At 53.5% G+C, this 143,484-nt stretch overlaps 1 protein-coding gene across 1 annotated transcript; it reads right to left on the reverse strand.

The window, feature by feature from the left end:
- Window positions 1–11,812: 11,812 nt before the first annotated feature.
- Col6a3 (collagen type VI alpha 3 chain) lies at window positions 11,813–90,144 on the reverse strand. Its single transcript, XM_026395966.2, has 44 exons — window positions 89,962–90,144; window positions 73,740–73,860; window positions 71,766–72,383; window positions 65,460–66,062; window positions 60,364–60,948; window positions 57,937–58,536; window positions 56,180–56,752; window positions 54,235–54,843; window positions 51,849–52,454; window positions 49,539–50,150; window positions 47,942–48,541; window positions 46,900–47,237; window positions 45,746–45,824; window positions 44,655–44,800; window positions 42,900–42,992; window positions 42,406–42,459; window positions 41,399–41,470; window positions 40,749–40,775; window positions 40,613–40,657; window positions 40,443–40,496; window positions 39,691–39,753; window positions 39,094–39,159; window positions 38,625–38,678; window positions 37,386–37,421; window positions 36,856–36,918; window positions 36,282–36,344; window positions 34,913–34,975; window positions 33,834–33,896; window positions 32,343–32,393; window positions 32,111–32,146; window positions 31,624–31,686; window positions 30,598–30,660; window positions 29,409–29,441; window positions 29,287–29,323; window positions 29,177–29,188; window positions 28,599–29,092; window positions 27,122–27,218; window positions 25,880–26,578; window positions 24,588–24,687; window positions 21,857–22,212; window positions 20,769–21,032; window positions 19,761–19,865; window positions 13,234–13,398; window positions 11,813–12,485 (listed from the first exon to the last, which is right to left on the reverse strand). The coding sequence occupies exons 2-44, from the start codon at window positions 73,828–73,830 to the stop codon at window positions 12,445–12,447; spliced, it is 9,492 nt and encodes a 3,163-aa protein (XP_026251751.2). The 5' UTR covers window positions 73,831–73,860; window positions 89,962–90,144; the 3' UTR covers window positions 11,813–12,444.
- Between the last annotated feature and the right edge of the window lie 53,340 nt (window positions 90,145–143,484).

The following is a 143,484-nucleotide window of genomic DNA, read 5'->3' on the forward strand; positions in this document are numbered from 1 at the left end:
ATTTGGAGTGGCTGGGCCCACAACTGCCCTCCACTCCGGGGAGAACTCGCGCTGGGGTACAAGGCAGGTTGGGTGGCGGGCTAGACGCCCAGGACGGGAGACACTGCGGCTGCCCGCGGGCAGGCCAGGGCGGCCAGGAGGACGCTCTGGGTGAGCGGGCTTCTCAGGGCTCCGGTCTCCCTCCTGCAGCCGGCGGCTGTCACGTCTGAGCATCCCTGGGTAGGACTGAGGGTCTGGTCCTGGTCATAAGCGCATCCCCTCCTCAGGGCCACCAGGCACCAAGTGCATAAGAGGGAGAGGACCAGGGGGGCTGTGTGACCGTCCTTCTCAGCCGCCCGCCCAGCCCCACAGGGGCCCACTTGGCTCAGTCCCGTGAGACACCCCAGTGCCCCCACGTGCTGACCCTGAGACTAACGCTGTGGAGCTGGGGACCAGTGACCGCACGGCTCAGTGCAGACCGTAAAATAGCTTAAATTGACAAAGGGTGTGGTTTTCACATCAAAATATGTTCTAGCTTAAAGTACCTGGTTGACAAAGGTAAAACATGACAGAAACGGAAGAAAGTCCTTCCCGGTGGGCAAGTGGCAAGAGGACCACCTCCTTCCACCGCCGCCAAAGCCCGCTTGAAGGCTGGGGTGTCATCCTCTGGGTGCTCCCAGCTGCTGGGGTGGCCCAGGAGGAGCACCCTTGGTGCCAGGGCCTGGAGGAGGTAGCAGAAGGTGTCGGGGTCATGCAGGTAGCATCAGGAGATGGTGTGGATCCAGGTGCAGGGCAGCGTGAGGGTCCGAGGGGAGAAGAGTGGGCTCCAGTCTCGGGCCCAGCCAGCCACCAGGCGGAGGGCAGTTCCCGGGAACTCGCTGCCCCGTCTCTCCCCTCACAGCCCTCGCCACCCACAGGCAGTGCTCTGTGACCTCTTCGGTCACCCCAGGCTCGGTCACAACACCTCCTGAGACGACCAGCCACAGGGATGCGTGTCCTCTGCGTCCACTCCTGCTTCCAAGCCCACCCCTGCCCTTCTTCAAACCTCAGGATCTTTGAAACCTGCCGTTTGGTGAACCCCACCGACTTCTCCCTGTCTACCGTGGTCCCCCCAGTCCATCCCAGCCGATCCCAGGACTCACAAGGACAATCCACTCACCCTCGCTCCTCAGTTCTGGGGCCTCTTAGCCTCCACCCCACCTCCGTCGCTGATGTGGACAGTTACCCCGCCTGTCCCCTCGGGTAACCAGAGTCCCCCTACCCCTCCACTGTAGCACGTTCCCCTCGCAGGATGCCCAGATCCACCACTGTGACCATCCCTGGAAGACCCCACACCTGCCCTTCTCTTTATCAAATCCACCTGGAGAAGCCCCAGCCCTGGCGGAGGCCAGCTGCCTGCCCTCCTGTGCCCTCCTGTGTCTACGTCAGAGCCGCCACAGAAAAAGCACCGTCAGGAGGCCCAGAGGCCCTGTGACCACCAGTCCCCGCAGGCAGCCGGTCCGCCTCCACACCAGCTCACCTCCCAGCAAGTCCCCACTTCCCGCTGGCAAGAGCTCTTGTGAGAGCCCCTCCCTCCCCAGACCCCTACTGTTGAAGCCAGATTTAAAGTTAGGTAGTCAGTGTAGTTAGGTAAATCAGGTCTAATATCGAGTGAAATCTAAAATGGAGGCCATGCTGAGAATGACTCAGGGAAAACAGGACAACTCATGGAATGTTAATGAAGTCCCAAGAAGGCCCTAGGCCAAAGTCCATCCCAAAGAAGTGATAATGAAGTCCTTCCTGACCAGATTACTTCTTTGGCCCACCTGTGTCCCACCCCTCGGGCCTTCCCACCTACATTCCATCACCAAAACTATAAAAAGGGGAAACAACAGCACTTCCACGGATTCCACCTCTTGGGTCCCCTTTTCCCTCCAGGAGAAGTCTTTTCTGCTGTTCTTTAATAAACTTCTAATTTCTACCCTGACCTTGCCTCGGCGTGCTTCTTTGGTGTTATTCTTCAGCATCAGGGAAGCAAGAACTTGTCACTGGTCAACAGCGGTAACACATTGGAGGTCCCACCAAGATTCTACACCGAGGTAAGTGCACGCACCCCATGTCTGTTTGAGGTGCATCTTTCTCTCTTTCTTTCTGGAGGATAAGGTGGGCACTCAACGGCTACTTAAACGAAATTAGTGCAGCCACCACTCTTCAAGACTCAGGTGAGAGGTTTCCCGGCCTAGGCAGCTCTCAATCACCTGTTCGGTACAGAGCAGGCATGTTGGGTTCTGCCAAAGCCGCTTCCAACTTTTCTGTCTGGGCCCAGAGAGCAATTGGCATGAGTACACAGTGTCCCGAATCCCAATCTGCCTCGGATGCGTGGAGCTGGAGGAAAGAGTTTGGAACAACTGCGGAATTCCGGTCTGGGCTACCCTCAGAGGATTCTTAAGGTTCCTTTCTCTTGAGCCCCCTTCTGACAGCCCCCAGGGGTATCTAGGGTGATCGGTAGATGAATGGCACTGAGGGAAAGCCCCAATCACATTTGCCTCCGTATGTGCTGTGCAACACTGCCAACCTCACATCCATTCCTCCTGGATGCTCCCCTTCCTTCGCAGGTCAGAAATGTGAGCAATTCAGGTTGCAGGACTGAGAAAGGCATGAGATAATTAGAAAAATCTGCCCAGGTTCCCTAGGGTGCATAGGTAACTTTCACTAGTCTGTTTTACCGCCCCAATGTTTAAAATGTGCTGTGTTCCTTAAGCTGCTAGAGAGGCATTTTTAGAATCAACTCCTCCGGTAATCTGCTACCTTACAACCAGTAGATATCCCTTAACACTTAGGCGGCTCCTTTAGTCTACAGAGCAAAGACAACAAGAGAGCACACGATTCTCTTTTGCAATGGGTTTTTAGTGGCCGGGAGGAAAGCAGTAAGGCCCTTAAGTCTGAATCCTCCCAGGGTCTCTGGCACAGGGCCAACTGAGACCCTAGCACTTTGCTAAAGGGGACCAGAAACCCCTTGGCAAAGCCAGGTGAGAGACAGGTTTTCTGGACTGTTTAGGAAGCCCAAGCTTAGGGAGACGTCCCTAAGGAGAACAGTTTTCTCCAGCGCAGCGCGGGCACCTGAGTCCTGTTTTCTTCTCACTCAGACGGGAGCTTCTCTCTCTCCAATACGCCAGGTGCACCACTAGCCTGCGTATTGAAAAATTGGGATAGATTTGACCCTCAGACGCTCAAGAACAAGCGCCTCATTTTCTTGGCCTGGCCTCAATGCAAACTCCCTGACGGAGAAACCTGGCCACCAGAGGGAAATATCAATTTTAATACAATTTTACAGTTTGATAAAATTTACAAAAAAGGAAATGGTGTGAGTTGCCGTATGTTCAGATTTTCTTTGCTCTAAGGGAAAATCCTAAATTATGCCAACAGTGTAAAGTAGACTTAGCTATGATGTCTGCCATGAAGAGAAAAAATCTTGGGGACTCACTGAGGAAAAAGAATCAAGAAAAATTTGGGCTGATCAAAGTACATACCCCCTTCCCCCTTCAAGACCTAAGGCAGATAAAAACTGACTCTACTGGAAGGTTAGGAGATATGCAGATTGCCTGGGATCGGATCTATCCAAAGGAGCTAATCCTGCAAGTGAAAGGGAAACTGAGGAATTCCCAGCAGCTGCCAGAGCCTTTTTCGCTTTGGGGAAATTTCCTCATTCTTTCCCTGCACTGTAAGGATTACTCCACCCAAATGCAGTAAAGTCACACTGAGACCCTTGATTTTACACCTATAGTTGCCCCTATGTGAGAACATCTGGTCCACTCATGGGGAAATCTAAGGTGCCACTGATAGGAGTCATAATTAAATGGAAGTTCAAAACCTGGAGAGATTTTTTCTTATCTGGTCTGTTTTAAAGGTTATTATAGATTGTTTCTTGGGGATAATCTAGGCTAAATGTGTGTCTAAAAGATGTTTCATTGTAACATCTGGTATCTAAATGAGTTTGAAGCATTGCATAATCTTGTAGTTAAAAGTTAGGGTTAGGTAATTGTTTAGTTTGTGATTTCAGATAGTTCATGCCAGAGAACTTAAATACTTAGGATAGAAAATTAAAAGAACTCTACTTCCAAGTTGGCAAGTAACTCCCAATCATTCAGTTTTATTTTTTCATCAACTTTTGAACTGGGTAGCCTAAGGAGATTTCACTAGGTATACAGTGCATTGATTTGGGCAAGGATAGTAAATTATGATTTGGTATCTGTTTCTCTCAGTGTAAGATTTAGGAAAAAAGTGTTGAATTAAAACGTTGGTCTGGCTTATTGAAATGACATTAATTAGCAACAGTCTTGGGAATTTTCAAAGCTTGATTTTAGATATACATGGTAGTGTGTGGATTTTCCAGGTGATTTGATGTAACTTAATACTACTTTAGGAACTTCAGAACAAAGAAAGTAGCTTAATGATCCTGAAGGAACTTCTTCTGATGGTGGCTTTTATATTATCAAGAAAGATCCTATTTTCAGTTTTGTGTGAGCAAGTTTTTCTAGTGTAGGAAGATATAAAGATGAAATTTTGTAAATTGTATCTTAAACTTGTATCATAATTTCCAACATCCAAACCTAAAAATTGTGACTTATGGTTAAAATGCCTCAGGCATGAAGTTTCTGCTCAGAATTCCGGTTTTCCCAGTTCCTTCCAGACCTCAGCCAGGACTTAAGTTGATATGCAAATAGAAGAAGCCTGGAGCACTCAGTAGGAGACAGATCTGAGGCCCAAGGAAAAAAAAGTAAAGGGGTCTTTTACCTGAACTCAAACTAGATTAAACCAAAGAGTAAATTGTATGACATTTACTAATTACTGGCCGGTCAATTTTTTCTAGGACTTTTGCCTTTTCTTAGATTCTATATTTTTTTGAGCTCATGATTTTGTTCTACAGACAAGTTAATGTTTTTCTGATAAGTTCTATTTTTTGATCAACTGGATTTTTTTTTAAACATTGCAATGAGATTTCACCTGAGAAAGCTGCAAGGCCTTTTGTGTTATGTGTTACACTTGTGTTACGTGTTGTATGTCGATATGTCTGTATGTGTGTATGTCCATATATCATGCAGTGATGACAAATGACAGATGAGGAGCGCTCATGAAAAATTAAAAATGGATCCAAATATCTTTGATTCACGTGATTCAAATGGCTCAATTTAAATTGGGTAAACAGATGAAAGTAAAGATGTCTTTAAAATTAAGCTTATAAGTTTTTCTAGGTGTTCAAAAAAGGCCCTAATAAAATGTTAAATCTGCTTAAATTCAAAAATTTATAAGTATTGTTTCAAAATGTGAACAGAAGGAGGTTAACAGATGAAAAAGAGAAACTAAAAGGTTCTAGATTTCTGGATAAGAGTCTATATGATTAAGTAATTAAGAGGGTTTAAGTAAATGATATAAAGAAGGTCTGTGTAAGTTTTTGAGCAAGTAATCTTAAAGAAATTAAACAGCTGGTTAAACAAGTGCTGTTGTTTTAGAGAATTGTGCTATGTTATTTCTTTAAAAACTAAACTTGCTTAATATAAAAACATCAATGTAATTGGTGCCATTAATGTGTTCATATCTTCCAGGTATACAAGTCTGTTAGGTAGAAGCTTTAGAAAGAGCATTATATCAAGCTGGTGTTCTAAAATTGTATGGTAATTTTAGGCTTAAAAGAAAAACATGTTGGAAATCTATTTATATCATTTGTGTTCTATAAGTGTACTTATTATCAATAAGTTATGTAAAGTTCCATGTTACTTTTTACACTAAGATACAATTTAAATGTATTTTTAAGTTAATGAGAGCCTAATCTATGTAAAGGTTTTATTGCAAAACACAAAAGTACTTTGCTACTTTTCTACAAAAGGTTAAAAGCTTTCAGCCTTTCTTTAATTCATGTTTTAGATGTGATATTATGTTGTGTTAGCTAATATTCATGTGAACTTGAGCAACAATTTATGTAGGTTTTGTAAAAGGATGTTTAAAAAGGCAAAGATCAGCTTCAGAACTACAGTATTTAAGATTTATGAGGAGCCCCGCCTTACTTGAGATAAGGCTCTATGTCCCATCTCATGTGAAAGTGACTATGAAAAAAGTAGGCCAGATTTCAGTACATTTAAGGTTGTGTCCAAAAGTTGGTTTTTGTCACGATTGCCAGGATCTCAAACAAGGGATAAACTCCACCAAACTCCAAGGTAGCTATTATATGAACTAAATGTTTTTACTCTTGATAATTTTATTTTGTAGTTTTCTTATAAATGGTCTAAAGATTGCCCTGTTAATCTTTTGCAGAGGTGCTGATTTAAGAACTCACAACCTGGGTTAATTTAAGACAAGAAGTTATCACCTACAGGATAGAGAGATAGACATTAAAGCCAAGTGCTCTTAATATAAGGCTATTAACTTATTTGCTGGATGTTTAAGATTAAATTTTAAAATTAAAGTTAAATTAAAAGGGCCAAGAAAACCAATATTTGTCTCTTGCCCTCTGAGTCAGTCTGAATCAGGAAATAGGGGATTTCTCCAAAGAGCTCTGCAACTCTAGGCCACATAACCTCCTGATTAGGGAGATTAATGAGACCAGTGGAGGACAGAAAGCCAATCAGTGCATTTGCTGTAAAGAGGAGGGTCATCAGAAAAGGGAGACTTCCCTGATGCTTCCGAGGGAAGCCACGTGGTCAAGCAAGGCCTGGACCCATCCTAGCGCAAATGGCACTAGCAGAACTGAGAAGCTGCTATGAAGTTCCCCGAGGACTCCCAGGGAAACTCAGCTGACTGTTAACAATAGATAGAAACAAAAGTCAGTTTGACTGCTTCATCTTAAACACTTAGCAAAGACAGTCAAAGCCAAAACACAGCTATTCCTGGACATTTTAAATAATAATAGTTAAATGTAACTTCCAAAAATAAGTAAACTGGAGGCTACAAAAGAGATTATCAGACAGGAATGCCTGATAACTATCAAAAGGGACTGCCAGAGTAGTTTTTAGTTTAAGGCCTTTATCTCTAACCTACACAGGTAGGCTTAGTGTTTGCTAGTATGATTATCCAGCCCTAAGTAACAGAATTAAAGATTTCTCTATTAGACACAGGTCATACTAGTAAAAGGATTTTGCAAGATCAGATGATATTAAATTATTAAACTATATCTTAAGGAAAGGACAACTGTAACCCTAAAAGTTAAATGTTGTGTTTACATCCCTGACATTTCTGGTAATGTGACAAATATCCTTAAAGATTTACATGCTCAGATAGAAGCCATGTCCTCAGCAACTTTGTCATGGAATCAATATCTTAGCTCCTGGTTCTTGGTACTTCCTGGTGGAAAACATTGTTAGTCTTTGTCTTTGCCATCACACTCATTGGCATATTCCTGTGCTATGGCATTTATTGCTGCATCAATATTGTTCCAGTACTAATGAATTCTTGTTTCTCTTATAGACCACCCATCACTCAAATGGCCTTCCAGTCTATTACTTCTCAATCAGACTTCTATCATGGACCACTCGATAGACCCGATTTTTAAGGGGGACTCCAAACTGCTTGCCCCACATTGTCCCTTTTTCAGCCTGAAGAAGCCAGAAAGATCTTCTTCGCCCCCCTTCCTTACAGCAGTAAGGAGTTCCCAAATTAGAGGGGGAAATGAAGCCAGATTTAAAGTTAGGTAGTCAGTGTAGTTAGGTAAATCAGGTCTAATATCGAGTGAAATCTAAAATGGAGGCCATGCTGAGAATGACTCAGGGAAAACAGGACAACTCATGGAATGTTAATGAAGTCCCAAGAAGGCCCTAGGCCAAAGTCCATCCCAAAGAAGTGATAATGAAGTCCTTCCTGACCAGATTACTTCTTTGGCCCACCTGTGTCCCACCCCTTGGGCCTTCCCACCTACATTCCATCACCAAAACTATAAAAAGGGGAAACAACCGCACTTCCACGGATTCCACCTCTTGGGTCCCCTTCTTCCTCCAGGAGAAGTCTTTTCTGCTGTTTTTAATAAACTTCTAATTTCTACTCTGACCTTGCCTCGGCGTGCTTCTTTGGTGTTATTCTTCAGCATCAGGGAAGCAAGGACTCATCACCGGTCAACAGCGGTAACACTGTCCCTGTCTCTGGCCTGTCCCTCTTTCCCCTGAAGAGTTCCAAGCCATAAGAAGAGCTTTGTCATATTCTCGCTCCCAGTTCCACAAACGGCCTTTGTCCACCTTCTCGCTCCCTCCCCTGTTCTGAGGGTGGAACTTCACTTCTGGTTCAGCAGGGGGGTCTCCAGGGAGCCACTCTGCCCTGACCCCATAAGTCTCCCCTCTGTCATCAGGCATTCCCAGTGACACAGCCCTGCACTGGGTATTGGCCCCACGGTATGTGGCATGACAGAGACCTTCTCACGGCAGTCCCCAAGGACGCTCTTGGGTCTGTACAACCCCTGCCCATCCACCGCCCAGTGCCTTATCTGCCCAACAGCCAGTTCACCCAGCCATCTACCTGGAGTGTGTCATCTCCTACTCTCTGACTCAACTGAGACTCCAGCAGCCTTGAGCTGCCCAGGGACAGGGACAGAGCAGAGCACAGGTGAAGTGAACTGAAATCGGGGGTGGGGTGGCATGCTGGCGGCAGAGGGCCTGTCTCTGGAGCACCTCAAGTGAGTCCTCCAGCAGTGGCCCACCCAGCGTATTTGTGGCATGCCTGGAACAGGTCTCAGAGTGCCATGGAGACAGGTCAGCGGGTCTGACCACTCCCCTGGCTCTGGAGGCTGCGTATGTGAGCCTCTGGGCCATGAGCGTTCTCCTACACATGAGGCCTGGGCCAGTGTCTGCACAAGCAGAGGAACCCATGGCCACCCTCCAGGGCCACCAGCCACCAGGGGCAGTGGGTGCAAAAGACCCCGGCTCCCTCACCCCTCCGCTGAGCTCCAAGGCACAACAGCTCCCGCACATTGTGACAGTGGCCTTCCTGTCCCCATCTCACTCCTGAATTAGCTGCTCGGTGGCTTCTTAGCGCCTCCCAGGAAGCTGAATCCCCAGATCAGAGTCTGCTTTGGGGGGAAGCAGGTTTTGATAACGCAGGCCACGTTATGTCCAGGCAGATCAGTCATCAGGGAAGACCACCAGGGGCAAGGCAGGGCTCGGCCCGTGGCTCTCTGCTCCTGAAGTTCCACAGGGTTGACACTGGGTACCTGGGGGACCCTGTTCTCCCTGTGGATCCCCAAGGGCCACAGCTCAGAGCCCTGAACTGGCACTTCCCCAGTAACTGCTGAGACAGGAGACGACAAGGGAAAGGTCCCGTGGCCTCAAAATGGCAGAGCAGACTTCTGCTCAGAGGCCACACACGTCCTTCACCTCCAGTGGAAAGGGACAGACATTCAGCTGATGCTCTCCCTGAAGCCAAGGCCCTACCAGGCCTTAAGACCACCCTCAAAGACTCGGGGCCCGTGGCAGGTCAGGGTCTGCCTCCTTCCTCCCACCACCAGCTTACGCTGTGCCCACCCAACCGCTGGCCCTGTGGAAAGAGAGCAGTGGCTAAGCGGAGGGTTGGAGCCACGAGACATGTTTATTTCCCAGGGAGCCAACAAGCAGCTGGAGGCCAGCTTCTCACTGCCCCTGCCTCCAGAGGCTGGGCTACTGGGTGAAGGAACTCAGTGCCCAGAGCCTGTGGGGGGCTTCCCTGGCAGCGACCTACAGGAGGGGGAGGATTCACCCACAGTCAGCTCCCCCAGGCTAGGCCCCTGCTGATTCCTCCAGAGAACTAGAATATACCTCCCCAGGGCGTCGGCTCCGGCCACCTGCTGCAGGTGGGACCACGGGCAGAGCAGGGCAAGAGAGCAGCGGCAACAGTGGCCCAGCTCAGCCCTGGCCTTGGGAGTGCAGCTCAGAGGCCCGAGTGGCACTCCACCACCTGCAGGAGAAGGGGCCGAGAGCGGCCCTAGCTCCCTCCAGGGTGTGTCTCGCCTGTGCTGGGAGCAGGATGTGAGGTGTCAGAAATGCACAGGACTCAGCCTGAAGGTCCAGTGGTGACACTTCTGTGGACGGAGGATGACGACCAGCAGACCGGCACAGCAGAGCTGGGAGCTGATATTGGGGATGCTGAGGCTGTGCCAAAGGCGGAATAGTGACACGGTTAGAGAAAAGTCCTAAGCCACAACACCTCAGGATGGGACCTTATGGGAAGCATGGCCAGTGCAGGGGTAGCTGAGACTGGGATGTGCTGAGCCGGGGTGCGAGCAATCCAGCCTGACTGGCATCCTCACAGGAAGACGCCGTGTGGAGACAGAGGCACAAAGAGCAGCCCGTGACCTCACAGTCACAGACCGTGTGCTGCCACTGCAAGCCCCGGGGCACCAAGATGGCAGCCACCACCAGAAGGAAGGGACAAGGAAGGGACGGGGATGGAAGGAGGACAAGGAAGGACCCTCGCCCTGCGGTTCAGGGGCTCGGCTCACACCTACCTTGGTTGTGAACCTCCATCCTTGACAACGGTGAGAACTGACTTTGTCTTAAACCACCAGGTTTGGGCCCTTTGTGACGGCAGCCCTTGCCCACCCAGGCAGAAGGCCCCGAGCCCCGCACCCCACCTGCTCACTCAGACCTTTGCTCCGGCCAAGAGCTCGGTCAAGTACACGCTGCCCAAGGGAGGCTCCAGGCATGTTCACCTGGGGGGCCAGGTACTGTGGGGGTGGCCCTGAGAAAGTCCCCAAATGCCCATTTCGTGCCTACCACTAAAATCCTTTGAGGGGCTCTGGTGGGTCCACTGGATGCTAAAATAGGGATCTTCAAAGACAAGGGGTCAGGCCTGACCCAGAACTGGAAGGGCCAGTGGGAATAAAGGGGCAGCTTGTGGTGCTGGTACTCAGTGGTGCTGGGGAAGGGCCTCCTAGGATGCTTCAAAGACCAGGTGAGACCACCTGCCCATGAAGGCTCCTGAAGGGTCCCAAGCTCTCGTTCCACTGGAGCTACCCCAGGGTCCCACTGGGCCCTCCAGTCCCAACGAAATGAGACACACTCAAATCCTAACCTCATGGGCCACAAAGCCTCGAGTCCTCCCCAGGATTCCCACGAATTCCAGGAGAGCTCAGCCCACAGCATCCTGGGCTTCTCACTCCCTGACGTGGCCACAGAGCTCAATCCCTCCCCAGTTTCTACAAAGGGGCCCCCACTCCAAGAGTCCAGAACTTTCCTTCAAGGATCCTGGTGGGCATTCTGGGCCTTGGGGATCCTGCAACCCCTCAGCTCCGCATGCCCCACCCTCCCTCCTGCTGTCTGCCCTCCCACAGGTCACGTGGCAAAACCACCCTTCAAGCCATCTTCCTTCTGCTCGCCAAGGTCCTGGAGTCCACCTGCAGCACCTTCGGGCTACAGGCATTTTGCTGGACACATTCCCTTTTCTTCCTCGGGGGACTCAGGTGCCGTGAGCATGTGTGTACGTTTTGTGGGTTATTTCTGAAGGTAGGAGGAAAAGATTCCCAGGGAAACCTCCTGTCTCTCAGCCATTGAGGCAGGAGCAAGCCAAGCCCAGGGAAGAGTCACTATAGATGTGGACGGGTAGGAGGCTGAGGCTCTGGTCAACCCAAAGGTGGAGGACAGAGAGCATGGCGGCCTGTGCTCCTGAGATGGGAAGGCTCCAGGGCCCCTGGCTGTGCACCTGTGGCTGGATCCACCTGTGCCAGCTGCCCACCTGGCACAGCACCCAGCACAGCCTGGAACCAAAGGGTGGTGCCTGGGACCAGAGGCCAGGCAGGGCCGTGCCTTATGACCCTGGGGTGAGTGTGACAATCCTTGCTCTGGACACAAGACAGCCAAGGGCCAAAGCACTACACTTTCAATATACTTTATTAAAAAGTTTCTTTGTATAAATTTCCTAAACATTTTAAAATTAAAATTAAACCCCACCCCTCACTCAAAATAAAAACAACAACATCAGAGGAATGCCAAAAATATTCCCTATCATGGCTGGCTTTTAATTGTTTAATTAAGGCTTTGGTCCCAACAGTGCACACAGGTCAGGGGATTCTGCTTTCTTCTAACTAGAGCACTTGTTAGAGGGTTGAGAAGAAGAAATTAGCTCAAAGCCTAATCCAGGAAACGGTATGAAAAGGTTGGCTCTTGTCTCTGAATCTAAAGTTGCGCTGAACTAAGGAGGAGATGAACCCAGCGTAAGCAGGTGGAGCAGCTGTGGCGTGGGGTGTGACGCTCTAGGCCACTGGAGCCCCAGGGAGGCTGCACCAGGAATGTTCACACGTGGCCCACGGTGGAGAGCTGTCATAAGTTCCAAGTGCAGACGTCACTGCAGGAGACAAGGAGCGAGGGTCCACAGACTCGTTTAGCACCATATTGACAGAAAGGTCGCAAGGCAGAAGGTTCCTCCAGATTCGAGTGTCACTCAAAGCAGGAAATAGCACAGTGCCGGGCTCCCCGGAGCTTCTGCAGAGACAGCTGGAAAGGCCGCTCCGTCTCAGAGGTATGCGTCGCGCCAGCGCGCTTAGGTGCCGACCACGTCGATGACTCCAGGTTTGGTGAGCACTGAGCGTGGAGGAGAGAAGAGGATGGGGAAGCACATCACTGACCAGAAGGACGTGCACTCACCAGGACATGACCCCACAAACTCTGCTGTTCACCCCTTCACGCTGCCTGTTCAGGAACGTCCCTGGTACCCCCTGACCTGCTGGGCTGGAGCCTGGGGCTGTCTGTGCCCCCAGAGTCCACACTCCCTCCCCAAGTCATCTCCCTGGACTTCATGCCAACTGAACTCTGCCCACTGTGCACTGACCCCAGGCCTCTGCCCGGCTGCTTAATTCAAATACCAAATACATTGCCCAAGGGGATGGACATATATTGGATGGGCCCAGAGTCAGCACTGTTATTTACAGAAAGCAAAATTACTTAAAGATAAGCATATGGGGGTATTTATCTTTGGTGTGATTTCTAATTGATCATGATATTATTTTTCTCATAATCATGTTTGGTGCAATATGTTGAGTAATGGGGACTTGGTAACATTTCTGAAGAGTGTAAGTAGTTGGCCATCTGTCTCTCCACTGGCCAAAAAAAAAAGAAAGTATGTTTCTAGAAAAAAAAATGTAATTTGAAAAATTAAATTCACAGAGGTTTGTTTGTAACATTTTAAATTGTGCTTATTCTGTATCCTTATCTGAGGATACAGTTTACCTTTTTTCATGTGTATCATAATCACTGTCATTCAAATATTCCTCGAGGGCAGTTATTGACCTGGTCTCTTATTTGCAGCAGCCAACCACAGAGCATCACTTACCATGACCGCAAACTTTTTCACATTGCTCCTGTGATTCAAAGTTGTTCTCGTTCCCACCGCAGCCTCCGAACCAGAACCTGGCGCAGTTCTTGGTGCCTGGGTCGTAGTACCACTTGAGGGTGAAGTCCCTGCAGGTGCCTATCTCCATGGGCAGCTTACATATATCTGCAGTCACAGGGGAGAAGGCCTCCGTGAGGCTCCGTTAGGCTGCAGCACGGCCAGCTGCAGTCTAACCAGAACACTGGGCCAGGAGAACAGGTCCGTTTCCACGAGGAAAAGCCCCTTCCCCTGACTGAGCCTGTGTCCTCGCTGACATGGGGACAGAATAATCACTCAGCTTTGCAAGGAATGAACAAAGCTTCCCCCTGGTTCAAGGACGACGCTGGAATACCAAATGTTAGCTCTCCTCCTCGGAAACTGGAAACAAGGTGAACGGCTGACTCCCTGATTCCTTCTATGCTAATTCCTCAGAGAAGAAACTGGTTTAAACCACGTGGAGCTTCCCATTCCTTGGGAAAACGGCATTTAAATAACAGCTCAAAACTAAAGCTTCTCACTTCACTGCAAGCCAAGTAGACTGGAAATCAAAGGCAAAGTGGGAATGAAGAACCTGTAAGAATGTGCGTGCGCTCACACACGTGTGCAGCTGAGACCTGCCAAATCAAACAAGTTCAAACAACTACCACTGAGGCAGAATTCACCACCGCGAAGACGCCACGGAGGAGCATTCCTCCTCCTGTTGAGGAAGTCAAGCAGGCCACGGTCCCTCCCGGCCTGCAGAGGAGGGCTGGCAGCTCAGGCATGCCCCGATGTCTGTTTACAGAGTTCTCTGGCAAACTCCAGAGGAGATACACGGTTGTCAACTGTTATCTGAAAGTTTGAAAAATGTCAACCTCCTTGGGACAAAACTCCCTGGGGTGGATGAGGCTGCGTGTTTGTGTGAGTAGCTCATGAGCCTAAATCTCCCAGCTCTGCCCAGAAGAGCGGCCATCCCACTGTCCTTGATCCCTAGCAAGGCACAGCTGTGGGGTGGGGGCAGTGTGGGCATCTGCAGTTGTGACCAGCACAAAGGGGGAAAGAACCCAAAGTCTCAGGGTGGCCATCAAATCTCGGGTCAGCTGTGATGCAGCAGACTCTAAGCTACACAGGACCGAGGCTCAGAAGTGTCTCCAATGACCCTGGCTGCTGAGGGGAGGCTGTCCCGCAAGACTGGGGGCTGCCAGCACTTCATCCACACCTCCTAGGTGCAGACCCCTTCAGAGGTGGAGAGAGCCAGGGGCCACACCAAGAGCTTTCAAGGCCCAAAGACACAGAATAAAATGGCAACGATTTACAACCACCACCTTCTTCTCGAATGTGCCCGGGGCCTCCAGGGTGCTGTGCAGGGAACTGAGCAAGGCGAGACTGTGGGTCACTGGACAAGCTCCCGCTCACCGTGGCGCCCCGCAGGCCTGACAGCCAGGCCAGCTCTGTGCCGGGCTTTCTCCTCTCCTCCTGGAGGACGCCCCACATGGCCCACATTTATTCACAATTTTAAAAAGAAAGAAAGAAAACCAAATATCCTCAGGGTGCATCTGGCCTGAGCACTGCAGCTGATGGTCACACTCCGAAGCAGAGAGGGACAGACCATCTTGAAGACAGCAGCTTCTCTTCAACCAAGTTGAGCAAATATTTATAGCTGTTTATCTGAACTTGTGAGGTTCCGTTCTTTAAATTATTATTAAAAGTCAGATTTTCCCCCACTACTTCATCTTGTGCTAAACAATGATCTATATCCACAATGGAACTTGGCTAACCAGATACTGTGTTTCATCAGGACTAAGAAATTTCAATTTTAAGATGCAATGCTATTTTCTGTTCCCAGAATACTACCAGCCAGGCAGGATATGTGGTCAGTTGTAAGTCACATTTCAGTTTCAGAAGTGTTACAATGAGGGGAAACGTGCACCTTACAGTCAATAAAATAAGTAAAAGATGAGTGACCACAAAAATGAGCTCCTCCAGAGCTGTACGATTGGCCCAGTGACGTCTGCTCAGACAAAACGTGACCAGTTCACAGACTGCCACTGTCTAGAACAAGTAATACAGAATGTTAATTATTTTGGTGAGTTTCTGCATTGGACTCTTCCTTAACTCATATGGGTAAGCCAACAGTTTAGGACTCTTTTTGCAATATTGCATAATGTAAACTTCCTGGCTTTGATTTTGTTTGGACACCTCAGAGAGGTGCCTTTGGTAACATCTAAATTTCTATACAAAGTCTCCTTAGCCAAAATTAGATGGGGGAGGGGAGAGGTGGCACCAAACCCTAAAACCAAAATTGACAGCACATGGTACTGCCAGCTGTCCTGGTGACAAAGCCTGAGGCTCGGTGCCTGGTATGAACTCTCGATGCTCTTAGGCTGTGATGCGAGTGAGAGATCTTCCCATCACCTCTAGCTAATGGCCATATCTGCAGGCAACACATGGACCCCAGGAAAGGGCTGGGGTGTGATTTTTTAGGTGCTGAAGAAAGCAAAGGTAGAAAGGGTTTTTTTTTTTTTTGTGTGTGTGTGTGTGTGTGTGTGTGTGTGTGTGTTGGATGGAGGAAGAGGGTTAATTTTATTTTGTTTAAAAAAAATACAAGTTTTGCTGGGCACAGTGGCACGCACCTATGATCCCAGCGACTTGGAAGGCTGAGGCAAGACGACTGCAAATTGGAGGTCAGTCTGAACAACTTAGTAAGAACCTGTCCCAAAATAAAAAATACAAAGGGTGGGATGTGGCTCAGCCGTGGGGCACCTAGATTCAATCCCTAGTACTGCAAAAAAAAACTTTAACCATTTCACACAGAATCAGGTAGTACTGCAAAACCTAGGATCCTGAATGGCAGGTAATGAGGCTGTAGTCCCACTAGTGGAACCAACCCTCATCGCCAGTCAGGGTCTTACACTCAGGGTCTTGCAGGAAACCATTTCCCTCTAGACCAAACAGGGCCAGGACTTAAGTGGGAGACAAAGAATCCCATAGCCACTCTGTCCAACATATGTGCCCGTGTCTGTCAAATTCTCCATAAGCAGGCATCTCTTGGGTTGGGGGTGTATCTCAATGTAAAGCTTGTGTTTAGCTTGAACTCAACCCCTAGCATCAAAGCAAAAACAAGATTCTCTTAAAATGTGGCTTTTGAAACAGGAAAACGTTAATATAGGCAATGGAAAGCTCAAATATCACTGCTGGTCATCTCCTTCTCCTGGATTAGATGCCTAGGGCCAGGGCCTTTCATTTCCTTGTGTTCTTGCACCAATTTCTAAATGGACTCAAACATGGGTCCAAAATGGTAAACTAGGGCAAAAAATGCAGGTTTTCAGGTGGAATCTTTTATTCATGGAAGTAAAGAATTGCTAACATTTCACACTGAGAAAGAGACACACCTTTGTGAATCTAAACTGAGTTTGTAATAAGTTAATGGTCCGTAAGATAAAATGAATCAAAATGCATGCATGTCCATTTGGAAAAGCTGGTTTTAAAACTTAATTTTGCCTGAGTTGTTTAGAAAATACATCTTGAAGAAATAATGCATATTGTGATCATTAATAATTGGATACAAATTGTACCTGCAACTATAGAGTGTAGTTACTCTATTTTTTAAAGTAATTTAATAAGGAGTGATTAGTTGACACTCCCTTCTTCAACTCTAAAAAATATAAATATTATTAAAGTATTTTACTTCTGCTGAAGAAAGTGTCTAAGAGGATAAGCCAGGCAGGGGACGAGGCTGGGGAGAAGGGAAGACCAGCTTTCATCTCTAATTCTAGTTACCCCTTCCTTGCTGTTGCGGTCCATTTTGGATTTCAATCATTTCGAAGTAAACATCCAATGACTTTAATTCCAAAAAAGCTCCCAAGAGTGGCATGCATGTGGGGGCACACCCAGTGGTCATGGCCCACGTGAACTGAGTCCCTTCTCCCGGCCGAGCGCTGTTCTACCTCTGTGCGGGCTGCAGAGATCAAGGGTGCAGGGCCTTGCTCTTAAGAAAGGCAGGGAGCTTGAGTCTCCATGCTATCTGAATCACTGAGTGGGAAATCCACATGCAGGCACGTGCACAACACACGTGACATGGTCAGAGAGCACGCGCTTGAGTGACGGGACCCACCAGTGTCAAGGGTTCAGTGTGTCAGACGCCCTGCAGCCTGAGGGAAGCCCAGGCTGCCATCTCAATACCTCTTCCCTCTCTGTCATGTGGGGAGGAGGCGCCTGCGTTGGGAGTCTGGCTGGAAGACAGTCTCCTAGTTCTGAGACTTACAACTCCACCAGAAAAAACAAAAACGGCCCCCTCAGATTGTGTTTCAAGATTAGGTTGTGTATGTTAGCTCAGCGCTGTTTATCCATGCTTATCCTTCTGGACCACACATACGAGAACCGGAAACTTCCCCAGGCTTGCCGACTTGTGGTCACTCCAAGTCATGTTCTCTCCTTGAAGCACAAGTTTGCGAGACATTTTACAACCTCCACTACCAGGGACGGAGTCAGCCCTGGGTTTGGGGTGGAGAGTGCACTGGGTCTGCCCGGTTCGTGTTTTGGAGGAATCTGGTATATTCCTTGCAACTTCCCTTTGAGGTCAATCCTCTTGTCTGGGAAGCCTTTGTGGGGCTCAGAAACTGGAGCTGCAGGACAGGGGCAGTAGCTGCAGGACAGTCCTTTGATGCAGGACTCAGGAAGCTGCTTATGAACAGAAATCAAAACTTGAGTCCTCTCCCAGCCCTACCGACATCACATGTGCCTACCTCCAGCTTCTTAGCTTGAGTTGAAAACCACAGCATCAAAATCTTTTGTCCAGTCTTTTTATACGATCTCTAAGAAGCTAAAACTTTATTACCCCATTTACTAGAACACCTGGCTTATTTCCATAAGTTTATATTAAGGAGAGAATGTCCTAGTTTTCTACCAGCCTTTCCTTTTAAAAGGTGAAAGAAATTTAAAAGACATGTGGCCATTCTGACGGACCGATTGCTCAACTTGTCTCCAAAGGCAAACTATAATTCAACAGTATTCAGTTCTGTAAGTAGGTCACTTATCAGCCCTTATTAAACACCAGTGTGTAACAGCCACAATTCCCACGTGAATCAGTGACCCTCCTAGTAACTCTGTGCTTGGCATCTCTACTGGCGGTCCTGTATGCGGGGATTGTGAACATGCTGGTGTGTGCGGACACGGGGAAGGTCTGTCGGTGGAAGAAAGCACTCTGGCAGGAGGCCGCCACTGCCCAGCGGCCCCAAAGAGGCGGGTGTGGAGTTACAAAATGCTCAGAACCATCTAATTTGATTTAAATAGATGAAATGGGATGCATCCCCTACAGAAGCATGAGGTAGAGAAATGAGCATCATTTCAGAGACTTACAGTGGAAAAGAATAAAATGAGGAATATACAAGACAGATCCAAGAACCACACAAGATAGTTCAGAATCATAAAGTGCTGTTGCTTCTCTCAATGCATAGTAAATCTATGCCACCTGCTGACTTGTCACAGAGCCTCAGCTGCTCCTAAATCTAGCACAGCATGAAACCAGCCACAAACACCCTCCTTCAGAATTCATTACAGAAGTACCCATTGTAACCCAAGATGGTCCTCCTCCTGAATGGGGTGACACAGCAAGAGTGATTGAATTGTTCTCATATGTAGCAGAAACTTATGCTTTGGGGTCTGTAAAACAATGTCATACCTAAAATTCCATGGAAGACCACGGGGTAGGTCTGCCGGGCCAGCAGGCCCCCAATGACACGTTCAGTGATCGTAAGGTTCTGCCTCAGAACCAGGGACTGGTCGTGGGCCAAGGTGACAGCAAGGTTATAAATATAAGAACTAGGGGCTCAGGTTCTCCCAGTGGAGTCTGGCACTGTTCTCATGTTACTACCAAATCTTTTGCTGCATACACTTAGGCAAAACAGTGACCTCTTTAGTGATCATCTCTCAAGGACAAAAAGGCCAGCAACAGCTGTGTGTACCCAAATCATGGCTGCCCCGTCGCCGATAAATGTTAGCTGAGCGCACACCTGGGCTCAGCACCCGAGAGAGCAGGACACGAGAGCAAGCCAGGCTGTGTGCTCAGGACCTGGGACCACAGCACCCCAGGGGTCACCTTCAGACCCAGGCATCTCCCGGCTCCAATCTGGACCATCCTGTTTTCTCCCAAGCAGTTTCATTTATGGGAGTGAATCGTGGAGGGGACAAAGCCTGCTCTTCACACCACCATAGACCGCCATCAACTTGAGTCTCCAACAAGGCACAGAGGATTCGGCCTGGAGCCTGAGAAGCAACTCCCACTCAATTTCCTCTGCAAATCTGGTGGCAGGCAAGGTACAGCTTCATTTACAGCTGGGAACACGCAGACTGACACCATCTGGGCCTCTCAGAGCCAACTTGGAACTTTCCCCATAGAGGTCATGGGAACTAGACCCAGGGAGAGGAGCTAGAATCAAGACTTTGAAAACTTTAAAATTCTTGGAAGAATTCCCCGAGTGCCCCCAGAGCACCTCATTTTTGTAGCTTACCTGTCTCAGAAAGAGCCAAGGGTTCTGTGTTCACCATGAGATTGATGGTTGCACTAGAAGCTGACCTGGCTGGTTGTGGAGGCGGAAGTGCAGGCTGAGTTTTCTCTGTAAAAGAAAAATGCGTGCAAACCTAGGCAAACCAGAAACCAGCCACCGAGAACTCCGCAGCAATCCAGGCACAGCGGCCTTCAGGGTGGGCCACGGAAAGGGGATGCGGAAGTCCCCATGTGCTACTTATGCTGTGGCCTGCCAGGTGACATGGGTTACCAAGCAGGTGGAGGAAACCCTTTCACCTCCACTCACCTCTTCCACAGCATCCAAGAAAACCGCAGGCCAGGGTTGGGCAGGTCTCTGACTCCTGGGGATGCTGAGCCTGACCAGTGGCTGCCCAGGGGAATCACCCCCTCCCCCTGTGACCCCCCCTCCCCTTGTGACCCCCCCATCTGAGTCACACTGGCCTGAAAAGAAGAGGGACCTTGCCTGCCCCCACCTCCCTGGAGCAGTGGAGGTCAAGAGGAAGGGACTCAGAAAGAGAGAGAGGGCCCCTGGGTTACGGCTGGGAAGGCAGTCTTCAGCGTTGGGCCGGGCTGGCAGAGCATGAGACTGGGGGGCCAGGGAGGCAGAGGCTGCTGGCCTCGCTGCCCTGGGAGCGAGTCCTCATAGTCTCTCCATTGCTCCCTAAGAAGGTGGTGACTCCCGGCTACTTTCCAGGGCCAGGTGGGGCAGCAGAGACCCCCACCTTAGCAGGCTGCTCTCAGGCACGGAGAACCTGGTTTCCTGCGTGCAGCAGCCAGAACCCAAGAGCCAGAGCACATTCACATGGAACCCCCTTTTATTCTGTTGCTCTATAAACTCAGGGTGTGACCAAAGCACCCGGGATCCTTATTTTTCCATTTCAACGTGGCTGGTACTTCAGGACAGATGCCATCACAATTGCTCCCTCCTGTCCCACTGGGTATCCCATGTAGAAAGCAGGCCCCGGCTGCCCGTGAGGCCACCTGTACTCACTGGTACTGAAGCTTCCTTGGTAGATGGCTTTGACCTGTGACCGCAGGTAGCAGACCACCACCACATGGTAGGTCTGCCCGGCCAGCAGGCCTCCAATGACGCGGCTGGTGACTGTGAGGTTCTGCCTCAGAACCAGGGACCGGTCGTGGGCCAAGGTGACAGCGAGGTCGTAAAAATAAGAACTAGGAGGCTCAGGCTTCTCCCAGTGGAGTCTGGCACTGTTCTCGGTGATCTCAGACACCTGGACTTCTCGGGACGCCTTAGCTGAAAGACAGACCAGAGCAGAGCGTGGAGGTAAAGAATAGGGCCCGTGGGACTGTGCCACCCAGCCAGGAGGACACCTGAAAGCCATGAGTCGGCACAATGGATCCGGAAGTCGAACTAATTTCTCCTTCAAGCTCCTGAGAAATACTGTCACATTCAGCATGCGTGAAACATGAAGTTCACTAATTAAGAATAATTAAAAGCCTCATTACTCACCAGCAAGGTACATAACCTCCTTTTAAAAATCTCCATTGTTAAGGGGATACTTTGAAAATGAGAGATCTGGAGAGCTACAGGAAGACGCTCAGGACAAAATGAGCCATTTAAAATCTAAGTCATGAAACTTTAGGGCACAGCATGGAATTCTGTTAGGGGGATTTCTGCTTCCACTCTGCTCATGAACAGAAAGCAATTCCCACCTTTCCTGAGCACATATATTCTGCCTGATGTTCCTCTACAGGGGTGACTTTCTTAGCATCTTTTAGTATCCACTTTGAGGAAGATAACCCACACACGCTGGGCGCCTCCAACCCAGCTACCTCTCGTACCTGTCAGAGTCGGACACACATCTTTCCTACGTTCAGGAGGAGCCTGCAGGGTAGTCTTTGGGCGAGGATGATCACCCAGATCGTAATCAATATGTAATATTGCCACAGTGCACAGCCTGAGACCCTATTCTGTGACCCTATGCCTCACAGCAGGGACAAAGTTTACGATCACCAAGGGCGATCACCAACCACATTCCGACTGCAAACCGGCCTCCAAGGGCACCCTCAGAGGGGCCTGGGAGGGTGTAGCAAGGCAGCCCCAGCTGGGCTTCTTACCCATGGGCTTGGCAGCAACTGGCTTGGTGGCAGCTGGCTTGGCCTGGGACCTAGGAGCCTCGGGCTTGGTGGCTGCTGGCTTTGCAGGAGGGGCAGGGGGTCTCACAGCTGCAGGTTTCACCGCTGCCGCTGCCTTAGCCACCACTGCAGGTCGGGCCGTGGCCTGCTTGGTGGCCACAGGCTTGGCAGCCGCGGGCTTGGCAGGGACAGGTCGTGCAGCAGCTGGCTTGGCAGGCGGCAAGTTCACAATGGTGGCTGGTTTTGTTGTGGTGGTCACCGGCTTTGTTGTGGTCACTGGCTTCGTTGTGGTCACTGGTTTGGAGGTTGGACTTGATGTAACATTATTTGGAATGTTTCTGTTAAAACAGATTAAAGGTTACCTCCGCCTGTAACTTTGCATGTTATCTAAGTAGGCGAAGACGTCAACCCAAGGATCTATGGGAAATGTGCTGTTTTAGCAAAAATGCTTGCCCTATAGTTTTTTAGAGATTAGGCATAGTATTGCACATGTTCAAAGTTTCTTAATTTTAGAATCTGTAACACTAAAAAACGATATTGAATGGCATCTAAAAATAGAATCCTTAAAAATAAAGCTTACATGGTACTATAAGAACATCTGACATCTTATTTTCAATTTATTTTTAAAAGACAGAAACAAGATATAAGAGAATAAATAATATTAATAGTGTTCTAATTAGAACACTTAACAAACTGAAACATACATTAAAATTAAATAAAATTAGTAATTAGTTATTTTCACTGTAAAAAGGTGTCCACTCATCAAAATGCCATGTTGAACTAGAAAGCTAAGTCAGCATATAACATTTTGCTCCTATGGCTCATTGTTGGCTGAAAATGTGTGTATCTTTTGTTTGTGTCAATTTTTGTGTATGTGTACAAAGCAACAGTGGGCTGGGGTCGTGGCTCAGCGGTAGAGCATTCACCTAGCGTATGCGAGGCCCTGGGTTTGATCCTCAGCACCACAAAAAAATAAATAAATAAAATAAAGCTATCGTGTCCAACTACAACTAAAAAATAAATTTTAAAAAACCTACAACAGCATCAAACAATGCAACAGCACAGATCCATGCTTCATTCTTGCTTTTAGATGAAAATTCAACTACTTTACAGCTGTATCATGCTACAAATCATATGCAGGATATTTTCAAGCTGATATCATAAAAGTACAAATACTGTTACTTTGTTCATTCAGTTCTCCTAAAGATGAGACAGTTGAGCCAACTTTAGAGAATATTTCAGAAAAAAATGGGGTCCATGGAAGGCTGGAAGAGTCGATAGAGCCTGTGAACCTGGATCCGGCTGGGCCGGCATCCCAGTGCCTGGTCATGACTTTCGGCTCACTAGGCAGGGATCTGGCACCACTCCCTCTGACGATGGGGGCAGGAGCTGAAGGACTTCCAGGGTGATAGAGAGAAGGGTCTGCAACAGGGAGAGGTAGCTCTCCTGCACCCCCAGGTCAGCTGGGGAACTGACTTTCGTTTTCCAAGGATGGTTTCACTTCTCGTCTGGTGCCAAGAACCTCCACCCCCACTTAAGTGTGACCTACTGTGGCAGTCCCTTAAGGAGCACAAACAGCTGACACCCACATGAGCTCAGCTCCTGCAACCATGTCCCCCTCCACCCCACCTAGTCCCCCCATGTGGCCACATTCTCCTCCTCTCTGTTCCTAGAGTTGGCACCAGAAATGGAGCAGGGCATGGGCCATGGAGCAGGTCCACAAGCAGCAGCACCACGGTACCGTGGTCCTCCAGTCTCCCAGCTCTCGTCCCTCTTCCTGAAGGCCTACATGTTGCCTCCCAGGGCTGCCACCTCCACACGCTACTGCAGCATTGATAATTGTAAGATTATTACAATTATTAATGCTTTGCTTAATACTTTTTTGTATTCAGTTCTTACAAAATCCTATCACACAGGGCTGGGGTTGTGGCTCAGTGGTAGAGTGCTTGCCTAGTATGTGTGAAGCACTGGGTTCAATTCTCAGCACCACATAGAAATGAAAACAAATAAAGTAAATGTCTATCAACAACTAAAAACTATTTTTAAAAAAAAAGAAATCCTGTCACACCAGGTACAATAGACTATTTGGACATACGGCCTCAAACATCTACCTTCTCTGTGTCCATACTCTGAATAATGTGACACGCCAGGTCCCCCCTTGTCCTAGTTTTCCACCTTTAAATCTAGGCCAGTTTTTGGACATGGGTTTTGGCTAACAGATGTGGTAGAAGTCAGCAGTGTACCAGGTCTCTTAGGTTTCAAGATTCTTGGCACACTGCCACCGTCTTTCCATGGTACCAGCCTGGTCACCTTATAAACAAATAGGCTAGCCTGCTGGAGGATGAGAGACCCATGGAACAGAGGTAAACCAATCCAGTGGAGACCATTCTGGACCTGCCAGTCCATATCTACAAATGGCTGACCACAGCCCACTCAAGAGCCCAGCAGAGACCAGAAGAACCACCCAGCTGAGCCCAGCCAGAATTCTAAATGAAATAAATAATCATTGCTGTAAGCCATTCCACTGAGTTTTGGGTAGTTTGTTATGCGGCAAAAGCTAACCAATATAACAAATTCTTTAAGAACATCCTACATTACCTTTGAGACATCATACTATCTGAATTTCAATGTCCTCCTCCATAAAGTTAGAGGATGACCTCTGCACTCCACCTACAGCACCACAAGTTTTCCAAAAATAATTATAATCACTTACACTTGTTTGTGACCAAACTTCATAGCAGTTGCTGGTTGGTCCCCTTGGAACCAATCACACTGTTTCCTAATATCTGGGGACAAGTAAAAAGCATTTTCACCTAGAGAAAAACAAGAAAAAATATTTGAACTGCACATGAGTCACCTGAAAATTAAAATCAGTCTGATATGACTAGAGATAATGCTTAGTTGGCCATAAATATTTATCAAATTGACTGGTTCTTCCAGACACGCTAAGCCCAGTGATGCTATCCATTAAGGGTGATGGTACAAGATTCAGACCCCATCTCAGGCCAGTATGTTCTATTTGGTATTTGAGTGATTGGGTTAAAGATGGTATTCACTCAATGTGAAGAAGAAGACAGGAATAGAAGAAAACTCATGAGGAGAGCTTAGCAAGTTCCAAACTCCAAATATCAAATTATAGTCCAATTACAGTTAATATTTTCTCAGAGCTTTGCTCGATACACTTTTGTTTTTAACCTTCTGAAGACAGGAACAGCGATCCCCGGGTGAACGTGTGACTTTCCTTTGCTTCTCGTTTCCCTGGTGTGTTCTGGGGGAAAGGCCTTCACAGACTTTCCCTTGGACCATAAATATTCAGCGGGGCCCTGTGTGTTCACACTTTGTTGAGCCCCCATTGGGGTGATACACAGCCTCTGCTTGATTGACTATATGCATGGTACCAGACCCACCAAAAAAATGACCAGTGGTCCAGATAACAGATGGCCCAAGTTGGCATCCAGGTTCACCAAGCACAGGCCTTGGGAGAGGGAGTACCCACAGTGAGCTGGGGCAGACAGGGTGAGTTTTGATGCATTTGATAAGAAGGTGGGGGGATATTCTAGGGAGGAAGATCCCCAGTGGCAAAGATGCAGGGGAAGCAAGCGTGGGCTTGGTGGCTGATCCCAGATCAATGCCCCCCACAGGATACACTTCTGTAAGGCATCAGCTTATTGGGGCATGCATAGTGAATGTCTGCTTGACCCCCGTGCCCACCCAGCAAACCTCTGGAACACCAATAGCATCTTACGGCAAGGAGGTCCCCATCAAATTTGGGATTAAAAATGAGTAAATGAGGACCAGGACTGTGGTCTGTGTGTCCCCTGCTGACGCTGGCTCCTAAGAGCATCTCTAGCATCTGACAGGCATCACATCTACTTGTTGAGCAAAGGGACACGTGCATGTCAGCTCACTGGTATCTCTCCTGTGGCTACCTGCCTGCCCCAGTGGCCTGGACTCTGGGGCCAGCAAGAGCATGGCCAGACAAGTGCTAGGCTCCGCAGGACTTACTGCTGACAAAGGATGGCAGCAGCCTCCCAAAGCGCATCAAAGGCTCCTCGTTGAGCTCAGTCGACTTGTCCACTAGTTTGAAAAAGACATCGTTGGGCTCGCTGGCAAAGCCATACACCTCCTTGACGTTCACCTTCCTGCCAATGCCCAGGACCACAAAGAAGTAGCCCTTGCACTTGGCCTGGAGGACAGCTCTCTGGGCCTCCTCCAGCTGCTGCTGCTGCATCTTGCCCGTCAGCATCAGCACCACGATCTTCAGGTCCCGGGGGTTGGGGGCACTTTCAAAGACGTTCTCTATGGTGTACTCGATGGCACTGCCCAAGGCCTGGGTGCCCTGCAGCTGCGTCATGCCCCGGCTCAGGAAGTCCAGCAGCTTCTCCTTGGAGCCGTAGTCCGTCAGGGAGAACTCCACCCGCACAGGCGGCACGCTGGCGTTGCTCACAGACTCGAAGGGGGCTTGCTGCACGACGGCCACCCTGGCAAAGTGCTGCGAGGCCTTGGGGTCTGGGCTCAGGTCCAGCTGCCTGACCAGGTAGCCTATGTACTTCTTCATCTCGTTGAACTGGAACAGAGTGGTGGCCTCTGAGCTGTCCAGGATGAAAGCCAGGTCAATGTCCTCATCGCTGCCTGCTGCTCTCCTGTCCCTGAAAGCTGGCCTCCAGCTACCAAATCCGCAGGACGGGTCGATGTTGCAGATGTCTGCAAAGAAGCACGGCAGCCCGTTTATCCTGGGGCTCCCGCAGCAGCCCTGTGGGCCTCTCTGCTGGGAGTCTGGGTACTCAGAACTGCCACCCAAGACGGAGACCTATGATCTCTCAACTTGATTGGGGCCAGATATCAGCTCTCACCCCCTAAAACTCATGAGAAGAACCAATTAGTAAAGCACTCCCTTTATCATCTCCAGACCATCATTTCAAAAGAAAAGGGAACATTATCTCCATTCTTTGCCACTCTTTGGAGAAATAGGTTCTAAAAGGTCACTTTAGCCAAACATTTTAATCCCAGATTTTAAGGCTGTAACTGGAATGGGGCCACCTTCTCCTCTGACTCCCTCTAGGAGAGAGGCCCTGTGTGGGGAGGTCCACTTTAAATAAGGAGGCCCCTCGTCGGCATTTCACTGGCCCCCAGGAGCCTCTTAGTTTAACTCCAGCGCTTCAGACAGCCCTAAGTCTCACTAGGAGGTCCCCCCGCCCCGTGGTCCTGAATCGCAGTGGATGGACTCTCCCCTGGAGAAGACCTTACCCAGGCAAACGTGGCAAGTGAGCACGTTCTTCAGGAAGTCCGTGAGGTCCCCCCTTGCCGGCAGGACCAGGGCGTGCCCCACCGCTGTGTTGTTGATCTGGATTAAACAAAAGGAGATGCCTGGTATGGGAGGGTTGGCGACAGGGAACTATTTGAACGTCTAGGAACAAATCCAAGTCACATCAGTAGACGGACTTCCCAGGGGCTCAGAACCTTCCCGCCTGGGTCGGGGGAGGGGAGCGGTGGCTGTCTAAGAGGAAGGCCCAGGGCTTGTTCTAAGGGATGGGCTGAGTTCAGTTCCTCCTCCTGCACCTTCCGCTGGGCCTCATGTGAAATCATTCAACCTCTCTGGGGTTCTGTTTCTTCCGCTATAATACAGGGTTAGTGGTCCCTTCCCGTTAAAGGAGTTATTTGGTGGATTAAACGAGATCATGTAAGTCAAACGTCTGGTGTGTTCTCTAACAGATACCGGGGACTTCGATATTGGATCACTTTTAGCAACAGCAGCAGTTGGCAAATGTGAGCCCCATCCGGTCCCCACCCTTTGAGGCTTCGATAGTGACCAAGCCCACAGGAAATCACTCCCAGAAGGGAAGAGCTCTGCCCATCACAGTGGCTGGCGTGCAAGCGGTCACTCCTCGCCAACTTGAGTGAGAGAGTGAAGGATAAAGGAAGAATCCTTTCTCCATTCCAGAAACCCCACCGTCAAGAATCACAGGTGCACCAGGTCACTCCGCCCACGTAGGGAGGAGGCATGAAGAGGGAACCCTCACACAAACACAGTTCCGACTGGACCCCAGGCCCAGTGTCCTGTGCTCAAACTGGACCTCACAGTCCCGCAGGATAAGGCACTGAGGGACTGTGGCCATGGCCCACTGTCCCCTGCCCATGCAGGCAGAGGGCAAGAGAACGCCATGTTGAAGGGCAGACACTGGACACCATCACCCCAGCCTCCCCTTACAGGAGAGAGACCTAAGGCCCTGTGAGGGCAAGCAGGCCAGGAGGGGATCCAGGTCAGGGGCTCCTGCCTTTCGTACCCCTTGACCACATGCTTGGGACAGACCCAGCAGAAGTGGCCCTGGGTCAACATTAATTCATCAATTACAGCAAGTCAGCGTTAGTATCAGCTGGGAAGGGCTCATGTCTCAGAGGCCCAGGGAAGGTTGGCCTGGCCGTGCACATTGGGACCAGAAGGGACACGGCCACACCACCCTCTTGGGAGGCAGAGGGAATCCACCAACACTGACGCTGGACTCGGTGACGAGGCCCAGAGCCTCACTAGCAGGTCAGAGCTGCAGACCGTGAGGAGGGACCTGGAGGGGTGGCTGGCGCTGCACCGGTGCCAGAGCCTCGGACACCTCCAGAGGTCCTCAGCTCGGCCTCAGCAGGACTCGAGTCCACCCTGGGGAGCGGGGTGTGCTGAGGAGCTCCCCGGGGCGGGAGGAGGGGGAGGCCGCAGCGGCCGCGGAGCCCAGACCTGCAGGGCGTTGACGAGCTGCCGGTCCTCCTGGCTCGTGAGGAACAGCGGGGTGATGCCCGCGTCCGAGAGCTTGAGCACGGCCTCCCGGAGCTGCGGGGAGGCCCTGGTGGGCCTGTTGCTGAAGAAGACGGCCACCTTCCGCATCAGGAACCCACTCCTCACACGCTTAAACGTGTTCCTGGCCACGAAGGACATGGCTGTCTCCAGGCTCTGCTGCTTGGACGTCAGTGGCACCTGGAGGTTCCTGACGCTCTCCAGGAGGGCGGACTTCCTCCTGGAGTCGGCAAACCTGATCTCTGTGGTCACCTCGCTGTTGTAGGTGACCACAGCCACACGGGCCCCCCTGGGGCAGTTGCTCTCCGCAATGGTCAGGCCGTCCACCACCTTCAGAAGAACGTCTCGCATCCGGCTGAACGTGTCCTGGGTGACCCCCTCAGAGGTGTCCAAAGCAAAGGCTAGCTCCGTCGGGAAGACGGGGCACTCCAGGGGCCCTGTGGAGAGTGGCGGGTTGGCAGACAGTACTCACGGGAAGGGTCTTCTCTCCTCAGAAGACAGTGGCCACCGCAGTCACTTACCATAGCAGCAAGCTAGAAGGAGAAGGAGAAGAAATGGTGAAGGCCGGGTCTACGGCTTGAGGGTTCAAAGGTAAAGATACACTGTCAGGGCCAAGAAGGTCTGCACTTACGGCATTTGTCTTTGATGCTCTGGACAAGGGCACATTGCTTTAAAAGAAAACGGAAGAGCGTGTGAGCAGAGCGGGAGCAAGGCCGGCAGGACAACGGTTTGCTCTGGACGCATGCAACTTACGTCAATGGAGTCGCCTCGATTGCCTTTGTGACCCTGTAAAACCAAGGGAGGACAGGCTGAGAGGTGCAGCTGTTGTGCGGATGTGGCATTCAGAGGAACTGCCTTTGGCCCACGCTAACGTGACGGGAGCAAGGCAGACCCTTGGTGACCTTGGCCACTCCAGGCGCTCGCTCTAAACTCGCCTTCATTGCTCGGACCACACATCAGAGAAGAGCCAGAACAGCGTCCTTGGGGGCAGCCTGGCTTGCAGAGTAGCTGCAGACCCTCGTCCTAGGGGCCTGTCACCCATTAATGGCCAGTCCACACCGGAGCCTGAACCTGGATACCCCCTCTCCCGAGAGGAGAGCTGGCGCACAGAAGCCGGGGCGGGGGAGGCATCGCCCAGCCATCCCAGGCCCTCGGGCTCCACAGCCTCCCGTCTCGACTGCACTGACCCCACCTGCCCCCGGCTCTCAGGACAGAGCTAGGCTGCCTCAGCAGCTCACCCCAAGGCCTCCTACCCTGACGGCCACCTGCTCCACCCAAACAAGGCCCTTCATCTGTCCCTCCAGGAGTCACTTTTACAAGCCAAAGTCACCTTTTCCATTCACCTGTGAACCTCATCAATTTCAATCAGAAACAAAGTAAAATAAGGACACAGCGATATTAGTAAGAGTCCTCCTGGCTCCTGGTGGAAGCATGGCTGGTGGCTTCTCAGCCACACCTCTGGAGATCCCATGGAGATTCAGTGGGCAAAGGGAGACTCCCCACACCAGGACCTGACACGGCTAGAGCACCTCCATGAGATGCAGACAAGACGCACTGAGTCTGCTCTTGTTTTCCCCTCACGGGCCGATATCAGGAAATCATAAGGCAAATCACAGCGTTCCCTGGACTACAGAGAACCTCAGGAAACACTTGCTTTTGGTTTACAGGCTGGGGATCAGATCAGGACCTGGTGCCTCCTCAGCATAGGCTCTGCACCTAGCCACACCCAGCTCCCAGGAAACAGGTTGTTTAAAGTTCCTTGTTACTCCAAAATTCAAAAGTTCTTTTCCCCATTATAATATCAGAAGGGCAGTGTTTTTTCAAAAAATAACAAAACCCAGCCCATTCTTGTGAGGAAAACACGGGGGAGTCTCTAGGGACCCATGGAAAGCCCTCAGCCCTACCCACCCCTGGGCTGAGGTGGAGCTAGATGGGTACTTACGGATGGTCCCGGGTAGCCAGGGTCTCCCTTCTGTCCGACGGCCCCCGGAAGTCCTGAATTTCCCTAGAGTGGGTAGAACAGACCCTGCTCATTCCCAGCTCCTGCAGCTGGGAAGGATGGTGAAGGCGATCGACCCCACATCCCACACCCCCACTTAGTCCCCACTCAAGGGATGCAAACGCCCCACAAGTCAAGTGCAGAACAGGGGACCTGGACACTGGTGTCAGTTCACATGACTGTGTTCTCTGGCAGGTTCAGGTGGGACAAAGGCTTGCCCGCCAACCAACGAAAGGGTTAGCTCGAATGACCAAGAGATTCGGTAACCGCTAATGAGTAGAGGATCTCTTGTGTGGATGACTGATCATCGTGCTTCCAACTCCACCTGGAGTAAACATGCCTCACTTGACTGCCTTCACTGACCACATTCACAGCGCCATCACCCTCACTGCCCAACTGCAGGCTGGAGATAAGTCTTAGCCATGTTCGCCTCCGCCTAGAGCATGGGTCCCTGATCCCAGACCCGATGCAGTCTTAGGAGGCAAGGAAAGTCCACTGAAGAGAGAAATCCAGATCCGGGAGCAGCTAACAGAAGAGGAGGCTCATGGCCAGAGCTGCAGAGCCTGTGGCCCAACCAGGAGCCCTCGTAAGTGGCCCTGACACCTAGCGAGCCCTGCTGCCCCACTGTCTGGGGCCCTGGCCAAATGTGACTGCACAGACTCCCAAAGTCCCCCGACTTGAGCCTCCCTCACTCCCCACTGGGGGCGACTGGGGGCTGGGCACCTTGAGGCATCCTAGGGGAGGGGGCTCTGAGGACTGCCCAGTGGGCAGGAGGGCAAGGAGGAAGGTCGCAGACCACAGCCACAGGGGGCCATGAGACACTGGCCTAGGACCTGGGGCTCCTGCTCTTTCACCCCGTGGTGGCACTGGCCAGGCCCAAGGGAAGGGCGATTTCCCGGGCCTGGCAGTTAGTGATGCTGTTCTGCACGTAGCCATTCCCAGCCGCGGCCCAGGCCCAGGCGAGCTCACCCTTCGGCCTCGGATGCCTTTGGGTCCAGGTGTTCCAGCTCCCCCCGGCTCACCAGGGACTCCCTGGAAGAGAGCCAAAAAGTAGCGCATCAAGCTCTGGAACAGAAGGTCCAGCTGGGGACCCGGGGCAGGACTGCCGTGAGGACAGCCAGGTGGTGAGGGACTGGCTTCTCCAGGGCTGCCAGCGTCCAGGTGGCACTTGCTGACAGCCTGGGTTATTGAATCAGCAGTGAGAGAATCCCAGAAGCTTCCGCATCTTACAGCTTCTGAAGTCCTCTGGTTGCACTCTTACTCCAGGGAACCTCACAAGCGCTGTGCGTCACCTCCTTTTGCTAGAAGAGGGAGTACCCCGGAGCGGGTGGGGTCTTTCCCAGGGAGGTGGAGTGAGTATGTGGCGACTGAAGCCAAGATGATGTGCTTTTTGGTTCACAGACACACGGACTCCTGCAAACCCTGTGCGGAGGCTCCATTTCCAGGGAAGATTTACCTTTGGTCCTGGGTACCCAGGGAACCCTCTTTCTCCCTGTAAAACACAAATAAGTGACTCAATATTGGGTACCAACTGAAAATCACCTAAAATAAATTGACCTTGAAAGGAAAAAAAAGTCTGTAGAATCATCAAACATAAACATCTATCACTAAAATACAATAAGATGTAAGCAGAGAATTCTCTAAGTCATGAGACAACAGGGACTTTCCCAGAGCCTCGCAGGACATACTTTTTTGCCTCTGCGTCCTTCACTGCCAACTCCATCTCGCCCGTCATCTCCCTAGAAGGAAAAGGGAACATCACTGCCGGTGCCCCTGTGGCCACTGAAGAGCCACCCTGGCTGCCCTGCTGCTGTCCTGAGCAGACAGTCCCTGAGGCCCTGAAATGTCCCCAGACCAGGACCAGGAGAAGGAATGCGTCCCACCCTCCCCCATCCTACAGGCGTGTGAACAAAGCCGTGTCCAGAGGTGGAGGGCACAGAAGACCTCTTAGCAACCCAGGGCAGAGGACTGCGAATACGGAGAAGGACGAGTGCTCTGAATGAGCGGCTCGCCCTCGAGAACTGCAGCCTGCAACATCGAGTACTGTTGGACGCAGAGCTCGGCAAACCAGGGAATCCTAGGGTTGGAAGGAATCTTGGGGCCACCTCACGAACATCATCCAGGGGTCTTTGAGACTACTAAAAGCAGGGACAATGAACCCAACTCTCGGGCTCTCTTGGCTCCTCTGGGCCCAGAGCTCACTCCCCCCACTCTGAGCCCCTTCCTGTCCTCCCAAGGCACCCTGTCCAGATGACTCTCCTTCCAAACGCCCCCTCTCCATGCCCAGCACCTGTCCCCAGCCCTCTCCTGTGGGACATTCAGTACGGGCACGGTCAACTCCTCCAAAAGCATCAGAACAATTTATATGAAATCTACATTGATACATCTAAAATCAACACTCCGATAGTTTACAATTTTAAATAGACACCAAGAGCTAAAGAGCAATCACCCCAAATGTCCGGAAGCAGACTCAGGGAGAGGTTGCTTTCAGTGATCTGAATAGATCTTAAAGTCTGATTTTTCCCCTCTGCTTCTGAGACTAAAAGTAATAGAAATGGGATTTTTTTTTTAACTTCAATTAGCCGAAGACAAGAAACACAAGAGACATATTTTAGAACTTGGGGTTCATAACGTCTGATGAGCACGGTCTGTACAGAGTTTTCAGGTGTAGTGACTCATTTTAGAAAATCCCCAGCGAATCATAGGTTTCCTTTTCCTACGCAGAAACATACATGACAAAACCACGGTTAGCGAGACCTGGATGAGTTTAGATCACCTTCTCAAAAATGAGGAATGATGATTTCTGTTCCTAGGATGTCTCATTCAGAAGAAACGGTCTCCCTCGGACTGAGACCTTGCCTAATCCAATCCCCCGTTAACCCAAGCACCTGAACTTGTTGGAAGGAAAGCTCCAGCAGGTCAAGTGTGTGGGGTCTAAAGCTGCTTCAAGCTCTGGAAAACCCCGCCTTCACCTAGCAGAGAGGCTCCCGCACTCCCTCCCTCGCCAATTAAGTGAGACATTTTAAACCTACGGGCTGGTTACAAGCAGCAGATTCCAGGATTTTCCGTCGTACCCCCAGTAATACAAAAAGCAATGCCCAGCCTCCTCCCGGGGGAACCCAGGTCCCAGCTTCCCTACTGCCCCAGAATCAGCAGCGCACAGAGTGCCCGGGCCTTACCGTCTCCCCGCGAGGGCCGCGGTTCCCGACTCCTCCCTTTGGCCCTGGCTCTCCAGGCTCGCCCTGGACACGAGAGGACGGGGGGACACGGTGAGTGAGGCTGGGGCGCAGTGGCTCCAGCCCTGCTGCTGCTCGGCCGCTGTCCCCCAGGGCCTCTGAAAGCTCAGGTTCTATGAGGTCATTTATGATTGCAATGAGCCAGGCGCAGAAAGACAGACCCCAGGGTCCTCCCTGACGTGCAGAAGCCAGGAGAACAACTGAGAGGAGAGCAAGCCGTGGTCAGGAGGCTGGGGAGGTGCAGGGGACGGAGAGGCTGGGCCACAGCAACCCACGCGATTGGAAAGGGGAGTGCGTCCTGTCGTGTGGCACAGGAGGTGTCCAGCTTCAACCTCATTGGACATCTCCAGAACACTGGAGGAGTCAGTCCAAGGGTTCCCACCACGAAGACAGACTGTGCACTGTATACCCACATCGAAGATCCCACCGTACCCCTGACACGTCGTTACCATATGTCAATCTAAAAAGTCACATGCATTGTTTACAACTGCAGCCTTCATAGGTGGAGCATGAGAAAGAAGTCAGAGGGCTGGCCCTTATTCCCCCAGGGCACGGGAACAGGCTTCTGGGGAAGAAAGAGTCCTTTTTCTCAAAGCCGACAGAGGCAGGTGCTCGGCCTTTGTGGCACAAGTCCCTGGGGTCTAGGTCTCTATGACTTCACAGTGCACAGAGCTGCTGCGTGTGCTCTGCCCAGATGTAAAATCGTGGCGCCCTGTGGTATAGAGACCACGCGGAGCTGTGCCCAGCTGCTCTGGGGAGTCGGAGGACACTGCTCCCTCAGCTTGCGTCAGGCAAGAATGGACCAGATACCAACCAGGAAGTGGGGGGGCTTGGTCAGGAGAGAGCAACCCACTGGGCGGGTGGTGGTGAGCGCCGTGATGGGGCTGGTGAGTGCTGTCCGCAGGGCGGCATGGAGGAGGAGGCATATGAAAACTAAGCAGTGTCTTCAGTGAGGCCCAGGGGACATGTGTCTCCACCCAAGTCCCCGCCCTCAGAAAAGCTCTTCCTTGCTCCAGACAAACCTTTCTTCCCAGGGGACCAGTTCTGCCACGATCTCCAGGAACCCCAGCAGGACCTCCACTTCCCTGTGGCACAAGGAAAGGGGTGTGTCACGAAGGGGTCACCATCCAAGCCCACGGGCCCCTGAACCCCAGCTCCTCCCTGTGTGGAGGTCAAGCCCAAGGGCAGGTGAACTAGGCTGCCTACGGATCCCAGGCACTTGACGTTCAAAGGTTGACGTGCACAGAAATGGTCGGTGCCAGTCCCAGATACCAGCATGACCGCCCAGGCTCTGGGTCAGGACTCTGCATGTTGCAGCTAATTCACATGCAAATGTTAGGTTCCCAACAAGCCCCTGACTTTATGGGACTGTGTTTCCCCTTCTACGCTCCACCCCACCATGAGCAGCTGGTATCCAGGGGTACTTAAGTGTCTGCTGAGTGAATGGGTAAATCAGCGAATGAAAGTAAACCTTACAATGGGTGCAGCCTACACAACCCAGAAATGGCCCTAGAGGAGCTGATGGGAAGCACAGACTCATGGATGCTTCTGGGCTGTTGGTAACTTCAACTATTTGGGCAATTTTGCACCTGTGCCCTTGAATTCTTGGTTAACCAGAAGTTCAACAAGTGTTAAAAAAAAATACAACCCAGAAACTTAAAAACTAGTTATTTATCCATTCTCAAGAGATAAAGGACTTTCTAAGCAATGACTGACAGCTGTCACCGAGTGGCCTCCACACCACACACTCCTGCACACCTGGTAGGTACACAAGCAGGGCCACCGGCTGACCAGCCACGGCCACGTCCTGCAGCCAGTGACGACATGGCTCCCTGCCTATCATCTCGAGCATGAGAGAAACCTGAACGGGGTGGGGTCCTAGCACTGGAGCCCACCCAACAATGGCACCCTGCTTCTGCTCTTCCATGGCCGAGACACATGCTGACACTGCAGTCACAGCAAGCTCACACCTTCTGCTCTGAACTGCAGGTGGAGGGACCCCACACCAAGAGCTGAATTAGGGGGGCTCTCTCTGGGGGCCCAGCGTGAGGTGTCTGCTAACATTGGCGTATCTACCGATTTTAGTAGATTTAATTAGATTTTATCCAGTTCCATCCTGAGACTCCCGAGAGGAGGCACTTCCTCCCCTGTTTGCCACCCAGGGCTCACATTTGGGAGAAACAGATCAGGACGCAGAGGTCACTGGATCGCTAAGAAATGGGGTCTCGTTTTCCCCCACTGAGAGGACCGAAGATAGACCCAGGGTTTGTGCTGCAGTCTAGAGTTGAGGGACAGGCCCACCTACAGTCCCATCACCCAGGAAGTCCCAGCCTGGCCAGGTTCTGGGCCATCTATTTAGCTACAGAGGGGAGGTCAGATGAAGACACTTACCCGAGGTCCAGAAATACCTTGCTCCCCCATCAGGCCTGGAGGACCAACGGGACCAGGTGGGCCCTGAGGAGTGAAAGACCACTGTAAGTCCTACTGAGGGGACCCATGTGACCTTTACGCACAGTCACCAAAGGTGGAGACAACCCAATCACTCAACAGTTGACAAATAGAACCACTGTGTTATGTCCATGCAGTGGAACATTACTCAGCCATGAAAAGGAATGAGATTCTGGCACATGGGCCATACATGGATAAAACTCAAAAACCTTTTACTAAGTGAAAGGTACCACACTCAAAAGTCACCCGTGAAATGATGGCATTAATAAGAAATGTCCAAAATAGACAAATACATAAAAACAAGGACTGGTGGTGACCAGGGGGTGACTTTGTACAAAGTCACTTTGGGGGCTAATAAAAATGCTTGAGACCACTGAACAAGACTGAAGGCACGTCGTGCCCCCAACTACACATCGTCAAAGAGCCAATCCTGTGTGCATACCACCTTGATCTTAAAACCACGAAACACCGGGGAACCTGGGCAGAGTCACGAGCCTGTGACCGCAGGAGCACCCACCTGTGCGCCTCTGGTGCCCTGCTCTCCCTCGAAGCCCAGCTGGCCTGGACCGCCCCTGTTGCCCTTCGGGACAAGAGAAGAGGAGTCAGCCTGGCTCACAGGGCCACAGGGAAACGCAGCTCTCGCAGGCCAGATGACAGATAGGGTCACCTGGGTCACCCCAGGACGAGACACCAGACACACGGCAGCCACCTCTGCATGCTACAACGTCTCTCACCCTGCCTCACCTGATCCCCAGGAGGGCTTTGTGAAATGAGGACGCTTTAGAGCCATGCCTGTCCCATGCCTGTCCCTCACAGGCCAGAAGACCAGCTGAGGGACACGTCAGGGACATCCCCTGATCAGTCATGTCCCCTTCATTTCACCCCCACGCTCCCCTGGGGACCTTTCCCCTATTGAAGGGGCTGAGTTCGAGGGGCAGGCAGAAACAGTGGCTGTGACGGCCCAGGAGGACATCTGACCGCTGGGCTGGATGCACCCAGCAGTGAGGGGCAGCGTGCCTCCAGGAGAGATGCCCAGCCTGGACTCACCTTAGCTCCTGCGGGTCCCCTTCGGCCAAAGCCGCCCTGTGGAAAGTCACACACTGTGAGAGGAGATGGGGACTCTGGCATGGACCCGGGGCCCCTGAGCCCAGCCCGGGTATCCCCACTGCTGGCCCCAGGGTCAGAAACTACGCCCAGGCACCGGGGGGACCCGCACCAAGGCCGCCCTCCTCGCCCCCACCGCAGAGAGCCCTGCTTCCTGGTCACTCTTACAAATCAAAGGGGAGTTTCCAGAATCACTGCCGACCCGCCAAGCAGCACAAGAGTCCCCAGCCAAGTGCAGTGAGGACCGCGGGACAGCCACCTGCCTGGCTTCCTGCCCTTCCTCAGCCACAGCGAGCAGCAGGGACAAGGACGACACTCGCTGCGTCCAGGTCCGACCCATCCCTGAACCTGGACGTCCTGGGCACTGAGATCAGGCTTGTCCCTGGGACACCTGTCCCTGGACACGCCAGAGGCGGTTCTGGTTCAGACACGTGCCCTCGCCCACAGTAACTCGGAGGTTCAAGACGGGAGCTCGGGAACGTCCTGGATCATCTGTGCAAGGCCCCCTCCCAAAGGGGACACCCCAGAGTTTGGTGTGAGGCCCTGGTGCCCAGTGACTCATCAGGCAGGTGTGTGAAGAGTCACGTCGCCCAGTGGCTGGGGACACGATCCATCTTCTACCTCGTGCAAAGAATCGAGACCTACTGTCTGCACCCTGCGCTTTAAGTCATTTCAGGAAACCACTTACAAACTGAGTCGTGAGAGCTTATGGCCACCAGAAATGAACATTTCCACGTTTGTCTTTCATTGTGTGACTCTACAGCATTATAATGTTCAAATCTTTAAGGTAGCGTTTTCAATATTTGCGGCCTGTGGATTTGGGAAGCAGGACGAGTGTTCAGTTGATTACAAGGGAGCCTGTCCCTGAGAAAGCCCCTCACACAGTCGGCCACTGGGACCTGAATGTGCTTCTGCTATTCCCACGGTGGCTGGGGACCCATTCCAGCTGCCCAGGCCCAGTGTGGCTTTCATCCTCGGTTCCTGTCAGAGCAGAGACCTGCCCTAGGCACATCATAAATGACCCGGTCTGTAGTATTCTAGCAGCACAGCCCAGCATGGGCAGATAAAGATGGCCTCAGAAATCCTGTCAGGTTCCTCAATGAAGAGCCGCTGAGTGACCGGGTACCAGGCAGTGCTGGGCAGAGAATCACCGCAGGGTCCCCAAAGCCCTCAGGTACTCACATCCTTCCCGGTTTCTCCTGGACTTCCTGATACGCCGTCTCTCCCTGGGAGACCCTGGTGTGGGGGAAAAGAATGGCGTGAGATGCTGACCCTCAGAGATGAGCTTCTAACCCTGGCACAGTGCCCGAAGGGGTCAGGAAGGGTCAGTCCCGGGGAAGAGCCCGTCTGCAGGAGGAGGAAGGTCAGCCTCAGGTCCGTCCCCACTTCCGCGAGCCTTTGGCTTGACCCACACTTCCATAAATACCTAAGGGGCATGCGTTCTGCCAAGGCACAGCCCGCTGGGCATGGGCTGCTCTGGCCCTGGAGACCCCTCAGGGCCGGCACACACTCGCCAGCCTCACGGGGCCTCTGTGGGGTCCACATGACTCTCATGTCAAAGGCCACAGCATGGCCTCTGCAGCTGCTGCTGAGCCAGCGTGAGAGTCATTGCTTCAGCCCTGAGCTCAGGGGACAGGAAAGAGCACGGTACCATGGGGCCGATGTCGCCAGTCTCTCCTTTGGGTCCTCTCTGCTGGCTGTCCCGTCCTGATTCACCCTGAGAACAACATGAGCCAGGGAATGAGTCTGTGCATCAGGAAAGCCACGGCCCTAGGGCCCAGAAGTATCAGCGGTGACCTGAGCACAAGGCTCTGCAGCACAGGGCCACATCCCACCCAGATGGCGTCCATCCACTGTGACGGAACCCAGCAGGGCGTGAGCAAGCCGCTCTGGGAGGAGAGTGCCCAGGTCACTGGAACCTGTCCTTCGTCACAGAGGCTGGGGTCCCAGGGGACAGGCGGGTCAGAAGTGGACCCTTTTACAGAGCCATCAAACAAGGAAAGCGGGAAATGGTTTCCAAAAGCAGATTTACAGTGTCCTGAGACAGCACTGTGGAAAGCCTCTGAGGTCTCCCTGTGACACCAGCAGCAGATGCTCCTCTCTGTGGCTGGGGACAAATGTCACCCAGCAACCCCGGGTGGCAGGAGGAGCACGGCAGGCCCAGGGACGCATCACAGGGTTCCAGTGAGGTCCCTCCTCCCCATGCCCCGCCACCTCCCCGCAGCTCAGGACAGAGGAGAAACCTTACCGGGTCGCCACGGATCCCCACGTCCCCTCTCTCTCCTTTGTCTCCCTTAGGTCCTTTGTCACCCTAAGTGAACACAGAAGTGGAAGCTAAAAGCTCAGCATTTTGGAGGTTTTTAAATGGATTTTATTGAGTGTATTTGAGGTTCACAGCATGATGCTATGGGATATACGTAGCCAGCAAAATGATGTCCACAGTGAAGAAAACGGACATTCCTTGTCACACACAGTTACTTTGTTTTCGTGACAAGAGCAGAAGAAATCCGCGTACTCAGCCCGGATCCCCAGCACTGTCCTACTCCACCAGCCGCAGTGGTGCTGAACACCAGGTCCCCACACCCTCACCGGGTTTTTGTCTCTCCCTGAATACCCCAGGCTCCGATTCCTGCCCCTTGACTGGAACGGCGTCACCATGTGCTCACTTGACATGAGGGCAAAACCCCTTCGACATGTTTCTGAATTACTTAGTGAACCCACAAAAATCTACGGGGGAGCCAGGCACTGGGGACTTATTTATAACAAAAGAAACTCAGTCCCTGCCCTGTGGGACATGCTCTCCAAGCCAGGAGATGCTGTGTGTTGTGTCAGAGATGGCTGGGGACTTGAGGGACATCCGGGGCGTGCCTGCAGGCAGGAGGTCAGGGAAGGCTGCCTGGAGGAAGTGGGCTTATCGCAGAAGAATAAAGGAAATACCTAGGCCCTAGAGGGGATGTTTGTGTTCCCTCCACAAGTGCAGCACCATGGAAGTTCACCTACCCGTCTCCCTGGGCTCCCCTTCTCTCCAGAAGACCCTGGCAGCCCCTTGTCTCCCTGCCAAAGACAACAGGAAAATCACACGGTGCACAGCTGCCGCTGTGGCCCAGGGGGTTCGTTTCTAGAACCTTCGGGACCCGGAGTGGTTTGACTCAACAAGTAAAATCACTCACCTCTTCCCCATCGAGACCGTCCAGGCCGATCTCTCCCAGTTCGCCCTGAGAGGGAGCAAGGCAGACGGGTGAGTGTCGGGGGAGATCGGGAGACAGACTGGGGGAGTTTTCCAAAAACAAAAACGAGCACAAATACCTTCTCTCCCGGGAATCCTCGAGAGCCCTGGAAGGCAAGGGACGGGAGGGTGAGTGCTTCCTGCCCGGCTGGTGGCTGGGGCAGAGGAGGCCCGAGGCCGCCCCCACCCCCTCGAACCCCTCGTGTCTGAAAACTGCTGCTTCCTCTCTCCATCGTGTGGGGGCCGTGAACTGATGTGCCTGGGGCTGACCCTGCTGGTCTTGGCTCCCTGGCAGGCGGAGTGGCCCCGAGAGAAGAGAGAGTACTCTCAAGGCCAAGGCCGACTCAGAGACTGGGGGGCGAAGAGCCTCCCTCAGCACCTGCCTGGAGCTTCGGCACAGAGGAGAGACTCCGGCAGCACCAACCGATCCTGGGCTTCCTGGCTCTCCCAGGCCCAGGGCACCAGGCCACCTGGCCCTGGCCTCCCACCACCCTCGTGACTGTCTCCTGACTGCTCTGCATTTCCCTGGCTCCTCCGTTCCCAGGCTCCCTTCCAGCCAGGGCCAGCTCCACGCTCCTGACCCACCCATCAGGCTGCCTTCTGATGAGGCCCAGCTGCCAGACACTGAGAACGGAGAGGCTGGTGTCCTCCTGCCAGCACGTCAGCCTGAGCACGGGTCACCCTGTGAATGTGTGTCACCCCACCAGCACCACCCTGACCCCCACTGTACCTTCACTCCTCTCTGGCCCGGGCAGCCCTGGAAGCCTTGAGTGCCGTTCACACCAGGGGGACCTCGCTCACCCTGTTGCGAGAAAGGAAGGCGTCAGGCCAGCTGAGCCTCGTCCCGTCCCTTAGCCCTGCAAACGGAGAGCCAGGGAGGGGGTTCCCGGCAACGATGCTTGTGCAGTTTGGGGAGCCAGAAGGACCTAGAACAGAACCAGGCCTGGAGGGACCTGAACCAGGTCCAGAACCAGGCCTGGGGGGACCTGAACCAGGTCCAGAACCAGGCCTGGGGGGACCTGTAGCTGCCCTAGAGAGAACAGGCTACAGGAGGGTTGCAGCTCCAAAGGGCACTACTGGCCCCGGTGGCCCAGGGAAGGTGCTGGACTCTCACAGAGGATCTGTCCTCTCGCCATTCCTCTGCATGGTCTTGGTCCCCAGCTGTCCAGTGGGGCCAGGCCAGCATCTCTGCAGGGGTCCTAGAGAACCCATCTACTCCCCACGACCTCTTGTCCCCTACTCCAGGGCTGGACCTTGTTCTAGGGTCCCAAAGCCTCCCAGGACCACATCTGTCCCAGGCCCACATCTGTCCCAGGCCCTGCCCCCAAGGCCCTGCTGGGGGCTCTTCTACCCTCCACAGCCCCCCAGATACTGAAGAGGGATCCAGAACACCCCATCTGGGAGACGAGTTCCCACAGGGGTGACCACAGCCCTGCCTGGTGCCCTGCTCGGCTCTCTCACCTCCACCTCTCTGCTCCCTGGTCTCAGCTTGGTAGACTGCTGGCCCTCTGTCTCACAGACGAAGCACGTCCCCACCCCCACCCACATCTGTCACACTCACGTTATGACACTACTTTCCACAGCGTAGAAATCTGAAGGAATCTGTTAAGGATGTTGGAAGAGAATTCTTCTCTCAAAGAGAAGCCATCAGCCACCGCACAGCTGGTGGACACAACTCACCCCCGCACAGAGGGGACAGGAGACAAGAGCTTAAGGGACAGGACAGCGTGCACTTACGGGTCCGCCCTCATCACCAGGGTAACCTCGGTAGCCATCTTCTCCAGGAATGCCCTGAAACACAGCACACGGTCCCTGTTAAACCTGGGTTCCTCCTTCTGCACCCCTCCCTGGGAGCCCGTCGCTGGGTGGAGTGGAGCTGAAACCCAGCAGGGCTTCGGGTGCTGCCTGGACTTCAACGCCTCCGGGCTGTCCCTTGACAAGGAAGCCCCGTGCTAAGAGCCCAGCTGCCCAGCACAGGGAGGCCACCAGGCGCAGTGCCACAGTGTCCGCAGTAGTTTAGGAAATGAGGAACCAGTCTATTAAAGAAGAGATTCCCTCATCCCCTGCAAGAGGAGCCTGGCAGACGCGTGGACCTCCCCACACCTGCTCCAGCAGGCCCTAAGCAATGCCCCCTCCTTGCCACATATTAGAGAAGTGACCCAGCTGAGTCATGGTCGGCTTTGAGGCAGCTGTAGGCTCAAGTCTAAGGGAGGGTCAAGTACGCCACACACCTTTGGCCCGATGGTGCCGATGGGCCCGCGGTCTCCCCTTTCTCCAGAGCACTTGCAGGGAACCCCACAGCAAGCTTTCTCAGCAATGTTGTCCTGCCAAAGTGAAGAAGAGCACAGGGTTCAGACAGCAAGAAACGTCGAGCCAAAAGTCATGGATATGCTGATAAAGATCGAGGCTGACACATGTGGGCTTCGCAGTGTGAGACGTGGTCACCCAAGGGGCAGTCCCGCCAAGACAGGCTGAGGGTTCAGCTCCACGAACAGCAGGAGGGAGTCACCAAAAGGAAAGAAAAGGTAGATTTCCTCCACTAGGTCCCAATAGTGGCCACGTTTCTAAAAGCTTCCAACACAGACAGCCAAGCTTCAAATCTGAAGTATAGCTACCCCGTGTTTAGAGTCCAGTGCAAACCTAACCAACAGACTGCATCTGGCCAGGACTGAAGATGGTTCCAAAACAGAGAGGCAGGGCATGGCTTCTGCAGAGCTGTCCTCCGAGAAAGCGGCACCAGCCTGGAGGGGACCCTGGAGCCACCGTGGGTTGGAGCAGACACAAGCGGCCCCAGCCGCTGAGCCACAAAGGCCACAAGCCAACTCCAGGTCACCAGGGCCTGGAACACCCCCCACACACACTTCACACTTCTGTCCACCCTACCGCCTGACCTGAAGAGGCAAGGGCGCAACCCAGATGCGTTTCCATCCGCTGAGCCAGCGGAGGCCACATGCGTGTTCTTGCAATGAGCTTCCTGGAGCTCTCACTTTCTCCCCGTCCCAGATTCGTCAACTGACTCGACCCAGTAAAAACTTCTAACTCCAGCCCGGAAGGAGGTAGGAGGCAAGGAGGGGCCGAGGCAGCTCATCCCAGCCACGCGGTTCTCTATTGCCACCACCAAAGAACCCTAGTTCTCCACTGGGGCCTGCCTCCCGCGTCCCCCAGGCCGCGAGGCGACTCCGCCTGCTGAGAGAGGCTGGACTCGGGGAAGAGAAGCCTCAGGGGGCTTCTCCCTCTGCACCAAGGAACAGAGGGGAAGGCAATGAAAGCTCTTCTCCCCCCCGCACCCAGGGGCCCTGGCCTTCCTTTTCAGGCGACATCTTGTTTTCATCATGTAAATTCTCAGATACTGTGGGGGCTGCTGCCTGTCCGGGGCTGGTCAGTGGCAAGCTTCTGCCTTCCCAGCAATCTCACGAATGAAAAGTCATCATAAGAAGCTACAGTTCTCCAGGAACCATGGCACATGCCTGGAATCCCTGCAGCTCGGGAGGCTGAGGCAGGAGGATCACAGGTTCAAAGCCAGCCCCAGCAGCTTCACAAGTCTATAAACAACCTAGTGAGACCCTGTCTCAAAATAAAAAATTAAAAATAAAAAAGGGGGGGTTGGGTATTTAGCTCAGTGGCAGGACACTTGCCTGACAAGCACGCTGCCCTGAGTTTGGTCCTCAGCCCTGGGGGGGGGGGAAAGGGTGGGCGGGGGTGGCTGGGGATGGTGCAAAAAAGCCACTGCTCCTGGGCACAGAGGACTTCCCGCTCGGGTCTGCAGACCCACCGACCCACCTTCCAGCTGTTGATGCTCCAGCTCCAAGCTGGCTCCTCAAGGATCCACACACAGGGCAACGAGGCCGGTCCCAAGTGAACTGAACAAATTGAACCATCCACCCAGAGCCCTGTCCCCGCTCCCCAGGCCATAACTGGCTTCCTGGTGTTGACATGCCAAAGCCACCATACCTAGATCACAGCCAAGACCTCGAAATAAAACTCACGAGCTGCTCCGCCAGTTCATAATCTAAATCCAGCAGGTTGAGCCGCAGGGGCCTGTCATACATGAACCCTCGCCCGAACTCCAACTGCGTCAGCTGCTCCAGGTTGGCCACCCGCTCCAGGCCCACCAGGATCAGGGCGTGGACTCCTGCAGGAGAGACGGGCACTCAGCTCACCCAGGCCTGTCGGAGCCGCCACATCGTTCTCCTGGCTGGGTGGTGGTTGTTGTTTTAAGCAAATTCAGCATAAATTTGGCTTTAACATGCTTAATCAAACTGATGAGCTGCTGTGAAGAGTTGGAATACCGACACTGAGCTGCTGTTTCCAATGTGTCATCAGCTAAACTTCTTACTTTCAAGACAGGAAATGGCAACCTGAAGGGTCTTCACAGGTTCTCAAGCCCCTCCTACGGGTGTGCCGTGGGGAAACCACCACGGCCCCCCCCCAGTCAGGTAGCACAGTCTCCTCTCAAAGCTGGGGACGTAAGCTCATGAGTAGAAGGTTGTTAAGATAAATCCTGCTTCCGCCAACGCTCCCTGAGCCCTCCCTCACAGCCGCTGCTCTGAGAGTCAGCGCTGCCAAACTCAAAGCAGATGAGCACCTGACGGCAGGCGTGTCTGCTCACCTGGCCCTGGCGTTCACCTGTCTGCTCACCTGCCTCTGAGACTTGCTAAGTTCACATATATCATTTATCTTGTCTTATTCCAGTGTTTTTTAACTTAAATCTTGCAGTGTCCTTGAGCTGTGGAGTTTTTGCATCACAAGCATTTCTAGCTGATGTAACGGGCTGCGACCACTCAACACTTGACTCAAACGCATGGAGACTTCTAGGTGTTCTGCCGTCTGCAGGGGTCTCAGAGCCTGAGGGCCTGCCCCAGGGGTTGGGGATAAAGCCATCCCTGGCTCAGAAAGATTTCCTGTCAGCCTCATCCCACAGCCCCAGGCCGGCACGGAAAGGCCAAGATGCCAGGGAGAGTCCTCCAACTAAAGCTGCCCGCGCCCCGAAGACTCCCACCAGCGGTTTCTCTCAGCAGAGCAGCAAGCCCTGCCTGGCCTGGGCTGGTTCTCGCGGGTAGGAAGCCCCTGAACCTACCTTCTTGCCGGAGTGCCTCGGAAGCTCTGTGCAGATCGGCCAGATCTCCGTCTGCGCCATCAGTGAAGTGAATGACCACCTGCAGACCAGAGAGGAGTCAGGCCCCACCTGAGCAGGAGAGAGACTCCAGGCTGGGGAAGGGGCCTAAAAGGGTCTTGTCTAAATCAAACTCCTCATTTTACAGTTGAGGAAATTGGGGCCGTGGTCTAGGATGTGGTACAATAAGAGGTCTGAAATAAATGAGTACAGTTTAGTGCTTAGTTAATTTTTAAAAACACAAATAGTAATGAAAATCAATCAGCTCACCTCATTCTCATCTCCTATTTCTCAGATGTGGTATCTACCAATGGTGTGTGTCTGTCTGTCTGTCTGGGGCTGAACTGTGCTCTCCTCAAAACCCACACACCGAGGTCCTCACCCCAGCACCCAGAATGTGCTATGCTCAGAAGGAGGTGAGGGGCGATAAAGTGAAGCGAGGTCTCAGGTGGCCTCTAATCCACAATGACTGGTGTCCTTTCCAGTTTAGGACACAGTAACACAGAGGGCAGCCAAGTGCACCAGCAGAAGCCAGGCTCAGAGAAAACCCACTCTGCTGACAGCGAGGTCAGACTGCAGCCTTCCTCGTTAAGAGGAAATCATACATTTCTGTTGCTCAAGCCACCCAGCCTGCAGTACTTTGTAATGAGATCCCTGACAAACAAATGGTGTGTGCACATCTCGTGCCTGTGTGTGTACATATGTAGGAACACGTCCACATAGAGAGACACAAGCTGAGAACGTGCCTTATTTAATGGGCAGGACTATCATTGAACATGAATGAGGGCTGGGGTGTAGTTCAGTGGGTAGAGCACTTTCCTGGCATGCACAAGGCCCTGGGTTCAATCCCCAGCACCACACACACACACACACAAAAAAAACATGAATGAATCAGAAATCCAACTCACTCAAGCTTCACTACTGATACCAAGGATATTTTTTAGAGCTTAAGTAAAGCTAGCAGAATTTGACATGAAATTATGACCAGTCGATCAATGAAGAATTTTTCCACCTGGGCACGAAAAACCCAGTCCTGTGCAGAGTGTGAATGTGAGAAGAACTGGGGGCCCTGCTCCCTAGAGACTCCAGAGGCTGCACAGGGAGTGTGGCCGGCTCACCTTCACGCTGTCTGGCGAGGACTTCTGGAACCTGTTCTGATAGACCTTGAGCGTGTCAGCGGTGAGGATGTAGGGGTGCTGGTTGCGCATGTTGCGGAAGGTCTCAAACAGCTCTGGCTGGTACTCCTGGAACTCAAAGGCCTCCACGGGCCCCGAGGGTGTGTTGGCTACCACCGATACCCGCACAGTGGGCAGCTGGCCACCACTGCAGCTGATTCTTTGCATCTGGCTGATCCTGTTCAAGATGATGTCCATCTTGGACTCCAGGCCCTTCTGAGTCACAAACACATTCTGATCTCTTGATCCATCAAACCCCAGAATCACATCCAGATTACAGGCTGAAAAGGAGAAATGCACAGTTCTAAGTTGAAGCTGCCGAGAATTCTACTTCTACCTGCGATAGGCCTAGTCCTGGCCCAGGGAACCGGGACACTGGCTCACGAGCCAAAGATCCTCTGTGTAAGAGCTCTGAGAAGCAATAGACCTGCCTCACACAGGGAAACAAGAGAGTGGCTGCAAGAAACCCAAGTCTTGGGCCATTTAATAAAAGTTCACGCTTCTGAAGGTGCTATTTTGGGTGTGGTGATATACAGCTGGCATTTGTGCACCAAGATTGTGCCCGAAACTATGAGCACTTCAGAAAGCAAATCCACTGATCTTAAACAATTGATCCAATCAACCTGTAATCAAAACCAAAGGTGAACACATCTGAATTATTTGTGGAATTTAAATAATAGGAGTGGAGCTGAGGGTATAGCTCAATTGATACCACAATAAATAAATAATAAGAGAAGAAGTAAATCTTTTATCAGGGCAAAGAAGGTTGACTTAATCTATTATCCTGGGAGGAGACACCAGACTAGTGGTCAGAGGAGTACCAGGGCCCACCCAAGTTGACATAAGTAAATACTCAGAGCCACCAATTGCCACCATAGCCAGCACTGGGATCTGGATAATCCAGATAGCTGAAAAAAACCTGCAAATTTCAAAGGGAAAAGGTTGAAAATATACACACCAGGGATCAATGTGCACACGGGGTTACCTTTGGAGACGTCGGTCACACCAGGACATAAGGTCTCATGCATCGCATCGTGCAGCGTTTCCAGGACCTGCTCACTCAGTTCCGACAGCTCCTGGACATTGCCCACGCGGAAGGCTGTGGCACTGTTGGACGCAATTTTCCCCACCTCCTCCGAGTCGATGTTCCTCACACCGACTGCAAACACTTTTACGCCTTTCTGGGTAAGCGCCATGCTCACGTCCTGAGCGTCCTCCACCGACTTGCCGCCGGTGATCACAAAGGCGATCTGAGGGACCCTCTGATCCAGGCGGCTGCCTGCCTCAGGCACAAAGTGATTCACCCTCAGGTGCTCCAGGCCCACCCTGGTGTTGGCGTGCCTACCCCCTTTGTAGACCACCTTATTGATGGCGTCAATGATCTGCCTCTTGGTGGAAAAGTCCCGCAGATAGAACTCATCCGTGGGGTCGGAGTTGTACTGGACTAGCCCCACTTGGATGGAGTCGCCGTCTTCATAAACCGTGTCCACAATTTCAGACACGAACCGGAGCACCTCCTGGAAACTGTCCCTCCTGAAATTGATGGACCCGTCCAACAGGAACACAATGTCCGCTTTCTTCTTCTCTATAGGGGTCACAACCAACATGGGGAGAGATTGCGTCTCAGTACCCGGAACACTAAGGCACAAAACATCAATCAAAAAAAGACATGCAAAAGAGGGCACTGTGCCAGGAATTCCACAGGGGTCTGGTTCTCGATGTCTAGGAAATGCCATGAAACCTTCTAATTCGGGTCAAAAGTAAGACTCTGTCATGAGTCGGGGGAGACAGGTGAAGGGCAGGGCAAGGAAGGGCTAGAGAGACAGACTGGAAAGTGGAAAGTAGACCCTGGGGAGATTAGGGGGCCCATCCATTCATGATGCAGAGCTTCGCGAGAGCCTGCTGAAACCAGTGGTTCTGGTTCTAATCAAGCAGCAGAGAGTCCACTGAAAAGGAGAGGAAGTTGGAGACAATGTGAGAGGTACAGATGTGCACAGCCAAGCTAAGAGGCAGGGAGAGTCAAATGGAATGCAGATCCTTCTCGAAGCCCAGTCCTGCTCATGCACCAGGGATCTGAATGTCCATTTGCCCAGAGGAGGGCAAGGAAAGGGTGGGTAGTGGAGGCATCCAACATGCTCTTGGCATCCCCACAGGTGAGGGCCAGGAGCACGAGGAAGAAGATGCTGGTGGCCACACCTAAAGGCCAAGGAAGGAGGCCCAGGCAGACTGTGCTGAGCGTCCCATCTCTGGGAAGGCCCTGATTTCAAAGTGACAGCCAGTGGGGCATGGTGTGTCTGACTCCGAGACGCTGTCTCTCCTGAGGGCCAGCGGTTAGATTAGCCCCCAGTGCACCCCTACAGAGCCCGCTGTGGGCTGCCTCTAACCGTGGGAGTGACCAAGGCTGAGTGACCATGGGCTTTGGGGGATATGTTTCCCTCTATTTCAGCTTTTTTCCAGGGTTTAGTTTCTAATATTATCTGCAGAAAAGGCCCTGAAAGAAAATTATGACGAAGAATGCCGATGATATTTTAATTAAAAGTCACTGGTGGTGCACTTGTAGTAGAGGGTCAGAGAGCTCCTACCTGGCCTTGAAGGAGGCGGTGTCTCCACGGAAGGCCCAGGAGTAGCCCCAGAGGGTCCGAAGGAGTTCATGACCCTCACTTCTATGTTGGGGAGATCTCTGAACTCCCGCACCGGGAAGACCAGCCTCGAGTTGCTGGCGATGGTCTGCAGCTCGGCCCTGTCCACATTCTGGTCTCCTATTCCCAAGGTCATGATCCCCGAGGAACTGATGACCTTGGAGAACCTGGAGACCTCTTCCTGAGACCTTCCACCCAGAACCAGGACCAGGTGCTGGGGCACGCCGTCCTCTATCCGGCTCCCCGCAGACTTGACGAAGAGGTTTCTTGCCACGAACTCCAGCGCTTTGCCGGTGTTCCGGGGAGAGCCGCCGCGGAGCCTCAGGCGCCGGAGGGCCTCCAGCATGGGCGCCTGGGACTTGTAGGTCTTGAGGTAGAACTCAGGGAAGACCTCGTTGCTGAACTGCACGACCCCAACCCTCACTCTGCTGGGGCCGATGTTGAGTCTCCGGACGATCCTGGTAATAAAATCCCGGATGTTGGCAAAGCCATCCGTCTGGACGCCCTCGGAGCTGTCGATCAGGAAGACGATGTCCGCGGCGTCGCTCTCCACAGCTGAGGGCACAGGGAGGAGAGGGAGGTCAGTGCCCTGCTGCCTCTGCTTCTGCCCCACCCCTTGGGCTGTGCACGATGGCGGCACTGGGGCTCCGCCCAGCCACTGCAGCCACTGCCTCTGGGGCCTTTTAAATTTCCTCTCTTAAAATACCTCAAGTTCCCCCAAACCTCCCCGGGTTGACCCTTTTCTCATCTTGGCTTTGTGGTCTGAGTTCCTACTAGTTTTAAAAATGTAAGCAGCATTTGGAAACAGACCCTGGAATAGCACCCTCTACAGAGTCGGAAACAGAGCCGCTGACTGACGTCCAGAACAGCGTCCTTGGAGGGGAGGAAGACGGAGATCACTGTGACATCACTGTGACAGTCCTGAGAGGCCCAGGTCCACCCCTGACCCCGGCCTGCGCGGCTGCTGACTCAGCCCCCGGGGCGGGTCTCTGTGAGGGACCACCAGTCCCCTGAGTGCCACCTGTCATGTTAACAACCCCCACCAACAGAGACCCTCATCTCTTTTGGCCACGTATCCCTAGGATTTATACAAAGTCTTTATTTTCATGATTATTGCCCCAATTCTTTACATGAATTGGTTCTTAACTACAGATTGAACACCCCTCATCCAAAGATCAGAAATCTAAAATTTGAAATTTTTTGAACAGAAATTTGTTTGTTGTTGTTGTTGTTGTTTTTTTTTTGGACACAGAAAATTTCACACTGAGACTTTGTTTCATGTACAACATTATTTTTTAACTGAATAAAATCAGTTTCAGACCATGCACATAAGGTGTATAAGAAACATCAGTGAATTTTACGTTTAGACTTGGTCTCCTCCCCGAGGTATCTCATTACATATATGCAAATATTCCAAAACCCAAATAAATCCAAAATCTGAAATACGACTAGTCCCCAGCATTTTGGATTAGGGACACTCAGCTGGTACAAAATTAACAAAAACGTCTTGGGAAAGATGAGCCACCGATTCCTATTAGAACCTAGATGTTTCTCAGATGTCATTTAAGTGAACTAATAGGTTGCCACTCGACAGATGTCCACCTGGCTTGGTCTCATCCAACCTGGAAGAGCTGCACAGTGAAACTGAGATGACCGTCACCGAGCCGTTTACTGGGAGAGAGAAAGTAGCTCTCATGCTGGGAAGCAGGCCCAGCACACAGAACCTAGGGGTCCCCTGCCAGGCCCAAAGGACCCCACAGAACATCAGCATCAGACAAGGCCACTCTGGTCACCATAGGGAAGGCAGAAATGAGGCTGCTGTAATCGTATGTGAACACAGACAAAGACCTGGGAACTGTCCAAACCACAAAGGTGACTGCACTGCTGTCCGGGTGGGCAGGGGTGACCTGCTTCTTTTCCATCTTTACCCTGTCTTCCTCAGGTAGCCCACTGAAGAACAACCTCCACCGCGTGGCCACACCCAGTCCACACCAAAGTCCCACTTCCTGAAGCCTTCCACAAAATGGCCTGGCACCAGCTCAAACCCAGGGCCCTATGACTGAGACGCCCATCCTCCCGTGGGACATCAAGGGACCTGTCCAGTCACTGGCCATCCTGGGGGCGCCTGGCTGGAGGTGTCACCTGGAAGAGCACCCTTTATTGTAAATTGTCACCTTTAGCCAGGCCTTCGAGCCTGCTCGCTTCCCCATCAGAAACACCCAGAGGGAGACCACCCCACCCCACCAGTCTTACCCGGGGGAGGGTAGCGGGTGTTTGCCAGGATCTGCTGTATCTGCTCAGAGGTCAGCGTGGTGATGGGGGTCAGCAGTTTCTGCTCCAGGCTGGGCAGCTCCCTGAAGGTGCTCACGGAGAACACGTACTCAGGACTCAGAGAGATCTTCACCAGCTCCTCCCGGTCTGCGTTCCTGGCTACGGTGAAAGGCGCCACTCCAAACTGCTTGAGCTCCACAGCACCGTCCTCCACCTCGTCGTCAGACTTGCCCGACGAGATAAGGACCAGGAACTGCGGGACACCCTCTTCTATCCGGCTCCCCAGCGGCCTCTTGAAGATGTTCCTGGACACGTACTCCAGCGCATTTCCAACGTTGACCTGCCTCCCGCCCTTGGGCCGCAGCCGCCTTACCGCGTTCAGCACCTCGTCCTTGCTGGCGTGGGCATTCAGCAGAAACTCCACCTTGGGGTCCTCGCTGAACTGGATGACTGCCACCCGGGTGGTGTCGAAGCCCACGTCCAGGTACTCCACCAGCCTCTCGAGGAGGGAGCGGATGTGCTGGAACTCGGGGCCAGCACTCTGAGACCCATCAATGAGGAAGACCACGTCCTTCTTGCTCCCAGTTCCTGTGAACCAAACATTAGAATATCAGTCTAAGGAGCAAGCCTGTGCCCCTCAGTGTCTGTACATGAGAGGCAAGAGGAGGAGCAGGCAAGGTCAGGACAAGTGCCCCCAGGGAGCAGAAGCTGTGACAAGGATGTTTCCAGAAGGAGGGAATCTCAGCTGTGGCAGGTGCTTCTCACAGACTGGGTAAGATGGCACCAGAGTGGGCATCCGGCTTCAGCAGATGGAGGGACAGATAGGAGGGTTTCCTGTGGAGGGTGAGGGTGAGCAACAGACTGGGGGTGGTCAGAGAGGATTGAGGGGAGATGTCCAGTGCAGCTGGAGGGGGCACAGAGAGAGTGTTGAAGAGAGAAGGAAGCAGTATACTGGTACCACGAGTGGAATCATGCCGTATGGTGGTACAGGGTGACGTAGGAGAGACAGAACTGCAGAGGACGCCCTGGGCAGGGGAGGAGAAAGTGGCCACAGAGACAGAAGCGGACCATCCCAGACAGGCCACCACTGAGACACGGACATCACGGCCAGCGAGAGTCAGGGGAGCCTCTGGAACTTCTCTTGGATTTACTTGTATTTCCTTGGTGCAACAGGACTCTAGGCCACCAGCTGAGAGCAAGCTGAGAAAGGAGAGGTGGGGAAGAAACAGGGTAGGAAGAAAGGAGAGGAAGGGGCATGGCCATTCTGAGGAGTGGGAGAGGGAATGGACCAGGAACCCAATGGCTGCAGAAACAGCATCTATGTGTGGAGTAAGTAAGAAGCTGAACACACATGCTTCCAAAGTGCATCCTCGCCCACACCAGGCACCTCGAGGGGCATCCTAACAGAGACTCCTGCAGTCAAGGTTTGGAATGTGCATCCGCCTGCTGCATCGGAGATGCACAGGTGCACCCATCGGAGAGAGGAAACCATCTCACTTTGTCTCACTGTCTCCCAAATTTATCTTATTGCATCCACTTCTGAACACTCATGCAAGCCGGCGGGCTCACTGCTGTCCTACAGAAGCTGACCCAGTGCCCACCAGCCTCCCTTCCCTCCCTCCTTCCCCACAGGATGAGGCACCCTGCCACCAGCTCCCTTGTCTCTTTCTCACCCCACCTTCCTTCGGGGACACTCTGCTCCCTCGGCACTGTGACTGCTCCTGCCCAGGAGCAGGGACAGCAGGCACTGGGTGGGCTTGTATTGAGGGAGGATTCTTCTTAGTCCTCTTCCTCTCGGCCCCCAGGGCTCCCGCCATTCTCAGGCTGATTGTACCAGGTCTGGCGAGGAAGAAATAGAACACCCCTTGGCCCAGGGGCCAGGGGCCCTTGCCTCCAGTCCAGACGCTTCTCATTTTTAAGAAAAATTCAAAACTAATGTTTGCACTCTGGCCCAGAAGAGGCCAATATAGCAGAGGCTCTGACCACACTTGACAGCAGAGTGCCAGTGACCAGACTGTCTTCTGAGAGTGGAGGGCTGTGCCCAGGCTCCTGGGGACCACACAGAACGAGACTGAGCTGGTGTGGCTGACCGCCCCTTCAGACAGCTGCAGAGGGTCGGCCTGCAGATGAGGGCGTCTGAGCCTCAGCCAGGATATGTCCTCCTGCAGACTTTTATTTGGCCAAAAACATGAATCTTGGCTTCTCCCATGAGACCTAAAAAGGCACATGGCTTCTCATTTTTCACGTGACTCTAGTTGTCACTCTATGAGGTGGTGGAAGGAAGATTGAAAGTACCCTGTGGCCCACAGTCTAAACACGGATCCCTGATGATTTCAAGGAAAAAGGGCTCACAGAATTCTCCACTAACCTGGGCTCGGTGGTTGCGGGAAAATCGGCTGCAACCTGCTCAGCTCCTCACGGCTCAGCTGGGTCACCCTCTCAGAGATGAGCTGCTGGACAGTGCCCAGCTCCCGGAAGGTAGGGATGGCCACAGCGAAGTCTGGGATGAAGGAGATGGTCTGCATCTCTGAGATGTCAGCGTTGCCAATGCCAATGCCGATGGGCACTGCCCCGCCCCTCTTCAGGACCACCGAGGGGCCCCTCACGTCATCACCAGACCTCTCGGCCGTGAGCACGATCAGAAGCTGGGGGACACCGTCTTCTATCCTGCTTCCTGCAGAGCTGATCAGGATGTTCCTCAGCACAAAGTCCAGGGCGGCCCCGGTGTTGGGGACCGGCCCGCCCAGCAGGGTCAGCCTGCGGACAGCACTGATGACACTCTGCTGGTCCATGTAGGAATTCAGGTAGAACTCAGGCCTGGTCCGGTCACTGTACTGCACCAGGGCCACGCGGACGCGATCAGGGCCCACATCCAGGCTCTCCACCACTCTCTGCACAAACTCCTTCATCAGGGTGAAGCCACTCCTGACGCCCTCAGAGCTGTCGATCAGAAACACCACGTCCTTTTCACCTGAAACTGGGGGGGAGACATCTGATGGCTCACGGGGACCGGGAGCAGCAGCTTCACACCCAGGTGGCACTGCACTTCACACCCATTGAGGCACTGCACATTGCCCCCAAGGAGGGTCAACTCCAAAGTCCTGAGAGGGCCACAGAACTTTGCAATGGGATTCAGTGAAGGATTGGTTCTGCACAGAGCCAGGAAGGAGGTGAGAGTGAGGGAGGAGAGGATGGGGCAGAGGTCAGAGAGAAGGGAAGACACCCCCGGCCAGCTCCCAGGATGGAGACGTGGCCATGGGCCAGGGAACACAGGTGGCCTCTGGCAGCTGGAGAAGGTGAGGTAGTAAATGACCTCCAAGTTCCTCCGGAGGGAACACACACCTTGGCTGAGCCCAGTGATGCTGGTTTCCGATTCCTGACCTCCAATTTGTCAGATAATAAATTCATTTTATCAGAAGCCACTAAACACGAGCTGATCTGCCATGCTAGCAGTGAGAGGGACACGCCACTGTACAGAGCCCTACCACCTGAGCAGGGCTGCTAATTTCACAGGTGAACTCGAGGAGAAGATTGGGTGCAGAGGAGGAACAGGGATGGGGGTCGCAGGGCCACCTCACCGGAGCACGTGCAGAAGGGAAGGCAGGTGGTTGGGCCCAGTTACAGGTGGATCATGGAAGAAACACAGCCCAGGAGGCAGCAGCCACCCAAATCCACTGTGGGCTGGACCTGGCCACCAGTGCATAGGCTCCAAAAACTCAGTTTTTAACCAAAGGGATACTTTTGCAATTAATCACTCTTTCTTGCTGCATTTTTATCATCAAATAAAAAAGTGGTTGAATGCAAAGCCACGGTAATGTAAATCAGCAGTTGAAAATTCAAATGCAGGCTTCACAGGGGGAATTTATCTGCCTCTTCCAACACTTTCAATTTTGAATGAATGGAGTCAAGGGATTAAAACAGTGAAGGAATTAGACACCGGCATTGGAGGAACAGGAAGACAAAGACAGTTTTAGCTCTGATATAACCATGTCATGTGGCTTCTATTCTGCTGATAGTAAAAAATTTTTAAGCAGGGGGATTTTCACTATTGATATCTAAAGCTTCATAATGCATCTTATTATGAGATATTCTGATGCCCTTTAAAATAATCACCTGAATTCTCTTGTTTTCCCCTACGAAACAGATAAAAGAGTAAAGTGTGGAAAGAAGACTCATATTCTTTGGCTCCTGCAGAGACCACCTGTAGTTTCCCATCTTCCCTTGGCCCCCCGAGGGCTCCAGGCTATCTGAGGACCCTGGGCTGGGCACTGGAGAATCCAGCTGCAGAAGCCACCCCCAATGCTCTGCCCTACCTGGTTGTGGGGCTCCATTGTGCACAGATTTCAAGAGATGGACAATCTGTGGCTGAAGATCTCCGATCTTGGGGAGGGACTCGGCAGCCAGGATGAAGGCGGGGGATGGCACTATGCGCTCCAGCTCGGCAGGGTCTGCGTTCTTGGCTTGTAAGATGAAAGGCACCACCCCACTCTGCTTCAGGTTACTTGCTGGCCCATCCACGGAGTCCGAGGACCGCCCAGCCACCAGCAGCACGAGGAACTGCAGCACTCCATCCTCGATGCGGCTGCCCGCAGACTTGACGAAGATGTACCTCTGGGCATAGTCGAGGGCGTAGCCCAGGTTGAGGGCTCTGCCTGTCTTGATCTTCATCCTCTTCACGACATTCAGGATGTCGGGCTTGTTTGGATGCTCATTGAAGCGAGACTCCACCTTGACGTTATCACTGAACTGAGCCACTGCAATCCGGGTCCCCTCTGGCTTCACATTAAGCTCCTCGATGATCTTGTAGAGAAAGTCGCGGACAACAGGGAACTGACCCACGAGGTTGGCTGAGCCATCAAAGAGGAACAGAATGTCTCTCTTGCTCTCTGCAAGGGAAGTAGATCAGGATGCAGTGAGGAAAGCAATCCTGGCAGTGTCACACCACCAGCGTTTAACTGTGGGCCCGTGAGACTCCCCTGAGGGTCACTGTACCAGCAGGAGAAGAGAACACCTGCACCACTCGTCAAGAAAGGTGCTATTCTTTTGCACATTTGCAAAAGAAAAAAACTAGGCTGGTCTACTCAACCCCACATAGATTCCTCCTCAAAGCCCTGAAAACCCTCTTCTGCCTCAGTGGGCCTGCAGGAGAACAGAACCATTTCACACTGTCACCAATGAAACTACAGGAAAGGTGGTCCTCACTGTACTTTTGCTACAACTTGCCCTGTCTGTGACAGAGGATCCCCTGTTTGCACCACAGGTCCCTGGGTGGCCATGTACCTGCTCTAACTGGATTGTCTTTTCAATGTCTTGGGGTTTATGGGATAGTTAATAGCTAAATAGCGCTGGTCGTTCCTGAGTGGGTCAGGTCTCTGCCAGTGCTTTCCAAGCGCTATCACTGGGCCTTGGGAAATATGAATGACAGCCCACAGGAGGCTACACCACATCACATAAATACTGTGTCCAGTTCAAACAGCCCTTGGTTCTGTTTAGACTGGGTCTCCAGTGGTTTGATCTTGCACGCAGCTCTGTGATGTCAGCAGGCTGGTGGGTCAAACATGTGCAGTCTCACTGCCACGACAATTTGCAATAATACACAATGATGCAGATTTCCTCTGGGAAGCCTTCTAGTGAGCCAAGGTACATGGATGACTTTTTGGATCTAGCAGAGTCTGAACACACAGATACCATATAGAAAAAAAAACAATTTCAATTTTTAAATGTCAAGGCATGCCCCATGCTCATGTAGGGTCTCTCTCTTTTCTCTCTCCCCTCCCTCCCTGCTACCCTTCCTCCCAGTCTGCCACCTGGATTTTCACTCCAGAATCTTCCTAGGCTTTTGGAGGGGGTGCTTCTGAATTAAGACTGAAAGGCATGGACAGAACTTTCATTAACTGTCCTCCTAAACTGGCTGGTACAGTGTCCTAAACCCCATTCCAAACATTTCAACCAAAGTGGGCCAATGTCTTTCTGGAGCTCACAACGCTCCGAGTTCAGATTGTCCATGATCTTGCCCGGCCAGGGAGGCATGTGAGGAGGGCGGGGCCGCGCCGGTGGGGAAGGGGTTTACCTGGTTGCGTGAGGGGGACTTCCTCCACACCTCCGCTAACATATGTGGTAAGGGGTTGGATCAGCTGCTGAGGCAAAGCTGGCAGGGAGCTGAAATCGTCCATGAGGTACACCAGGCTGGGGTTAAAAGCAATGTGCTCAAGCTGGGCCTTATTCGCCTGGCTGACCCCCACACAAAAGGTCAGGACGCCTCCACGCGCCAGGGCGTTGGCAGCTTGCAAATAAGAGTCATCAGACTGCCCAGCCGTGAGCAGGAGCAGGAGCTGCGGCACGTGTTCACGGATCCTGCTGCCGCCAGCCTCGGTGAAGTGGTTGGCATGCACATAGCTCAGGGCCGAGCCTGTGTTCAGGCCCGAGCCTCCCTTGAGCTGCAGCTGCCCCAGGTGAGCAAGCAAATCTGACTTGGTCTGGTATGTGTCTAGCGAGAACTCGGTCACGGGAGTGTCACTATATTGCACTACACCCACGCGAATATTGTCACTTCCAACATCAAGGCTGTTAACTAGGTTCATGACAAAGTCGCGCACATAAGGGAAATTGGCTTTTCCAACGTTGACCGATCCATCCAAAAGGAAGATGAGATCCCTTTTGTTTACGCGAACTGCGGTGAAGCACAGAAAACAAAGTGAGACATACACAACACGAAGGCTCTCCATGTGTGCCTGTCGAGTACACACATGCCAACGTTTAGCACACAGAGGACGTCAGCGTGGCGAAGCATGCCCCTCTCAGAGAAGATGGCAGGTGGCTGTGTACTTCCCTCTAGCGGAGGCTGGAGTTGGTGAGGCACACTGACAGCCAAGTGTACATAACCAAGTGGACTCACAGACACAGGGCCAGAGTAGAATGCTGGCAACCACAAAGTCATCAGAATCCCGGAAACAGAACGTTTCTTCCCTGGAAATGAGTTCTACAAGGGTCTGGCTGCTGCATGTCTCATCTTATGTGTGCAGGCCTGGGTCCTCGGGGCTCACCTCTGGGCTCCTACAGGGAGATCCCCATGGAAGCTCAGGAGCAGGTAGCTCATGTAACCTGAGGAGGTGGGTTCCTAAGCTAGCAAACAACCAAAGCCTTTCTCATGATTTGTCATTCTCCACTGAGCCCTCTCCTGCCAGGGAGTCCCAGTGGCACTGGACAGCAATCCAGCCACATGCCCCCAGGTAGTTCCTCCCAAAAAAACGACAGGATCATGGGCCACCAGGAAAATACTTGTCTGAAGTTATACACATGATCAATTAAAAGCCACATTCTTAAATGAGAGCCCCATAGACCCACCAAATCTGTGAGTCCCACATCTGTAGATTCAACCAATCTCAGATCAAAAATATTTGGAAACAATTATGTCTGTATTGAGCAAAGTATGGATTGTTTTTCTTGCCATTCTTTCCTGAACAATAAAGTAGAACAGGTATTTACACAGCATTTACATTATGTGCAGTGCTGTAAGTAATCTAGAGAGAACACAAAGTACCGGGAGTATGGCATAGATTATATGCAAACGCTGCACATTTGACATCTGAGGATTTGGGTATCTGCCCAGCCCTCGTGGATACTGAGAGAGGATTGCTTTTCTCCAACAGACTTCACATGTATATTTTCCCATTTACCCCCAATGCCTCACTATAATTTAAACTAATATGATTCCATGTTCATCAAGCTGAACGTTGGCTATAAAAGAGTGGATCAGGAGTGTTGGGAATACAGAGAGAGAGGTATTGGGGACTTCTGGAGCTGGGGGGTCTGGAGGGGAAGCAGGCACCCATGAAGCAGGGGTCATGCACCCAGCACCCTGTAGTGGAAAGGCTGGGAGGTGGGAGAGCTGGCTCCCAAGATGTTCATCTTCTCTTTATGAAATCAGAGGACTGCATAGGCCCAATCCATGGGCTCAAAGGCCTTTATGTTGTCTTTTGAAACAATTGCACTGAGGATCATGTTAATTGGGAGGTTCGAGGACCCGTGGGGTCTGGTCTTCACACCCACCCACTCAGCATGCTTTCCCAGCAGAGGGAGCCCTGAGAAGTGAGAGGAGAGAGGGTGAGAAGATGAGGCCGCTGCATCCCCTGGGGTCAGCACGGTCAGTCAGGAAAGGAGGCACCCAGGCTCCCCCTTGGTGGAGGGGGACAGGAGGCTGGTCACCAGTAGGAAGGGAAGGACACTAGGCCCCAGACCTGAGACGTGACTTCCTTGGCCAGAAGCCACACAAACAGGTGGCCCTGGCCCTGAAGTTTAGGTTACACAAGCGGATTGTTCAACATCGTAAACCCTACCGTCCTCAACCCAGGGGAAAAGGAAGTCTAAATAAATCTCATTGGCTACGGTTGTTTTCACCATGGAATAAGCGTCTCTCAGCTAAACACCCACAACGCCATTTCTCTCCAGGGCTCTGCCTGCAGCGACCCTGCGACACGTCTGAGCGCGGCCACCATACCTTCAGTGGTTCCAGAGAGGGTCCGCAGAGGCGCCAGCAGGCTTGGCAGCACACCCTGCAAAGAGGTTACCCGGAACTCAGCGGGCTTGAACACCAGGGAGGAGTCGAAGGCGATCTCTTCCAGCTCCGCTGGGTCGGCAGCCTGGTTCCCGATGGCGAACGCCATGATGCTGCTCCTCTTCAGCTCCTGGGCCGGCTGGCTGACCTCATCTAGGGACTTACCACCTGTGATCAGCACCAGGAGCTTGGGAACCCCCTCTGTGGCCCGGTAGCCGGCCGAGCTGATGAACAGGTTGTTGCGAACAAAGTCCAGAGCAGAGCCCGTGTTCAGGGCTGGGCCGTCCAGGGGCTTCATCTTCCTCACGGCCGCAATGACTTCCCTTTTGGTGGGGTGGCTATTGAAGTAAAACTCGGGCCTCACAGTGTCTGCGTACTGAGCCACTGCCACTTGGATGAGATCCTGTCCGATTTCCAGCCTCTGGAGGACCTTGGCAATGAAGTCTCGGATGGCATTGAAGTTGGCCAGGCCCAGCTTGGAAGAGCCATCCAACAGGAAGACTATGTCCCTCTTGTTGACCTCGATGACTGTAGGCAGCAACATGGAGAGGTGAGTGGAGCAGCCTCACCAAGCACACCTAACAACGACTCTCTACAAACACCTCCACCTACCTAGGACGCTCCCCATCGGCTCTGGCCAATGTGACGTCAGGGAACACCTCAGGAGGAATGTGTCCACACACACGCGTCAGCTACATCAGCTTCCTACCGGGTAGCAGGCTGGCTCCCCTCCCACCCTGCTACTCCTAATCATTTTACAAAATAATTGCACAAAAACAAATTTAGGTTCAGTAAACACCTGCTTAGCCACTGAGAGGACAGTCAGTTCTCTTCTGCCACAAATATCTAATTTGGCCAGAATAAAGCCAGAGCTTGAAGAAACAACTTGCGTCTGCTCAGAGAGCCCTCTGGATCACAGTCTTAATTTCAAAATCACACATGACCAACTGTGAAAGCTCTATGAAAATAAACATCTTCAGTCTCTCTAGCTCTCTACTCCAGGACTCCTTTTTTTTCAGGGAAAAAAAAATGACTTGACATCATAAAACCTAAAAAGGGAAATGAATACCAATGCCAGCAAGTGCCACAGAAGTTTCCACTTAGGAGACCTGGGTGGCAGAGGTCTGGAGTGACATCTTAAGACCATGGTAACTCAAAGACCAACCACAAATCAAGACACCTCCACGTGACCCCTGCCTGTGAACTCTGGTCCAGCTGCTGTTTCAGAATGAGTACAACCTGCTCCCCTGGCAAAGGACTCTCTTAGACCTCAGGGACCACGCCAGGAGCCTGGTGGGTGCCCAAGATGGGCAAGGGTGCCACTGGTGGGACCTGATGGGGGGTGTCTGCCAAAGGGCCCCCGTCACTCCCCCCCCTCGGACAGCTTGTGTGGGAGGTGGATTCTGTGACACGCAGCGGAGGAAAGGTCTGGGAGGAAGGTGATGCTGTGCGTTAAACACAGCTCATTCCCGGGTGTGAGGACTACATGCCAGGACCGTGGTGGCCAGAGTCAGAACGGTTGGCACATGTTAAGGAATGGTTTTAGGACAGCCACACCTCATTGGCCCCAGAAAGGGGGACACTTGGGGCACCAATGACTTATGCAGTCACTCAGCTGCCCTCAGGCATAAATGTGCGGGACAACATGTCACCGCTCCTCACTGACCTGTCATGGTCATGAGCAGCCACTGGGGGCCTGCTGTTTCCCTTCAGGGTAGAACCTGCTAGCTCCCTGAGCGGCTCCTCTGGTTCTGGTTTGAAATATCTTTGCAGATAAACCTGGATGGGTAGCTATCTAGTGGAGTTCTCATGCCCTGAACCATCGGGGGTGCTGTAGGTGACACACACATACATACGCAGTCCCCATGGGATGCCCACTTCTGTTGTCACGTGCATTGATCACGTCTATCACATACAGCAGGTAAATGGACAAGTCTTCATGACAGCTATCAGCCGGGAGGTGCCTCCCTGCAGCTAGTGGCCCCAGTTACTGTTATTCTTCATAAGTGACAGCAGTGGCACAACATGCAGGACGGGGGAGTGAAGTCTCACCCTCATCTTAAGTGTGGTACGAATTTGAACACCTCCTTCCACAGTGTCACTCGACATCCCACCAATGGGCCTGTGGGAAGGACAGATGTCCGGACGTGGCAGACCAGGAACCCAGAGAGCTGAGAATTGTCTTTGGGAACTCAAATGCACGCGGGGACTCTTGATTCTGTGCCAAAAGTCCCCTTCCCTGAGCAAGAGGCCACTGAGGTTTGACTTGTGTCCGAGGCCCTGGGAACTCAACGCCTGGACCTCTGCCTAGCCAGCCACACCGAAAAATACCCATGGCTCCAAGACTGGCTGCATTCCTGCCTGGGTTTCCTGGCTCAGCCACGAGCCCCCAGCCCCCACAGAATCAGGTAGCTCCTCCAGGTTGGTCGGTTGCTTGCTTTTCTGTGAGATGAAAGGGCTGTTCATGGACTTCCTCAGGCCCATCATACAGACCGGGATTCTCACGCCTGCCTCATTGGAAGCCACGTCATGGATGCCTCAGTGTCTCCTTCTGCCTGACCTGAAATGCCAGCTCATCGGAGCTGTCCTTGCTCTATGGCCTGGTTCTGCTGGTCTCTTGCCTCCTAGGGAGGTGCACTTGAAGGTCCTGTTAATCAGTCAGCTCTGCTGTTGGATACTGTTCAGCCCTCATCTCCAAGACTGAGCCCGACACCCCCAGGAGGCCTCCTCCCCTGTACCCCAAGAGCCCAGGAGTTGGGGTGTCCTCACTCTTCCAGGTTACTGTGTCCAACAGCCCTCCTGGAGCATCCTACCAGACCACCCTCCCTCCAGCTGCCTTCCTGTCCGTGCTACCCTGACATCCTCAGCAACTCGGAGACACCAGTCACCTGAACACCTCAGGACTTCCAATACAGTGTGTCCTCCTGTCTACACAGCACTGCTTCTAGGGCCACGGCTGGCCTGTGGTCACCAGAGATCACACCACCTCTGCAATCTCACACACCTACACTCTGCCCAGCCTCCGTCCTCCCAGCCCACCAATGCTGCACACGTCTCCTACCGTGCGAGCTCTCAGATCTCTGATGCTCACCCTATCATCCAGCCCTTGCTAACGCACACCTCTCCCCTGCCCCCCTGCGCCCATCTCTGCGGGCTCTCTGATCCACATTTTCCCATCTCCCTGAGAGAGACTCCACCCTGTCCCCCTCTCTTCTCTAGGCATCACCCCAGCAAGATGGCGCTCCTGGAAAAATCCCCCCACAGGGAAGCTTGCACTCCCACCTGGAGCCCCGAAGGCACACGGGCAGCCGGTGCCAGCCTGACCTTCCAACGCTTCCCATTCCCCAGAGGTCATCTCCGACCCCACTCTCTGCTCAGTCCTCCGCCACTGCCTTGTGAGATGTCACCTCAAGTATCACTGAAGGGGGGGAAGCCCCTCGGCCCCCAGCACCCCATCTCCACCTCTAGCAGCCCACCCCATCCTCAGTGGGTCTCCTCCCGCCCCACCACCACACTGCCATTGCTCCCAGGACCCCGTCTCCACCTCTAGCAGCACCTCCCAGGACACTGCCCTCCACCAGGACCGTCCAATGGCTAATCCTGGTCCTCTGGATCACTGTCAGCGTCTCCCTCCCCACGCACACACCCCTTCCTTGACCTGTCACCCACACCCCTGTGTCTCCCGGGTGGCTGACTAGGCCTCCCAGGCCCCTCTGTCACCCAGCTGTCCAGTCGTGATTGGCGGCTGGTCCCCAGGCCTTCCTTCTGCAGCCACGCCCACCTCCTCCCTCTCAGGCTCCTCCTCTGAACCCAGATATGTGTCATCCCCGACTGCCTGGCGCTCACCCCACCCTTGGGGTACCCACAGTGAGGCCGCGGCCTGTGGGAGGTCCTGGGAAGGGGCCCCGCTCCTCTGCGGCAGGGTCAGGCTGCCGGGTGCTTCCACCCGCCCTCCCTCCCCTCCTGGCCTCCTTTCCTTCCTGTGCCCCAGCAGCCACTCCTTTCCCCAGGAAAACCCACCTCGTGCCCCAGCCACACAGGTAAGCAGGGTTTTACCACCACGGTCATCTTGCAGCCTCAGACCTGTGCCTTCACTTTGTCAGCCAACGAGAGCTGTGGAGACGTGTCGCCCCACACAGGAGCGTCTCCGTCCCTGACCGGGACGGCCACCCGAGCCCACCGCCCCTTAGCCTGTCCTCTGCTGAGGCGCTGCAGGGAAATGAGGGCAGGTCTTTTATCCAACGACTCTTCTTAGGAGAGCCTCCCAGGGTGTGGGTGACGCTGGGAAGGGACTGGGGGCTTCTAGAAGGCACTGGGGGCCAGCGTTCCCGTTTGCTGAATGGCATCCGGTTGGCCTGGCCAAGGTCATGAAGTGGATACGTCTAACAAGGGGCTGACACGGGGAAGTCTGGCCTCCGAGGTGTCCCCCATGGTGACCGAATGTACATTTCTTAAATGACTTGGATTTTCTTTAAAATGACTCCAGGTGGCTGTCTTGCCAAACGCCTTCCCTCTGAGTACATATCACAGTCTTGATAAGCACAGGGGAAAATGTCTGAGAAACACTCCACAGGATGGACACTGTGCTGTCCCTTACCTCGTAAGTGCGCTTCTCAATGCCCTGGTACAGAAGGACTTCAGGGACATGGTGCTCCTTTGTCACTTTGTGGAAAAAGACTGCCTATGCACACACCTCTAACGCTGACCTAGGGGTCAATGCTTTCTCAGAGTCGGGTGAAACCTCAGATCCAATCTCAGGATGACCAGGTTGAGAGTAGAGAGTACCATGAGCTCCCAGCTCTCCAAGCACCGTCGCCCTGCCTCCCACTCTAGGAAGACCTTCCCACTCACTGTGGAGGGTCAGCTTCCCCCACGCTGCAGCAGTGGTGACCCTCACTGCGGGAGCCAGCTCCTCGGGGCAGGACAGCACGTGGGTACTTACAGCTCTCCTCCGGGAGTCCCTGGTGCCCACCTTACTTCTATCAAACCGACCCACAACACCTCCCACCCCGCACAGAGGGCCAGAAGAGCATACGTACCTTGTGTGACAATGGTTGGCGGTTGCAGCACTATGTGCCTTTGGGCCACGCCAACAATGTAGGGCAGTAATTGCTCCTGGAGATCCCCAAAGCTACGGAATTCCGGGACAGTAAACACCAAGTTTTCATCGGTAGCTATGTGCTGCAGCTCTGCCCTGGAGGCGGCCTGGGCTCCGAGGCCGAACGAGAACACGCTAGCCTGCTTCAGTGCTACCACCCCGTCACCAATCTCGTCACTAGAGGGCCCGGCACTTATGAGAACCAGCACCTGAGGGACTCCTTCCTCCACTCGGCTGCCCCCTGCCCTGGTGAAGTGGTTCTCCACCAGGAAGTCAAGGGCCTGGCCAATGTTGGCCAGCTCCCCGCCCGCGAACGCCAGGGCCTTCACTGCCTCCAGAACCTGAGCCTTGGAGGAGTAGGTGTCCAAGGAGAACATGGTTCTGGGCTCATCGCTATACTGGACCACCCCCACTCGGATCTGCTGGGGTCCAATTGAGAGTCTCTCAAGGAGATTTATAAGGAAGTCTCGAATGACTGCGAAATGGACACTTCCGGTGTTGTTTGATCCATCAATAAGGAAAATAATGTCAGCAGAGTCTTGTGCTTTAAAAGAAAGAAATGCAAAAAACGTGAAAGCGTTAGAACAAGTGACACATGCATCATTCAGTGTTCTCACATGTTTCTTTGGAAACCCAGAAGAAACACGAAATACAGACAAACAAACCACATGTCAATTAAGGAACGTGAAATTCTCATTGAGTTCTGCATTCTGAATGGATAAGAGGCAACTTCTTGGAACTAGTAGTGTAGAACATGCACAAATTCTCATTTGTGACATCTTTGTAAATTAAATTTCAAAACATCCTATGTACTTTTTGGAGGAAGAAATCTCATTGATATATTCTGGAAATTTCTACTAAATTTGGAGGGAAATGTAATAGCATGGGATTGTGATTACCATCCCTGCAGGAGAAAATTAATGAGTTGAGTCACGAATCCAAAGATGACTTCTCAATTTTTGGTTATTTCTCCTGCCTCCTCCAGGGATAAGGATTTTTATGCGAACCCACAGCCGTAAACAGAATCCCAGTTTCACAACTTTGTGAATCAAACTTCTGGAATGTGAAGTGATTCCTTGAATAACTACTGGTCATTCTCCCCTTAAAATCAAAATGGCGGAGCACCTGCAACCTTGTGGGTCAGAATTCAAATTGCTTTTAGAGTTTTCATTTTAAAATACTCTGATAGACTGGGGGCTTGATTTTCTTGCCCTGAAGCCATTCATCTGTAGGAAACTCAAATGCAGACCTGGAATTGGGCTGGATTTTTACTCACTTATTCTTGCCATTGCCTCTGTATTCAGTCATATAATGCAGAATAATGTTAAGCAGAGTGATATGAAACCAGTCATGACATAATTATCCAACCTTATTTTTATGACATCCTAAACTGATTTCTAGCAGGACCACAAGCATCTGCTAAACCTTACTCAGAATTAGCTCTGGAATCATTTAAAGGATGTAAAAAAGGACTGACCAAGACCCCCTCCTCTCCCCACCATGGTGGCCAGGAGCCTTCCATTCTGCTATGGAGAATGGGGGTCACACAGAAGCACTGAGCAAAAACTGGCTACCAATAGGCCTTCAAATCAGAGCTAAATACTGCAAGATCTCATTTAAAACATACAATCAGGCTGCTTTAAACTAGAGGAAAAGCAAAATTGTTCTAGCAAATGTTTTCTATAACTTGGAAGAGACTTTATGTGTGCATAAATGTTTACATTCTGGAGTTCTAGAAAGCTATATTAGGGATATAATTGTAATATTATATAGAAGACCATTTGTTCTGATCATTTTAATGCCAATGAACACTGTACATTTAAATTTTTTTTCCTTGTGCAGTGGAATTGTTTTTATCCTCACTGTGGAAAAGGATGCAAATCCTGTCTCATAGAACTGAAATGTTCTGCTCTAAAGAAATGATGCTCTACCCAAGCTTGCCCACGGGCCATACCAAAAGTGCCCAACCTGGAACTGCTCCTCTTCCCTACATTCACGAGGGCCTGATAGCACCCTGCAAGTTTATTCTCTGCACAGGTGACTGTGGTAACTTGGAAATACTCCTAAGATACAAGGAGAGGAGAGCTGTTTTGCTATGTATAAAGATCTCGTGTTTTCCATAATTGTTGCACAAAATCATCAAATAAGACTGGGCCTTCGAGCATAAGCTTCCTGAGGGCCCCTGGGCAGGGGCAGAGCCAGGGAGTATGAACCACCTAGCGGGCCACAGAAATGGCTGGGTGGTTGCAAAAAGCAGATGCTCTGCACATCACCTCACAAACTTCCTCAACGTTTCCAGGTTGAAACCCATGGCCCTGCAGGACACCAAAAGAATTGCCACTTACTCAGCACATGGTGGCATTTGAAAGAAAGGTACCTGTGATCGGTATGGCAAATAAAAAAAAAAAATAACACCTAAGTCATAGCATGACACTATTCCTTCTTCATTTATTACTTAGTTGGGTTGCCATTCATAATAGTTTAATAAGAGAAATGATCCCTGGGGGAAAGTAAGTGAAAATTTCTCTCCTAAGAGACTGAACCTCTGCAAAAGCAGGTCATAAAAACGTTGGATAATTTGTCATCACTGAATAAAACCCCATACTCTTACACACATGGTAACGGGACACACAGAGCATGCTTTGTTATCTGGAGAGCCAAAGCCTCAGGCAGACCCAGGAGCCCTGGGCACCACGGAGAGTAAGGTATACCAACAACCAACAGTAACTCCAGGAGAAGTCAGACCTATGGACAATTTGAAAATTCAAGCATGTCTGGTTTTTCGTCTTTGTGGCTCATGGATCCCCACCCCTGATGGCATTTTCTCTGGAAAAGTTTCACAGTCTCCAAGGAAAAATCCCTGGCTCCTTCTGCCCAGCTGGAGACACGGTTTTCCTTAGCACCGTGTTGCAGGCAGAGTGCCTCTCTTAGCTCGTGCGATGCTCCCCTTTCTAAGAAAAAAGCCATGTTTTTATTTCCTATAAAGCAAACGTGAAATTGTAGCTCAGTTTCATGAAGTTTTGAAATATTCATATTTTGCAGAAAAAAAAAGAAATTTATGCTGAAATCCTCACTGCTGCCTTCAGCTTTTGTTTTAGTCGGGCTCTAAAAAGATTGGTGAAGGGATTTTTTAAAACATAACCAGCGAAGATCGATTAACTGAGTAGAATTCATCTAGAAAGTGGCAACCATTAACATTTTACGTATAAAATGTTCTTATTTTATGATCAAGAACATAGTAGGAAAAGTTCCCAAATAGACCAGAAATGAGGAAAAAGCCCTCGCTTGCTAGCAGGCCCTAGAAGGCCCTCCTCGGGCCTTTTCCCAGCGCCGTAAGCGGAGACAGTCCCACGCTGTAGGTCTCTAATTTTTACTTTGTGCTGTGGAGCATGCGGTGGGCGTGATGCCAGAGGCGTGGCAGAGTGCAGTTAATTAGAAAAGACCACGTACACAGATCCAGAGTCCACCTGGGCCGCTAGGGGCTAAGACACTAGACGACAGAGATGCTGGCTCAGCGTAAAAACAAAGGTTTTCTCTTCTGTGTGGAAACGCACCGTGTGAGGGGCTCACTCGGCCTCTGCTGTGGTGACCTGGGTTTTGTCCATCTACGGAACAGCTGCACATGCCGGCAAACTCAGCTACGCCTTCTCGTGAGTTTGCCAAAGCATCAGTTTAAAAAGTGCCCCTTTCTCCATGGATCCCTGCCCTGCCCTCGACCTGGCTGCTGCGTCCCTGTACGCCTAACGGGATGGGTGAGTGTACATGGACTGCTGCGGCAGCGAAGGTCGTTCAAGGTGCCCTTGCCATTCCCCTGGCATCCCATGTTCCGCCTGGGGTGGTCTTGAGGACACCACCTTCTTGTCCTGCCGTCTAGCAGGACCACTGTTGGGATCACCACCAGGGCGGAGGCAGGGAGGACTTTACAACTCTCTTATCCCTTCTCCTGGGAAGCTCCTCTTCCCCACCCACCAAGTCCAAATCTGGGGACCACAGGGAAGGCCGTGTGAGAAGAGCCTTCTGAAACACCTCGGGGTTGGCGGAGGGCTGGCTGGCTCTGAGGCCCCCACCACCCCAGCTCTCCTGCTTGCTCACCTTACCATCTCTCTCCCCGTCTGCTATGGAAAGCCATGTCTGGGACGTTTCCCTAGAGCTGCCGCGTGATTCTGGCCACAATAAAGACAGCACTGCGTTTCTCCAGGTTTCTTCTGCTCCGTCTGCCCTTCCCTAGGTCCCCCCGTGGCCCCCGGGGGTATGATGTGTGCCTTAAACCCTCATCTCTCTTTCTCCTGCTGCTTCCAGTACCCTGGTGGACGGGAGACTGACTTTGCCCCTGGCCACCTCCCCCGGCCCTGTCTCTGCAGCCCTCCTGCGGTGACCGCTTTCCAAGGCTGAGCAGGAATCTGCCCCTTGGTCTCCCTCCCTCCAGCCACCTCCTCCATGCCGTGCCTACCTGGTCCCTGCTGTCCCTTCACTCCTTCTTCCTTCGAGAATGCTCCCCTCGCTCTGTAGAGAGGCACACTCAAGAGTTTCCCCATCTTCCTAAGTGACCGCGGATCCATCAGGCTCCACCAGCGTCCACTCTGCTCTCAGGTCATCTCCAGAGACTCTGAAGTCCGTGTGGGTGACCCCACTGAGCCCCAGTCTCTCAGCCTCCTCTCCCTAGTGGGCTTGTCTACGCGTCTCTGCATGTGTGGCCACACTGTGCGCATCACCTGAAACCCCACCAGTCCCACTGTCTGCCCCAGAAGTCCCCTCTCTACAGGTGGCATCTCCTGTTGACAGGTGGCTCTCCGCACTCCTGCTGGCTGCTCCTGCTCTCCAGGACGCCATGCCGGCTGTTGCAGGAGCTCACAAGCCATCCCTGCACTTCCTCCCCTAGAGAGTGTGCTCCCCTCCTCTCTGCCTTTCCCTCTCTGCCAGCTCCAAACCTGGGAACCCTTTGATTCTGAGAGGGCCGGCAGCATCTGCAGCAAGTCAGGCACCCCGCCGAGGGGTCCATGCTAACGGGGTCCACACGGAGGGTCCCTCAGCCGGCAATTCTGACGGCAACTCGGCCACACTTCAGGTCCGCAGCTGTTTCCTGAGCCTCGTGTGGGCCCGTCTCAGCCCTGAGCCCTCCCAGCCCAAGCCCAGGGCCACCCTCTGCACCCTCTCCTTCATGGGGGTGATCCACGACAGCCCTGCTGGCACTCACTGCCACTTCAGAATGTTAGGACACAGCCCCTCCTCTCCCCTGCCCTCCATGTGGAGCTGCGTGTCTCCCTCCTTCCCTGCTAACCCCGTCTGCTCCACCCAGAACGCTCAGCTCTCGCCTGTCAAAGGGCCACATGGACTCTGGACTCTGCTCTAACGCAGGGCGTCCCTCCACCCTGCTGTCCCCACTGCGGACACCTAGTCCCACGCACTCATCAGGGCTGCTGTGTTACCTTCTGGAATTTCACTTATCGAATTCCTTCTTCAGGGCACTTAGCACTGGAAGGATAGTTAATGGGCTCGACAACCTGATGGCAATGAGCTCTGCCACGTCACTGTGAATAGCACAGCAAGGTGATATCCATGCATTATGGATTCTTCCAGGATGGCCAATGAGGGCCATTCGAACCAAAGAGCCTCTCTGGGCCTGGCCACAGGTACGGCACGGTGGACACAGACACCCTCCAGGCAGGGCCAGAGCCGAGGCTGCCCCGGCTGGACTTCCCCAGCATGCCCCCTGCCCTTTAGGACTCAATTTCTTCCAAACAGATTCCTACTCCATCCCATCTAGGGTTCTTCCCACTCGGATTCTATCAGTTCTCTGAAATGGATCCAGAAAAGGGGCAGAACAGAGGAGCTCTCTGCTCTCCACTGGACCAGAAGGTGGACGTTCTTTCCCTCTCTGTTCATGCCCCTCCTGGCACGGAGCTACCTCTGGGGACACAGGTCCCTGGGCCCAGAGCAGTTTTGGGGGTGCTATTCACCAGATGCTTTTCTAAGGAAGCTGAGGTCTCTTTTGTGATCTATTGGAATTCGGCTTTTAGCTAAAATATCAGCTGTTTCAAAAACAAAAGCCTCCTCTGGATGTGGCCAAGTGCCGTGTTTGAGAAAGCGGCTCCAGAAGGTACGCAAACCTTTGTTTTTAAGCCCATGAACAGTCATCTCTCCTACTCCCCACCGTCTCTTAGCCAGGGCGTTGCTTTAAGGCCAGCGGTTGCCAAGCTCAGCTGCAAAGGACAGCAGGACAGGAGCAGCTTGGCGATGTTGCCGTTACCTGTGACGTCTTTAAAGGTTTCCGTGTCCCCAGCCCTTTCTGGACGCACGGATGAATGCACACAGGCCACTAAGTTTCCTACTATGTCATGAAGTGAGGTCAAGTTCTCTAGGTTGAAAACATGCATATTGACTGGTTCACTTGCTATTTCTTTTAACGCTCCTTCATCTGCATCCTCAACTCCAATTGCAAACACGTTTACGTCAGCAGACTTAAGTTCCGCTGAGGGGAGAACAAGGCCGTCCTCTGAGCGTCCATTGGTCACCACTACAATAACCTGGGGGACTCCGTCACCAGCCCGGCTTCCAGCAGCCTCAGAGAGGTGGTTTTGAATTACGTATTCTAATCCTTTTCCAGTCTGATTGCTTCCCCCAGAATAAGACATGTTGGAAATGTGGGAAAGCACTTCTTGTTTAGTGCGGTATGTGTTTAACAGGAACTCGGTATGAGGGTTTCCGTTGAACTGGACCAGAGCAAAATGGAAATCATTCTCTCCCACAGCTAAAGATTCTATAACATCATATAGAAACTCTCGAACAAGTTGGAAATGTTCCTTTCCAATGCTCCAAGAGGAATCCACTAGAAATATTATATCAGCAGCAGCACCATTTTTGACATCTTTAAAAAAAGACATTGGTTTAGATTTTTCTACTGTTCAAGCAATTAAATCACTTCCTATCAGTCCCAAAACTTCCTAAACAATCCAGCTGATGCTATGCTGTTACTGCAGGACTCACACTTGATGCCATTTGGGCAGGTGGACTTACCTGGGGAGCAGGGCCCCAGCTCCATGGAATCAACAGCTGTGGTGCCCGGTCACAGCCCAAGTTCCACACTGAGTGACCACATTCAGGGCCAGCAGCTTGCTCCAGAGTGGGAGAAACCTCCTAGGTGTCTTTGAACTCAAGCACGAGCTTCGCCACAGTTGGACCCCCAAGACCCTCTTGACTAGACCAAAGGGACCTCTTACCATGGTGACCAGCTGTGGCCTTATAGGCTCATTCTTCCTCCGTCTGGGGCATAAAATTGGGCCTTGACAAGGAGGTGATGTGACTACTACATTGTTTTACCTGAACTGACCCCGAATGTTGTGGTTAATTTGCAAAAAATAAACAAGTACATCTTTTTTAAGTAGCAAAGCACTGTGTAAATGTAGAGAGGGAAAAGGCTCCTTTTTCTCAGATTTCTGAGCAGGGAGAAAGCTTCTCTAACTAGTTACTGTGTAAAAGGCTTCACAGACACAGAAGGGCACTGATCTTGTTCACAGGGGGATCTGGCTCTTCCTCGAGGGTAGGGACTCGGGGCAGCAGGCCGTCCGTGGCCCAGAGACAGGCCCACACACCAGGCAGGCTCCTGGACTCTGCTGACCTGGGACTGATCAGAGGCCCCAGCCCACTCCCTTCCCATGGAGGGGGCACTCACCTGCCCATGTAGAGCAGCCTGGCCCCGGGGGAGAGCCCCGTCAGAGACCTGCTCTCCAGGCAAAGGAGAGGGACCCAGTCCGTGCCTCACAACTGGCAATGCAAGACGCTTTTCTCACTTTTCTAAAACTCTAAAGCAAACTCTGAATCAGATCTCTAGGATGGACCTTATAAGAAAATGGCTCTAGGAAACAGATGTGTAAAGATCCCGTGATGCTAGAGGGAAATTCCCTCTGTGCCCAGGGATACCGGGAGGGCTCTGCCTCTCCCCCAGGGAGAGCCTCTCCCCCTCAGTGTCTGTCCCCTCCCTGCCTATGTGCTCAGGGACCCTCCAGGGGCAAGCTCACGGGAAGCTCCCCCGGAAGTGGGACTTCTGAGACGCCAACTTCCGCTCACGCTCAGGAAGAGCAGGCCTCTTTCGAGCCACCTCCACGGTATCAAACTCAAGTTTTAGGAAACAGGCCTAAGCTCTATATGGAGCTTGTGATGGCTGAGATCTAAAATCCGAACAGGATACTCCTTTTATAAAGTGAAGGGCACTTCTGCACCTTACCTGCTTGTTGCTGTTGGGCATAGGTCATGGAAAAGCCTGAGAGAAAGAGGCAAAGGATGGCCACTACGGGCAAATGCCGATGCTTCCTCATTGTGGATTTGTCTAAGCACCAAGTCTGAACCTAAAAGAGAAAATAGGGCAGAAGAGAATGGTTGAGTTTTCTAATTCTCATGCTTAAAAATTCCTCAAAATATGGTACTTTTTAGGTCCTTTTAGACATCCCAGGGGGGCTTTGTATCTGATCCATTTTTTTTTAAAACCAGCAAAGAATAGACAGATGATAAATAGGTAGGTAGGTGAGTAGATGGCTGGATGGACGGATGGATGGACAAAAACAGATACACAGTCATGCACCTCATGGCTCAGGGACATACAGCTGCAGACACACACAGGGAGGGACCAGAGCTGGATGCTTTACCATCTCTGTCTTGGAAGCCTTAAGAGAGGAGGGAGGCAGGGAGGGCAGTGCGTGTTGAGGTGGCCAGATGGAGCTCTGTCCCAGGAGACCTCATGCCTTTTGCAGACGGGTCATGGTTCCCCTTGGAATGAGCTGCTGACTTCCTGGCTGGACGTTCTTACAGAGTGTGAGGAGCACGGCCCCATTTTCTGATGGACGCTGACAGTGGTTTCACCACAAGCTGAAAGCATCCTCTTTATACTCATTAATAACAAATGAACCAAGATTGTTCCCACTGTGAAAAGCAGTTTTATTTAAACATATGAATGGGCGTCTTTGAACCTAATGATGACATGGTTTTGACTGTGTTAAGAAGTATGCCTTCCTCCTCCCAAACCGAGGCAGGCAGAATTTGGAAAGAGCATATTCCTGAGCAAATGGTGGGAAGAAAAGGCTCCTACCTGGTCAGGAGCACAGGTACTCGCAGAAAGGTGGCAGGGTGTAACAGCCAGCTTCTGCTTATAAATTATGTATAAAGGAGTCACTGAGGAAAGCTGCAGCTCATGGAGAGAAGGGGCTTTGTCCAAGTCAGAGCGTGAGCAAGGCCCAGCATGGCCCGGGATGATTTCAAACCTTGCCCTCTCCCTGAGGCTATCCAACACTTGCCCCGCTGGACGCCAACAGCAACCTCACAGTGGAACAAGCCAGGGAGGTTCAATAACCAGGCTGCAGAGCCAGACCCGAGGGCCAGCTGCTTGCCACAGTCTCCTACACCGCGCACCAGCTGGTGGCTGCTCTGTGACTCCCAGGCAGCGACGTTCAGGATCATGTGGCCTCGGGAGCCATGTCATCAGAACCCCCTGCCAACATCCTCCCTGCCTACCTCAAGGCCTCGCCTTGGTGCCCTCGCCCTCCTCTCCCCGTCCAGAGAACATCCAGGGGGCCGAGAACTTCCTCGAGACCCCTCCAGAGGGCTGCCCTGCTCTTTCTGCCAAGGCTCAAATGCCCCGGCCAGGTCAGCACGTCTCTTCTCCTCCTCTCAGCTCAGGGCTCTGGTGTCTCCTGTCTAGGCTCAGCTACAACAGGACCTGTGCTCAGAGGCCCCAGGGCCTGGCCTCACACTTGGCTGTGTCTGACTTGAAATTCCTAAGAACTTTCAGAGGAGACCCTCCTTCCCACTGGGCACTGGTCCCAGAAGCTGTGAAGCTGATCCTGCCTGCAGCCTGCATGACAGAGACTTCTTGCCCAGACTGGTCAGGGCTTCCCTGGTCAGGAGTTGAGGTGACAGTGCTGAGGGAGAAGGGCATTGGCAACACCCACAGTCTGGAATGTCATCAAGCCACTGTTTTTAATGTTATCAAAGTCGTTCAGCTACCACATGCCAACTTGTCCTCATTGACCTCATTATCTTTGCCTGATCCTTCTATGTAGATGCCTACCCCATGCTTACAGTGAAGAACTGGGGTTCAGAGCCTAAATGACCAAAGTCACACAACTAACGAGCCACCTGGTAAATGGCATCTGAAGATTAATGAGATGGAGATAAGAAAAAAATGGTTCTTTTTTTCTCCATGGCAACTCCATGATTACATGACAGCTGTCAATCTAGTTTAATAGCCTCCATTTTGGTTTTTAGGATTCAGATAAGGAGCCAATGGTATGGGGAAGACAGGTGCCTGGAATCAGATAAATCTGGACGTTGGATCTACCACACTCTTCCTTGGAAAGGTCACTTAATTGCTCTAAGCTTCCGTCTTCCATCTGTAACTCGGGAACGAGGCTAACACTTCTCCTGTGAGGAGTATACAGCCACCTGCTTACTAAATGCCTGATGCAGAAGAGTAGTAAGAACCATTCTCTTCCAAGGCAGGTGCTTTCAGCATTTCCAAAAGGAGATGCCATGGAACCTCAGTCCATGAAATGTTCTAGGGGGAAAGGCAGGGGGTCCATAGCAACAGAGTTTGGACCACCCTGGGTCCCAAGCCTGCCGGAAACAATACACTGAACACACAGCAGCTCTGAGAAGTGAGAGACAACATAAAGAAACCCACACTCACTAAACTCAGAATTGACCAAACACGTGCTTTAAAACATCTTTTTCAACAGTAATTGTTCACATCCCAGGCAACCGGGTGCACAGCTTGGGAGCAGTGGTCTCTTCATGACTGAGTGTGGTCTTTCTGAGTCCTTGCTTCTGTGAAGCACCAGCTGAAGTCCTCCACATCCGCCCAGGCATCTACTGCACCTGGGCCATGCTGGTTTCTTGGACTCCATTAACTGCAAGTGTGGACCCATGTCCCTTGATGGCAGAGCTCACCACCTCCCAGTAACCAAGCCAGGGGGCTGGAATCTGAAGATGGCCATAGTTTCTCCAAAGAGTCCCAGGGGAGAAGCCAGAGCCAATCTCATCATCAGCATCATGCATCCATTAAAACTCTCATTGCTGAGCACTTTTTGCTCATACTGGGCACACTGATACTGCAAATGATATGAGGTAGATCATAGTTACATAAGAAGTTCCATTTGGTTGAAGAAACTGAAATGCATTTACTCTAAGGAGATTGGATTACCATCACAATTTATATTTCATTGTTACAGTATGAAGGTTTAAAGAAGGTCTTGTAGTGAATTACAATATATAAAGACACTCAGCATCAATGTGAATGCTGATGCTGAATTCTTTCTCTCTGGTTTGCAAATACCTGTTGGATTTTCAATTGCAACTTTTAAAATTGTGGTATCCCCAAATCCCAAATGCCTGCATCCTGGTTTCACATCCCCATCTGGAAGATGCTGTGACTCTTCCTGAGCAGGCTGAGAGATGAGAGTAAATCAGGCCTGGGAACTGGCTGGCACAGCATTCCCACTGTTGAGAAGTTGTAAGATGAGCAAGACTCAACGGTAACTGGAAGAAGTGAGGACAGAAATGCACCCACAAGATGGGTAACCTAGAAAAATGAAATCATTTCGAGAAATACACTCTCCATCAAACTGAATCATGAAAAACTTGTTTAACAATCTGAACAGACTTATAACTATGGTGGAGTTTGAATCAGTTATCAAAAGCCTCCTACAAAGAAAAGCTCAAGAGCAGAAGGCTTCACTGGAGAATTCAACCAAACGTTTAAAGAAATATTAACACCAACCCTCTCAAACTCCTCCAAAAAAATTAAAGAGGAGTGAAGACTTCCAAACTTATTTTATGAAGCCAGCATTACCTTGAAAACAAAATTAAGCAAAGATACTACAAGAAAAGAAAATTACAGACCCATATCCCTAAAAGAATATTGATGAAAAATTCTCAAATACTAGCAAACCAAATTCAAGGATGTGTTAGAAGGATTATATATCATAACAAAGTAAGCTGTACTCCAGGAATGCAAGGATGGTTCAACACATAAAAAGCAAGATGATACATCACATTGATAGAATTAAGGGCGTAAATCACATGATCATCTCAATGCAGAAATGCATTTGACAAAATTGAGCAACCTTTAATAATTTAACAAAACCCTCAACAAAATAAAAGGAAATTGCATCAGCATGATAAAGCCCATGTAGGGAAAACCCACAGCTAGCATCATACCCAATGGTGAAAAGCTGGAGTCTTTCTAAAATCAGGAAAGAGGCAATTATACCCTTTCTCACAACTTCTATTAACATAATATGAAAAGTCCTGCTCTGGACAAGAAAATAAAATTAAATGCATCCAAATTGGAAAGGAAGAAGTAAAATTATCTCTGTTCACAGGTGACATGACCTTATATGCAGAAAACCCTAAAGATTGCAAAAACACGTGCACACACAGATTGAGAGAGAGACAGAGGGAGACAGAGAGAGAGAGATTTATAACTATTAATAGAATGCAGCAAAGTTGCTGAATATAAAGCCAATTCACAAAAATCATTTGCATTTCTATACACTAACAACGAAATATACAAAAAGAAAATAAACAATCCCATTTATGACAGCATCAAAAGGAATAAAATACATAGAAATCAATTTAACCAAGGAGGCAAAAGATTGTATCCTGAAACCCACAAAACAATGCTGATAGAAATTTAAAAACATATAAATAAATGGCATCCCCATGTTCAGTCACAATGATGTAGAAATGTCCATAAAATCCCAAGCAAAGTCAAAGGTAATCAGACTCAGCATGATCCCTAGCAAAGTGTCAAAGGAACTTTTCAGAAACAGTAAAAAATACTAAAATGGGAATTTCAAAGGATCCCAAATAGCCAATGCAATAATGAGAGAGAAGCAAAAACGGAGACTCACACTTCCTGATTTCAAAACATACTACAGAGCTCAAGGGATCTAAATAATATGACACTGGAATAAAGACCAATGGAACAGAACAGAAGCCCAGAAACAGAAACTCCCACAAAGGGTCAAAGGGTCTTTGATGGAGCACCAAGGCGATGCAGGAGAAAGGGACAGTCTCTTCAACCAACAGGGCCATATCCCTAAAAGAATATTGATGAAAAATGAGGAGCGAGTGTCCACACCCACAAGAGTGAAGCTGGACTCTTGCCTCCCACCACACACAAAAGTAAACTCAAAATGGATGAAAGGCCCAAATGAGACTATACTACTCCTAGAAGGACACACGGGGGTGTCTTCATGACACTGGGTTGGCCACCAGTTCTTGGACATAATACCAAAAGCAGTTCAACAAAGCAGAAAATGGAAAGTGGGACTATATCAAACTGAAAATCTTCTTCCCAGTAAAGAATCAACAGACTGAAAACACAATTTAGAGCGGGAGGGAAAATATCTGCAAGCCATATATCTACTAAGGGCTTAATATCCAGAATATATAAAGAACTCAACAACAACAGGAATAACAATTAGAGTTTGTAAATGGGTATGCAGATGGATAACCAGTGTATGAAAAGATGTTCCACACATCAGTCATCAGGAAAGGCAGATCAAAGCCACATGGAGATATTACTCCCATTAAGATGGCCACCATCAAAAGAAGAAAACATAAAATATATCTCCATGACGGGGAGAAGCCGGAAGTCTGGAGTAGTCGGCAAGAATGCAACATGGTGAGGCTGCTATGCAAAATGTAGGCAAGTTCCTTAAAAACTAAGAATATGGTCCAGCCATTTCCACTTATAAGTATTACCCAAAGGAACTGAATCTCAAAGAGCAGCTTGCACATGCGTGTCCACCGTGGTGTTATTTGTAATATCCAAGAGGTAGAAATGACCTAACTGCCCGTCAACAGATGGACAGAGTATGGTGAGTGCACAATGGACACACCCGGCCTTGGGGATATCCTGTCATAGGCTAGAACACAGGAGAAACTTGAGGACATTGTGCTAATCCATCAGTCACAAAAGTCATACACTGCGTGGTCCCTCATAAGAGTATTGAGACGTAGCCAGACTCCTAGGGGCAGAAGGCATGGTGGCTGCCCAGGTCTGGGGCAAAGGAGCTGCCACTCTGCACATAGAACTATCTTGCAAAATCAGAAAGCCCAGAGATCTGTGGTCCATGCAGCTAATTCTACTGTACTGTACGCTGAAAAGCAGTGAAATGGCAGATTTTATGCTGTGTGCTTTTACAATGAAAGGAGTAAATGAAAAGATAAGGCCCAGGAAACCACCTGCCAGTTTTCAAAAGCCTGGTAAGTATGGACCCTAACATGCAGCCACCAAGTTAGCAGGAATGAGGGATGGGAGCTTAGTTTTTAGTTTAAGAACTAAAAGGAGAAAACAGGATTCGGATTCCACTTTTGTTCTTGCTCTAAATAACCCTGGGGGAGGGAGAGGAGAGGCCTGATCAAGGCTTGAGCCTTAGGAAGGGGAGACTCAGACCCGCTGCCAGGGCCGTGCCTGCCCTGACCAGCACCCCTGAGCTAGGGAACAGCTCCAGCCAAGCCCAAGCATCTACTTCCTCCCACCACAGGTCCCTGGGGCCTGTGACCCTAGTGGTCAAGAGTGCCATTTCCCCACACAGTTACTGAAGCCAAAGGTAGCGAGTCTCGTGTCCTCGTCTGGCCATCTAGAAATGGCAGGTGGATGGGTGACTGGTGGATGACCATGTGGCTTGCCATGAGCAAGGCAGGAGTCTGGGGTCCAGATGGGTTGCTACCAGGATGGCAGGGAGGTTTAGGGAGGGCCAAGCCCCTTAGGGAGGCTGCCACCCAGGGACAGGGGCAAAGCAGGCACAGAGGAATCCTGAAGCTCAGCCACGGACTTGCCATTGACCCCTCCTGAGTGCAGTCAGGCCCCCCAGGGAAGAGCGTGTGGAGGGTGCAGGCCTGGGCCCCACCTGCCAGAGTTGGTGGGACGGAGAATGAACCATAAACAGCGAATGAATTCCAAGACACGCTGCGACTCTGGGTTTCCCAGGAGAGGCAACCCCTGGGGTGAAACCACCCTTCCCTGTGCTGCAACTCGGGAACTGGAAAGCAAGATCTCAGCATCTCAGCAGCCGAAATAGAGCCCCTTCAAGGCACCCTCCTCTTGGAACCGAATCGGTGATGAGAAGGGAAAGCTGTCCAACGAGCTCAGAAGCAGTCACCCACAGAGCATGCTTCTTCCTGCAGTTAGTGACAGCAGTGAGTGGTGATAAGGGGAAAGCTCGGCCTAACCCTTGGCTTGAAACGGTCAAGGCCTGTGAGGCACAGATGCGTAGGACACAGAGGAGCAGCGGCCCCACCTCCGGAGGTCCAGCCATCCTGAGTTCCAGTGATGTCCCAGCCACAGTGGGCCCAAGGCACTCCCCACACACAGCACAGAGCCCACTGCATGGCTGGCTGACTTCTCCCTCCACCACCAATGACCATGCCCACAGCCCGTCTGTGCCCCTTCACTCTGGACACCCTTCATACCCACGCTCTGGCCTGGGAACCTCTGGACCTTTCCCTCAGGCTCTGCCGCTCTCCCCACACTCTGTTAGACACCATTCCTGAGAGTTTTCTTCAAAAACCCAAAGAAAGTAGAATGCCTGTGCTTTTAGTGAGCCCTCAGTTAATGAATGATATACACTTTTAAATAACATAAAAGCACACTGCACTCTGTGCTAGTCTTGATTCTTCCTGTTAAAACTGATCATCAGGCCGGGTGCCATGGCTCATGCCTGTAATCCCAGCAATTTGAGAGGCTGAGACAGGAGGATGGCAAATTCAAAGTCAGCCTCAGCAACTTAGAGAGACTCTGTCTCAAAATAAAACGTAAAAAGGGCTGGGGATGTGGTTCAGTGGTTAAGTGCACCAGGTTCAATCCCCAATACCCACCCCCACAAAAAAAAAATGATCATCAGATTTTCTTTTAGAAACAGGGCCTCGCTAAGTTGCTGAAGCTGTCTTTGATGATCAGACTTTTGATCATGAATAAGCATCTTGCTGAGATCTTTCCAGGAATGTAGTCTATTCTTTCCAAAATTACTTGTGACATTGTAATTGGTCTAGACCAATGTTTTAATATAGTACCCACAGATTCAAAGCATCTGTGACTCTCCCACAATTGTGTACAAAACTGTTATCTGTGAATGAGGGGTTTCCTGGGCTTAGGATCCATGTTATTTGTGACTCTAAAAGGCAACTATGCTACTATCTGCCCACCTACCCCAAAGTTTAAGCATCATAGCTTCAGTTAAAAATTTTAAGGCAAGGATCTAGGGGTGTAGCTCAGTGGTAGAATATGGGCTTAGCATACCTAAGGCCCCGGGTTCAGGCCCCAGCACCAAAAAGAAAGCAAAGAAAAATAGAAAAATAAAATAAAATTTAGAATTCTGAAGATTTTAATGCAAATCTTTTGGGAGATCCTGTTCAATTATTTTAAAATATTTCACCCATGCAGGAGATGCAAGATTTTAAGTAGCATTTTTGTTCAAGAATTAGGACACAAGAATATTATAGGGTTTTATTACAAAGCACTGTGCTATATAATAATCCATGTGGGAGAAAACAGAACATGAGGTCGGGGTGACCATGCTGGGCCTGGGCCATCACCCTGACTCTAGGCAACCACCCTGGGTCTAGGGCGACCACACTGGGCCTGGGCGACCACCCTGGCCCTGGGCCATCACCCTGGACCTGGGTGCAGGACGGGAGCACAGCACAGCCTCTGCAGGCAGTGTGGACAGCATGCGGGTGAAGCATGCACAGAGCAGTTTCCACTCCTGGGTTTTTAGCCCTCCCTGTACCTCACGTGCTGAATCCACCAGTTCTGTCATATGTTAGACATGCGTGGCTCTGTACAGACTCTCCTAGTCTTCAATGAAGCTCAATAAAATCAACAGGTAACAGGATGAGATCTGTAAAATCCTGCTAAGCCACGACCTACTTCAACTGTTGTCTAAGGAGAGTGAATTTCACATGGGTCTGTATTCATGTGTGAAGATGCTTCTTGCCCCAGGTTGATCTCTAGAAGAGTAGCCAGCTCCCTGAGCCAAGGGCTTCCCACTGGACCCAAAGCAATGAAACGAATACTCAGCACACAGGAATCGTTGTTCTGGAATCCTCCCAGGTACTGGGAGAAAGCAGGGGAGGGTAAGGAGGACAGGGTGCAGCAGCTCCAGCTGAGAAGCAGGTCCAAGGCCCCTGTGGCTCTGAGTCATCGGCCCACTGATGACCAAGCCACTTGGTCTGCTGATGCTGAGCTCCCAGGTGGGAGAAACGCCCACCACCGTCTGCGCAGCCCCCCGAGCGGTTCCTGGGCTCTCGCCCAGCTGAGGCATATTTGTCAATGCTTTTGTTTGCAATTAAATCTATTCTATTGTTTATCATGTCCTGGAACCTCCGTTTTTAAAACCAAATTTCCTGGCAACAAATGGTGGAGAATTTTTTCCTTTAGATTAGTAAAAGATGTCAAAAACCACCCTCCCAATGATCACTCAGCTCACCCATTTAATAAAGGGGAATGACTCAGCCATCCCCCCTCCTTCCCCTTCCCATGTCCTTCCCCCATTGCCCCCAGGAAGGACAGAGAACATACCACACAGTCTGGGCTTCTGTCCCCAAGGGAGGTTCCGTGCCTCCCCCCAAGACCCAGTTGTAAAACCAGATGAGGCAAAATGATTCAGAGCCCAGACAGAAGCAGAACCTGAACCCAGAGCTGCACTTCCACAGCCCAAGCGAAGAAGCCAGGAAACCCACAGGCTCCCGGGGTCTCCAGGGGAAAGAGACTTCTTGGTGGTGGCGAATGTCTGAGCTCTTCTTACAGAGATGGAGGAGGGGGAGGAGACCTTGTCCCCAGGCAGCAGATTCAGGAAGAGAAGCTCATGACGAGCCGTCTTCCCAGTGGGCGCCCTGACTCCTTCATCTTCATCCTGCCTCGTTCTCAGAAAGACTCAGGGCAGCTCTGTCCACTTAGTTGCTATCCACTGGAACGTGAAAGCCATCTCTTGTTATGAAGGTCACCCTTAGCCCTGAAATCACATTCAATCATATTCCAAAGACTTTCCCGGGCCATTCTGCAATTCTGTGAAATTAGTTTTCATTAAGCCTACTCAAAAGCTTGTCATTTTCCCCGTCTGGAAATCTTTTTAAAGAAGGAGACCCACACATGCACATGAGGAAATAATTTTAAAACAAAGGCTTAAATGCATCCAGAGCTCCCATTCTGAAGACTTTTATTTGGTTTCCTCCCAGCAGTGATTTTTAAAACCAGGCTGTCCAACTCTCTAGACGTAGGGTTAACTCCTGCCTGCCCTGTGTACATGGGGGCCACAGAAACAAAGACCACACCAGACACACACCCCCACTGCACATGAGAACTCGGGTTTCGTTCATTGGGACGCCCAGAACCTTCGTCTTTGCCACATGCCTTTCTCTACTGTGGGAAGGCAATCCCCTGGTTCTCTCTCTTTCCCATTCTCTCTTGCCTGAGTCCCAACAAGGACATAGGAGAACATCTTTGAGTTCTCCCAGAGCAGGGAGGAGAAGGATGGAATTTAACACGGCTTGCCCTTTGACAGACCTTTGGGAAATCCTCGAAAGCAAGTGATGTGGAAGGACTTGAGGAAAACCTCTCCAAAGAAACTCGTCAGAAGCTGGTTTTCTACCTTCTATTTTACAGCTAGGATCTTGCATTTCTCTCCTATGGAATCACTCTAGGGGGAAAAAAAAGAAAAGAAACAGACTCCAACTCTGAGTGCATGTCCTGTGACAGCAAAACTTGAAAGTTCTTCTGATCATGCAGGGTGGTCTCACCACCCTGTCCCTACTGGCATTCTTGTTAAACACTGAGTAGCTGACTCCAGACCTTCCACTCTTTCTGGTAAAATCCCATACAGTGATACGTGAAGCAACTCAGTGTCACCACAGAGCCACGCAGAAAGAGGAGGCTCCCCTGGCAATGAGTGTCTCCAAGGGGGAGATGGCTGTGCCTTGACACAGGTCCTACACAGTGAGTGTCCTTCTCTCTACAGAGGCAGCCCAAGAGGCTTCAGATTAATTGCCCAGATATTCAAAAATTTGCCTAAAAACACTTTCCCAGCACCCAAGATAATGACCATGAAACAGAAAGCCCATGGCTGCTTTGCTTGAGAAGCTAGACACCAGCCGATGTCGAAAGCATTCTGCATTTTTAAATACGTAGCAGCCACACAAGACTCTCTCTCCATTTATCCTGCTATCCATAACCACGAGGCAGACCTCAATCCATAAGAGAGAGCACCAGCCATTCAAAAGCAACTGCACGAACACCCATTGCCTTCCCACCTGGACACCCCCGGCTGTGGATTCAGATTGGCACTTTCCTACTGACCCCCACCTCTGCCTTTCTTGACCAAGAACTTAGGGGGCAGTGGCATCTTGGAAACCATGGTGTTTTGTTATAAATTACTAAAGCAAAGTGGCTAAAAGTCTCCCGCATCATATGAAAAAGTTACATTTTTGTTCTCTGATTCATAATCAAGTGCAAAAGAGAAAATTCGTCTCTAAAATAGAGACCTTGCAAAATTCTACTTCCTTATTGTCTCGGCAGGTAACAGCCCGTTGATCTCTCCCAGCCTGACTTTCATGTGTCCGTTAAGCCTCATCACTGGATCGGGCAGAGGGCCTGAGCTTTCTACCTTCCTTCTGTAGCCAGGGGCTCAGGCCCTGGGGTGTTCTGCCCAGCTCACCACCAGCACCACCCCCCACCTGGTGCCTGCTCAGGGCCATCTGTGGGTTCAGCTAAGCTGGCTGCAGCTCTGGGGATGCTGGACTGCTGAATCAACTAATGAACATTCCAGAAGTAAAAAACTGGTTTCCTGGAATGGTTTCCCTTGAGCACTGAGTCATCTCCAGCTGCTGTTCAAGTTTAATTCTGAAGTTAAACTGACCCATGGGTCTTCTGTCCAGCGGCCAATTCCTGATACACCGGGCCGACGGCAATCGGTTGTGTGGCACGCACCAGCGGATCTCACAGAAGTACTTCCCATTGAAGTTTCCCTGCCCTTCCCAATTCTCCAGCGTTTCTCTGTATTCCATGCATCGGAAACTTCAGGAGAACCTCGGATTACACTCTGCTAAACGCAGCCAGACCCCTACAAGACTATTTGCTTGTGGGAGAGGGTTTGGCAGAACTTTTTGTATTTGTTTCAATTTTTTCTTTTTTCTTTCCATATTTTTTTAAACAACAGTTACTCCTCTGCTCAATCAATTTAAAAGATGTTGCTCCAAAGAAAAAGCTAGTAAGTGCAAAGAGTACCTTTCTCCACCGGATACTCAAAAACATACTCTTAATCAGGGTACCAGCTCCAGATATCTGCTCGTGGGGCAACGTCAGACAGCACAGAACACTCAGGAAATGCTAGGTTTGCTTCTGCTACTTACTGGGTCTGAGACCAGCCATGTACCTCCCTGAGCCCCAAGTTCTCGCCTGGAGTGTAAACGTAAGGAGGAAACACCCACCAAGATCATCATTTTCAGTATTTCAAATAACCAAGCAGAAATCAAGCAACCTGAGGAGCAAGGGCTACGTCTCAGTCACTTTTCCCCCTCCCCTGATCTTGAAGCTAGTGCCCTAAGAGCCGATGGATCTTATTAAGCCAAATAACTATGAGAACACACAGACCAACGCGAGGCACGTTGCTTTGCTCCAAGCTGGAATTCTGTACCTCGGGTTCCTAAAGCAGTTAACTCAGGCTAAAGTCTTAAGTCTGAGTTTCAGTGATACATCTTTGAATTAGCAAAGACTTTAAATGGGAACATTCATAATTACAGCTTGTGTGACTTTCTTAAAAATGTTAAAACTCGTTGCCCATTTGGAGAAAATGGCAAAAGGCAGGAAAGGAATTCTTTAGGAATTACAAGATTGGCTAATTTAAATATCTCTTTCAGTGTTAAACTTTGTAATAGCTCTACCTGGGAACAGCGTCTGTCATGAATATGAAAATACACTTTGGTTCCCAAGCACCTGCATTCACTTAAACTTCTGTAATGAGATACGAAGTGAAATGCTTCCTTCAAAAGCTCTCCTTTGCTCAATGCTCTCGTAGCACAGTGGCTTCTGAGCACAGAGCACCTCCTTCCAAGACCATTTCATCGAAATACATTCACACATGTGCATAGATGAAAAATAAAATTCTAAACTTATGTCCACCTCAGATAGTATGAACAGTCACATTGATAACAGTAATAACATATTGAAACAGGTTCTATGCCTTTCCTAAACTTGCCCACAGCTCTGCAGGGGTGTGAATCAACTGACTCCCTGCACAACCCCACCCTAAGAAACGCCATATGCCAGCAGATTTTTCTGGCCTGTAGAGGAGTGCACCGCCCTCTAGAGGAAAGATATCAAACTACACCTTCAGGCCCTGCTGTCCCTGTGCCTACTCAAAACTTCATCTTCTCCCGAGAACAGACTGTGAGACCAGAATGTTTTGCAAATCACATTTAAAAAAAGAAAACAACATAATGAATTCCTCTTTACAAAATTTTTGTCCCCACTCAGAATAAGCAATTCATTACTATAGGCTCGAAGGGGCAAGCACGTCTTGTATTTAAAGTGTAGATTTATCTCTTAGGATTTTTACAGTGGAAAGAGGAAAACTTCATCTACAAACCAGGGAATAGAAATAACCTTCCTTTAGTGTACAGCTGTCCAAATTGATGGAAACCTTGTGAGGCTCCCTTGCTTTAAAATTTGAATATTTTAGGGCTTTGATTTCCTTAGCTAATAATAGAATTTCTAAATGTCAGGTCACTCCCCAAATCGTCAACTATTTGTGCCACAGCGGTGTGTTTTTACTGCCTGCTTTCCGCAGACAGGACACTGTGTAAAGTTCGCTCCCCCGAAGGTCAGTACGGGAAAGCCCGCCTGGGACACAATGTCCCATTCAGACAGGGACACCACCTGCCATTCTTCCCCAGGAGACACCACATTCCAGCTTCTTCTACAAAGAAGTGACAACTAATTGTCGAGTAAAATGATTACGGAAGTTGTTAGTATGCCTGCAAGAAAGTCTCACACAGCAGAATCCATGACTTGCTGGAGCAATTTAAATCGTAAATGTGGAATTTCACAACAAAACTGGGGGGGGGGGGGGCACAGTCCACTATTACAGCTGCACTTCACCCCGTGACTCAACGCTCAGAAGCGACAAGGAAACGAGCCAAGGCCCCGTGGCAAAAGCCCTCCACCGGCTTCCAGAGATGAAGGAAATCTCATTTCAATCTGGCTCTAAGCTCCACAACCAGAACCAAGATCAAGATGATTTGTCTGAACCGAAATCAACGATCACTAGGCAAAAGAGCAGAGGACCTGCTTTACCATCAGTGATCATTAAGTTCTAACATCAGAACTAAAAAAGGCACAGAGCATAAGTCAGGGAGATGCACGGGAATGAAGCAAAATGTAGAAGTAAGGCCAGCTCCCACTCAGGTACTTGCCTCCTCTCCAAAGTATCATGAAGACTCCAGGCGGGTGCTGGCCCCTGGCTCCTCACTACGGCATGCCCTGCCCCCGCCCGAAGGTGTCTTGGCCACACCCTCCAATTCCCAGAGAGGAAAAATCCCTGAGAGCCACCGACAGCACCCAGGCAGGCGTGGTGTCCCCCCCAGCTCTCCTCCCCACCCAAAGGCCACTCAGTGGCTGCTCACTGTCATGAGTGAGGAAGAGAGAAAGACACACAGCCACAAGACGCCTTGTCTAAACAAAGTCTCTCTTCTGTGAAAGAAGCGCCGCACCTGGAGCCCCACGCCTTCACCCCCTCCCAGAACGGAGCAAACTCAGGCCTCAAGGCCTCCACACCTAGAGATGGCCTGAAGGAGGACCGGCCAGGGTGGTCCAGGCAGGGCCACCACCCCTCTGCCGTCCACTGCACTTCTCTTAGCCTGCAGACCCTGAGGGAGCCCAAACCAGTGTCCCTGCTGCTTCTGATCGAACGTGACAGGAGGAATTCCCATGGGGACCAGTCAGGCAGCGCCTTCCAAATCTCGACACACACCAGGTGGGGACCCGTGCGCTGGGCTTTCTGGGTGAGCCGTGCCCTCGGGGCCCACGAGCCACCCAGCATCCAGGAGCCTCTGCCTCCTCTTCTCTGAAGCCAGCGAGCGGTGCCCCAGAGGCTTCCAGCCTCGGATCTCTCCGTTACCTTCCGCCCGGCAGAGAACTTGGAAGGTCTGATCACACCAGCAACAGCCCACCAACCCGTTTTCAAGACCACTGTGTTTGGGAGCAATAGAACTTTGATTTCAAAGCTGTTTCTGTTCAGCTTTTTGCAGCATTAAGAATAGGTCCTCTGGAAGTTGGAGACTGTCCATCCACATGTGCCCTGAGCCCCCTTAAGGCTCTGAGTCCCTGTGGTTCTCATCACTGTCACCGTGGTTAGGGAGGGAGGCTGGCTGGTGTGGGGTGCAGGTACTCCCCCAGACTCAGCACTTTGTTCCTGGGGTCCAGGCCAGCCTGTGAATCTGCCCCCAAGCTTGCTGATTTTTCAGAGTGAAATTCTGGTTTTCCTTTGACCACACCCCAACACTCCCCAGGGCCCTCTCTGTGACCCCACCCCTGCCTCCGTTGAAGTGGGTTTTCTACCATAGTAGGCTTGAACTGGGTCCCCAGACAGGCTGGCCACCATCAGTGGATAGTTGCCATCCTCAATGAAAGAGGGTCACCCCACCCGGCATCTTCCCACCCAGGGAATAGCCCTGGGGCCTCCCAGCTTGGCCCTGGCCTCGCAATCTGGACAACACAGGCGGCCTCAGCCCCAGGAGCCCTGCCTTATCCACTCCAAATTCCTTCTCCTCCTCTGACCCCAGCAGCCCCTCAAGCAACCCCAGAGGACAAAATCTCCAACAGGGACTTCAGACTCCTAAAAAGATGAATCCCTGATCGTGGCTGAGGAACTGTGGACTGGCTCTGAGCCTAGGCATCAGGGTCACCCCAATCTTGTAAAGATCCTTTGCATGGTGGCCCAGAGCAGAAGGTCCGCTGGGCACACCCTGACCTGGTGTCCTCCTCAGAGAGCCAGAGAAAATACCCCGATGGGTCTGCTCAACAGGTAGCTCTGGATCCCCAGCAAGACACTTCTGCAAACAAAGCAGATTCCAGCTGGGCTTGAAGGAGGAGTCACTCCAAATCAACCATGAGCCGAAGCCCTCTGTGAGGGACAAGCAGGGTGCGTGGACAGCTGCAGACACCCAGCTGGAAAGGAAACCGTGTTCTCCCAGGCAACCCACGACCTTCACCACGTTAGGAAAACCCAGTGGCCACAGTGAAAAAGAGAGATCTTCGGAATCTTCCAGAGACCTGACACACGTATGGAACACGGGTGAGCAGAGTGAGTGTCAGCCACGGACTACCGAGAAGCAGCCACCTCCTGCTTACAAAGCCTTCTCCCTCTTGCCCGTGGACGCAGGGAAATCGCACTTACCCTGAGCAAACCTGGCCACACGTCCCTGCGCTTCCCGAGTCAGTTCTGTCTGGCCAGATGCATAGTCCACGCTCTCCTGCCTCTTCCCGGCCTTTCTCCACCCGAGGGGGGGTCCGGGAGCAGAGGAGGCCGCTTCTCCTGGCGGTGCCTGTGGAGGCTGAGCCTGGAGAGCTGAACGGCCTTTGGTAGAAGACTGAGCTCCACACTGGACGGGGTCCAGGGGTACAGTCAGGCTTCCTCAGCTCCTCCTCCTCCTCCTCCTCCTTCCTCCAGACCCCTCCTCTCCCCCTCCTCACTGCAGAACTGACCCAACTGTAAATGAAAACCAGACTCCAGGCTCTGTTGCTTCTGGCCTCTCTTGCGAGCTGACGTCACCTTCTGAACGCGCTCGCCTGACAAGCGTTTAGTTGGACTCCTGCAAACCCCAGCTCTTAAAAAAAAAGAAAAATGACCACTTCTACCCATCACCTTTTGGGCCCAGCCCCTGGTGGCAAAAAGAATGAATTTTGGAATTTTTTCGTAGGTCTCCATGGTTTTCCTGCCATGTTTTCCAACACCATCTGAAAGGAAAACAGGAAATGCAACCCCCCACCCTCACCACACCCTCCTGTTTCTTCTTGAAGTTTCTGAATTGAGACTTCTCCTAATAATCTCCCCTTTCAAATATAAAAACTGGCGACTAAAACGGCCTCAGTTTTCTGCTGACCAAAGCTCTGTTTGCCAAAAAAGGAAACTACATTTTTAAAAAAAGCTGTGAGCTGGGTCTCACTTGGGCACACATCAGGGAAACGCAGCTCTTGAAGGACAACTGGAGTTCCTGCAAAGCTTGCTACCTTTCAAACCACAGTAATAGATGTCGGCAGCCCTTTCAAATACTGGTGATTAAGTGGGAAAACCATAGGAACCAACATTCTCCTAGCTAGCACATCATGAACCTCAGCAATCCTAACCCGCCTTGATGGGCACATGCCTTTTCCATAGGTGGAACTGTGGTCCCGTTTTACAGATGAGAAAGGCCATCTGCAGACTGGGTGAGTGGCATCGTCATGGTCCCGGGGTTAGCAGTAGAGCTCAGGCCAGAGCCTTGGACAGCCCCAAACTTCTCACTCCACCGCGTGAAAAGTCCGCCAAAATATCCAAAGGACGTTTTTGACATCTTTGAAATCCTTCCAAAGTCAAGTTTGAAGAGAGAAGAAGTCATCCCTCCTTCCCGGAGGCTCTCTGTCCAGTTAGGGTGTCAGGGTGGGCAGCGGAAACGGAGACCTGGACGGTGGGGTTGCCCTGCCCACCAGCTCTAGGTCCCAGGGCTAGAAACGCTCTGCCTGTGACCACGGAGGGACAGCACTCCCTGCAAGGGGCTCAGCAGTGCCCCACCAAGGCCTCCCTCCACCGCGCAGGTGTGGGACGGGCCCCTCAGGAGCGCCTGGACATGGTCCTAGAAGTCACTGTTATTTAAATGGCAAGGGTGGAAAGCCATTGAGAAGAAGACTTAAAGACAGGCCCCTGCCCCTAAGGAGCTGAGCTCTTAACAGTCATAACCACAATCCACGCCCTCGCCAAACTGCAGAAACTGGGGGCGAATCTTCCTGTGCCGGCGAGAACATTGGTTCCCATGGTGTTCTCACTCAGTCACCAGCATCTGAGAGTCTCACTGAAATTTCCAGGTTCTGTTGGCCACCTCGTCCCAGGAGGATGCATCTCACAAGTCAGCTCTGGCCTAGACATCAAGAACCCCTGGGTCTGCGCCTGGCCACCCGAGGGAGCTCACAGGACACCCGAGGGAGCTCACAGGACACTGAGGGAGATCACAGGACACCCGAGGGAGCTCACAGGACATCCGAGGGAGCTCACAGGACACCCGAGGGAGATCACAGGACACTGAGGGAGATCACAGGACACTGAGGAAGATCACAGGACACCCGAGGGAGCTCACAGGACACCCGAAGGAGCTCACAGGACACTGAGGGAGATCACAGGACACTGAGGGAGATCGCAGGACACCCGAAGGAGCTCACAGGACACTGAGGGAGATCACAGGACACTGAGGGAGCTCACAGGACACTGAGGGAGCTCACAGGACACTGAGGTAGCTCACAGGACACTGAGGGAGCTCACAGGACACTGAGGGAGACCACAGGACACACGAGGGAGCTCACAGGACACACGAGGGAGATCACAGGACACTGAGGGAGACCACAGGACACTGAGGGAGACCACAGGACACTGAGGGAGCTCACAGGACACACGAGGGAGATCACAGGACACTGAGGGAGCTCACAGGACACTGAGGGAGATCACAGGACACTGAGGGAGATCACAGGACACTGAGGGAGACCACAGGACACTGAGGGAGCTCACAGGACACACGAGGGAGATCACAGGACACTGAGGGAGATCACAGGACACTGAGGGAGCTCACAGGACACTGAGGGAGATCGCAGGACACTGAGTGAGCTCACAGGACACTGAGGGAGCTCACAGGACACCCGAAGGAGCTCACAGGACACTGAGGGAGCTCACAGGACACTGAGGGAGACCACAGGACACACGAGGGAGCTCACGGGACACTGAGGGAGATCACAGGACACTGAGGGAGCTCACAGGACACTGAGGGAGATCACAGGACACTGAGGGAGATCACAGGACACTGAGGGAGACCACAGGACACTGAGGGAGCTCACAGGACACACGAGGGAGATCACAGGACACTGAGGGAGATCACAGGACACTGAGGGAGCTCACAGGACACTGAGGGAGATCGCAGGACACTGAGTGAGCTCACAGGACACTGAGGGAGCTCACAGGACACCCGAAGGAGCTCACAGGACACTGAGGGAGCTCACAGGACACTGAGGGAGCTCACAGGACACTGAGGGAGATCACAGGACACTGAGGGAGCTCACAGGACACTGAGGGAGATCACAGGACACTGAGGGAGATCACAGGACACTGAGGGAGATCACAGGACACCTGAGGGAGCTCACAGGACACCCGAGGGAGACCACAGGACACTGAGGGAGATCACAGGACACCTGAGGGAGATCACAGGACACTGAGGGAGATCGCAGGACACTGAGGGAGCTCACAGGACACTGAGGGAGATCACAGGACACTGAGGGAGATCGCAGGACACTGAGGGAGATCACAGGACACTGAGGGAGCTCACAGGACACTGAGGAAGATCACAGGACACTGAGGGAGATCACAGGACACTGAGGGAGATCACAGGACACTGAGGGAGCTCACAGGACACCCGAGGGAGCTCACAGGACACTGAGGGAGATCACAGGACACTGAGGGAGATCACAGGACACTGAGGGAGACCACAGGACACTGAGGGAGCTCACAGGACACTGAGGGAGCTCACAGGACACTGAGGGAGCTCACAGGACACCCGAGGGAGCTCACAGGACACTGAGGGAGCTCACAGGACACTGAGGGAGCTCACAGGACACTGAGAGAGATCACAGGACACTGAGGGAGACCACAGGACACTGAGGGAGCTCACAGGACACCCGAGGGAGACCACAAGACACTGAGGGAGATCACAGGACACTGAGGGAGATCACAGGACACTGAAGGAGATCACAGGACACTGAGGGAGCTCACAGGACACTGAGGGAGCTCACAGGACACCCGAGGGAGCTCACAGGACACTGAGGGAGCTCACAGGACACTGAGGGAGCTCACAGGACACTGAGGGAGCTCACAGGACACCCGAGGGAGATCACAGGACACTGAGGGAGATCACAGGACACTGAGGGAGCTCACAGGACACTGAGGGAGATCACAGGACACTGAGGGAGCTCACAGGACACTGAGGGAGCTCACAGGACACCCGAGGGAGATCACAGGACACTGAGGGAGATCACAGGACACTGAGGGAGCTCACAGGACACTGAGGGAGCTCACAGGACACTGAGGGAGATCACAGGACACTGAGGGAGCTCACAGGACACTGAGGGAGCTCACAGGACACCCGAGGGAGCTCACAGGACACTGAGGGAGATCACAGGACACTGAGGGAGATCACAGGACACTGAGGGAGCTCACAGGACACTGAGGGAGATCACAGGACACTGAGGGAGCTCACAGGACACTGAGGGAGCTCACAGGACACTGAGGGAGCTCACAGGACACTGAGGGAGCTCACAGGACACTGAGGGAGATCACAGGACACTGAGGGAGCTCACAGGACATCCGAGGGAGCTCACAGGACACCCGAGGGAGATCACAGGACACTGAGGGAGCTCACAGGACACTGAGGGAGATCACAGGACACTGAGGGAGACCACAGGACATCCGAGGGAGCTCACAGGACACTGAGGGAGCTCACAGGACACTGAGGGAGCTCACAGGACACCCGAGGGAGCTCACAGGACACCCGAGGGAGCTCACAGGACACTGAGGGAGATCACAGGACACTGAGGGAGCTCACAGGACACTGAGGGAGCTCACAGGACACTGAGGGAGCTCACAGGACACCCGAGGGAGCTCACAGGACACTGAGGGAGCTCACAGGACACTGAGGGAGCTCACAGGACACTGAGGGAGATCACAGGACACTGAGGGAGATCACAGGACACTAAGGGAGCTCACAGGACACTCAGGGAGATCACAGGACACTGAGGGAGCTCACAGGACATCCGAGGGAGCTCACAGGACACCCGAGGGAGATCACAGGACACTGAGGGAGCTCACAGGACACTGAGGGAGATCACAGGACATTGAGGGAGACCACAGGACATCCGAGGGAGCTCACAGGACACTGAGGGAGCTCACAGGACACTGAGGGAGATCACAGGACACCCGAGGGAGCTCACAGGACACCCGAGGGAGCTCACAGGACACCCGAGGGAGCTCACAGGACATCCGAGGGAGCTCACAGGACACTGAGGGAGCTCACAGGACACCCGAGGGAGATCACAGGACACTGAGGGAGATCACAGGACACCCGAGGGAGACCACAGGACACCCGAGGGAGCTCACAGGACACCCGAGGGAGATCACAGGACACTGAGGGAGATCACAGGACACCCGAGGGAGCTCACAGGACACCCGAGGGAGCTCACAGGACACTGAGGGAGATCACAGGACACCCGAGGGAGCTCACAGGACACTGAGGGAGATCACAGGACACCCGAGGGAGCTCACAGGACACTGAGGGAGATCACAGGACACTGAGGGAGATCACAGGACACCCGAGGGAGCTCACAGGACACCCGAGGGAGCTCACAGGACACTGAGGGAGATCACAGGACACCCGAGGGAGCTCACAGGACACCCGAGGGAGCTCACAGGACATCCGAGGGAGCTCACAGGACACTGAGGGAGCTCACAGGACACTGAGGGAGATCACAGGACACTGAGGGAGATCACAGGACACTGAGGGAGCTCACAGGACACCCGAGGGAGCCCACAGGACACCCGAGGGAGCTCACAGGACACCCGAGGGAGATCACAGGACACCCGAGGGAGCTCACAGGACACTGAGGGAGATCACAGGACACTGAGGGAGATCACAGGACACCCGAGGGAGCTCACAGGACACTGAGGGAGATCACAGGACACCCGAGGGAGCTCACAGGACACCCGAGGGAGCTCACAGGACATCCGAGGGAGCTCACAGGACACTGAGGGAGATCACAGGACACTGAGGGAGCTCACAGGACACTGAGGGAGATCACAGGACACTGAGGGAGATCACAGGACACTGAGGGAGCTCACAGGACACCCGAGGGAGATCACAGGACACTGAGGGAGATCACAGGACACCTGAGGGAGACCACAGGACACTGAGGGAGCTCACAGGACACTGAGGGAGATCACAGGACACCCGAGGGAGCTCACAGGACATCCGAGGGAACTCACAGGACACTGAGGGAGACCACAGGACACACGAGGGAGCTCACAGGACACTGAGGGAGCTCACAGGACACCCGAGGGAGCTCACAGGACACCCGAGGGAGCTCACAGGACACCCGAGGGAGCTCACAGGACACTGAGGGAGATCACAGGACACCGGAGGGAGCTCACAGGACACTCAGGGAGATCACAGGACACTGAGGGAGATCACAGGACACTGAGGGAGCTCACAGGACACCCGAGGGATCTCACAGGACACTCAGGGAGATCACAGGACACTGAGGGAGATCACAGGACACTGAGGGAGATCACAGGACACCCGAGGGAGCTCACAGGACACCCGAGGGAGCTCACAGGACACTGAGGGAGATCACAGGACACTGAGGGAGACCACAGGACACTGAGGGAGCTCACAGGACACACGAGGGAGATCACAGGACACTGAGGGAGCTCACAGGACACTGAGGGAGATCACAGGACACTGAGGGAGATCACAGGACACTGAGGGAGACCACAGGACACTGAGGGAGCTCACAGGACACACGAGGGAGATCACAGGACACTGAGGGAGATCACAGGACACTGAGGGAGCTCACAGGACACTGAGGGAGATCGCAGGACACTGAGTGAGCTCACAGGACACTGAGGGAGCTCACAGGACACCCGAAGGAGCTCACAGGACACTGAGGGAGCTCACAGGACACTGAGGGAGACCACAGGACACACGAGGGAGCTCACGGGACACTGAGGGAGATCACAGGACACTGAGGGAGCTCACAGGACACTGAGGGAGATCACAGGACACTGAGGGAGATCACAGGACACTGAGGGAGACCACAGGACACTGAGGGAGCTCACAGGACACACGAGGGAGATCACAGGACACTGAGGGAGATCACAGGACACTGAGGGAGCTCACAGGACACTGAGGGAGATCGCAGGACACTGAGTGAGCTCACAGGACACTGAGGGAGCTCACAGGACACCCGAAGGAGCTCACAGGACACTGAGGGAGCTCACAGGACACTGAGGGAGCTCACAGGACACTGAGGGAGATCACAGGACACTGAGGGAGCTCACAGGACACTGAGGGAGATCACAGGACACTGAGGGAGATCACAGGACACTGAGGGAGATCACAGGACACCTGAGGGAGCTCACAGGACACCCGAGGGAGACCACAGGACACTGAGGGAGATCACAGGACACCTGAGGGAGATCACAGGACACTGAGGGAGATCGCAGGACACTGAGGGAGCTCACAGGACACTGAGGGAGATCACAGGACACTGAGGGAGATCGCAGGACACTGAGGGAGATCACAGGACACTGAGGGAGCTCACAGGACACTGAGGAAGATCACAGGACACTGAGGGAGATCACAGGACACTGAGGGAGATCACAGGACACTGAGGGAGCTCACAGGACACCCGAGGGAGCTCACAGGACACTGAGGGAGATCACAGGACACTGAGGGAGATCACAGGACACTGAGGGAGACCACAGGACACTGAGGGAGCTCACAGGACACTGAGGGAGCTCACAGGACACTGAGGGAGCTCACAGGACACCCGAGGGAGCTCACAGGACACTGAGGGAGCTCACAGGACACTGAGGGAGCTCACAGGACACTGAGAGAGATCACAGGACACTGAGGGAGACCACAGGACACTGAGGGAGCTCACAGGACACCCGAGGGAGACCACAAGACACTGAGGGAGATCACAGGACACTGAGGGAGATCACAGGACACTGAAGGAGATCACAGGACACTGAGGGAGCTCACAGGACACTGAGGGAGCTCACAGGACACCCGAGGGAGCTCACAGGACACTGAGGGAGCTCACAGGACACTGAGGGAGCTCACAGGACACTGAGGGAGCTCACAGGACACCCGAGGGAGATCACAGGACACTGAGGGAGATCACAGGACACTGAGGGAGCTCACAGGACACTGAGGGAGATCACAGGACACTGAGGGAGCTCACAGGACACTGAGGGAGCTCACAGGACACCCGAGGGAGATCACAGGACACTGAGGGAGATCACAGGACACTGAGGGAGCTCACAGGACACTGAGGGAGCTCACAGGACACTGAGGGAGATCACAGGACACTGAGGGAGCTCACAGGACACTGAGGGAGCTCACAGGACACCCGAGGGAGCTCACAGGACACTGAGGGAGATCACAGGACACTGAGGGAGATCACAGGACACTGAGGGAGCTCACAGGACACTGAGGGAGATCACAGGACACTGAGGGAGCTCACAGGACACTGAGGGAGCTCAAAGGACACTGAGGGAGCTCACAGGACACTGAGGGAGCTCACAGGACACTGAGGGAGATCACAGGACACTGAGGGAGCTCACAGGACATCCGAGGGAGCTCACAGGACACCCGAGGGAGATCACAGGACACTGAGGGAGCTCACAGGACACTGAGGGAGATCACAGGACACTGAGGGAGACCACAGGACATCCGAGGGAGCTCACAGGACACTGAGGGAGCTCACAGGACACTGAGGGAGCTCACAGGACACCCGAGGGAGCTCACAGGACACCCGAGGGAGCTCACAGGACACTGAGGGAGATCACAGGACACTGAGGGAGCTCACAGGACACTGAGGGAGCTCACAGGACACTGAGGGAGCTCACAGGACACCCGAGGGAGCTCACAGGACACTGAGGGAGCTCACAGGACACTGAGGGAGCTCACAGGACACTGAGGGAGATCACAGGACACTGAGGGAGATCACAGGACACTAAGGGAGCTCACAGGACACTCAGGGAGATCACAGGACACTGAGGGAGCTCACAGGACATCCGAGGGAGCTCACAGGACACCCGAGGGAGATCACAGGACACTGAGGGAGCTCACAGGACACTGAGGGAGATCACAGGACATTGAGGGAGACCACAGGACATCCGAGGGAGCTCACAGGACACTGAGGGAGCTCACAGGACACTGAGGGAGATCACAGGACACCCGAGGGAGCTCACAGGACACCCGAGGGAGCTCACAGGACACCCGAGGGAGCTCACAGGACATCCGAGGGAGCTCACAGGACACTGAGGGAGCTCACAGGACACCCGAGGGATATCACAGGACACTGAGGGAGATCACAGGACACCCGAGGGAGACCACAGGACACCCGAGGGAGCTCACAGGACACCCGAGGGAGATCACAGGACACTGAGGGAGATCACAGGACACCCGAGGGAGCTCACAGGACACCCGAGGGAGCTCACAGGACACTGAGGGAGATCACAGGACACCCGAGGGAGCTCACAGGACACTGAGGGAGATCACAGGACACCCGAGGGAGCTCACAGGACACTGAGGGAGATCACAGGACACTGAGGGAGATCACAGGACACCCGAGGGAGCTCACAGGACACCCGAGGGAGCTCACAGGACACTGAGGGAGATCACAGGACACCCGAGGGAGCTCACAGGACACCCGAGGGAGCTCACAGGACATCCGAGGGAGCTCACAGGACACTGAGGGAGCTCACAGGACACTGAGGGAGATCACAGGACACTGAGGGAGATCACAGGACACTGAGGGAGCTCACAGGACACCCGAGGGAGCCCACAGGACACCCGAGGGAGCTCACAGGACACCCGAGGGAGATCACAGGACACCCGAGGGAGCTCACAGGACACTGAGGGAGATCACAGGACACTGAGGGAGATCACAGGACACCCGAGGGAGCTCACAGGACACTGAGGGAGATCACAGGACACCCGAGGGAGCTCACAGGACACCCGAGGGAGCTCACAGGACATCCGAGGGAGCTCACAGGACACTGAGGGAGATCACAGGACACTGAGGGAGCTCACAGGACACTGAGGGAGATCACAGGACACTGAGGGAGATCACAGGACACTGAGGGAGCTCACAGGACACCCGAGGGAGATCACAGGACACTGAGGGAGATCACAGGACACCTGAGGGAGACCACAGGACACTGAGGGAGCTCACAGGACACTGAGGGAGATCACAGGACACCCGAGGGAGCTCACAGGACATCCGAGGGAACTCACAGGACACTGAGGGAGACCACAGGACACACGAGGGAGCTCACAGGACACTGAGGGAGCTCACAGGACACCCGAGGGAGCTCACAGGACACCCGAGGGAGCTCACAGGACACCCGAGGGAGCTCACAGGACACTGAGGGAGATCACAGGACACCGGAGGGAGCTCACAGGACACTCAGGGAGATCACAGGACACTGAGGGAGATCACAGGACACTGAGGGAGCTCACAGGACACCCGAGGGAGCTCACAGGACACTCAGGGAGATCACAGGACACTGAGGGAGATCACAGGACACTGAGGGAGATCACAGGACACCCGAGGGAGCTCACAGGACACCCGAGGGAGCTCACAGGACACTGAGGGAGATCACAGGACACTGAGGGAGCTCACAGGACACTGAGGGAGATCACAGGACACTGAGGGAGATCACAGGACACTGAGGGAGCTCACAGGACACCCGAGGGAGCTCACAGGACACCCGAGGGAGCTCACAGGACACCCGAGGGAGATCACAGGACACTGAGGGAGATCACAGGACACTGAGGGAGCTCACAGGACACCCGAGGGAGCTCACAGGACACCCGAGGGAGCTCACAGGACACCCGAGGGAGCTCACAGGACACTGAGGGAGATCACAGGACACTGAGGGAGCTCACAGGACACTGATGGAGCTCACAGGACACTGAGGGAGATCACTGGACATCCGAGGGAGCTCACAGGACACCCGAGGGAGCTCACAGGACACTGAGGGAGATCACAGGACACTGAGGGAGATCACAGGACACTGAGGGAGCTCACAGGACACCTGAGGGAGCTCACAGGACACCCGAGGGAGCTCACAGGACACCCGAGGGAGCTCACAGGACACCCGAGGGAGCTCACAGGACACCCGAGGGAGCTCACAGGACACTGAGGGAGATCACAGGACCCAGGGAGATCACAGGACACTGAGGGAGATCACTGGACATCCGAGGGAGTTCACAGGACACCCGAGGGAGTTCACAGGACACCCGAGGGAGCTCACAGGACACTGAGGGAGATCACAGGACACTGAGGGAGATCACAGGACACTGAGGGAGATCACAGGACACTGAGGGAGATCACAGGACACTGAGGGAGATCACAGGACACTGAGGGAGATCACAGGACACTGAGGGAGATCACAGGACACTGAGGGAGATCACAGGACACTGAGGGAGATCACAGGACACTGAGGGAGATCACAGGACACTGAGGGAGATCACAGGACACTGAGGGAGATCACAGGACACTGAGGGAGATCACTGGACATCCGAGGGAGCTCACAGGTCACCCGAGGGAGCTCACAGGACACTGAGGGAGATCACAGGACACTGAGGGAGCTCACAGGACACTGAGGGAGCTCACAGGACACCCGAGGGAGCTCACAGGACACCCGAGGGAGCTCACAGGACACTGAGGGAGCTCACAGGACACTGAGGGAGCTCACAGGACACCCGAGGGAGCTCACAGGACACCCGAGGGAGCTCACAGGACACTGAGGGAGCTCACAGGACACTGAGGGAGATCACAGGACACTGAGGGAGATCACTGGACATCCGAGGGAGCTCACAGGACACCCGAGGGAGCTCACAGGACACTGAGGGAGATCACAGGACCCAGGGAGATCACAGGACACTGAGGGAGATCACAGGACACTGAGGGAGATCACAGGACCCAGGGAGCTCACAGGACACTGAGGGAGATCACAGGACACTGAGGGAGATCACAGAACACCTGAGGGAGCTCACAGGACACCCGAGGGAGCTCACAGGACACTGAGAGAGATCACAGGACACTGAGGGAGATCACAGGACACCCGAGGGAGCTCACAGGACACCCGAGGGAGCTCACAGGACACTGAGGGAGATCACAGGACACTGAGGGAGATCGCAGGACACCCGAGGGAGCTCACAGGACACTGAGGGAGATCACAGGACACCGGAGGGAGCTCACAGGACACTGAGGGAGATCACAGGACACTGAGGGAGATCACAGGACACTGAGGGAGATCACAGGACACTGAGGGAGATCACAGGACACCCGAGGGAGCTCACAGGACACCCGAGGGAGCTCACAGGACACTGAGGGAGATCACAGGACACTGAGGGAGATCACAGGACACCCGAGGGAGCTCACAGGACACCCGAGGGAGCTCACAGGACACCCGAGGGAGCTCACAGGACACCCGAGGGAGCTCACAGGACACTGAGGGAGCTCACAGGACACCTGAGGGAGCTCACAGGACACTGAGGGAGATCACAGGACACTGAGGGAGATCACAGGACACTGAGGGAGACCACAGGACACTGAGGGAGATCACAGGACACTGAGGGAGATCACAGGACACTGAGGGAGCTCACAGGACACCCGAGGGAGCTCACAGGACACTGAGGGAGATCACAGGACACTGAGGGAGATCACAGGACACCCGAGGGAGCTCACAGGACACTGAGGGAGATCACAGGACACTGAGGGAGACCACAGGACACTGAGGGAGCTCACAGGACATTCGAGGGAGCTCACAGGACACTGAGGGAGATCACAGGACACTGAGGGAGCTCACAGGACACCCGAGGGAGCTCACAGGACACTGAGGGAGATCACAGGACACTGAGGGAGCTCACAGGACACTGAGGGAGCTCACAGGACATTCGAGGGAGCTCACAGGACACTGAGGGAGATCACAGGACACTGAGGGAGCTCACAGGACACTGAGGGAGACCACGGGACACTGAGGGAGCTCACAGGACACCCGAAGGAGCTCACAGGACACTGAGGGAGATCACAGGACACTGAGGGAGCTCACAGGACACTGAGGGAGCTCACAGGACACTGAGGGAGATCACAGGACACTGAGGGAGCTCACAGGACACCCGAAGGAGCTCACAGGACACTGAGGGAGCTCACAGGACACTGAGGGAGCTCACAGGACACTGAGGGAGCTCACAGGACACCGAGGGAGCTCACAGGACACCCGAGGGAGCTCACAGGACACTGAGGGAGCTCACAGGACACTGAGGGAGCTCACAGGACACCCGAGGGAGCTCACAGGACACCCGAGGGAGCTCACAGGACACTGAGGGAGCTCACAGGACACTGAGGGAGCTCACAGGACACACGAGGGAGCTCACAGGACACTGAGGGAGCTCACAGGACACCCGAGGGAGCTCACAGGACACCCGAGGGAGCTCACAGGACACCCGAGGGAGCTCACAGGACACCCGAGGGAACTCACAGGACACTGAGGGAGCTCACAGGACACTGAGGGAGCTCACAGGACACTGAGGGAGCTCACAGGACACTGAGGGAGCTCACAGGACACTGAGGGAGATCACAGGACACACGAGGGAGCTCACAGGACACTGAGGGAGCTCACAGGACACTGAGGGAGATCACAGGACACTGAGGGAGCTCACAGGACACTGAGGGAGCTCACAGGACACTGAGGGAGCTCACAGGACACACGAGGGAGCTCACAGGACACTGAGGGAGCTCACAGGACACTGAGGGAGATCACAGGACACTGAGGGAGATCACAGGACACCTGGGAGCTCACAGGACACCCGAGGGAGCTCACAGGACACCCGAGGGAGCTCACAGGACACCCGAGGGAGCTCACAGGACACTGAGAGAGATCACAGGACACTGAGGGAGATCACAGGACACTGAGGGAGATCACAGGACACCCGAGGGAGATCACAGGACACTGAGGGAGATCACAGGACACCCGAGGGAGATCACAGGACACCCGAGGGAGCTCACAGGACACCCGAGGGAGCTCACAGGACACCCGAGGGAGCTCACAGGACACTGAGGGAGATCACAGGACACTGAGGGAGCTCACAGGACACTGAGGGAGATCACAGGACACTGAGGGAGATCACAGGACACTGAGGGAGATCACAGGACACTGAGGGAGATCACTGGACATCCGAGGGAGATCACTGGACATCCGAGGGAGATCACAGGACACTGAGGGAGATCACAGGACACTGAGGGAGATCACAGGACACCCGAGGGAGCTCACAGGACACTGAGGGAGATCACAGGACACTGAGGGAGATCACTGGACATCCGAGGGAGCTCACAGGACACCCGAGGGAGCTCACAGGACACTGAGGGAGATCACAGGACACTGAGGGAGCTCACAGGACACTGAGGGAGATCACAGGACACTGAGGGAGCTCACAGGACACCCGAGGGAGCTCACAGGACACTGAGGGAGATCACAGGACACTGAGGGAGATCACTGGACATCCGAGGGAGCTCACAGGACACCCGAGGGAGATCACAGGACACTGAGGGAGCTCACAGGACACTGAGGGAGATCACAGGACACCCGAGGGAGCTCACAGGACACTCAGGGAGCTCACAGGACACTGAGGGAGATCACAGGACACTGAGGGAGATCACAGGACACTGAGGGAGATCACAGGACACTGAGGGAGCTCACAGGACACTGAGGGAGATCACAGGACACTGAGGGAGATCACAGGACACTGAGGGAGCTCACAGGACACCCGAGGGAGCTCACAGGACACTGAGGGAGATCACAGGACACTGAGGGAGATCACTGGACATCCGAGGGAGCTCACAGGACACCCGAGGGAGCTCACAGGACACTGAGGGAGATCACAGGACACTGAGGGAGCTCACAGGACACTGAGGGAGCTCACAGGACACTGAGGGAGCTCACAGGACACTGAGGGAGCTCACAGGACACTGAGGGAGATCACAGGACACTGAGGGAGATCACAGGACACTGTGGGAGACCACAGGACACTGAGGGAGCTCACAGGACACCCGAGGGAGCTCACAGGACACTGAGGGAGCTCACAGGACACTGAGGGAGATCACAGGACACCTGAGAGAGACCATAGGACACCTGAGGGAGCTCACAAGCCACCTGTGGCACCTAACTGGCCACCTTTGTGACCTCACAGGCCATCTGGGCTCTCAAATTCTGCCTGAAGGACCTCGTGGCGCACAGAACCTCTCTGCAGTTTCCCCTTCATGCTGTGTTGAGCTGGCCCTTGGTCGTCTTCCCCTTCCCCCGGGGCCCGTCCTGAGCTGCAGAGTTAGACAGTTAAGAAGCCCTTTTCCCAGGCTCCCTGGAGTCCGAGAACCGACAGGGATCGGGTCTCCCCACTCTGGTGCACTGCCGTGGTGTCTGAAAGGTGGACGGGAAGCCCTGGTCATGTCTCTCCGCTGTGTCTGGCCTTTGTTGGGGGCAGGCAGAGTGTGGGAGCCTGGGCACCTTTCCCAGTGTCCCTTCACAGGGGAGCCAGGCACAGTAGCGCACACCGTGCCTTCCCTGGGGGCCTGCCTGTGGACGCTGGGAGATGCGGGGTGTGGACAGCAGAACCCAGCATGGCAGCCTGAGGGAGCCCCTGTCTGGCCCCCCTCGTGCAGGTGGGACCTGAGCTTGGCCTGACCCACAGAATCTGGCACAGGCAGCGGGTGCTCCTCTCTTGACTTGGCTCCCTCTCACCCCACAAGGCAAAAGTAGGGGGAGAGGCACTGGGGAGAGTGGTTCTCTTGCTGGCTGCTCCGGTCCAAATGTTTTCATCCTCCCAAAATTCATGTGTTGAAATCCTAACTCCCCACAAGGAGGTGTTGGGATGTGGGGCCTCTGGGAGGCGATTGGATCATTGAGGTGCAGAATTATGTCCTTAAAAAAGAGGAAGGTCCCTCCCCCCTTTCGTCACCTGAGGACTCAGGGAGGTGGCACCGTCTATGAGCCAGGGAGCAGGCCTCACCAGATGGCCAGTCTGCCAGTGTCAATCACAGACTTGCAGTCCCTGGAACTTGAGATTGAGAGGATCCTGTTGATCCTGGGCCTCCCAGTTTGTGGAGGTCTGCTATAGCAGTCCAGATAGGCTGCCCTTGAAGAGGTCCACTGACAGCTTGTGAGAGGAAGGAAATACGGGCCCCCAGGAGCTGAGCGCAGCCCCTAGCCAACACCCGGGGAGGCAGAGACATTGATGTTACGACCACAAGCAACTGAAGTCTGCCAACAGCTCCAGGAGCCTTGTGAAGACCCCCAGCTTCCGGAAAGGAGAGTAGCCCCAGCCAGCACACGGGTTTCAGACTTGCAAGCCCAAGTCGAGGACCCAGCTAAGCCAGGCCCAAATCCTTGGCCCACCTTCCAGAATTGGGCAGTACTGTGGTGTCCTGGAAATTGTCCCTGGAGGCCCAGGTCAAGCCCACACCTCCAGGCTCCCAGCCAGCTCCCGTGATGAAGCCGGGTGCTCACAATAGCAGAGTGTGTCTCTTTCCTGGGAGCCCTGGCTGTACAGGCATGTCACCTCGGCGCTGCAGTTGCCTCAGTTCTACCAGCCTATGCTTAAAACTCCCACAGAGCTGACCAAGAGGTACGAGAGGTCCCTAATGGCCTGTAGATACCGCGCTTCATCAGATCTGGGCCCATGGTGTGAAGGGTTCTCTGCGCCCAGATGACTCTCACCTTCCCCCCGCCCAAAAAAATACACTGTCTCAGTTGTAGATGGACACGATACCTTTATCTTGTCTATTTGTGTGGTACGGAGGATCAGACCCAGATCCAGCCTCATACCTGCTCAGCAAGCGCTCGATCCCTGAGCCCCAGCCCGGCCTCTCACCTAAAAAGCCAGCTGCTATCGCTGTTCTATTGTGTGGCTTTGTTTTCGGTCTGAATCAAACTAGCAGACGCACAGTCGACCCGCACAGATGCAGACTCGTTAGGTGAATGGCAGCATTTCATCTCTGCCAGGAGATAACGTGGAAGAATGCACCAAAACAGAATTTGAATCCATTCTTTAAAGAGATGCGGACTGATTTCTCCCAGCATATCATCCGTTAAGGTTGGCTCAGCATAACGAGCCTGAGGGGAGGCGGGCTGTGCCCTTCGGTCCTCTTTGTGACTACAAAGTTGTAAATGGCATCTTGGTTGAATGGAGACCATGACCTTGTGAGAGCCTTGGGAAATGTTATTGGCAGACACCTTGGGAGTAAGGAATTGAATGAATCACCACCAGCTCATGAGAAGAAGCTTCCAGAAGTCCACATGATCCAGGCCCTTTTCCACTTCACATCTTTAATAATGCTGCCCCAGGTCATTCTTCACCACTACCACCAGCACCATTGCCATAATAACCCAAATCCCATAATAAGCACTGATAACATTAACAGAATCGATGGGAGACAAATACCACTATTGTGACCTTTGTCCCCAGTTCAGGGATATGTGACTTGGGGACCTGAAGCTCTGAGCTCATGATCCCTTCCTGAATATAAGAGGACTTCTCTGCTGTTAGCCTTCAAAAGGCCTTCTCCAGCCACAGCCACACGGAACCTCAGCCCGGGGATGTGGCTTGGCACCTGAAGGACCTCCCTGTCCTTCAACAGGTTTGGCAAAGAACGAGCAGATGTGGAGACCACAGCAGAACAGGAGGGTCAAGAAGGACCCAGTTTGGGCTGGGGATGCAGCTCGGTGGTAGAGCACCTGCTGAGCATGTGCAAAGTCCCGGGTTCAATCCCCAGCACTGAGGCCACCACATGCCGTTTCCTAGCAGGTCTGCATGCACAGTGATCCAAACGGATCTGCATGGTGCTCTGAGCCTCCCCAAGCAGCAGGTGGAACACTGACAGGCTGTCTGGAAATGAGGCCCCCATGCCTGCCTTACGGCTAACCAGCCCAGGTCTCAGGCATGCCAGTGATAGCTTGTGACGCAGTGTCCCCATGCACAGAGTGAGAGGAAGCTGGGCTCCCTGTGACCCGGACAGCCCGGCATCACCTCTCCCACCCCGGGGTCTGGGCTTCCTCCACCATTCCTCACCCCTCCCTTCTCTCTCCACCTCTGGACTGAGCGGTACACAGATACCATGGGTCAGCTGCCCGCTCCAGCTCCCTAAGCACTTGGCACATTCGTGTTGGTGCAGATCTTTCTCTATTCCGCTGCACAAGTCATGCTGGACTTTTCCACTTTGGGGAGTACCATCAAATGGCATTTCACCCCAAGCTCCTGGAGCCCAGCAGGCTAGGAAGGAACCCCAGGGACCAGCAGGGAGCGGGTGTCGGCTGGGTCACGTGCCCAGACCTACTTCCCTCAGTTTGAGAAACAGGCTTCACCTGCTTTCATCAAGGGCTCAAAGAGAGCTGCCAGCTTCCAGCAGATCCTTCCAGCACCCTTCCACGGGGCCACTGGGTGGTCCAGGGATGGACATGTGACAGGAGTGACCCAGTCAGAGCCCTCCCCCAGTTTCCACTGGCACCCTGGGCCAGCCTTGGGCCCTCTCCACTGTGGTACCAGGAACTGCCCTATTTGCCCCCTCTTGGAGACAGAGAGAAGGTCTCTTACCTCCCCAGTCCCAACCCCCTGGTGACCGGCCCCAGAGCCTGGCCTATGGTTCCATCCAACTCTGCCTCCAGTCCTGTGAGCCAAAAACCATTCATTTTCTTCATGATTCAAGTTGGGCTCCTGACACCTGGAGCAGAGTGCTGATGGACACACTCACAGAAGCGTGTACAGGCCACACTTTGAAGTAAGTCCTGAGCTGGCAGACCCATCAGGCCATCGCCATAGTCCCCACTGAGATCCCATGACTAATTCTGCCATAGTAAATATGCCCCCCCCCCACAGTGATTTTCCTTAAAGCTATTTTTCTAATCAAAACAGACAGGAAGTGAAGTCTTTTTTGCCAAGGACATGAAAACCTGAAATGTAAACCAGAGGTCAGATGCTTTCCCCAAAGCATCAAACAGTGAGACAGAGTAAGGACTTGGGAGTGGTGAGGTGGACCTTTGACTTCATGTAAAGGAAGACTCTAAACATCATGTATTCTGCAGAGAAGAGCCTAACGTGGAATTCTACATTTATCTTGAATCGGTAACACTGGGGGACATATTAACCCCTCCCCCCATGGGGGGGTGGGGGGGGATGAGATGACTACACTAAGCTAGAAGAAATATGTCAGCACTGAGCTGGCCCTAGGAAAATTGGTGTAAATTTGCCTGGTTAAAAATATAGCCTTCTTCCTAGAATTTTGTGAGCTATAAATGGTGCTCAGCTGATTAATTTTAAGGATGTGGAACCCAAATGTAAGAAGAGCCAAGCAACTTTTTGTAGTTGATTGGAATTCAAAAATTTGAACAAGATGTTTGGATATATAATTATAGGACTACACTGAAGCTCCAACTCGATCTTCTTTTTTCCTGTTTGAAATATAAATTTCCATTTGTAAAGGATGGGTGGACCGGTTCTTTCTGTAATAATCTTAGCCTTGGGATTGATTTTCTTTAGCATGAACTCAGACATCTTCTCATTTTAGCTTCAAAGTCATCTCGGTTCCTTCATTCCTCCATTTATTCACCAAATGTGCACTGAGGGGCCATTGTGTGGGGAAGAGTGGCCTAGGAGGAGGAGGTGATGCCGAGAAGATGGGCATGGAGACTCTTCTCCAGGGTCTGCTGCAATCCTGGGGAGACGGGGCTAAGGAGGCCTGGGCAAAGGCAGTGCATGTGCTCAGGGGGCCAGAGAGAGTGCCCCACCTCCACTGGGAGAATTAAGGGGCTCCCTGAATTAAGGGGCTTCTTTGGCTGAAGGCCTTGAAAATAGAAACTTAAAATGCAGAGACAAGAGGCAGATGCTCGGCACTGGAGATTCTGATTATTTTTCAAGAGTGACCTGAGGCCAAAACCACAAGTAGTTGGGAGTCTAAGTAGGCAGAACAGGACCCTAGATCTGCACCCCATAATTTCAAGAGAAATTAACCCAGAGATGTTCCAACCACAGAAGGACCAGGGTGAGATCCTACCCTGACCAGGGCAGTGGAGGAAGGGCTAGGTCACGTTGCCGCAGGCCCCTTGCCCACCGGAATGTCCACAAGCAGCAAACACACTGTGTGCAGGGCTGCCACAACAGAGCGCCACCCACGGGTGAGACCTGTGCTCTCACTGTTCTGCAGGCTGGGAGTCTGACATCAGGGACCAGCAGGCCCCGCACCCTCTACATCTGCACAGGAGGGTCCTTCCTGCCCCTCCACCCATGGCTCCAGCCGTTCTCAGCTTGTGCTCCCTCTTGCCCGTCTCTGTCTTCCTTGCTGCCGGCCTCTCCCGTGTGCCTGTGTCACGTGGTGTTCCCCTCTGTGTCTGTCCCTGCTCTTCTCGTTAGGAAGCCAGTCATATGTGATGAGGGCTCACCCCACCCACCACCTAAGTAATTGCATCTGCAAGGACCCATCTCCAAGTTAGGTCACATTCCGAGGTACTGGGAGGTCACATGTTTGGGGGGACACAATTCCATCCAGAACACCCTTCTAGCAGAAATGGAAGAGTTGTCCAGTGTAGGAAATGGACTGGGCCTGAAGAAAAGACAGAAGGTGCTAATAGATAGTCTACCAGAAAAATCTAGGCATGTCCTCACCTGACTGCAAACCTGCTCATCAACAGATGATTCCACAAATGACGAGCCTCCAGTGATCATTTTGGTGCCTCGTTCCTAAATATGAGAAGCCAATCAATTCATCCAATAAAATCCTTAAATCCCTAACCAAGAGAGAAGGAAAAGCAAGAAAAGAAGGGAGGGAGGAAGGGAGAGGAGAACTCAGAGGAAACGCAAGGCGGGAGAATCGAGGGACACTCACCAGGGACCCAAAGAAGGTACTGCACACAGGAACAAGAGAAGGGACTTTAACAAGAATGAGAAATTTTACATATTAAACTCGCTACAGCAAAAGGTGAAATCAATAGAAGTTTATGCAAGATTCACTAAAACAAAAAAAGTTCCCTAAGAAAGAATAGTAAGAAGTCAAAGAGAAATAATAAAGCAGGAAACAGAGGAAACTGCATCAGGAGGTGAGTGCCTGAGAACCAGGAGAAACAGAGGAGAACAGAAAACACACCGCCGAAATCACGGGCAAATAATATGAAAAGAAATACCAGGCCATGAGAGGAGGGCATGAGTTTCCAACCAAACAGCAGAACGCCGAGAGGAGAACCCCAACAGGACACACCACTGTGGCACGTCACAATACTGAGAGCAAGAGAGGCCCCTGAAATTCTACCGAATGTTAACAAGAAAGACAAACAACCTTGGGTATGAGGAATAGGCTCATCCTGAGATACACCATAGAGAGAGGAACAGCAGTCCTCAGGCTGCGCCTGCCCTGAGTGACTCCATGGTGTATAGTACAGCAGTCCTCAGGCTGTGCCTGCCCTGGTGACTCCATGGTGTGTGGAACAGCAGTCCTCAGGCTGTGCCTGCCCTGGTGACTCCATGGTGTGTGGAACAGCAGTCCTCAGGCTGTGCCTGCCCTGGTGACTCCATGGTGTGCAGAACAGCAGTCCTCAGGCTGTACCTGCCCTGGTGACTCCATGGTGTGTGGAACAGCAGTCCTCAGGCTGTGCCTGCCCTGGTGACTCCATGGTGTGTAGAACAGCAGTCCTCAGGCTGCACTTGCCCTGAGTGACTCCATGGTGTGCAGAACAGCAGTCCTCAGGCTGTGCCTGCCCTGAGTGACTCCATGGTGTATAGAACAGCAGTCCTCAGGCTGTGCCTGCCCTGGTGATTCCATGGTGTATGGAACAGCAGTCCTCAGGCTGCGCCTGCCCTGAGTGACTCCATGGTGTACAGAACAGCAGTCCTCAGGCTGTACCTGGCCTGGTGACTCCATGGTGTGTAGAACAGCAGTCCTCAGGCTGTGCCTGCCCTAGTGACTCCATGGTGTGTGGAACAGCAGTCCTCAGGCTGTGCCTGCCCTGGTGACTCCATGGTGTGTAGAACAGTAGTCCTCAGGCTGTACCTGCCCTGGTGACTCCATGGTGTGTAGAACAGCAGTCCTCAGGCTGTGCCTGCCCTGGTGACTCCATGGTGTGTAGAACAGCAGTCCTCAGGCTGTACCTGCCCTGGTGACTCCATGGTGTGTAGAACAGCAGTCCTCAGGCTGTGCCTGCCCTGGTGACTCCATGGTGTGTGGAATAGCAGTCCTCAGGCTGTGCCTGCCCTGGTGACTCCATGGTGTGCGGAACAGCAGTCCTCAGGCTGTGCCTGCCCTGGTGACTCCATGATGTGTAGGACAGCAGTCCTCAGGCTGTGCCTGCCCTGGTGACTCCATGATGTGTAGGACAGCAGTCTTCAGGCTGTGCTTGCCCTAGTGACTCCATGGTGTGTGGAACAGCAGTCCTCAGGCTGCGCCTGCCCTGGTGACTCCATGGTGTGTAGGACAGCAGTCCTCAGGCTGCGCCTGCCCTGGTGACTCCATGGTGTGTGGAACAGTAGTCCTCAGGCTGCGCCTGCCCTGGTGACTCCATGGTGTGTAGGACAGCAGTCCTCAGGCTGCGCCTGCCCTGGTGACTCCATGGTGTGTGGAACAGCAGTCCTCAGGCTGTGCCTGCCCTGGTGACTCCATGGTGTGTAGAACAGCAGTCCTCAGGCTGTGCCTGCCCTGGTGACTCCATGGTGTGTAGGACAGCAGTCCTCAAGCTGTGCCTGTCTTAGTGACTCCATGGTGTGTGGAACAGCAGTCCTCAGGCTGTGTCTGCCCTAGTGACTCCATGGTGTGTAGAACAGCAGTCCTCAGGCTTTGCCTGTCTTAGTGACTCCATGGTGTGTGGAACAGCAGTCCTCAGGCTGGGCCTGTCTTAGTGACTCCATGGTGTGTAGAACAGCAGTCTTCAGGCTGTGTCTGCCCTAGTGACTCCATGGTGTGTGGAACAGCAGTCCTCAGGCTGTGCCTGTCTTAGTGACTCCATGGTGTATGGAACAGCAGTCCTCAGGCTGGGCCTAATTCTGTGCTCCTCCATCTCATAAAGCAATAGTTTGTCATGAGCTACTTGGAGTCCAGGTGCTGAGGTAGATGACACCACACCTTGTTTGTACAAGTGAACAACCACCCTCTGCCCCACACAACTGTAGGCATGAATGGGTAATTAACTTCTAGGTAGCAACTTTTCAAACTAAATCAAGGAGCACCTTGTCAACCACATGGGGAGTGCTAACACTGGAGCTCATCAACCTCACCAGTCCAACCTCCTCACTAGAGACCCATAAAAAGAAGAGCCCCAGAACAGGACACAGCGACCCTCTTACCCTGTCATCTGGACCCTCATCACGAGCCTTGCCCAGGAAAATCACCACAGCCAAAGCCCTCCCTCTCCCTGTGCTTCTGGGCTTCCACAGAGTGTGGTCTCTCCTGCTCCTGGAGACCTCTCGTGGCCCATTACAAGCTGACACCTGAGCTGACACTGAAACTAGTGTCCATCTGGACCTCCTGCCTTGGCGACTCTGCAGAACTGATGGGTTAAAACCCCATCCGACCCCCTGCGGTGGCGCTGACTCTGCCTTCGACTCTCTCTGCCCGTGCTCTTGGTCAGCATCCTGTGACCCTGCGGCCACTTTAAATTTCCCTTAGTTTTTCGGTGGCCTCTTAACATACCCTTGTGTGCAGGACGATGTGTTACTTGAGTCTTGTGGATATTAGAAATTAAGATTGGAATAAAAAATCTTGTGTTTGCCAGGTTTATGGCTCTCAGATGCCCCATGAGTACTCAGTAGTTGTAGCTGCTGAAGTGGCTCAGCCTCTCCGTTTATTGTCACTTGATAAATTCTGACATGGTGGAAGGGCACGAAGTGTGTGGCCTCCCTCACTGACACCCCTCGTTCATGGCAGGGGCACCTACAGGATGAGAAGTCAGACAGCCTAGGAGCCAGAGGCAGCACCAGAGGCAAGGGATGACCGGACAGTGCCTTGAGAGCCGGGTGATATCCCCAACTGGACGCAGAGGTGCAATGAAGACACTGTTGGTGAGGGGCCCAGAGAGTTCCTAGCCGCCACATTCCAGGAGTCCACTAAAGGATGCATCCCACCAAACTGAGGGAGAAACCAGGGAGGGGGAAACCACTCCAGGAGCTGGGCTCCACAGGAAGTGCAGAAAGAGGCTTCCAGGCCGATGGTAAGACCACAGCACCTTCAGGAATGTCAAGATCAAGGTCAAAGTCCAGGTCAGCAGGCCAGGGCAGGGTTTCCAAAGGGAGGCTGGGGAGTTCAGGAAACAGGTTAGAGCTGTGCTTGACACTGAGGGAAAGGCGTCTGGGGATCATGCAGAGCACGGACGCACACTCACGATGGTGAACACAGAAGGTTAGTTAACCAAAACTCGTGGCTCGATTATGAGGGAGCGGGAGGGGCTGGCCTAAGTCAGAAGCCCTCATGTCCACAGAAGAATGTCGGAACATGCTCATAACAGAGGCAGAATGGAAGTGGTGCGCCTTCCACGAGATAGATGGAGGCCGAAAACTCAGAAGGAGCTAGAAGCCTGGAAGTGGTCTGGGAAGGCGGGCGGAATTGCTGGATGTGGGTTTGCATGTGTGAAACAGAGTATCCCTTTCTGAAAAGGGAGAAAGCCAAACTCACTAAAATCAAATAATGTAGCTCCTGGTTTCACTGTTCATTTTCAATTTTCTGAAGATGATTAAAGGGTGGAAATTGAAAAGGGGGTTCCAGTGACGGCACCAAGTTTATCTGTCCCAAAGTCCTACTTTCACTTTGGAGAAATAGATTTTTTTTTGGCTTAAAATTTTTCAGGCATCAATTTGTATATGCATGCCTGCTCCAGTTTTATCCTTTGAAGGAGAAAAGAAAAGCCCGGCATGTTCTCCAAATCCACAGCACCCTTCAAAGCCGCCACAGAGGGTGATGGTGTGGGTGGCCAGGCAGAGTCCCTGTCTGGCTGTGGGTCCCCAGGGCTTGCCCTGAGGGAGCCTGCTTGGAGGAGAGCCCTCATGGAAAACACTTTCTTCTTTATTCCACAGCTGAGTGTCGCCGTGGGAACACACAGACTGTGTTTTGCCAAACGGATTTCACAAACAGGTAGGTGAGCCTGGCCCTCGGTGACTTGCGCATGCTGGGGGGTGGCATGGGGTGCTGCACAGCATACACGCGGGTGTTCACCACGGAGACCCGTCATACCTCAGGGTGGCCTGTGCCACGCCACAACGCCTTCAGAGCCTTTTCAAGCATTCTGAGACAGGGGCCTTAATGAAGGAAGGGTTCCAGAAACTTCTAAATATCACAGTTAATACCTGTTTGATCAGTTCTAAATGAACTGCCATTTTATGTTCTCTGGAATTTTTTCTGTTTAGAATAGTCCAAAAGATCATTTCAAGAGTTGCTCCAAAATGTATGTCTATTTTTTTCAAGGAAACCCACTGCAGCTTTGGTGTCTTCAAATACTGGAGCTGACACCCATCAAACAGTCCCAAAGAAGGTGCTGTGTGCTGGTCTCAGGAACACCTCCGTCCTGCAGTCCTGCCCATCTCTAACCCGGCACAAACCGCAAAGAGCAGGAGGTGTCCTGCTGACGGGGGGCGTGTCCAGGGCAGCGGTGCCCCCACGGCTCTCTGCAGCGGGCAGCACTCCCGGCTTGCCCACTGACGGAAGAGAGCCCCCGTGCTGGAGCTGCCCTGTGGTCCCTGCGGGTCCTTCTCTTCCTAGGAGACGTGCACACCCTCCAACTGTCACTGACAGATTCGAGGCCCAGCCCCCTCCGGCCTGAGAGCACGGAGCCTGACCAGGAACCAGGAAGCTCAGCTGGAAGGGAGGCATCGCCCACCTCTGAACCAGCGCGTTCAGGATGGGGCTCTTCCCAGGCTGTGCACGTGTGGGGTCCAGCTGCCCCACGACCCCCGACCCCTTGCCTGCAGCAGGAGGAGGAAGTGGATGCTCCAGGGTCAGAGCTGTTGGATTCAGGGATGAGCTGTGGTCACGCAGGGCTGACTCCTGGTCCAGCGGGCGCTGGGTCTGAAGCAGTTGTGCGAGATCATCCCTAACATCTTCTGCACCACATCTGTCTTTTCCTAAACTGTCTATTTTTGTGCTTCTCTGGGTCAAACCTTACTCTTATATCTGCACCCCAGAGTCTGAATTAAAATTTTTGAAACTTACAGCAAAAAATACCACATACTGATAAAATGAGCCTACACTGCCGACACGGACGCCTACCCGTGCCGAGTGCTGCTCCCCATGTTGAAGTCTGAGCATAGAGAAGCACAGCGAGGCGGGATAGAGAGCAGGGTTTATTTAAAAAGGGGTGACATAGGCTTCTCCCGGGAGGGAGGAGGGGCCAGAGCTGGTGTCCTGGTGTCCCCAGAAGCGAGGTGTTCGGCCCTTTTTGTTTTTGTTTTGTTTTTAATGACTTTATTTATTTATTCGCTTTATGTAGGATCAGACCCGGTGCCTCACCCATGGTAGGCAAGCGCTCCACACTGGGACTCTGCCCTTTTGATCTGTCCTGGCTCCCTTTCTTCTCCTCCTCTTCCCCTAACCTTTCTCCTTCCTGCACACGTGACTAGGCCCAGGACTAGGCCTGGAGTGCTCGGTGGGACGGTGGGACGTGTGATGGCCCAAAGGTGGGACCCAGGTGGGCTGAGGGGCAAGGGCAGGATGGGGCAGCCCAGGACACCTTAGTTAACCACCTTCTGGCTCCCTGTAGGCAGGGGCAGTTCCTGGGACGGTCACCTTGGCAACAGGCTGGAGCAGGTTCTCAATCAGGGAGGAGGAAGGGCTCTGAAGGAAGTCACATTTCAGCCCCTCAGTGGACAGTCCCCAACATCCCAGACTCAAAATTGGCCTCCTTGATCCACCTGACTGGATCTACCTGTCTACACTGCCTGCCTGTCTCATTCTGGCTTCACTGCTATCTAATGTCTCACCTGCTTCTACTTGATAATAATTTTCTAAAGAATCTTAATATTACAGTACGGTGCCGGTTCTTTATTTGTCATTTTAAAAATATATGTGTGTTGGGCTGGGGTTGTGACTCAGAGGTAGAGCGCTCCTCTGGCATGAGGCACTGGGGTCAATCCTCAGCACCACATAAAAATAAAAAAATAAAGAAATTGTGTCTACCTTTAATTAGAAAATTATATATTTATGGCCAAGAAAAGGTGTAATGAAGAAATCTTCTGAAGCTGTTGATAAAATTCAAGAGGTTCACAGTAGAAGGAGGTCAGAGAATTCAAAAGTCACAGCCACCCATGTGGAAAGGAGGGGCGCAGGCCCAGAGCCTCCCCTCTGAGGAGGCCAGGCCAGGCCACAGCTAGCCAGCCACGCTGCCTGCAGGGATGGACGTCAGGAGGAGCTCCAAGGGTCCCCAGAGTCAGGCCAGTCCAGGGACCATCGCACTGCCGCCACCACTTGTCAAACATCCACAGAGCAGCTCCGAGGCCGGGACTCAGCTGTTAAAGACCAACTGGACAGCCTCAAGGCCAGTCCCCACGCTTGATCTTGGAGATGCAAGTGAGGTTGGGCCAACCAGCCCCTCCCTCCAGCCTGTCACTAGGCTCGGGTGACATTGTTACTTAGGCTGTTACAGAGCCAGTAGCCACAGCACAGTGGTCCTTCCCAGCCGGGACAGGCTGGTTTCTGTTCATCCCCCAGACATGAGGTCCTTCCCTCACTTCTCCGAGGTGCCGCCATCCCAGTCCCTAAAGCCCCTGTGACTGGGAGTCTCCTACCTGCTTCGAGCTGCTCGGCCAGTGGAGAGAGAGCAGGCCTGCCCAGCTTCCAGGCGCTTCTGGGTTGGGCTTGGCCCTGGTGTTCCTCACACCCGCAGTGCCACCCGCGGCCCAGGTGTCTCCCCGCCTCATCCTCACGTTCCCAGTCTCTGTGTCACTGTGGAGAGACCTGGTCTCTGGAAAGTGGGCCCCCAGGTCAGGAAGCCTCCTTGGCTATAGGCTCTGAGCACCCTGGGCTGGGGATAACCTGTCACCCCCATCAAGAAACAACGGCCAGCAGCGTGGGCCAGCCCCGTGCTGCACCTCCTCCTGCTTGGCCTCACCCACGGGGAGAACTGCACGAGAGCCTGCCCTCCCCGCCTTGTGCAGTGAGGAGCCTGAGCTCCAGCAGGGAGCAGCTTGCCCGTCTCCACCTTCTAAGAGTGGTGAAGCTGAGATGTGCCCAAGGAGGCCCAGCCCTGCACACCCTCCCCCAGAGGGGACAGGAAGAGAGATTGGCTAGACAGAGGCCAGCCCTGAGGCTCAGCTCCAGGCTGGCCTCCCCATCCCTCCTGCATACCGAACCTTCTAACACCCCCCATACACACACACACACACACACACACACACACACTCCTCTTAACACTATCACACTGGCTGACAAGAACAGGAAGAAAATCAAGTTCCTCGTTCCTACCATGAGCCAAGGTGCTGCCAACCAAAACCACGTCCCTCAACTCAGCTGGACATTGTTGGGTGGCAGAGGAGGCACACTTGGCCAGAGCTGTTTGAAGGACTCCCTGGGCCTCTGCTGCCCAGGGTCAGTCTGAACCATGGTGCATTGGGAGGAGAGCCTCCAGCCACACCAGCCCGTGTGCCTCCACAAACCTGGAGGACTTGGTCATCGAGGCAAGAAAACATCAGGACTGTCCAGGCCACAAGAAGATGTGGTTGCAGAGCCGCGTGGAGCCTCAGCCCCAAATCCCAGCCCCGCGAGCCCTGGCGCCCACGGCCTCACTGTCCTGTGGTCCTCCTCAAGGGCTGCTCCGTCCTCTCACCTCACCAGCATTTTCAGCCTCGAGGTGGGGACAGCCTTCTCCTCTCTAGACCTCTGTCAAAGGCCCCGACAGGGAGACCTGCCTGTCACAGAGCAAACCACCTCGGGTGTTCCCTCGTGTCACCCACGCCATCTCAGGGACTCTGAGTCACAACCCTGCCACGCTCGCTAGCTGCAGCCCTCGGCTTACATCTGATAGAACCTCTGGAGCTCCTCTGCGGGCCCTCAGAGAGCCACGGGGACCACGAGCCTCGAGAGAACAAGCATGTGCGTGATTCAGGCTTGATGGACAACAGTTAAGGCAGAGTAAGCACAGGGTTGGCCGCAAAATTTTCTTCCCCTCTAATCCCAAAAGCATGTTGTCCCCAGCTTAGTGGCAACTTCCAGCACAGGACGTTGAGTGTCCCTGCTAGACTCTGGGACGCTGATGCCCTAATCCACCCCCATCGCAGGTCGGACGCGCCCAACCCCAGCAAGCCTGCCCCTGGCACCACCGCAGCCCGTCGCCCCATCGCTCCCCCACCGGCCCTTGCTCCCCACTCTGTCTCCACAGCATCTGATGTCCTTGGTGCTTCCCCCACTGCCAGCCCCCACTCATCCCCCAGGCTTGAGAAGACCAGGATACCAGAAACCCAGACCTGCATCAAGAAGGAAGACTGACTTCATGGCAGAAATTGACGAGCTGATTCCAAAACCCATAAGAGTTTAGGGACCCAGATATCTTGAAGAAGCAGAACAAGCTCTTCCTGGTTTCCAAACTTAGAGTAATCAGTAGCTGTGGAGGCAGTGAGGGGCTTGCCTTTTAAGGGACACTTGGATCAATGGACTCCAACAGGGTCTAGGAAAAAACCCTTACATTGTGTTTGGCAAGGGTTCCAAACCATCCCAAGATGAAAGATGTCTTTCCAATCAATATTGCCGAGACAACTAGACATCCAAAGGCCAATGGAAGCCAAATAGAAATCAACTCAAAATGGACCAAAGACCTAAGTGTAAAGGTTAAAACTATAAGATGCTGAGGGGAAAAATAAGGGGTGATCGTCACAACCTTAGATGAGACAACTGAAGAAAAAAATAAACTGAATTTCATCAAATTTAAAAGTCATGTTTCACAAGCCATTTTCATAAAAGTGAGGAGACACACATAACAGGAGAAAATATTTGCAAATCATAGATCTGATCAATGGTTTGTAGCTAGACTATACAACTGGCTTTTACAATTCAACAATGAAAAGATAACCTGATTAAGACATGGGAGGAGTGCTAGAAGATATGCGATGGCCAATAAGTGCATGAACAGACCCTGAGCATCACCAGCCACAGGGAAAGGCAGACCAAAGCCACAGGGACACCACGGAACCTGCACCGGGACCGTCACACGGTGAGTACCGGCAGAAGAGGAGCTAGAATCCTCACACTCTGCTGGGGGAACAGGAAGCGGTAGTGCACCTCTCCAAACAGTGAGTTCCTCCCAAGGTGGAACAGAGACTTACTGAGTGCCTCAGCCTTTCCTAGGTAGATACATTCCCAAGAGAACTGGAAATACATGTTCACACAAAAGCTTCCACGCACATGTTCATAGCCCAAGAGTGGAACAGCCGACACCCGTCGAGCCCGAGGAGGCACAGGGCATGTGATGGCTGCGCAGAGGGTCACAGGACGGTGACACGGAACAGCACGATGAACCCCAAAACCACCAGGAGACCACGTACGGTGAGTGCTCGCTACACGCATGGCTGAGAAGGCCACTCGAGCAGAAAGACTAGTGACGGCTCGGAGCTGGGGCAGGGGGTGGGAGAACGAGGTGGGACGGATGGGAAGGGAGGAGAGAGAAGGTGACAACGTGACGCAGATCTTGTCTATCCACCAGACAGCAGAGAAGCACAGGGCAGGTGCAAGGTGGGGGCTGTCCCTGGCCTGAGGAGGGGACTGGATTGTACACACGGCTCTTCAGAGACTAGCCGTGGAACTTTGGGTTGGTTACTCCATCTGAGGCCCAATTTTCTCTACAATGAAATAGCACCCCACCTTTCTGGACTCAGGTTGTCACAGAGATTGGTTCAAAGGCGTAAGCAGAAGAGTTCTGGAGGCCACAGAATGTTCAAGCAGGTGCCACACGTAGGGAGCCTTGGAATTTCTCCGAGTCCTGCCTTCTTTGCACATTTGCCTGGAACTCTCTGCACATTTGCCTCCCTGGTGTCCTAGACAGAGCAGACCCTCCGCCAGCCATCAGGTCTGGGCTCTATGCTCATGCATGGCCCCCTCTGTGCACTGTGGGGTGACTCCGAGCCCCTCGTGGACAGGACAGTAGCTCCTGCAACCTTGTGCAGAACAGGGGAGGGGACGCTGAGGTGGCGAGAGGATGCTGAGGGGGAATGCCAGGGACAGACAGAGCCGGCTCCTGGAGGCTACAGACAGGAATGTGGGCTCTCTGCAGTGACTGCAGGGACAGGGAGTCCATCCACAGGTGGGTGGGGACAAGCCCGGGTAGATGACACAGCACTGAGTAACTTCCCCGGGAAGCAAGCCGAGGAGGGCCAGGTTCCGTCCCACCCGGCCACCACAGCCAGACAGGAGGGGCAGGAGCGCAGGGCGGAGGCGAGCAGGCATGGTGAAGTGAGCGCTCGGAGCAACTGGCACAGATGCACCTTGTTCCAGCTGCTCCCGCAGCCCCGCCTCCAGCCGCGAGGTGAATGATGACCACGGGAGAGGCGCCAGCAAGGGCGGCCACTGAGTCAGGATTTATAAGCAACGGTGAAGTTCTTTTTCCACTGGCCACAGTCACGAATGGCCGCGATGCTGTAAACAGTGACCGTAACCATGAGCGAGCATCCCCACCTCAACGTCTCCTTGGCGCCCCTCTCCCGCCCTGGGCAGGCACCCCCCCTGACTTCTCACCTGCAGTTTCCACCCCCAGGAAGCAAACGGGATCACCTGGAAAGACACACAGACGTGCAGTGAACCTGCCACACACCCCTGTCTGCAGCCTGTCTCCCAGACAGACTGAGGAGGAGCAGGTAGGGAGCCTGGTCCCCCCGCAGGACTTCTGGGCAGCAGCATGGCTGGGGGCCTGGTGGCTGCTGGGTTTCCTCCATTCATCACTCACTTGCCCAGACACCTGAGTCCTCCCTGAGGGCACCGCGTGAGGACTGGCAGGGCAAAGGATACAAACCCGCACAACTGCACGTGGTCCTCGATGTGGAAGAGGGGCTTTTGGAGCCTCAGGGTCCCTTGCCCCTTTATCACCTTCAAAGTCCCAAGGAGGACCCTCACAGAAACATGCCTGTAACGTGCCTGCCCATGCCTACCTGTCCAGAGTTGGCAACACAGAACAAAACCCGGAAGCCGTCCCTGGGAGGGCTGCCTAGGCTAGGCTCAGAGCTGAACTGTGGTTACCACACCACTGGGCCCCCCAGACCTGGGGGTCCATTTCAGGTCAGGAGAGCCCATCTCCCAGCTGCTGCGGGTGCTAGTGGTAAAGGCTCACATCTGCAGCCTCCCCTTGGGGCATGCTCCGTAGCAATCAGAGCCACCTCCCCAGAAGAGCCAGGAAGTTATGTCCCCTGCAGAGGGGAGGCCCAAGGCAAAGGCTGGCAGAGGCAGAGGGCAGAGCGCTACCAGGCTCTGAGCCACGTGCAAGCCCTCGTGGCTGCTCTCCCCCTGAACCCCTGGCCGTCGTCCTGGTCCTCCCCTTTCCTTGCCTGAGGCCCTCACTCCCTTACCAATGTCTCCCAGGGCACAGGTGGACCGGCATCAAAGTGCCTGAAGATGCAAGTGATCACAGGTGGTTGGCCCTGAGCTGCCATCAGAAATGCAGTCCCCACCCACTCATCCTTCCAGAGGCCACTGTGGTCAGACCGCGCCAAGCTCCTACTCTCTTACCTTAGGGGCAGGAGTGCAGGTTCACTGTGGGTGCCTTCTCCAGGGTCTGGGGCTGAAGGGTCCCGTAGGAAGAACAGCGGAAGAACTGAAGGAGCCTGCAAAATTCAAGGGACAGAGAAGCAGCCTTTGCAAAAGGCTCTGAGCAGAGCGAGGGCCGCAAGCCCGGGCCTCCCCGTGCACCCGGGGACTTACTGAAACCCTGCTCCCCGCCGTCCCAGTCCACCTCCCCACCCCAATTCAGCCAGGCAGGTCTGGTGGGCCCTGAAAGGCTTCCTGGGGGGGAGACGCCTAGGAGTCCTCCACGTGGAGAGGCAGTTCTGGGGCCTCGGCAGAGGAGACCGTGTGAGTGAAGACGTGGCCCTGGGGCAGGAGGGCCCCGGAGCCATGTGGTGGGTATGGAGAACCCCCCGCTATTGGGGGCAGCTGGGACAGGAGGCTGGTGGCAGGTCCTTATTGAGACAAAACGGGTGGAAGGTGAGTGGATGCCCATGATGGACATCTGCTACACAGCCACACTGGTAGGTTCTAGAGGGCCTCTGAGCGGTCCCCAGCTCTCCAGGGGTCTTTCCTCTGCCTGGGATCCCCCTGCACCACCCTGGGAGATAATGAGTGAAGCCCTCCACGTAGCATGGGGCACTGGGACTTCACAAGTCTTCCCAAGACTCAGAGTGCCTTCTAGAAGCTTCCCTCACTGCCCTCTGTCCACCCTAACATGTCTGTGGGGTAAAATGCAGATTGACAAAGAGAGAGCTGCTTTCCTGTATGGTCATGGGACTCACGTCCCTAGGGTCCCCAGGGCAGGTTCCGGGCTGTCCCATGCCACAGGGCAGTGGGGCCCACCCTGGGGGACAGTGCTGCAGGCCTCTCTTCCCTGGCCCCCCAGATGGAGTGGCATGTGCCTCCACCTCTGGGGGATGCCACCCGGGCAGTGATGACAGCTGGGTGTCCCCAGAGGGCTCCCCAGCTGAGAAGGAGCTGCCCCTCGTGAGTTCTTGAACATTCCCTGAGCATTTACCATTAACCAGCACAGGCCAGGAGCCCACGGCACAAGGGAGCCACACACGTGGCCCCAGCGCTGGTGGAACTCAGATCCAAACCCAGGATGGACAAAGGAGATGCGGCATGGAGCTTGGCTCCTTTTCTCCTACGTCCACATGTACAATGACTGGAAGCGACACGCACAGCAGAATCCATAGGAATGCAAAGCCACCCTTAGAAAAGGGAGGAGGCAGATGGGGCGGGCTGCAGTCCTCTCTGTGCCGTCAGCCAAGGCTGCCCCTGCCCGGGTGGCTTAGTGTTAAAAGATGGAGGGACAACGTCTGCAGACTTTAGTCACTCTCAGCCTGGCTGATCAGGCAACTGAAGGTCTCCTCTCCTCTATTGCTGGGACACACACAGACCCAGCTTCCCCTGGACAGCAAGCTGCCCAGACCGTCCACTCTGCCCCACCTGACAATCCTATCAGGGGAAGGTGCTTTAATGGGTAGTTCACCAAAAAGCATCTGGAAGAGCACGGAACCGTTAGGTCTGCCCTCAAGGGTGCACCTGTGTAAAACAAACGCCCTTTTTTTAAAATTTACTTTTAATATCCCAAACTGATAGGAGAATTTTAAAATATCCTGGTAAGCTCCTGTCTTCCAATTCTTCAGGATGGGGGCTTTCAGAGGTACCCCCTCAGGGCAGCTGCACTCCTGTGGCCCCCCCCAGGCACCTCAAACAAAGGGACTCCCTGGCTTCCCCATGGAGGTGTGTTCCTTGCCAAGTTCTCGGCCCCCAGCTCAGGGCCAAGTGGCAAAAGTGGGTAAGGAAGACCACTGTCTACAGACACGTCCAAACCACAGCTTTGTCTCAGATGCCCTGTGAGAATTCTTCCTATAACCGACTTTCAAGATGTCACCTCTCCGTTCAGAGCCCCATCAGGTGACCTTCTGCCCAGCGGATGTCTCATCTCCCCTTATTCCAATGACTGTTTGGAGGAAGTGTGTATGTGCAGAGTGAGGAGTCCCAGGTCACTGTAGAAAAGGAAGTCCGCTATGAAATGTGTCTTAATCAATTAGCCATCTAATTAGCACAGTGGGGGACCTTCAGATTCCGGCTCTCAGCTGTCTCCGCTGGGCCGCTTCCTCCCTCAGGGACCGAGGTCGGCATCTCATAGCTTTCTGGGACCTGGAGGAGTCCAGGGGCGCGTCGAAGGCCTGGCCTTCAGAGCTGGCCAGGTCCTAACTCCCTTCCCCCCAGCTCGGACATCTGGCAGAGCTGGGGAGCCAAGGAGGCCCGCTCCTGCTCTCCTGGCCCCTGAGGGTCCACACGGCATCCAAGCCCAGGCAGCCGGGCTGATGGGTCACATGCTTCACGTCCCAGTCTTCGGCGTCCACACTGGTGTGTGTCGGGGGCGGGGGGTGTTCATACCCATGTCTCCCAGGGCAGGTCCGGGGCTCCTCAGCTGGCCTCCCCCTCCAGAACCCTGTCCCCTCCCCCGTGGCTCTGGTGCGGGAAGAACTCTGAGGACCTGGAGAGAACCCCCTGTCACCCTCAGAGAACAGGCAGCATGGCCAGCACTTCAGAGGGAGCCAAAAGCCTCACTCGTGGTGTGAAAAGTGACTTTTAAGATGTTGGAGAAAATTTCGTTTGAAACAAAACACGTTTCATGGGCCTTGTAGCCTCCACTGGGGAAGGGGAAGGCTCAGTCCTGTCACCTGCTTGCCAGCATGGAAGGGCCCGAGGGTCTGAGTTTCCTCCTGGCTCTGTGTTTCTGATCTCTCTGCCTCTCCTCACTCCCCACCCCACCCCACCCCCCAAAAATCCTGAGTTAAATTCCGTGAACTCCTTACAGTGTAAATTTATTAGAGCATTAACTAAATTATAAATGTGTCTATTCAAACAAGGGCCTGGCCAGTGAAATTCTAACCAACTACCAGATTTCCAACTGTTTTCCATTGACCCATATATTAAAATAGTAGAAGGCCTTGGTCTCATGAGATTTTTGGAAAAGTCTGAATCCAGTAGGAATGACGCTCTGGTTGTGGAATTTCCCTAGGCAACAGGCCCCAAACAGACGACGCTAGCGCTCCTGAAGACCAAGGCAGAGCTGCGGTGCCCACACCCCTTTCCTCAGCCACTGTCTTTGCTGTTTAGTTTTACTATTGCTTTGAGATAGTCCTGTGCATTTTATTACTATGATTTAAGTAGCATCCCAACCCCTTTGCCTGATGTCAGCATGCTGGGCCCTTCTTTGGCATAGGGCTGTGCCCTATAGAAATGCCCCCCTTAAAGGAGCAAGCATCCTGCTTCATCACCAGGGTCTGGGCAGTCAAGGGACAGCCCATGGGTCAGCTGTAGCAGGAGGTCAGAAACCACAGCAATGGGGGCCAGACAACAGGTCAACCCCATAAGACCAACCCAGGAGGGATCAAAGTCAGCATCAGGGTCCAGCCAAGGGTTCACGAGCCTGGAGATGGTTTCTAACACCATCACCCAAAGGGAGGTGGAGACATGTGTCCAAAAGAAGCTTCCCCGTTACCAGGACACTCCACGTGGCACAGAGTGAGTTCCCTGACTGACAGCAGGGTCGCAGGCAGCCAGTTCAAGTCGGAAACACGGCATGCAGAAAGCGTGTCTAATACACCTGCCCTGCAGAAGGTCCTGGCCTAGCCACGCAGCGCTCTGTGGTTGAACCCCTCGTGGTGGCAGGGCTGCCTGGGAGCTGCGCTTGCTGCCACTGCCCGGCATCACAGGAGAGTCAGACCACACACTGCCAGCCTGGAGAAGACAGCGTCAGAATTCAAAGTCTGTATCACTTTCAGAGCGCGTCTGAGCGTGTGTCTCTTCATCATCATAAAGTTAAAAAAAAACTTAAGTCAAACTCATCAGGGACCCTCTGTGCCTACTAAATGAATACGGAGTAAGAGACGGTCCCTCCTTCGCAGTTTATTACCCCTCCTTTTAGTGTCATGGAGCATGGAAGTCCCTGGAGACCCAACAGGGTGGCTGCCTCCCCTTGTCTTCCTCCACAAGGCTCCGTGGAACACCACTCCACGGGGATTTAGGTGGGAAGAGGAGATTTTCCAGGAGCTTAGGGAGTGTGGTGGGCCAAACAATGGCACCCCACAAATATATGTCCATATTCTGATCCCCTCACCTCAGAATGTGACCTCACTTGGAAAATGGGCTTTTGCAAATCTTGAGGCAAGATTCTCCTGGATCACCTAGGAAGACCCTGAATGCAATGAGCACTGTCCTCATAAGAGATCAAAGAGCCTGCGAGTGTGGTGGTGCACACCTATAATTCCAGCCACTCAGGAGGCTGAGGCAGGAGGACTGAGAGTGAGGCCAGATTCAGCAATTTAGCAAGACCCTGTCTCAGATAAAAAACAAAATGTGCTGGGAATGTGGTTCAGTGGTAAATCGCCCAAGGATTCAATTCCCAATACCAAAAAAGAAAGAGAAAACAAAGAGTGGGAACACTGGCACTGGAAGAGAGCTATCATGTGGAAATGGAAGAGAGATTGGAGTGTTGTGGCTAGAGGTCCAGGAGCACTGCGTCCATGAGAAGTTGAAACAGTCAGGAAGGATTCTTTCCCGGAACCCCTGGAAGGAGCACAGCCCTGCCCGTACCTGAATTTCAGACTTCTGGACCCTGAACTCTGGAGGAACTGAACTTTGCCAAGTTTGCAGTGGTTGGTTCTGACAGCCACAGGACACTCACAGAGTGGGGTACAGAGGGCCAGAGGAGGGACTTTTGGCTGGGGGTGATTTAGACCCCTGAGCCCATCCCTGGAAGCATCCCCAGAATCAAAGTTGGTGAATCAGAAAAGGGCCTCTACACAGAGCAGTTTTTGAGGACCTATGACCCTGGTGGACACTGCCCATGACCCAGACGGGCTTGCTGGGTCTTGGGTCATCATGGGAGTGGATGGCAGACTGCCAGCCCCAGACGTCGTCTGCCAACTGTGCAGCCATCAGGAGCTGATCAGGGCCTCTTGCTCTGAGTCCTCACGGAGCAGACATTCAGCCAGCCCTGGGGGTGGCCCCACATCGCAGGTGGTACCTTCCCTGGGGGTGGCCCCACATGGCAGGCGGTCACCTGCCCAGATCCAGGAAGAAAGGAGCCACTGCACTTGAACTTCAAGACCAGACTGGAACACGGTAGACCCCCTCCAAGCAGGGAGGATTCCAGGGGAATTTTAAAAAAGAAGAAGAAGAAGAAGAAGAAGAAGAAGAAGAAGAAGAAGAAGAGGAGGAGGAGGAGGAGGAGGAGGAGGAGGAGGAGGAGGAGGAGGAGGAGGAGGAGGAGGAGGAGGAGGAGGAGGAGGAGGAGGAGGAGGACGAGGTTCAGTTTTAAGCTCCTGAGCAGAAACTTTCCATTTCCATCTTCTCCCCAAAATCACCTTTCATCAAGGAGAGCAGGGATATAGGGACCCAAAACGTACCTCCAGTGAAGCCAGGGAAGATTTCTAACCAGATCACAAGATGAAGGCAGGAAGCAGGGAGATCGAGGAAGGTGGGGTGAGAGAAGCTGGAACTGGAGGCCCTGTGGGAGGGAGGCCCAGGAGCGGAGAGCTAGCTGCTGCAGGACCCAGGGAGGCCACAGAACTGGAGGTGCAGGGCCAAAGACTGTGGGTCCTGCACCAGGCCGGGGCTGGGGTGCCTGCCACTGGGGCATGGTTCCAAACCTGCACACAGAGCCCCCCGCCAGGCTGCACACCCACCCACCCTGGGAGATGGGAGGTTTATTCCCAGGACGAAATAGACCAGAGGATCCAAAGCTGCAAGGACATGGGCAGAGAGAGATACAACAGAGGCCAGACTGAAGCCAGCCAGTAAGGCCTCGGTGCACTGGGCAGGGAGACCCTCCAGTCCTGCCCTTTTGCCCCGAACCCCAGCAGCACCCACCCCAGCCAAGGAGGCAGGGCATGTCCCTTCTCTAGAGAGACCCACCTGCCCTGGAGGACGTGGCCTCAGAGACCAACAGCTGGGGATTCCAAGGAACACAGCAGCTGGCTTCCAGGTCACCCCTCAGTAGAACCCAAGTCAGCCGCCTTTAGGGACTCTCCCGCCACCATCCTGAGGCCCCAGTTTAGACGTGTACATAATGTAAAAGTCAAAGCCCAAATCGGGGGGAGGACTGTGAACTAAAGCCCACAATGAAGACAGCACAATCCACCTTCAGAGAAGCAAGAGCCAGAGCCATTTCAAAGATTTTTAAAGCAAGATATTTAATTGTAACTTGGTTGTTTGTTAGGAGCCACAGCAAAAATATTGATACAGGCACCTTTGGATTTAGTGACTGCCAGCCAGCAATTCACATTCATATGGTAATTGGACTCATGCTGTTTACCTGGGCCCTTTTCAGAACTCAGGTTACTCATGTCACTCTTGTAATGGGAGAGTTCCCATTGGTTGGGAAAGGATGGTAGGAGGGTGTTCCGGGGGAAGTGGAGCCCCCCGGCTCAGGTAGAACACACATGGTGGACCCACTTGTTAGGGGACGCACGGCCTCTCACAAAATAAAACTTTGTCTCAGTTTGACTGGCTTGTGTTTTTGTGCCCAACCGGGTTGCAAGATTGCAATCCGGCGTGCACTGACAGCCCAGCAGGGAAGCACTCAGCAGGGGTGTGGCAGGCAGTGCTCAGCGATAGCAGCAGCAGGAGCGGAGCTCAGCCAGCTCCCTCGGCCCAGGGCCGGGAAGCCTGCGGCAGTTGTTAGAAACAAAGTCATAACCACAGCAAAAATGTAGCAAAGGGAATAGACAGTAAAGCCAACAGAATCTCCAAGAAAGAACAGAACTAAAAGGAATTGACAATGGAAAATAAAGGTCTCACCATCAAAGCACCAGTCAGCCCCAGAAGCCTTGAAGCCGAGAGGAGACATTAAGAAATCAGTAACGCAGGTCAGCTTCCTGGAATCAAAGGGCTTGAGTTAGCAAATTGAAAGGGACTGAAAACAACTCAGCTACTGCCTTTAGCCCGTGTCCCTTCACAGGGCCTCCCTAATGCCCATTTTGGGGGAGGACATTCTCATGTTCCCAACCACCTCCCTCCCTCTGTTGATAAAATTGACATTCTTGTCTCATGGTTTTAAAAGATTTGGTAATATTGACATCTGGTGCTGTTCCCACATTGAGTAAAACATCCGAAAGTTGATCTAAGAGTTAGAAGCCCACAGTCACTAACAGAGATGCACCCCCACCACCCACTCAGTGCAAGTTTGTGTCTCAGCAGGGCACTAGGAGTGCTCTATTGCTTTGCCACACTGCGCAGCCCAGGGGGGACTAGGAGTGTTGTACTGCTCTGCCACACTGCACAGCCCAGGGGGGACTGGGAGTGCTGTACTGCTCTGCCACACTGCACAGCCCAGGGGGGACTAGGAGTGTCGTACTGCTCTGCCACACTGTGCAGCCCAGGGGGGACTAGGAGTGTCGTACTGCTCTACCACACTGCGCAGCCCAGGGGGGACTAGGAGTGTCGTACTGCTCTGCCACACTGCACAGCCCAGGGGGGACTAGGAGTGCTGTACTGCTCTGCCACACTGCACAGCCCAGGGGGGACTAGGAGTGTCGTACTGCTCTGCCACACTGCACAGCCCAGGGGGGACTAGGAGTGTCGTACTGCTCTGCCACACTGCACAGCCCAGGGGGGACTAGGAGTGCTGTACTGCTCTGCCACACTGCACAGCCCAGGGGGGAATAGGAGTGCCATACTGCTCTGAGAGCCAAGAGTCCAACTAGAAAGAAACTGCCTCTGGACACGGGTCCTTTACAACTGCACCAAGTGCCTTAGCATCTGACGTTCTCCAGATTTCCATGGCTCCTTCTGCTTCCCCCTGTCCTCGTCCCCCAGCCTTGCCCTGGCCTGTCCCGCCAGCAGCCCCCATGGAGGGCCTTGTGCTCCTGCTGTTGGGCACAGGGTCCTGGAATCCAGGCAGGCTCTCTCTCTCTGGAGTCTCTCTCCTTTGAGGGAATGTCCTCCAAGCACTTCTTTGTGCACTAGGAGTCAACTTACAGAGCCTTCCCTGTGTGAAGTGTCTTACAGCTCGAGCAATAGCCTGTGGGTGCAGGCTGCAGGGTGCAGGGGGCAGATGGAGGTCGCTTTCCCTCAGAGCTCGCCACCCTGGCTTCAGTGCGAAGTCTGGAGCCAGCCTAGGGGTGCTGTCTTTGCCGATGGTCTGTCTTCTCGTTGTCTCCCTGTCCCTGAGCGGCCTTCCCTCCATCTCTCTGTTCTTGACTGTTATATCCTGAGGCATGGAGGAGGAGTTAGGAATAAATTGAGAAATAAGACAAGAAAAGCCGTAGGGGAGACAAAGTCGTCTTCTACTGGGAGCTAAGTGGAAGGCCGGCTCACAGGGAAAACCAAATGAGGAACTCTAGAAATGTGGGAGCCCCAGACGCCATGGGGGGACAGGCCAGAAAGGACAGCTCCATAGCCAGCAAGGCCTGACACCCAGGGTCAGTGGCCCTGGGGCCAGACAGACCTCCTGGTGTGGGAAGAAAGCAGAAAATGCTCCCAGCAGACAGCGCCCTTCCAAGAGGAAGACAGACAGGGCTTCCCCTGCCAGTCACCTCCTCCAGTTGGCCAAGCAGAAACGTCACTGTCCCCCTGGAGAAAGAACAACAAGAGGAGTAGGAGTGTCCCCCCACCGTGGGGTCCACTGGGGGGCTGCCCTGACCGCAGTCTCTGAACCTGCTGCCGACGGCGCCACGCCCCTGACTCACCCTCCAGCTTTTCCTCATGTTCTCTGTTTCTGTCTCTTTGTGATATTTCTGCAAGACTTCTCTACTCATCTTCCAGCTCTTGAATTGGAGCTTTCCATATATTTTTCATTTCACAGCACATTCTTCTTATTACTGTTCTAGTCTCATAGTCCTGTGTTCCTATTTCGTATCTTTTTAAAAATTAACCTAAGATACTAATCTGGGTCTGGGTTTGAGTTTTTTGTTCCTCTTGCTGGTTTCATGTCTGAGAAAGAGAAAGAAAGAGGAGGGGGACATCTGTGAAGCCGATGCCCAGGTTTGAGCAGTGACTGAGATATGTTGGCAGTGGACCCTGTGATCACCGGAATCAGAGGCAGAGGAGCCTCCGCAGCTGGCCTCCAGATTCTGAGTGGCCCCCTCTGCAGATCAATCTGGGCTCTTCCCTCCTCCTTCAGAGCCCTGGTGAGACACATCTGCAAGGCCACTCAGGCAAGCTGCAGGGGTGGGGCACTGGCCGACTACGGGGTGGTATGGCTGGCGCCGGGGCACGTGTTCCTGCAGCTTGCTCATGTGCTCGCTCCTGCTCAGCTGCACCCTGGGGGTGCCACTTCCGTGTGGGAATGGACCCGTGACTTCCCAGGTCATAAGGAGATGTGAGAAGGATCACCAGCCCATGTTCTCAGACTCTCCAAGCACAGCTCGGTCAGTGGTCCCCGCCCTTTGAGAGTGCACTATCCATCAGGGGGGCAGGGAGGGCATTTTCAGAGGTCTCCTCTCAGGGGTCACTCTGACCCTGGCTGCACACTCCACGAACCCAGCCAAATGCTCTGACCCCCATCCTGTACGGAACACCCACAGTATCCAGTGCTCTACGTGATGACCAGTCATTTCCACCATCCTCGGGTACCCAGGCCCCTCTGTGTGTCTCTGTGGTTGAATTGTCACACTAGTCATGGCTTTCCCTTCAGGGACATTCTTCTGAGTCACCACCCTTCCAGTTGTTAGCATCTAGGGCCAGAGACCATCTGTAGCCCACATACCAGGTAGGTGGGATCCCCTGCTGGCCAGGGGGTGGCAATCTAGCCCCTGAGCCCAGTCCTTCAGTCCTCTGGGACGTAGAAGCAACGCCAGGCCTGCAGAGATGTAGCTGGCAAAACTCCTGTGACAACAATGGGATGGAGAAGGGGGGACATCAGGCCACCCTGCAGGTGAGAGGGAGGCAGAGGGGGAGGGGAGCCCCGTTCTGCCCGCCAATCAGGGAGCTCTGCTGCAGAAGCCGCCCCATCCTTTCTGCCCAGGAAACGCAGCTGAGGTACCGACACAGTTCCCTGCCACTGGTTGGGGCTGTGGGCGGAACACTTGGCCTCAGCTTGGGAGAAAGGCAGGGCCTTCAGTCCCCCCTCCCCCCTGGGCTGTCCTGGTGCTGCTCCTCCTGGGAGTGGGGAGACCTGGTGGCCTGCCCCCGTCTGCCTGCCCAGCTCTGGGCTTTCTCCCTCTGCCGTTTTTGGAGCGTTCCTCTCTGTTCTTCCCTTACCTTGACAGCTCTCTGTGAGGCCTGGCCGTCCCTGCATGCCCACTCGTTCCTAGAGCCAGACAGCAGAAGCTGCTCAGGAGAGGGGCCGGGGACTGGCAGGCCTCACTGGCGTGATGGAGTTGGGGTAAACTGGAACTCAGGTCCTGGGTGGGACATGGTCAGTAAATGTCATCCTGCATAGGCTTGGCTCTGGGTGCCCAGTCGAGGCCATGCTAATGTCTAGGCATCACAAAATGACTCCTTATGTTCCCTTAGAGCCAAGCCCTAGTTGGGTGGGTGGTTGGTGGGTTGGTTGGGGGGTGGGTGATTGGTGGGTTGGGTGGGTGGTTGGTGGGTTGGTTGGGGGGTGGGTGATTGGTGGGTTGGGTGGGTGATTGGTGGGTTGGGTGGGTGATTGGTGGGTTGGGTGGGTGATTGGTGGGTTGGGTGGGGGGTGGGTTGGGGGGTGGGTTGGCTTGTGGACTGCAGGGGAGGCAGGATAGTCTGAGGGAGAAGAATGGATAAATGCTAGGGCACCGGAAAGGAAAAGGCATTGGGGCGAGCTCTTCTACTGAGGGCCCCGTGTCAGGTCCCTCCGTCTCCACGCCTGTTGCCTTCTTAGTCCCGGGGTCTCCAGGCCCCATGAGGCTGGCCCTACTCTTGGGCTCTGCAGCTTTACAGACGTCCACAGGAGGCTCCTCCACCAGACACCCCCGTTCCACTTTCCTATTCCCCAAATCTGTTGAAGCCCCTCAGTCTCCCTCGGATCCCCTCCATTCTCTCTCTGTTTCTGGGTTCGTAACTCTTACTGCTGCTGAATGGGGCTGGAGACTGTGAGGGGACAAAGGCCAGTGGCCCCACCCTGTTGACCCATAAGTCCTCGGCACATGTGAAGCCTGGCTGTCATCAGCCGCCCTACACTGGGCTTGGAAGTGAATGAGCACGTGGTTTATCTGCCTCCCGTGCAATGGTGACCCCACAGGGGCTCTGTCCCCACCATGTCCTACCTCTTTACTCTCCACCCATCCCTTGGCTTCATCCCGAAAGCCAGCCCCTGGACACCCCGTCCTCACAGTCAGAGGTGCCCCGACTCTGACACAGGACTGGGAGCCCAGTCCCTGCACTACACAGTCCCACCCAAAGAAATGGCCCGGCTAAGAGACACTGAGAAGCCGGAGAGCCACCATCACTGTGTGTCAAAAGCACCGGACACCCAGCCCACAGCTGGCTCCTCCTGCAGCTCCGCCCACACCCCCTGCCCCTGCTCCAGTGCCCTGCTCTTCCTCCCCCTCAGCAGCTCCCCTCACCATGTGGCTGCACTCCTCCTGCCTCCAGCTGGGCCGCCCACACCCCGCCACCAGCTGGCCATTCATGACCAAAACCAAAGAGGAGGCTTGGTCCCTGTGCCTCTAGAAAGGCGGCAAACTCAGGGCATCTGAGACTCCTGACATGACCAGAGAGTGACTGCCCCTGAGTGAGGAGACAGTGTCCCCTGGAGGCCTCTATGCCCACCTGGAGAACAGACCGTAGGGCCCAGGGGAAGTCTGCTCAGTCTCCACCCATGCATCCCAAATTGTGCAGCAGCCATGGAGGAATGGGGGCGGGAGGCTCTGGGGAGAAAGTTGGGGAGGAACTAGTGCGGGGGTGGAGGAGAATCGCTGTTGCTGGGGTCCCACCGTTGCCTGGGGAGATGGAGTGTTATTTCACCAAATGCAGCTGTTTCCAAGATGTTCCCAGGGTGTTCCCTGGGGTGCAAATGTCCACCAACACTCCATTAGACTACAAAAAGTGGAGCAAAAACCAAGGCTGTAGCAGCTGAATGAACCACTCAATAAGCATTTATCAAGCACCTACTGAATACCTGGCCTGGGGACAGGCAGAGTGTAAGGTACAGAGATGCAGAAGGCTCCCCTTCCCTCAGGAAGCCACAGCCACCATCGAAAGCTGGATCCATTAGACCCTCTGTCTGCATCCATGGATCCATTAGACCCTCTGCATCCAAGGGCTGCAACCTAATGTGGTGCAGCATCTACTGCCCTGGTCCCCGGGCACAAGCAGACATTGAGGGGCACCCTCAGAATGACACTGAATAGCCAAAGGTCTCCAGAAGAGGTTCTTGTCCCTGCTCACATCATTCCTGGCACACACCAACACCAGCCAGGGGTGGCACCTCCTCATTCGGAGGTGACTCCAGATCATCACAATAGCCGTGTGAGCAAGAAGGGGGAGGATTCAGTCCTGAAGAGGCACAGACGCCCGGCGCTGGGCAGAAGCTCTGCGCCCCAACAGTGCACCCCTGCCCAGCAGACTTGAGGGTGGGTGCATCAGTGTAGCTCATTGCAAAATCACAGGAAGCTATGAAGAGACCCTCGGAACTCTGGCCAGCCATAAAAGCCACAGATGCCACATCCGGGCACTCCCACCAGGGCTTGGTGGGCAGCAGACTTAGGTAGGATGGGAAGAGCTGTTGAGAGGTGGGAGGGCAATCAAAGCCCTTTGACCTGGGTGGGCCTGGGCCCCCGGGGAAGGGCAGGTGTGGCAGGTCAGGGAACTGGATGGGGCTCACCCTGGACTTGGATCTGTGGTCCCACAGGCTGCTGCAGCCTCCACTGCCCCGTATGCCAGGCAGCGTCCAGGCCTCAGGTGTCCTGCCAAATGTGACCCTGCCTAACCCCTCCTGCAAAGCCCTGGACCATCCCACCCTACCCTGCCATGATAAATGGCAGTGGCGATGATCCTCACACAGGCAAAGGTTTCCAAGGGGGCACACTGGGAGGCCTTTGAGGGGAACCCAGTGGGAAGAGTTAGAGGACAAAACAGACAGATGCCGGCAGGGCCCAGAGCCCACCCGAGGCTCGGTGGATGCCAGGGACCGACCCCGACAGCCATGTGGACTGCATCCTTTGGAGAAGAAAACACTGCATTTTTTTCCACTTATTGAGCAACACCCAGCCCTGATTCCCAGGCTGAAATTTCCACAGGTGTTCCTTTGCGCTTGGTTGTCACAGTGTGGCAAGGGCGACTGAGAAGGGGCAAGGCAGCTGGGGAGCAAGACTCCCAGAGGACACACCTGGCGGGGCGTTGGAGAAGAGTCTGTGCTGGAAGACAGACGAGAGGGGGGGAGGAAAGGAGGGAGAGGGAGAGGAAGAGGAAGAGGGACACAGGGAGGCGAGAACTCAGTGAGGGCGCTGGCCTGGCCCCTTCCAAGCTGAAGTGGACAAAGGGGGGCGTTCTGCAGCCTGGGTCACCCTCATGTCCTGCACGAGACATGTGGCAAACGTCCCTGAGTCTCCTAACAGGCTCCTCACTTCAGTCCTTCCGAGAAGCCGAGGCCAGGAAGAGACGAGGTGCAGCGGGCAGGAGAGCCTGCAGGTGCGAGAGCGTCCACCGGCCAGGCACGGTGACATGCCTCTAGTGCAGCGGCTCGGAGGCCGGGGTGAGAGGATGCTTGAGACCATAAGGTCAAGACCAGCCCAGGCAACGCGGTGAGCCGCCATCTCCGGAAGTGGAGAGAGAGAAGGAAGGAGCAGAGCAGGGCTGGGCGGCAGGACAGATCCTGGGACTCAGCACAGATCCCAGAAGAAGAGGCCGTGAGCCCAAGTCTCCTATTGGGGTTCCCACGGCTCATAGGAACTGGCTCAGTTGCTTTCCGGGACAGCCCTGGGAACCTTAGAGAGAGCCAGCAGGCATCCCGTGGCAGCAGTCAGTACGCAGTGTCCCTGCCCCAGGCAGGGGTCTGTACCACAGCCCCCTGTTAGTTACTAGTTGGTAATAACTAATGGTTAGGGTCTCGGGACTCATGGCCCTTATGGCTCTGGACCTGATGGCCTGCCTGCTTCCTGCTTGCCTCTCCCTGCACCCTGTCCTGGCTCAACACCTCCACACTGCGGCTCCAACAGCCCCTCCTTGCAAACCCAGGGGCAGTGGTCCCACCCCAGTTGCCTCTGCACCGCTCCATGGCACTTCTGTCAGAAATGGCCTTCCTGACTCACTCCCTGGCTGGCCAGCTCTCTCTTCCACCAATACAAACGCCCCACGGGTCCAGACCATGGCTGCTGTGTCCACCTCCAGCTCCTAGCACGTGGCCAGACACACAGAGGTACTGAAGGGATGAAATAGGAATGGGCTCAGAGGTGGGGTCGGCCTCGCACGCATGAGGCCCTGCTTCCCTACCCAGCACCACCACCAAAAAAAGAAAAGAATGAACAGAGTGAGATGCAGAGAGGTCTTGTCAATTTATTCTACCAAAACAGCAATTTCAATTTATTAGAATAGGAAATATTCATACTTTTGCTTGATTGATATCACAAATCATTTATTTGTATTAAAACAATAAAACCGCCATATGCACTCATGGTTAGCGAAGCTATTGTGACCCAGGCTGGGGGACACTGTCAATCTTATTGTGGCATAATCTTCTCACCAGAGGATTTGCAATACAGAAAACAACTATTATTTCCATGTCTCTGAGAGGCTTTCTAAATAAAAACATTCCTTAATCAGGAGGGGAAAAAGATATTTGTTATCAAGTCATACAGTTTCGGTGTTGGCTAACAACATAGAATTCAGTTACAGTAGATGAAATGTTAGCATCCGTACTCATTAATCGCCAAGTTGCCGAGGAGTGGACAGACCTCAACATGGAGCTGCTTTCACTTTACAAAGTTACACAAACAGAGCCTTACCTCAGTGCTCAGGCTGCTTCAGAACACTGATAACTAGGTGGTCTGTAAACACGAGGGCTTGCTGGTCCTCGTCCGGGAGCTGCAAGCACACAGATCTGGCGTTGAGTCTGCCCCGTTCTCCTGCTCAGAGCCCTCTCCCCTGTCCTCACGTGGTGGAAGGGGTGACTGAGCCCCCTTGGGACCATTTGACAAGGGCACGATTGCCTCTGTGAGGCCTCCACCCCTGTGGCCAAAACCCCCACCTCCTGTAGCATCACCTGGGGTTAAGGTTTCAACATAGAGATCTGGGGACATAGGCCATAGCAGCCACTAGGCAAACTACAAGGACAAACATCTGAAGCAGACTGATGGGGAAAAATCCAATGTATGTTACCAACTAATGACTAACAGAGTCCAAAGTCGTCCTCGCGACACTTCATACCTGAGTCACTCCAGAGAGAGACAGCCTTCGGAATTCAAAGTGCACAGAGAGAGGACTAGGCTGCCATCCTGGAGGGCCGGGGGACTGGTGAATGGCAGCCCGGCACAGCATGGTGGTGGGTCCCGGGACACCACTGCTCTCCTCCCAGGCCTCTCTGGCCCTCTGCTCTGGCCCCTCTGGCTTCACAGCCCTGCAGATTCCCCAGAGCCTCCTGCACACGTCCTCTGATCCACCAGGACACGAGCTTGCTCCACAGGAAAAGAAACGCGGCAGCCCTGGGTCATCTGGTATGAAGTGCCGGGAACCTGCCCTTCTCTCCCACTCCCCTGCTAGGCTTCCCTGGTCAAATGCAGATAGCCAGGACCCCCGGCTCACTCCCCGCCCACCCTGACCAGCCTCCGCAGCCAGGCTGACGCCCTCCATCCCTGTCCCCATAAGGCCACAGAGGCCCTGGCCCAACGCAGGCCTGACTCCAGCACTCGGCAGGAAGCGGAGCCCCAGTCCGAGCCACATCTGGAAGTTCCCAAGGATTTCTCTGCAGTACGTTTCTTTCTTTCAGTGAAGGAGAGAGGCTGGGCCGATGGCCATTTGCCTGTTCTTCATCCTGCCCGAGAGTCTCGCGTGGCCCCCAGCCCTGCGGACACAGCCAGGAACAGACCCGGTCAAGATCCCCACCCTCGAGGAGCGCCCCATCCACACTCTCCCAGCTGGAGCACCGGGGGTGACCTGTCTTCCTCTTCATCCTGTCTTCAAGGGAAGTCCTACTCTCCCCTCCAAGGGGTCAGCGCTACCTGAGGACAGCCAGTTGTCCCTTCCCTTCACAATTGTTCCTGGGCAGGTGACAAAGCTGAGCGAGCAGCCCAGGCTGGAGCAGGGACCCGCTTCAAGGCCTGTGGAGCGCCCTGACCCAGCGGAGGACCTCAGGAGCAGGTCATGAGGCTGTGGCCGTGAGGGGAGGAGCTGGGACAAGGGACACAGGACCCACACACCCTCCCGATTCCCCAGGCAAGGTGCCCCAGAGCATTCTCTGACCTGGTGGAGAACCCATTTCATTCCAGTATTTGGGGAGGGGTGTGATTGACAGCTTTCCATCAGTGACAAAATAGCTGAGAAAAATCAACCTAAAAGGGGAAGGATTCCCTGGGGCTCAGTGTCACAGGTGCCGGCTCGCGGTCACTGGCCTCAGGGAGGTGTTTGTGACAGGGCAGAGCTGCTCAGCTCCTGGCAGCTGGCAGAGGGAGAGAGGAAGGCCTACCTCCTGAGCGAGGCCCCCTGCTCAGCCTCCACCACCCCCACGCCCACCACCACCCCCACGCCCACCACCACCCCCACGCCCACCACCACCCCCATGCCCACCACCACCCCCACGCCCACCACCACCCCCACGCCCACCACCACCGACACGGGGCCCAGGATGGCCCCACCCACTGAGGGCCAGAGCCTCACAACCCAAGCACTTCCCCAGGGCCTCACCTCGGAACCCTGGGCCTGGGGGCCACAGCTTCAGCACAGGAGCGTCTGAGGGACACCTGAGAAAATGAGGGAAGCCCGGAAGGTGCCAGGGACCCCAGTCACAGCACCCTTGTCAGTGTCCCCCGCCCCCAGGGCATTAGAAGTCCCATGGGGGTTCAGAAGACCCAGGGCTACATCAGGGCTGTGGGTTGGATAAATGGTCCCCAGAGGCCCGTGTGTCAAGGGCTTGGTCCCCAACCCATGGTGCTGTTGAGAGAGGGCAGAACCTTCCGGAGGTGGGACCTGGTAGAACGTCCTTAGGTCACTGAGGGCATGCTCTCAAAGGGGATCATGGGACCCAGTCTCTTCCTCTTCCTCTGCTGGCCATGAAGTGAGCATTGTCCAGCGATGAGTGCCCTTCCACTCTCCTCTGGCAGAAGTCCCAGGAGAAGCCTGAAAGCAAGAGGGCCACCAGGTCGTGGACCACAACCTGCACCTGTGAGCCAAGATCACCTTTCCTCCTTGTAAGTAGATTGTCTCAGGGATTTCATTAAAGTGGTGGAAAGCTGATAACAGTCACATGACTGGTCCCACCACTCACCAGCCCCACTGAACTGAAGAGCAGGGCCTGGACCTCCATGACACGTGTGCAGCACGTCAGCGTCACCCACGGGACTCCCAGGACGGTGACAGCGAGGCCGACCAGGCCCAGAGAAGTGAAGAAAGAGGAAGAGGGCCCGGTCCTCCCCCTACCTGGACACATCTGGACATGGTGGTCCTTCTGGTCCCTCAACATTTCCTGACCTGAGCAGATTTCAGCCGACTGCAAGAGAACACAGAAGAGAAGGAAATAAGACTTCCCTTCAGAATGCCACCGAGGGACACCTACCTCTGTGACTTAAAGGAAAGAAGAAACACGGTACATCTGCAGCCCAGCTCCGAGTGGGAAGCTCTACTTATTCATCTGCTCCTCGATATTTCCCTCCCACCACAAGAGTGCAGAGCAAGTCTGCTCTGTGGGACCCTCCAGGGAGATGGGCTGGGGAGAGGGCGGCCAAGGACTCCGCACAGCCAGCCTCCTCAAGGTGCCTCCTCGCCTCAGAGTACACCCCTCCCCTCCCCTGCTCTCCTCCCCTCCCCCTTCTTTCCCCCCCCCTTCTTTCCCCTTCTCTCCCTCTCCTCCCCTCCCCTCTCCCCTCCCTTCCCTTCTCTCCAGTCCCCTCCACCAGGGCACGTGGCTTGGCCCACCTCCTCTCCTCCCCTCCCCACTCCTCCCCTCCTCCTCTCTCCCCTCCTCCCCTCCTCCCCTCCCCTCTTCCCCTCCTCCCCTCCCCTCTTCCCCTCCTCCCCTCCTCCCCTCCCCTCTTCCCCTCCTCCCCTCCCCTCTCCCCTCCTCCCCTCCCCACTCCTCCTTTCCTCCCATCCCCTCCTCCCCTCCTCCCATCCTACTCCTCCCCTCTCCCCTCCTCCCCTCCCCACTCCTCCTTTCCCCCATCCCCTCCTCCCCTCCTCCCCTCTCCCCTCCTCCCCTCTCCCCTCCTCCCCTCTCCCCTCCTCCCCTCCTCCCATCCCACTCCTCCCCCTCCCCTCCTCCCCTCCCCACTCCTCCTTTCCCCATCCCCTCCTCCCATCCCCTCCTCCCATCCCCTCCTCTCCTCCTCCCCTGCTCCCCTCCTCCCCTGCTCCCCTCCTTCCCTCCTCCCCTGCTCCCCTCCTCCCCTACTCCCCTCCTCCCCTCCTCCCCTCCTCCCCTCCCCCCATCCCACTCCTCCCCCTCCCCTCCTCCCCTCCCCACTCCTCCTTTCCCCATCCCCTCCTCCCATCCCCTCCTCCCATCCCCTCCTCTCCTCCTCCCCTGCTCCCCTCCTCCCCTGCTCCCCTCCTTCCCTCCTCCCCTGCTCCCCTCCTCCCCTGCTCCCCTCCTCCCCTCCTCCCCTCCTCCCCTCCTCCCCTCCCCACTCCTCCTCACTGTGTGCTGAGCAAGCTCCCTGCCCCTTCCTGCAGAGCCTGGGAAAAGTCCCTGTGCAGGTGGCTCCCTTGGGACCCTGTACATCTCCAGGTTCCCAGTGTCCCCTAAACTGTCACTTTTGTCAAAGATTAAGAAAAGCAGTTTCATGTTCAAGAAACCTGTTTCCTTCTTGGTGGGAGCCACTGAACACTGAGCAGAGACCAGGGAGAGAATGAGCTGGAAGTCAGCGAGGGGGTGCCCCCAGGGCTATGAGGTTCTGAAGGGCGGGCCCTGGTCTCACGGCTCTGCGGCCATCTCTGTCTCCATGACACTGCCGTCCAGGCTCGCCCTTGGGGGCCCAGTGGTCCTCACAGCTCGGGTGCCTTCCTCGGTGGCTGACCTGGCTCCTCTTGGTGCTGCTCAGTCCCTTCTCCTCACGCCCGGTTGGCGGCACTGCGGGGCGGGCGCCACACCCAGCTGGTGGGTTTGTACCTCCTGCTGAGGTGCGGTCTGTTCTCTTGGGTCCTGGGAGACCCCGACCCGCTGGAGGGTCCACTCGCAAGGGGAAAGCCCGTCACGCCCAGGACAGGAAGTCCTCCAGAGCCAGGACGCTCCTCATGAACCGTTTGACACCAAGCCCCAGGACTCGTCACCTAGTCCTGAATAGAAATTAGGAATACAGAGAGAAGATGGAGTCTCCCAGCGTCCCTGCTGGGATGTGCAACAGTGTCTGTGAACAACTCCTGGGGACAGAGAGCCTCAGGGTGAACGGCACCCAGGGTGCGCAGTGCCCGCTGAGCCTGCTGGAATGCAGAAAAGCAGGAGGAGATCCAACAGAAAGAGAAGGTTAACCTCGCGAAGCCAGAGCCCCCCATGGGACCCCGACCCCGGGCCCAGCCACCCCTCACCCACCGATAGCAGGGGATGTCCATTGAGCTAAACCTCCCGGCCAGGCGAGACCCCGACGGGGAACATGGTATTTCCCAGCCCTCCGGGAAGTCCGCCCCCCGGAGCACACATATGCCACCTAACTGTGTACCCTCATCAGAATTTGGGCCTTGAGCCCTGGGGTGCTTCCCCCGCTCCAGAGCCCCTATCCACTCAAGAGGGCGGGTCTTCACCTTCATTTCCTAACCAAGATCCTCTTCATGTGTCCTTAAATTCTTCTCTGTGGTGTGTCAAGAGCCTGGAAGGACCCAGTGGAAGTCTCCTCTGCCCCTGGAGAGACCTCCTGGGACCCTCAGTGGTGACAGTCCCAGGTCCAGAGGACTTCCCCCACTGATTGCCTGAGAGTTCTGTGGTTTGGTGGCTGGTTCCAGCGTGGAGTGCATCTGGAGGGGTGAGGTGTCAGCTGAGATTTTTCTACTTTTGTTTCATGCCCACGGATGTCCCCTGCTCCAGCTCTGTTTGTTGCAAAGACAACCCTTCCTCTGTGACGGCCCTCGCACGTTTGTGGATTCAGCGGGGAGTGTGGGGAGTGCGGGGAGTGCGGGGAGTGCGGGGGTCGTTCATGGTTAGCTCTGCGAGCGGAGGCAAGGTGGAGAACGCTCACGGTGTGACGTGGAGCAGGGGACACAGAAGGAAACCAAGTCCCTCTTAGGCCAGGGCTGACCCCTAGCAGCACCAAGGCCATTTCTTCTGCCATCCAGCCCCACTGTGTCCCCTTGGGACACACAAAGCCCTCGATAACCCCAAAGGGATCCGTCAAAGCCACCCAACGAAACATCCCAGCCGTCCCCCTGCCCCCTGCAGGACCCCACGCTGGTCTGGTGGCTGCAGAGACACAACCCCACCTCTCTGCACTGGAGGGCCAGGCACTGGACTCCCCCTGCCCACCCCCACCGTGGGCTCTGATGTCACCCGTCCCTCTCTCCAGAGCAGAATCCTCCTGTCCCAAGGGGCCCCTCCTGGTCTGTCTCTGGGAGAGCAGGGCCTCCCCCTTTTGAATGGGAGGCCCTCCTGCGGCAGCTGAGGCCCATTTCCTCTTCAGTCCCCTGCGGAAATGAGAAGCAGCTGGGAAACATCTGCAGCAGTGAGTGCTCTTGGAGACTTGGCCGCGCCCCTGTCCTCCCCCAGAGCTCGCTGGGAGGTTGCCTCTTCCCCAGCAGCGGCTCCTGCTGGCCCAGGGGCAGGTTTGCTGCTCACCCCCAATTCCCTGCACTGCCAGCCTTTCAAACTGCCTCCTGAGTCACCCAGGAAACAGCGAGGCCCAGGCCAGGGAGTGAGCACCTACTGTGTGCAGGGCACACTCCAGGGACAGAGTGTGTTCAAGGGGTGTGTCTCCCCTTCAACCCCAAAGGAGGACAAGCCACTGGGCAACACCGGTGACAGTGGCCTGAGGGCAACGTGGAAGGTGACAGGGGAGAAGCTGGGGCCTGGGGCGGCTCCACCAGTTCTCTGCTAAGAGAGGGAAGGAGGAGAGAGAGGGAGGATCCAGGCTGCAGAGGAGGGGCGGGGTCCCGTGTTAGGGGA

The sequence above is a fragment of the Urocitellus parryii genome, chromosome 1, assembly GCF_045843805.1.
Source record: "Urocitellus parryii isolate mUroPar1 chromosome 1, mUroPar1.hap1, whole genome shotgun sequence".
NCBI classification, from domain to species: Eukaryota; Metazoa; Chordata; class Mammalia; order Rodentia; family Sciuridae; genus Urocitellus; species Urocitellus parryii.

What these genes read in the sequence shown, in the direction of transcription:
- Col6a3 (XM_026395966.2), bottom strand. Translation starts at nt 73,830, where the DNA reads ATGAGGAAGCATCGGCATTTGCCCGTAGTGGCCATCCTTTGCCTCTTT. An exon ending in AGTCCCCCTCACGCAACCAG is followed by an intron (nt 56,753 to 57,936) that starts GTAAACCCCTTC and finishes CTTCCCTTGCAG; the next exon opens with AGAGCAAGAGAGACATTCTG. An exon ending in CACCCGCTACCCTCCCCCGG is followed by an intron (nt 50,151 to 51,848) that starts GTAAGACTGGTG and finishes CTGTGCCCTCAG; the next exon opens with CTGTGGAGAGCGACGCCGCG.